The sequence below is a fragment of the Columba livia genome, chromosome Z (assembly GCF_036013475.1).
Source record: "Columba livia isolate bColLiv1 breed racing homer chromosome Z, bColLiv1.pat.W.v2, whole genome shotgun sequence".
Taxonomy (NCBI): domain Eukaryota; kingdom Metazoa; phylum Chordata; class Aves; order Columbiformes; family Columbidae; genus Columba; species Columba livia.
Window position 1 is genome coordinate 3,151,929 of NC_088642.1, and position 130,684 is coordinate 3,282,612.

At 43.3% G+C, this 130,684-nt stretch overlaps 1 protein-coding gene and 2 long non-coding RNA genes across 9 annotated transcripts; 2 read left to right on the forward strand and 1 right to left on the reverse strand.

Annotated features, from left to right (window-relative positions):
- Positions 1-4,217: 4,217 nt before the first annotated feature.
- On the reverse strand, positions 4,218-9,510 carry LOC110357424 (uncharacterized). The gene is made up of 3 exons (XR_010469162.1): positions 9,391-9,510; positions 8,863-9,046; positions 4,218-8,110 (listed from the first exon to the last, which is right to left on the reverse strand). It is a non-coding gene; the product is annotated as an uncharacterized LOC110357424 (long non-coding RNA).
- A 252-nt stretch (positions 9,511-9,762) lies between these two features.
- Positions 9,763-14,242, forward strand: LOC110357423 (uncharacterized). The gene is made up of 2 exons (XR_010469163.1): positions 9,763-9,891; positions 11,660-14,242. It is a non-coding gene; the product is annotated as an uncharacterized LOC110357423 (long non-coding RNA).
- Positions 14,243-21,405: 7,163 nt separating this feature from the next.
- Positions 21,406-99,392, forward strand: ST8SIA5 (ST8 alpha-N-acetyl-neuraminide alpha-2,8-sialyltransferase 5). 7 transcript variants are annotated; one of them, XM_065046894.1, is made up of 10 exons: positions 21,406-21,589; positions 42,203-42,326; positions 46,076-46,773; positions 64,658-64,765; positions 77,448-77,540; positions 79,953-80,039; positions 84,684-84,828; positions 87,845-87,957; positions 91,214-91,306; positions 91,951-99,392. In XM_065046894.1, the coding sequence occupies exons 3-10, from the start codon at positions 46,643-46,645 to the stop codon at positions 92,417-92,419; spliced, it is 1,239 nt and encodes a 412-aa protein (XP_064902966.1). In that variant the 5' UTR covers positions 21,406-21,589; positions 42,203-42,326; positions 46,076-46,642; the 3' UTR covers positions 92,420-99,392. The 7 variants fall into 7 exon arrangements, with proteins under 7 accessions (XP_064902966.1, XP_064902965.1, XP_013227454.2 ...); XM_065046893.1 differs by having other exon boundaries at positions 42,247-42,326; XM_013372000.3 differs by lacking the exon at positions 42,203-42,326.
- Positions 99,393-130,684: the final 31,292 nt, after the last annotated feature.

Below are 130,684 nucleotides of genomic sequence, written 5' to 3' on the forward strand. Positions count from 1 at the left end.
CTGGGGGAAAAAATAATATCTGAAGCAGCTGAGTTCTGGTGATTCCTTACTCTAACAGCTGGACCACCAAAGAAGATGTTCAGTTCATTTTTTTTTTAATTTTATACTTCTCAGCTGCAATATAGGAAATACTATCTGTCTTGCTAGTTTCAAATCATCCTTCCAGAGATATTCAGCATACTATGATACAATTACTGCTAGAATAACAGAAACCTACACCTTCAGATCAGACAAGAGCAAATTAAATGTTTTCTCAGTCAGAAATTGCAGACAGGCCACATTTCTTGTCATGTAAGTGACCAAATCAACAAAGCCAGGCACAGAAAGCTAATCTTCTGGTCCTTTACCTTAAATTTTAAACCATAGATTCCCTTCAGCAGTTTGCCCTAGACAAACGTCTGACATTTGATGTTTGAATGACACTGAGCAACTGGCTTGAGTTTACACGTTTTGTTAGTAAGAAAGTATCACTTCGAGGATGATTTCCTTTGTGAATTCTCTCCCCTCTCCTAGTTGCTTTCACTCACCAGTTGGCTGATGTGAAAGAAAATCCCCAAAAGTATGAAGCAGTGGGGGTGGAGTGGGAATGAAGAACAGCTCCTCCAGGTTGCCCAGAGATCCGGGAGGAAGGGCTGACACACCAGAGGTTGTGCTGCCATTCAACAAGACCTGGACAGGCTGGAGGGCCGGGCAGAGAAGAACCTGATGAAGTTCAACAAGGGCAAGTGTAGAGTCCTGCACCTGGGGAGGAACAACCCCAGGCACCAGTATAGGTGAGGGATGAACCTGCTGGAAAGCGGCTCTGCAGAGAAGGACCTGAGAGTTCTGTGGACAAGAGAGTGACCATGAGCCAGCAACATGCCCCCGTGGCCAAGGAGGCCAATGGTCCCTGGGGTGCATTAGAAAAAGTGTGACCAGCAGGTGGAGGGAGGTTGTTCCTCCCCCTCTGCTCTGCCCTGGTGAGGCCACATCTGCAGTTCTGTGTCCAGTTCTGGGCTCCTCAGTTTGAGAGAGACAAGAAATTACTGAAGAGAGTCCAGCAGAGGAACACAAAGATGCTGAGGGGTCTGGAGCATCTTTCTAATGAGGAGAGACCGAGAGAGCTGGGGCTGTTCAGCTGGAGAAGAGAAGCTGAGAGAGATCTTATCAATGTTTATAAATATCTCCAGGGTGGGTGTCAAGAGGATGGACCAGACTCTGTTCAGTGGTGCCCAATGACAGGATGAGGGGCAACGGGCACAGACTGAAACACAGGAGGTTCCATCTGAATATGAGGAGAAACTTCTTTCCTTTGAGGTGCCAGAGCCTGGCCCAGGCTGCCCAGAGAGGTTGTGGAGTCTCCTTCTCTGAGACATTCCAACCCGCCTGGACACGATCCTGTGTGATCTGCTCTGGTGACCCTGCTTGAGCAGGTGGGTTGGACTGGATGATCTCCAGAGGCCCCTTCCAACCCCTAATCAATTCTGTGATTCTGTGATAAATGCAAGCAATTGTTTCATATCAAGACTGGTATTCTCCAAAACAGGATTTCAACCACAGCGAAGTTTTATAATGTTCCTTATGGTAATATTACCCATTGGTCCAGTTTCCCTCTCTCCATAAGTGGAAACAATGACATTGACATTTTCCACAATATGCTATAACATCTGGTAAAGTTTCTCAGGCTCTGGTTGCTATTCCAGCAAAGCACGATCCATTTTGTCAGGAATGGTTTCGTACCGTTGGCAACAGACCATTGCAGAACAATCTCTGTCCATACATGAAGTCCCTAAAAATATAGGCATAATTAAAACATGCATTTTATACATGGGCAAGATCTCTAATCTACTTCATACAGTGGTAACTGGGAAATTCAAACTGGGAATTTGGTGGTGCTCCCTGAAACTGTCATTATTACTCAGTTATACGTATCGCTCCATTTTCTAACTGAAGGAGAAAAATGACAGGCAGCTCCACTCTCTAGGATTTTACTGAAAGATTTATTTTATTTCCTCAGTTACTCTCCCTTTAACACACAAGCTGGATACCAAGCAGATGTAATCCTCTAAGATACAGCAAAGGCCATAGGCTAAGACTGCAAATCACAATTCATACCATTAGAAGTTAATATTTCAGAGAAAGACGCTTCTTCCATCATTCATGATTTTTATTTTTTTTTTTCTTAAGAGGAAGATAATTAAATATACTGAGATCTTTCTATAACAATTAGAAGAGTGTGCTTACCTGAAATACTGTCAACCACAACAAGGGCACAAAGAGCTGCTGTAACTTCAGAGAAGAATTCAACATGTCCAGGGGAGTCAATTAAGTTAATAAGAAAACCTGAACCAACCCTACACTATTTGATGAAGTTCAAGTTGTTGTTGGAGAGTTCATGATACATAGAAGTTTCCCTGTAAGAGAAAGCAATTATTTATATTAATTTAATAATGTTTCATAATTTGCTGAGTTTAAAACTTGCATTGGTCAGGGATCTACCCCTGCTGTGTTACAGTGCAAATATTTCTCAGTGTACTTACAGGAAAAAACACAAGAAGACTTCAATATTTCAACTTCTGAAATTCTTAGGATCTAAAATTCTGCTTTGAGTATAGTTAATTTTTATTCTCATTCAAAAATAAGTATCTGAAGATAGTAGTCATGGCATAATAACACCATCAGACATGTGTAGAGTCATGCTCTGAATCACTTTACAACTTTTTAACTTAACAGTTGCACACATCAAGGACAGAGGTAATAATAACAAGGCACAGCTCATCACAGTGGCTTTCAGGAACAGGGAATTAGTCTGTAAGCAATCCAATAAAAGGAACGTTACTACTAAGAATCTTTCTGAAAGCACCTTTCTCCACATAAGAAGCAGGTAAGAATGGTTGCTTGAGATCACTCAAAATGTCTACTCCAAAATTGCCCAGATTGCACTCTGAAGACTGTGAACTTCTGTTCTGCAATGCACAGCTTGATTCACATGTCAACTTAAAAAAGATCTGACAGGATGCCAGGCTTTGAGCAGACCATTTTCCTGTCTTCAGACTGAAAAGAAAGAAACAAGAGAGGGCTACAAAGTTAGTGAAGGGTTTTGAGGGGAAACCATATGAGAAGCAGCTGAAGTCACTGGGTTTGTTCAGCCTGGAGAAGAGGAGACTGAGGGGAGAGCTCATCGTGGTTACAAGTTCCTCACAAGGGGAGGAGGAGGGACAGGGCAGAGATCTTATCTCTGGTGACCAATGACAGATCTGAGGGAAAGGCAGGAAGATGTGCCAGGGGAGGGTCAGGTTGGACATTAGGAAAAGGTTCTTCACCCAGAGGGTGCTGGACACTGGAACAGGCTCACCAAGGAGGTGTCACAACCTCAAGCCTGACAGTGTTCAAGAAGAGACTGGACAACGTCCTCAGACACACGGTGTGAACTGTGGGGTTGTCCTGTGTAAGGACAGGAGCTGGACTCAATGATCCTTGTGGGTCCCTTCCAACTCGGGACATTCTATGGTTCTGTGATACAAACAAATTCTTATGTAGGCTTGATTGTGATACATCTTTATTGCTCATCTTCCTGTGTGTCTGAATCATGCTTCTCTTGGTTGAAGCAATGACACCCACTTTACTCACCAAAGAGTCTGTCATGGTTGATTGCCACAGTTGATATGGAGGTGAGGGGATGAGGAGAAAAGGAGGGAGAGGAGAGGAACAGAAGAGGGAGAAGAGGAGAGGAGAGGAGAGGAGAGGAGAGAGAGGAGAGGAGAGGAGAGGAGAGGAGAGGAGAGGAGAGGAGAGGAGAGGAGGAGAGGAGAGGAGAGGAGAGGAGAGGAGAGGAGAGGAGAGGAGAGGAGAGGAGAGGAGAGGAGAGAGGAGAGAGGAGAGGAGAGGAGAGGAGAGGAGAGGAGAGGAGAGGAGAGGAGAGGAGAGGAGAGGAGAGGAGAGGAGAGGAGAGGAGAGGAGAGGAGAGGAGAGGAGAGGAGAGGAGAGGAGAGGAGAGGAGAGGAGGAGAGAGAGGAGAGGAGAGGAGAGGAGAGGAGAGGAGAGGAGAGGAGAGGAGAGGAGGGGAGGGGAGGGGAGGGGAGGGGAGGGGAGGGGAGGGGAGGGGAGGGGAGGAGAGGAGAGGACGAGGAGAGGAGAGGAGAGGAGAGGAGAGGAGGAAGAGAAGAGAAGAGAAGAGAAGAGAAGAGAATGAGAAGAGAAGAGAAGACGAAGAGAAGAGAAGAGAAGTAGAAGAGAAGAGAAGAGAAGAGAAGAGAAGAGAAGAGAAGAGAAGAGAAGAGAAGAGAAGAGAAGAGAGAGAAGAGAAGAGAAGAGAAGAGAAGAGAAGAGAAGAGAAGAGAAGAGAAGAGAAGAGAAGAGAAGAGAAGAGAAGAGAAGAGAAGAGAAGAGATGAAAGGAAGAAGAACAGTAGAGAGGAGAAGAAGAGGAAGAGAGGAAGAGAGGAAGAGAGGAAGAGAGGAAGAGAGGAAGAGAGGAAGAGAGGAAGAGAGGAAGAGAGGAAGAGAGGAAGAGAGGAAGAGAGGAAGAGAGGAAGAGAGGAAGAGAGGAAGAGAGGAAGAGAGGAAGAGAGGAAGAGAGGAAGAGAGGAAGAGAGGAAGAGAGGAAGAGCTATTGCATCTTTTTAAAGTATACAAATGTCAATAAGAAGTTTTAAACTTTTAGTATTTAGAATCATGGAAAAGACCTTTAAGATCATTGAGTGCAAGCGTTAACCTAACACTGTCAAGTCTACCACTAACCCATGTCCCTAAGACCCTCATCTGTTTCTGTTCAACCCCTCCAGGGATGGTGACCCCACCACTGTCCTGGGCAGCCTGTTCCAATGCCCCACAGCCCTTTCTTGGAAGAAGTTTCTTTGCATCATCCAATTTGAGATTAAATTCACAATCTAAAGAAGAAACCAAGTTGATGAGACCTTGTAGCTTAGTATTACAAATAGTTGTTCACATTTTTGGCAAGTTTTCATAAGAGCAAAGAGTGGAGGCATAACTTAAAATATGGCTCAGATTTTGTCTCACAAAATGTCAACTGCCACAAAAAAGAATCCACCTGCGTAGACAGAACAGCTCATCCCTGCCAAATGTTCCAGGGGGGTTTACACACATAGCTTCAAACTGCAGCTCCCATCAGAACTTCCACACACATCCTTCTCCTCTCCAGATCTTCGTCCCACACCTGCTCTCCACTTTCAGGTGAGCCACCCTTCACGGTTTTGAGAAGAGGCTGGGTCTCCTCCTTTTGTAGCCAATATACCAGCTCTAGAAACCAGTGATCCAGCTCAGTTAAAACCTCTTTAAAGACTTAACTACCAAAAAAGCAACATTTTAGGGCCCCTTTCACAAATGATATCCCAGAATTTTTTCTCATTTCCATAATTCTTCTTATCTCTTGCTAAGAACATTTCCCTTACTTCGGTTTGCAGGAGAAAAATCTCAACCCTCAGAAGCCCTGGTGATAATCTCTTAAACACGTGACAGCTTCGCAAAAGAAGATGAGATCTTACTAATCTCGGCCTGTCTCATTCTGTAACGAGTCACCCGTAGGTCACAGCAGTGCAGTTAACATGGTTATTCTTGCAGATCCCTTTAATGCATGAAGTCTTTCCTAGGGACATGGAGAAAAACATAATTGGGAGGAATATTAAACAAGCAAACAAGTGAAGAAAAATATACCAGTAGGAACAGTTAAATAGGTTCCTTGTCTGTGACACAAAAATAATGAAACATGCATTTCTGTTGTCACATCAATAAAGGTTTCCAACACAGTCTGGGTCTTAATGAATGCACCTGAACACAGGGAACCTGCCTTCTTGCAAGGATAAAATATGAATTAAAACAAACAAACAAAACCCAAATCAACCCAGCTCAAAAGATATGCAGGAGACAAAAATGTGGCGGTGTTTTGGTTTGGTTTTTTTACGTGAACAGATACACTACTGATATATGTCCTATACTAATTTTGGCTCTAAAGTTCAACTTTCTCAGCACAAATTTTTCTCAAGAAAATGGTTCTTGCTAAAAAAAGGAATACTAATTAAAATAGCCAAGTTCTTTTTAAAAATGACAAGTTTCTGAATTAAATAGCAGCAGCCTGGCCTTTTCCCCCAAAAATGTATCATTTCCCCACTCTCTCTTACATTAATATTTTCTTTCCTACCTCAAAGTCTGAAATGGAGAAAACAACCAACCCACTTCTTATTTTTCTGCTGAGTAAAATTCAGTAAAAAAAGAAGATTTTTAGAGTATGCTTACAGTTTTGTCACTGATCCACCTCGAAGGTGCTTCATTTCTGAATTTGTTCTGTTAGGTTGTTATTCTTCAGTTTAATAAAAAACAATAACATTTATTTTCTAGGGTGGCCTGGCATTCAAAGTTTCACTCAAGCAAAATTTACACACTTACTTCTGAGACCTTTAAATATTTCTTTCTTCTCTTTCTTTTCCATTTAGAGAAAATGGCATCACTATTTTTCTGCCCTACTTTTATCATTTTCCTTGTTTTTAAATTGCCTCGTGCTAAAAAAAATCAGTACTCTTAACGAGAATTAAGTATAGTGCTAGAGCTGTGCTATATACGTTTATATAATAATGTAAATAAATACTTAAGTGTTGAGAAATATACCCACGTGCTCTTTGTATTTGCTAATTATACACTTCCTTAACAGAACAAGTGAAATTAACTTCTGATAAACATTTAACTAGATATCACATCTTGAACTAAAACCTGTATTTTTTAATTGTCTACAAGTTTCTAACATATTTATATACACAGTCTACACTGTAGTTTTCTTTTGGGGGAAGGAACGGAGATAACAACAACAGTTTATTTCTTCCTTATATTTTAATCATATAGGCCTCCTCTGCATGACCATTTATGTTAGTTCTAAATGTAAACTTTACAGATGTATTCCTCTGGCAGGATGGATTTTCTCCTACAGAAGCTACTCTTATAATCTGAGATAGGATAGTATCAGAGTTGTAAAATACTTCATTTGTGCCCCAAAACAACGGCACCTTATTATCCATCAGGGATAATTTTGTCCCACTATTGTAAAAGTAGAATGGAAACAAGATACACAGCATGACCATTAAACAAGACATGATATAGAACGTTAGTTTTATGGGTTTGGTTGCTTGTTGTTTCAATAAGTCATTAATATATTACTATCACTTTGTGGTGGAGCTGGAACAGCTTGGGTTGGAGATGGAAAAGAACCTTTAAGTCATGGTGTGACTGGAGGAAGCTAATACTGACACCCAGGTTGAGGTAAATGGCAGTCCTTTATTATTTTTTGGCTCATCCCTTGGCCGAAATGAGTATTCTTAACACTTTAAGACTGCTGGCTCACTTTTAATTCACTTTGTTATATCATAGCAGCTGTTCTTGTTAATAAAACTGGGTAAACCATTCTTAACTTCCCCCTAAATTGCTTGTTAATAAAATATATTAGAAAAGATAAAGAGCTCAGTTCAGGCATTGCTATTAATGTCTTACCAGGCATTCTGGCACGGACTTCAAGATTATGTATTAATAAATGCTGCCCACTTCCACACGTTTCATTTACCACTTCATTTACAGAAATGTCAAAACAGTTTACCATATGTACCGTTCTACAACAGAGAGAGGCACTGGCATCACAATGTTTTTTGGTCATAAATGCAACTGAAAACACAAAGCCTGAATAAAAATTAATAATTTTAACTTTAAATGTTTTTCATTAAAGAGCTGTTGCAGAGTTTCTGATCTTCTGTGATAGGCAGCAACTGGATCAAAGTTATCTTGCCATGAACTGCTCCCTTCAGAGGGATTAATATATTCTGTGTGCAACAAAAAACAAAGGAGATGAAAACAGTATTTGTTAAAGGGAGAAACATCACCACTTTATTATGAACAGAACATCACTTTTGCCAAATCCCTCAAGTTTCATGGCCACTACAGCCAGAAAATGACCTTTTAATTATCGTGTTACACCATTTGAGAAGCCCATACTGCAGTGTTGCTCATCCCTGGCTATCAGCAACACCTCCAGAGTAGACTGCCTTCCTCTTCTACAGGGCACCTCTTTCTCTTACAGACTTTCAAATTCTTATTGCAACGCATCACTACATTGCTTCAATTCAGATATACTTCTTCTAAAAACAAAGAAAAATGAAAACATTTACTGAAGCTGACACAGGTAACTAGAATGTCAATTTCAGCAAAGGATAATATTGATACAATGAAAGTTGACAAGAATTAAAAAGAAAGGGGGAAAGAAGGGGAAAAAAAGGGGGAAAAAAGAAGGGGAAAAGGAAAGGGGAAAAGAATAAAAGGAAAAAAAAAAAGTAAAAAGAAAGAAAAAAGTGTTCTAATAGCACTGATCATCAAGAAATGCAAAGATGTACAAGCTTCTGTTTATCACAGAAACAAGCTGGTAAATTCTGATTCACTAGAATAAAGCGATTCAAAACCAGGTGAAACGCATTATTAGAACTGCGCCAATTTAAAATAACGGGGCAGGCTTGCTAAGGGGAAAAATAAATCAAAAACGAAACAAAGCAACCCACCCTCTAGTGTTTCTAACAGCCCGATTTTCCTAAGAAAATACTGATGTGATTCAGGTCAGACCATTCTTCCCCAAGATACTGTATACTACATATGTATACACAGTACATATAATACACATCGTATAATACATATATTCACACACAGACACAGCCTTTTCCCAGCCTCAGTGGATGCAATGCTTTTATCTCCTATCTTTTATAAACACTGATGGTCAGGATTGTACCTCAAATTCTTACACTCAAATTCTTACACTTGAATTCTTACACTGAGGTGGACTTACAGAGTCATTTTGGTTGGAAGGGACTCTCAAAATCATCGAGTAGGACAATTAACCCACCTCTGGCACTGACCCATGTCCTGAGAACTTAATCTCCTCATCTGTTCAGCCCCTCCAGGGATGGTGACTCCACCATTGCCCTGGGCAGCCTGTTCCAATTCCTGACAGAGTTTTTCCTCATATCCAATCTGAACCTTCCCTGGCACAATTTCAATTCGTTTCCTCCCCTCATAACTCCACACACCTGCAAAAAGGAGGAAAGAGAGAGAAGCAACAGCCTCCCTACTCGTGCACCTGGTACTCTTATAGTAAAAGAGCATGAGAGGGGAGGGAAAAGCAAATTAATAAGCTCAGCGGTGCCGCAGTCCCACAGGCGGGCCGCCACCCCGCACTCCTGTCAGCAGCGGGAAGGCGGGAACCGCCGCCTCCTCCTTCCCCCTCCTCAAACACTCCCCAGGGTTGGGACAGAATAAGGAGAATACCCCTGAAAATCACCGTGTTCCCAACTGGGCTGCCCCGACCCGCCGCCCCTGTGACAGGAGCAGCCGCAAAGATGGCGGCCGTGCCCCCCCCAGTCACCGGGCGCACCCCGAGAGTCTCCCGCGTCCCTCGCAGGGGCGGCGGCCGCAGTCCCGGGACGGGACTCTTCCCTCGCCACAGGGGCTGTCGGTGCCGTTAGTTCCCCCGTGGCAGCGAACTCCAGGGTCCCGCGTGTGGTGCGGGAGTGGGAAAGAGTCCCGGCTCTGGCCATGGCGGTGATTCTGTCAGCTCCCGTGTGAACGGCAGATGGAGCCCCGGCCCTTCCCCTCAGAGAGACCGAGGCGGCCGCCCTCAGTTTTCGCAGAATCGCAGAATGTCAGGGATTGGAAGGGACCTGGAAAGCTCATCCAGTCCAATCCCCCCATGGTGCAGGAACACCCAGATGAGGTTACACAGGAAGGTGTCCAGGCGGGTTGGAATGTCTGCACAGAAGGAGACTCCACAACGCCCTTGGCCACCTGGTCCAGGCTCTGGCACCCTCACCATGAAGAAGTTTCTTCTCACATGAGGCGCGGAACTGACCTTAAAACCCTTGAGGTTGTAGGGAAGGTATGTATTTTACCTATTTATTTACAATGTTGGAGACATGGGGAATCATTTCACCTAATACATGTGTATTTTACAGTAGTTGTGAGCTTGGTTAAATACAGTAAAATGTGACATATTCATGAAAGTTTTAGGAACATCTATACATATTCATAACCTGTCCCTGAGAAGGCGGTTCTTATTACAATGAGTTCCAGGAGACCATTTCCATAGTGTCCACCTCTGGCTCCTCCTGGTTGCAGCTGCGCGGTGATCGTGAACCCGGGTCCTCTTCTCTGTACACAGTCACCTTTGGTCCAGTGTGATGAGTTGGTTGGGACTCAGACTGCTGAGTTGGTTAAAACTGGTGTATCTCCTGTCCTGTGCCCAAGTTTCTGTTATCTTGTTCACCCAAGGATGCACCCAAGGATTATTATCTTTGCAAGGCGTCAGCGAACTCCTGTTTCTCCTACAATAAGATACACAGAGCTAAGCAAGACTAGGCAATAATGATGTGGGCTAAAGGGTTAGCTCTCTAACTGTCAAGTGTTAGTTCTTTCAGTGTTAATTAGTTAATTGTCAATTCCCTGTATCACATATTTAAGTGGAACCTTCTGTGTTCCAGTTTGTACCCATTGCCCCTTGTCCTGTCACTGGTTGTCACTGAGAAGAGCCTGGCTCCATCCTCCTGATACTCACCCTTTATATATCTGTAAACATGAATGAGTCCCCCCTCAGTCTCCTCTTGTCCAGCTCCAGAGCCCCAGCTCCCTCAGCCTTTCCTCACACGGGAGATGCTCCACTCCCTTCAGCATCTTGGTGGCTGCGCTGGACTCTCTCCAGCAGTTCCCTGTCCTGCTGGAACAGAGGGGCCACAACTGGACACAATATTCCAGGTGTGGTTTCCCCAGGGCAGAGCAGAGGGGCAGGAGAACCTCTCTGACCTACTGACCACCCCCTTCTAACCCACCCCAGGTACCATTGGCTTCCTGGCCACAAGGGCCCAGTGTTGGCTCATGGTCACCCTGCTGTCCCCAGGACCCCCAGGTCCTTTTTCCCAACATTGCTGTTCAACAGGTCGTTCCCCAATTTATAGCTGATCCTGGGGATTTTCCTGCCCAGATTCAAGACTCTACACTTTCCCTTGTTACATTTCATTACATTTTCCGGCCCAACTCTCCAGCCTGTCCAGGTCTCTGATGGCAGCACAGCCTCTGGCGTGTCAGCCACTCCTCCCAGCTTGGTGTCACCAGCAAACTTGCTGATGTGCACTCTATCCACTCATCCAAGCAGTTGATGAATATATTGAACAGTACTGGCCCCAGCACTGCCCCCTGAGGCACTGCACTAGATCCAGGCCTCAACTGGACTCTGCCCCATTGGCCACGACTCTCCAGCTTCTTCCCTTCAGCCAGTCCACAGTCGACCTCACTACCCGATCATCCAGTCCACACTTCCTCAGTTTAGCAGCGAGGATGCTGTGGAAGACTGTGTCAAATGCTTTACTGAAATCAAGATAGACCACATCCACTGCTTTGCCATCATCTGTCCACCTGGTTATGTCCTCATAAAAGGCTGAGGTTGGTTAAGCATGACTTCCCCTTGGTGAAGCCATGTTGACTGCCCCTAATGACCCTCTTATCCCTGATATGCCTTGAGATGGCACCAAGGATAAGTTGTTCCATCACCTTTCCAGGGATGGAGGTGAGGCTGACCGGTCTATAGTTACCCGGGTCCTCCTTATTGCCCTTTCTGAAGACTGGAGTAACATTTGCTTTCCTCCGCTCCTCAGGCACCTCTCCCGTTTCCCAAGACTTGGCAAAGATGATGGAGAATGGTCCAGCAATGACTTCAGCCAGTTGCCTCAGCACCCGCGGGTGCATCCCATCCGACCCATGGATTTATGGATGTCCAGATGACTTAATTGCTCCCTAACCCAGTCCTCATCAGCCGAGGCAAACTCCTCCATTGTCCTGCCTTCCTGTGGGGCCTCAGGGGTACGAGGCTCCTCAGAACAGCCTCAGGCAGTGGAGACAGAGACAAAAAAGGCATTTAGTAATCCTACCTTCTCTGTATCTTCTCTGTATCTTTCCCTCTTATTATGTTTAGTAGCAGGTTTGATCGCTTGCTTTGCACAGGTATTCAGTCTCGGTGGCACAGCCCCTTACTAGTTACTTTTAAAAATGAGTTAAATGACTGATCGATTCCTTGTGGAGAAGCGAAGGTGGCGTCTCATCCCTTTAAAAGCAACTTTCGGTCAGGAAAGACACGCAAGTAATAACAGTGCTTCACATTTTTAATACAGAGTTTTGCCCATGATTGTCTTTTAGAAATATTAGGTAATTAAATTGTCAAGCACAGAGTGAGTGAATGTCTTCACTGAAAGCACCAGCTTCTGGGAGCAAACTAAGAGAAAATTTACACAGTAATACTCCTAAGAATTGAAGATCAGAAAAGAAGAATGTCAAACCAAGCTACTGTGCAAGCATATTATTATATATGAAGCACTATGGTTGGAACAAAGGGCTGTATCAGCCATACAGAAGGAATGGTCCTGTCAGAAACTGCTTCCAGCTTCAGGCATGGAAAAATGCTGTCCTGTTATTAAACTTTCAACAGAGCTGTTGCCCAAGGAGAACTTGCAGAATTTAACTCAGATAAAGTTTAACACAATTAAATGCATTTAAGATATCAAAATAGCAGTAGCAAGCAATTGGTAAAGAACAGAATATGGGAATGTGCCAAGATGCTGAGCGGTCTGGAGCATCTTTCTAATGAGGAGAGACTGAGAGAGCTGGGGCTGTTCAGCTGGAGAAGAGAAGCTGAGAGGGATCTTATCAATGTGATAAATATCTCCAGGGTGGGTGTCAAGAGGATGGGCCAGACTCTGTTCAGTGGTGCCCAATGACAGGGTGAGGGGCAACGGGCACAGACTGAAGCACAGGAGGTTCCATCTGAATATGAGGAGAAACTTCTTTCCTTTGAGGTGCCAGAGCCTGGCCCAGGCTGCCCAGAGAGGTTGTGGAGTCTCCTTCTGTGAGACATTCAAACCCGCCTGGACACGATCCTGTGTGATCTGCTCTGGTGACCCTGCTTGAGCAGGTGGGTTGGACTGGATGATCTCCAGAGGCCCCTTCCGACCCCAGCCAGTCTAGAATTCTCTGATCCTGTAATGTGATTAGGAAATTCTGACCCGCATATATATATATTTTATCCAACAGCAATTTCAGTGGTCATAACTGGCCAGCGGGAGTTCAGAATTACCTGTTACCTCGAAGGCATTACTCATTTTATCAAAGAGCAAGTATTAGTTGCACCATACTCCTGAAAGCAGTACTGTAACAGAGGAAAAGCTCCATCGGAGAGCTCCAGAGCTTCTTCAGCCAGATATGTAACAAATTCAAACTGAACAGGCTATAAGCTCAATGTGTTTGCTGCCTTAGCTGTGCCTGTATTCAAAACAAAATAATGTATTTGACCAAAGTCTTTGCCAAGAAAGAAAAAGGCTGAGAGCTTCTTATCATTCAGTCCCTGTGACTTTACACATGCTGTTTTATTCATCTCTTTTCCAAAACAAGAGGAAATGTTTACTAGATATTTTCCTGGCAAGATTTTTGTAACCAAAGGCTCATTTTTCTTTTAGTGTATCTTCCAGGGGTCATGAATTAGACCTCAGAGAGCTTCCTTTAATCAACCTGGTTGTATCACAGAGGAGGAAAAACGCTGTTATTTTGTTCTGAGGAACTGGGCAGTGCTTGTGTGGTATTCTTTATACAGAGTGGACTTCAGCTCTGTGCACGGTTCTCAGCCAACATGGCGAGTTCTTTCTGAAGACCTGATAGCTGATTACAAAAGCTTCTCCTTGTGCCTGTGTGTGTGCACACACATTTTTAAGAACTATTTTGCACAGCTCATGCTCAGCCGTGATCCTATAAATGTAATTGAAATTAACATTATTTTCCTCTCTTTTTTTTCCTCAAGTTATGCCAGTCTGTGTAGGAAAACAAACCTTACAGAACTGTTGAATAGCTTCCAAGTTAACAGCCTCTCTGAAAATTCCCCTCAGTATTTACTGACTTGCCATCTTCATGGGCATTTTATTCTTTACATAACCTCTTTTCCATTTAAAAATGACAGCTCTTACACAACTTATCTTTCAACCTGTACATTACCTACAAAAATCTTATTGCAGGCGCTAGCCATTCCTCTTCCCACATTTTTATTTTACTAAGAGCACAGCGTTGTTTTGCATTTCTGAAGCAATGACTGTCCCCATTCTCTCCTCCACAGCATCACCTTCAGCCATAGATATGGAGAGTGCCGTACCTAACATTGTCTGGTTGTAATTTCGCTAAAATAAATCAACATAATCAACTGAATTGTGTCTGAAGAATTCAAGTTGCGCCTATAGAAATAGCTTAGCCCAAGGGCTGTGTGCCACTCAGCATACAGTTTAAGGGCATACATGAAACTGAAGTGGTATATTATTTTTGTATCTTCCTTGTGCACTGACTTGAATTTTTTCATATGCTGTGATATGGCCCTGGAGAATCTAAATTGATTTTGTGTAAGTGATTAATTGTTCTGTGTTTATGGCAGTGTAAGAGGAGACAGTAGAAAATTTTGGAGGTTTGAAAAACTTTGAAAAAGGTTTGCAGAAGTGTAGCTGATGCTTCATGAAAATAAGCTGCACCAATCTGTACCCGATACTGTGTCACCCTTGTACTGAGGGTACAAAGAGCTGGAGTCCTGCTTCAGTAAGTCTTATTGGAACAGGAAGATATTACTCTGCTGATTAAAACCTGTGTGTCAGGAGAAGCCTTGATGGAACAGGAGGAACCTTTTCTTGCTTCCAGTGTTTCTCAGAGTTTTTAATCTGTTTTCTCTTGCCCTGTTTTGCCCTGGGTCCACTTCTTTTCATACACACACATAGGTTTTTCCCGTGCAGTGCCTGATGTACTTTGGTCTAATTTTAACAACATCCAGTGGTTTGGAGGATGGGTGTTATCGAAGGCTATTTGTATGTGGACTTGTGTAGACAGACTGGACCTTCTCCAGCTATCATCCAGGTTAGCCGTGTAGAAGGCAGACCGTTTGGTCTGGTTTTGAGCTAATAACATCTGTCTTTTCACACAGAGTGTGATATATCAGGTGTGACACTGTCTTATGATCACTATATAGCTTCTACATGGATGTTTCCTGAAGATCTCAAGTCTGTCTTCGCCTATTTATATGTAGGATTTTCCCTGGAACACTTCAAATTCGAACCCTGCCTGGGTAAGGATGGCAGCACCTTAGCCAACAACTTAGCTTGTTCTGTACATCTAGAGTCTTATTTGTGTCTTGTTCAAATGTGTTGTCTAAAATATTTTCTCCTGTGCAGCATTAGTACTGTTAAGATACGGCAGTCAACTGAGATTGATCTGTAGCCCCTTTTATTTAGCAGCTGTACTTCTCTAAACTCACCACTAAGGCCTCTGAGGGGATCCTCTGAAGACAGCAGGTTTATGCATGTTTCAGTAGATTAACTATTTGGATCTGATTTCTAGTGAATGATGCATGGGAAGAGAAGAAGTACAACTTTATTACTAAGCCACTCTACAGCAAAAACGTCTTTCTGTAGTAAGGTAAATGATGGGGCAACTGTTTCTTTGCAACTGATGATTCACATAATTTTTAGACCACTAACAGAAACCAGTCCTGCAATTTTTTTCATCAAGCAAGCTGCGGACCATTTGCTGTGGCCTCAAAATACCACCCTGAATATTCTGCTTTACGATATTTCTATATAAATAAAAGACTGTGATAGATGCATTTATGGCAGCAAAAAGCTACGTGACCAATACAGCGTTAGAAAATCTCTGAAACGGATGCCAGTTAAACGTGTAAAGAGTAGAAAAAGTCTGTAATTTGTGTTGATTTTCAGAACTGTGGAAAGAAAATCCTACTAGTTTTAAGTTGAAGCTGTATGATATAATAATCATTGAAAGGCGATGAATAATTTCACTACAAACTTTTGGGGTTTTCCAGGGTGGCACTGCTTTTAAAGCTGAAGGGTTCCTTAATATGTTGCCTTAGATTTTTTAAACTTTTTAACCTCTCACCTCAATCAGCCTGTAGGTTTGAAGTCTCGACTGTCCCACTAAACTCGATTTCATCTTGAAATTCAGATAATCAAGGGCATATAGTTATATATTAAGCGTGATTTTAACTTTTCTTTTCCTCATAGGCTTTTTTCTAGCAACCTGCAATTCCTTTAAAGATATTAATCAGAAAGCTGATGAGTTCTTTAGCTATTTTTTTTATATACTATGCTAAGGTCAAGCAATCTCTTCAGATTTTGCCTGCACTTCAGATGTGCCCGACTCCATCTCACAAAATATTAAGCATTTAACAGAGATATGTACATTGGAGGCCTTACTTGGCAATGAAGAGAGACAGGCACTTCAGGAAGGCCTTTCAGCTTTTTGATTGCCTGTGATTTGTTGTGACTGAATGACTAGTAGAATATGCCACATGATATTATTTCTGCTCTTTCACTGGAAGGTTTACAAGAATATCTGGTATTGATACTAATACATAAAAGCAGCACATGTGATTTTCAAAAGTACTGTCTGTGTGCTGCCTTTATTCTGCTCTCCTTAAATCAGTGAGATTGCTGTTGTCATTGGTTTAAAATAGTTCTGCCCAAAATGACTCTTTCTGAAAATTCAACCTGTAAAAATGAGCATTTTGCAAAGACCAGGGTAAATTTGAGATGGATTATGTGATTATTTGTGCTATTGAAAGACAGTTTCTTGTCTACATGTACCAAATAAACAAGTTCATTCAGAGTTGGTCTCATAAATAAGGCACCTGACTTTGTGAAATGAATAAAAAGACATTGCTGGAAAATTATATAATGTCTTTGCCAGGAGTTTCATGCTTCTGAATGAAATTAATAATGCTTCCTACCTTATCATAATTTATCATTACAAGGCTTCTTATATTTATGATCATTTTAAATTATATTATAACATTAAATATGGTGAAATGGATGTAGAAATAGATATGATTTATCAAAGACTGAAAATTTAGTCGTAGTGTTCATTCAATTCTGTCTGAAAAGCAGAATGAAGAGGAAGGGAAAGTACAAGGAACAAAGTGTTTTTCTGCTTCAGGAAGAATGCAGGCGGATTTCCTCTAGTGAATTAAATAAGGGCTACCAGTTGGCTTGCTTGTAACTTGGCCACATTGAGAACATCTGCCAAACTGCACTGAAAAGTTCACATCTGTTTATCTGGGAGCAGGGTATGTTTTGTAATCGAACAAAAGGAACAGTGTAGGGCAAGTGGCAATGCAATAAAGCTGCCCAGAGCAAAGCAATTGCGGAAGTAAACACCATTTCAAGAAGCTCTATCAGGAATGAGAAGTCTCGCTGAACTTACGTGTACAGAGTTTGAAGTCTCAGTGGAATCTCTGGATCTTTGTTACTCAGGAAGCGAACAGATTAAGGCTGGAAGCTCCTAGATTGAGCCAGACACGGCAGCCTGGTTCCTTCATTGGTAAAGCCACTGTGAGCATATTCCAGTCTGGGTTAGAGGACCTACAATAACACCACTGTTAAATATTTCTACTTATTTGAGTGATTATAAGATAGTTATAAGAGCTTCTTGTGTAGTCTTTCATTCTTCCAGGGACTCGCATCTTCTAACATCTAACATCTTCTTCTTCCCTCATCTAACATAACTTCTTCTTCCCTCATCTACAAAAACTGACTGTAATCAGGGGTAGGAGCATCGGTTGTGGTGCTGAACGTTTGTTGATGGTCAGTTTTTTATAACACACTATTCTTCATTTTACAAGCAGAAGGATGATTTTTATAATGTTTCTCTCCCTCGGGGTTCCCTGGGAGCTGAAAAATAAAATTTGTACACTTTAGTGTCCCTGACATAACTGTGAGGCATTAGATTTCTTCAGAACAGACAGTTTTGTCAGTGATGCACTAGACAAAGTAGAGTTAAAGTGTTTTTTTCAAGTTTTTGTTTGGTCATAATGTCAACAGGTCAGTGGGCCTGTTTTTATCACTAGTAGGAACAGATAAGAACTTTTTTTTATCCTTGACCTGAGCATGTTTCATAACCAAATGTTCCTCTAAAGCTGGGAAATGACATTAAAATCAGAGAAAAAAATTTCTCTCTTAGGCACTGCCATATGTCTTCCCAGGTGGAAATACAACAGGGTGCAGCAAGAAAAAGATTGTGCAGGAACTCTGTTGTGTTTGACTGTTGGAAAGCATATGGTGCAATAATATTGCAGCTCAAACTGTGGATTTCTATTCTCTTGTCTTCTCTGGCAAATATGGTCATTCTAATGTATATTCAACTATTCTGTTTGTGCCTAGGAATAGAGTGCTTCTCCATCTTCAAAACTACCCATTCTATATGGTCCCACTTCAGAGAGAACCCCAGAAGAAACAGATAAAAGGTATGAAAAATGTCCTCGCTAATCATCCGAACCACCTTTATAATGTAGAAGAGATTATGAAGGCTTGGATTTCAGTGACCTTAATAAACAATTTAGGATGCTGAAATTCCAGGAGGACGAATCTCTCCCCATGTTGAAGCAGTAGCTGTTCCAAAGGAGCAGCTGATCCTCAGCCAGTTTTTGTGCCCCTGTAGTAATGCTGGTCTCAGGAATTTCTTCCTAGCCTTGAAGGTCACTGCATGGAAAGTACTGTGTTTCAGAATTTATTGGTGATTGTTTAATTTTCTCACTGCACTCTTCAGGGTGTGATGCTGCACAAGCGTTAACAAAATTCTTCATGTAGAGAGTTGTGAAGCACTGGAACAGGCTGCCCAGGGCAGCTGTGGACTCACCGTCCTTGGAGGTGTTCAAAAGGGGTATAGAGGAGGTTCTCACGGACATGGTTTAGTGCTAGAGTTAGGTTATGGTTGGACTGGACGATCTTGAGGGTCTCTTCCAACCAAAGTGATTCTGTGATCTTATGAAAATGTGAGTTCCTTTCAGCCTGTAGCGGAGCAGACCAGCAGCAGACCACCAAAGAGTGACCATGACCACTTTTTTTGGTACAAGTTTGACTTTGCGAAGTGCTTTGGAAGTTCTCCCCAGTTCACCCGCTGAAGCTGTTTGTTGCAGGTGGTCATATACAATCCACTTTTTGTTGCATGCCACAATCCCATCAAGAAATGGTTCCTTGTTGAGTAGAATAAGAGAAGAAAACACTTCAAAATGATGATTTTTGGTTTTCGGTCAGCTCTTGAGGCACCCACTTACTGAGCTTTTTTGTCTTTCCAATTTGCTTTCAGTGCTGAATGATTTAAGTGCTGGATGGTTGACATCGAGTTCTTCAGCAACTTCTCCTGTTGTTCTAAGAAGATCAGCTTTGATGATTGCTCTCAATTGGTTGTTGCCATTTTTCGATGCCTGGCCACTATGCTCTTGTCACCTTTGCGAAACTTCTTGAACCAGCACTGCACTATATGTTTATTAGCAGATCCTGTGCCAAACGCATTGTTGATGTTGTGAGTTGTCTCCGCTGCTTTATGACCCATTTTGAATTCCAGAAAATTGCTCAAATTTGCTTTTTGTCTAACATAATTTCCATGGTCTAAAATAAACAGGAAGTAATAAATCAATAGGGGAAAAAAAAAAGGGAAAAGCACACTAAAATGATGTATAACAAAACCACATTTATTTAAGAATGTATTTCAATATTAAACAGCACATTTCAACAATGCAAAAACTGAATTACTTTTGCACCAACCTAATAGCTCTGCCTCTATCTCTCTTATGCTTTGCCTTGCCTTATCTCCTGCTTGCCTGTTGTTCCCAGAAGCTGGAACTGCAAAGTAATGAAAACTAACTCAGGCTCATACATGGTAGATGCAAAATAAATATTGCGGATTCTTTTATAAAGTGAAATCAGAGTTGTGCTTCCAGGCCATGATTTGTGAGCATCACCTGGTGTGACTTGGCAGTGACATACGCAGCATTCATCAGATTGTTTATCTGTAGAGAAAAACAATTGTCGGTGCTGCTCCACAACCAGAGAAAAAGAAAGTAGGGGAGGCGAGGGTGCTGGGAGCTCTTTATGAACACCAGCTCTTCCTGACCAAGTGCATACTTGTGTGGCAGAGAAACATTTTATCCCTCTAATTCCCTTTTTTCTGATTTAGGAGTTTTAGTCTGTCAGTGGGGAAGCTGCAGTAAGGAATTGTTGTCCCTGAGGGTGGTGAGAGCCTGTCCCAGGTTGGCCAGAGAGGTGGTAGATGAACCATCCCTGGAGACATCCCAGGCCAGGCTGGACGGGGCTCTGAGCAACCTGAGCTGGTGCAGATGTCCCTGCTCATGGCAGGGGGGGCACTGGGGGAGCTGGGAAGGTCCCTTCAACCCAAACTGTTCTATGATTCTAGATTTCCATGGTTTCACTGTGTTAGAATCAAAATTTAGTGGCTGGTGCATTTTAAACAGAATGAGTTACCCAAAACTTGGAGAAAGCACTTCCTAAGTGGGAAAGTCAAGTAAACTGATAAATTAAGTCAGAATTACAGAGATCACAAATTGTACCGGAAACAGAGAAGTCCTGCAATGTAACTTCTTGCTCGTTCTCTTATCTATGCAAGTGTATCTAACCAAGCTTGCACATTTATCCAGCTTTAAAACATCAGACCTGATTTGAGGTGTAAAATGCGACGAAGAGTTGACAAGGCAGGGACATTGCTCCAGATGTCATCAGCAATCTGTTGTTATTGTTCAGGCTTTCTGGAGATCTACCTGGAGGCTTTTAGCAGGAGCAGAAAGCTGCTTTTGTGCTATGTGTTAAACAAACAGTAGCAGGCAGTCCTGGCCTCAAGTAGCTATTAATCTAATAGCCCAGATTCCACAAATTTTAAGCTATTTTGTGTTACCACTGTACACATATAAGTGGCCCCAAACAGATCAGTGTTTGAGGCAAGTTACTCATGAGACAGTTTGCAGGATTAACCTCTAGGTTCCATGTTTAACTTGAAATTATGCAGGGAACAGGTCTTCTGCCCTTTCGGGTGTTTTTTTTCTTTTCAGGGGTCATACCTACAAAAACTGTATTAATATAGAGTTTTAGATTTAGAATGTTGTTCATGTTTTAAGACAAATGAATCTCCTCAAAGGTAGCCCAAATACTTCTTTTAGATACAAAAATAAAGCCTGACAGTAAAAATGCTCCTTAGAGAAGTTTTGTTGCCTCCAGGGGATTTCATTGCCATTGGAGCAGCTGAAAGATCTGTTTCCAGCAAAGCAAGGATTTAGCTCATGAAAGAGGCTTCTCCCAACACAAACAACTGTTTCTTGTCACGTAAGAGGGAAAAAAACCTGCAAAAGAAATAGGACATAAAGTACGGAGTGAATGAAAGTGCTGGTTCGCTGCAAACATCCCTTACAAAGTCTTGAGCATAGGAGGGATTTTCAGCTGGTGATGCAAGAGCCAAGGCAGGGGGTGGGTTTTGTGGGCTGGGCTGAAATGTGACATCAGGAAGAAATTGAAACCCAGCATTGGTGGAAACTGTCGGTGATGCAGAGGTGAAGGCTGGATCTAGCTTGAGCTTTGGGGAGGCGAGAGAGGGGGGAGAGCCCGCGATTCAAAGAGCAAAAGAAGCAGAAGTCCACGAGTGACAGTGGAGGAGAAACAGAGAGAAAAGGGCAATCTGGCATGATAGGAGGGCAGCCATCGCATGTGTAGCAGGTAAATAAGTAATTACAGTAAAATAAGGGGCAATTTGACTGCAAAACATCTGGTTGCTGCTGCTCCCCTGGTCTGGCTGGATTTCTTGCAGACGATATGTGCTGTTCTCTCTACAGAAGGTTTCCGATACGTTTGTGCAAACCTCCACAGGAAATCTAGGTCCACAGTGATCTGCATTGATCTAAAAGCTTTCTTAAAAGTAGTTAATCAGCTCCAAACACAAGATAATCAGTTTCCAAGTGGTGATTTATCTTTTTTTTAAAGTAAAATACATTCATATGAAAGACAATGTGAGTTCAGAGACAGGCATGGAACATCTCTAAGATGCATGCGTGTTACAGGAGGGGGGATTACAAGCTAAAGATCACTTGCAATTCGCTACTGAGCTTCGTGTGTTCTTTAAATTGCTTCCTTCACATGCTTTAGCAAGCTGTTAACACCTGCACGGAATGTACTTGCCAAAAAATCTTGGAGTATTTAACTCTTATAATAGTTTGATATGTTAAGAGAATGGCGTGGAATTATAGAATTAGGAAATAAAGAAGGATCATAGTGGAAGCTGACTGTGTGATGAAGGGTAAACAAATCAGAAGTCAAATTAAGTCCTCTTAAATCTGACTCGGGTATGATTTGCCTCAACCTGACTTCTCTGGGCTTACAGGATGTGTTTTTCCTGTGCTATGTGAATAGTATTTGAGCATTGTGCAGATGCTGCCAAGTTAATCAAACGAGTAGTCATTTGAGCACACGCTTTAGGGATGAGTGATCAGGGCATCTACTGAGGCTGCAGGTCATACGGGACCCCATTGAAGTCAATAGCAGTACAGATCATCCAAAGCTGTGGATGGGAATGGGAGAAGAAAGTGTTATCTTTCTGACCCTACAATGTGACATTGGCTCTGCCCTTGAAGAAAGAGATTTAAGATATTGTTTCCTGTTTCCAGGTAAATCTCTTATCTAGCATCCACCATCCACCAGCGTGTTGAGAGACTGCAATAATGACTCTTTCTATCACATCCAGGGGGGGCTGCTACCAGCACTGCACCTCTCTGACATTACACGCTCTAATTACACACAAGGTTTTTAAAAGTGCTGAAACATCACAGGAAGGAGAAAGAGATGAAAGCCAGGATTTCAATAAATGACAAACCAGGACTTTTCAGGAAAAATCCAGTAGAGAAAACGCAGCTTGTTTCCTTCTGTGTTTGTTTCATGGGCAAAAAAAAATACTCAGATATTCCTGCAGGAGTGCAGAAACCACAAACACAGGCTGCAGTGGTTGCAATTAATTGCTCTACAGAGGGATGATGCATCATCCATGTCCTACTGCAGCTTTGCTTTGAACAACTAAATGACTCTCCAGCCACCCGTTCAGCACTGCTTTGCACTTTCTCTGGGCAGAAGGCCAGGATGCTTACATGCATAGCTGCTTTCTAAAAAGAGTTTTCCACAGATATATCAAATTAAGGTATTTGATGGAGGGATTAGGTGTGGTATTTTAAATTAGCAGTAACCAAACAACTTGGTTTTTGCTCAGAAATCATCCAGATTTTGTAATGGAGAGGCCCAAAATAAGCTTGATTTAAGATCAATGTACAGAAGCGCCTTAAACCTGTTTCTAGAATAACTTGAAGATTTCCAAAGCATGTAAATTTGTAAATGCACCACGGTTTTGAAAGACTGCAACTGTTTTTGACTAAGGTATTTAAAGACTACAGGTATTTTTGGTCATCAGTGTCGGTTTGCTCCAGACTTAAATTCTTATACCTTGTGCAAAGAAAACTTCTGCTTTTGCAGAGTGATTTTATTCTTGACCGTTATTCTATGCTCTGTAATACAAGCTTACTTTTAGAAGTTTATTTTTTATTTTCATATTTCAGACACAAGTGTGTATTTCTAAAGTACTCAAAAGCAGCAGTGTTTTCCTGTCAGGGAAAGTGAGAAAAAAGGAGTAGTCAGTATTTGCATTTATATAGCATCTTCTCTCAGAGGAGACAGAAGCAATTTGAAAACACCAAGTTGCCCAAGATCCAGGGAATTTTCAGTAAAAGGCTGTGTGATATTTGAAGGTCTGTCACCAGCTACACTGGAGATGTAGCCACGAATCTCTGACCTCCAGGATTTACAAGGGAAAGGAAACTGGGAAAAATGGAAAACAGCCTTTCTCATTAAAAAGGTCGTTCTGTGACCCATAGACATTATATACTCTGGAGCAACTTTAAGCTGTTGCAAAGTTGCCAGATAGTTTTTTGAACTCAAGTCTAACTGTCTAGAACTTTGATAACTGGATCAGTACAGCTTTGGTACTATAGAAAATATTGGTATAGGATTTAATTAGAATAACGTTTTTATTGAATCCTAAGAATGTCAGTTTGCTAGTTTTACCTCTTGCTCCTTTTCAGGTCAGCTTTTCCTTTAGAAATTATTTTTTAAATTGGGATGTGGGAGGCTTATTAGGTCACGGGAAGTGTCAGAATATAGATGTAATCAATAGTTTATCATTGGGCAAGAGGGTGCTGGAGGAGGTGTTACAGGTCAGGAGAATTGTTCTAATTAGATTTGGAGCCACAGGCCAAGAAAATTACTTTTTATTGCATTTACTCATCCTCATCAGTTATAACCCTTAACGTTCATTTATCAACTTTCTAATTATTCCGCAAAGAATTACGATGCATTTGCCTTACAAAACCTTCAAGAGTGTGATTCTGACTATTTGAGAATTAAGATATGAAAAGAATGATTGTAAAATATTTAAATTTATTGCTTATAACTGTGATTACAGTATCCATTAGGAAAATTGGCATTAATTAATACAAGAAAAATAGCTTACTAAAAATCTCACCAGGTCTCTCTGGGTCTTACCAGCAACACAGTAAATCCACTGCGGAGCTATTAGTTCTCTTTTTCAAGAACAGAAAGGCAAGTAAAAGCTCTGAAGTGGAATCTCACCTTTTGCCCTTTAATGCTAAGTGAGAAGAGCATCTTTCTCTGGGACAATATTTCTGCATTTTTAGATACTTGTGTGGTTTTAGCAAAATACCTCTTTTTAGACCTATAACACTGGGCACGTCAGCAGTTCCAATTTGTGAACTCAATTATATACAGCCTGACTCAATATCTGAGAAAGAAATAGCTGTTGGTCTGTTTTTACTGGCAACATGAGAACTATGTGCCCAGTTATCTGTTCTGTTTTGTTGCTGCTTCTGTCGATATCCCATAAGTGATTTTATGTGTAAAAATTGTGCATGATCATCTTTGTTGGAGGGACTGTGTGTTCTGTGTGCTCCTGGCAAACATTCAGTGTTTTGTGGTTCCTGAACTATCAACTGTTATCTCCTATTTTAAAGTAATTTTTTAAATTTCACAGTTAATTTTAGAATTATATTACTTTTAATATTTCAATTTTTATACATTTTTCAGTGTCCTAGTAAGGGGTGTGTATCTATCAATATTCTTTCCTTGCTTGAATCATGTAGTTTATTATATTTCTAGAGTGTAACAGTCTGTTCTAAAAAGAAAAGCGGGTATAATTTTTAGTAGATATCTGTGTTTGTACTTATTGATGTAGAGATAACCATACATACATTAAGAACCTCCAGTTCAATGCATATCGAATTTTTGGAAACAAGACTACAGCCAGTGAGATTTTCTTAGCATGAACAGCTACCTAGACCTGCAGCAAAAATTGATATAATTTCCAATTAGACAGCTAATAGTAAAAATATCAAAGAGCCGATTCAAAGCATTGTAGAGATCCATCCCTTACACACCTCAATAGATCTATTTTGCAAGGAGTTTGTATTCTTTATGATGACAGCCAAAACATTGCTATGTTATGTCCTCCCAGCAGAGCTGTTCCAGCCTCGGATCATTCCTGTGGCTCCTCTGGCCCCTCTCCAGCAGGTCCATGTGTGTCCTCTGCTGAGGGCTGCAGACCTGGACACAGCTTCCATTGTAAATTAATTTGTAATTTTCTGAGTTTTGGGGTCTGTAGATGAGAGTTTGAAACTCAGTTTATCCAAGGAAACTCACAGTTTGAGCTGAGTAGATGTGCCACTCTGATCACCATTCATTCCATAAAGCTGCTTCAACTTGATACCCCTTCTTTCTTCCAGGAGATATTAAGTGATGACAAAATTTTAAATGACAACATGTAAATTAAATTATGACATTTAGATTAAAGTGTCCTATTTTCTGGGTTTCTTCCCCTACCTGTAACAACTGGAATGCTTTTTAAAGAGGAAAGATGTTAAAACAGACAGGTATGAAGGTGTTTTGGGTGGGTGACAATGTCATCTGTACACTGGCTTTAATGTATGTTTTGTGTTGCAGTCCTGGCTCTGCCACTTTCACCTTATGGAGTCTTGAGCAAGTCACGCTGTCTCTGGATGCTTTAATCTGCCCATCGCTTGGAGACAAATCTTTCTATGGATAAACGTGTGCTGTGGGCATCACACCAGCTTGGGGGGCAGGGACACAACTGTTCTTGTACCAGAGGACTGAGCTCAGCCCGGCCACCAGGCTGCAAAGGCAGAGGAAAGCTGAGGTGAACTCTGGCACATAGAGATGGAGAAAGCTGATATGTATTTCTTACGGACATATATATATATGTATGTGTGTGTGTGTCTGTCTATGCTCTTCTGCATCACTATGTGAAGTCATGGTACCTCATTTTATTTAGAATAGAATCATAGAATCATTTTGGTTGGAAGAGACCCTCAAGATCATCGAGTCCAACCATTAATCCACCCCTGGCACTAACCCATGTCCCTAAGAACCTCATCTCTGTGTATTTTCAACCCCTCCAGGGATGGTGACTCCAGCACTGCCCTGGGCAGCCTGTTCCAATGCTCCACAGCCCTTTGGGGAAGAAATTGTTCCCCAGATCCAACCTCAACCTCCCCTGGTGCAACTTGAGGCCGTTTCTTTGTGTCCCTGTGTCCCCTCAGCTCCTGTTCTCCAGCTGAACCCCCCAGGTCCCTCAGCCGCTCCCATCACACTTGTGCTCCAGCCCCTTCCCCAGCTCCGTTCCCTTCTCTCCACTCGCTCCAGCACCTCAAGGCCTTTCTTGGTGTGAGGAGCCCAAAACTGCCCCCAGGATTTGGGGTTTGGCCTCCCCAGGTCCCAGCACAGGGACGGTCACTGCCCTGGGCCTGCTGGCCACACCAGTGCTGGTACCAGCCAGAATGCTGGTGGCCTCTTGGCCACCTGGGCACACTCCGGTTCATATTTTGGTGTTAAGCAGGAGTCGAAGTTGCTGTAGAGTTGTCAAAAGAAGTAAAGGAGTCCTAATCACCTCTCAGTGATGTAATGAACCAGAGCTCTAGAATGTTAATATGCATTTCTGCATCATCTTTAGTGAGCTTTGAACCAAACTGGGATTAATCTCAGTGTGGAGATAGAAACACACCCAATGGCTGATTTGGCAGTCTGTCTACCTTAAAAAGTGATTAAACATTTCTGGAGATGTCTGTTTTCACCTGCTGGCTACAGCAGGAGTCTGCTGAACAACTCTGCTAAAGATCTATCACTCAAATTAATTCTGCATTTTACATACCACAGACATGTTCTGAGTAGGTCCGTAGTAAAATCCTATGGATGTTTCCTCCAGAAAGAAATCTGGATTATTTTTTTTTTAAATTTCTGTTTAGAAAAAGCACAATATGTATCCTTAATTAGATGTCGATGTAATTAATGCTATTAAGATTGTGCATTTATTTGCCACTTCTATAATGTGACACCTAGAAAATTTAATTTACATTATTTGCAGTAAAAGAGCAAAGACCCGCAAGTAAAACAGTCTCATGCCTGAACTCTGGAAGTTCAACATGTAAAAAATGACGTTTGGATCATGAACTTTAGAGATGAGTATATTTTGATGTGATTTTTTTTTCAGGAGGTAATCTGATAGTCTGGTGTGTTATTTACAGTTAAGATATTTGAGTCAATTACTATTTTGTGTTAAGAATTATCCAAGTAAAGGAAAAAAATAGGGCTTGTAGTTCTCCTTAATCTTCATGTGGGACGTTCATTCGTTCCCAGGGAAACCATTAAGGTAGGATTTGAAGACTACAAGCGAGAAAATATGATAAAGCAGAGCTGGGGGCAGAATCTCTTATAAAAGCAGCTGAGAGAGAGTGAGTAACCCTAAATGTTAACTAGAACTGAGCTGGAGCTTCCCAGTAGTGAATGAGGACCTAAGAGCTGATCCTAAGTATATGCAGCGTGTTAAATGGTACAAAGCAAAGTAATTTTAGAGGTGTGATGTAGTGTTTTCGGCCTACATAATACTGTAATCCTCAGACCCACTATTCTAAAATCATGAGCTGTGGTTAATCAGGAATGCTTACAGCAGGGATTGAAATGGCCAGTTCACTTCTTTTTTACAAACAAATTTTGCCCTCAACTACACTTCTGTCTGATGTGGTTGTGAAGGCAGCGTTCAGCCCGTCACTTGGATCTTCTTTTGACCGCAAGCCAAATGAAAAATTGCATTTGACTTCACAGCGAGACTCACTCGCTACACAAGCTGCTTGGTTTTCCCTCTGGACATTTACTAGTCTGTAATAAAAACCCTAGTGTTTTAAAATGTGGGGTTTTTTTCCAATGTATTTTTAAGAGATCTAGGCAGAGCTGAGTCATTGTTCCGAACCTAGTCCTGTATTGGAGCCGTTCCACAGGATGGGGGATTTTTCAGTATGTTTATGCTGTTTAGCTGGTGCCTCTGATGTCCAGGTTCCCTTTCAGCTTCTTCCACCCACTCCCTCAGAGTTTCCCATACTGGACTTCTAATTTAACCCCTCGTGGGGACGAAGAGGAAGGCAGGCAGTGGTACGCGTGCCGAGTAACACAATTTTATTGTCACGGTCTTTAGCTAGGGGGAAGCTACATCTCGTTGCAAACCAATCTGTGTGGTGATGCTCACCATCCTTTCTGAGTCAGATTAACCCTTTCCTTGAAGCTGAAAGGAGCTGCCGAAGTCTCAAAAGAGGCAGAGCTCTGTTTCTCTTTTCTCCCACTGGCCTGGCTCCGTTTTTGCTCTTTTTGCATGTGATAGCTGGCTCTTCTGACTCATAAAGAGCTGTTAGCCCTCTGACATCAGGGCAACACTTGAGCAATAAAAGTCAGTGTCTCTAGGTTGCTGTGCGAGGTCTTTTCAAGTCAGGCAATGAAGCATACGCCTGTTATCTGTGCTGGGAAGGAAAAAATCATCATAACCAGCCATAGCCAGCGCTGGACATTGCACTACGTGAAAGGAGGTTGTAGCATGGGGGGTGTTGACCTCTTCTCCCAAGTAGCCAGTGATAGGACAAGAGGAAATGGCCTCAAGTTGCGCAAGGGGAAGTTCAGATTGGATATTAGGCAAAAATTATTCCTGGAAAGGGCTGTTGGGCATTGGAACAGGCTGCCCAGGGCAGTGGTGGAGTGGGTGGAAGAAGCTGAGAGGAAACCTGGAGGAGTTTAAAAGGCATTTAGACTAAGTTCTTAGGGACATAGTTTAGTGCTAGAGTTAAGTTATGGTTGGACTTTATGGTCCTGAGGGTCTTTTCCAACCAAAATGATTCTATGACTCTCTGATTCTATAACCACACTAAAATTCATCATCCAAAGGCTGGATTGAAAGGCTCTTTAGCTTAATACCAGCTCCTGGTGTTGAAAGTCTTCCCAGCTGGAGCTGGCAGGTCTGGTCCTCTCTGTGCATGGGTGATGTGGACCACGCTGCTGGCTGCTCTTCCATCCCCCTCTGACCCATACTGAAAATCTCTGCTGCACGCTGGCCCATTGTGAACTCCTTGGTGGATGTTCTGGACTTCTCCATGTGTGGTGATGCCAGGTGAGAGCTGCAGTGCTGTGGAACTTTACAGTGGGTGGGGTTCATAATCAGAGGGTTGTTCTAAATGTTTTTAGTACTGGAAATATCATGTATTAGTTCTTCATCTGCTCTCATTAGGGGGTATTTAATTTCCCATCAGAGGTCTTTGCTTTTCAAGAGTTTATTCCATTTCAGTTCATGGCTGTAGACTTAAAAGATTAAATTAATGTCTCGGTAGTTTATTGTCATTTTGAGAACTCATTCTCTAAAACCCATGTTTATTATTTGCCCTGTAAAATATGGAAGAGTTTGTGTCCTTCAGAGTGACCTTAAAAGGCAGCTGCACAAAGAAAGCGATCAGATGCCATTAACGGCCTTCTGCTGGATTAGTGGCCAGAAAAATCTGGTGAAGATGCCTGGAGCTTCCTAGCATCACTGTTGTGATTTTGTACATAATTGCCCACGAGCAGCTACACAACATCCAGCAAAACCCATCTCAGCCACAGCATAGCACTGTCAGGCCTGTGCACCCGCACGTTCCTCCCCACCAGCTTTCCAGCTGAGGCAAATTGAGGCCAAGTGCCTTTGCCAAGGTCACACAGCAAGGCAGGAGTTCTCCTGCAGTTAAAATCCATCTCTATATGGCTCCTAGGCTTTTCATCTTGGCCACTTGTGTAACACATCTTTATCCTCCTGCCTACTTGGGCTGAGCGGTTTGGTTGGAAAGTCAGACTGTGTTGGGCAAAAATAGAGACGTGATTCAAAGTTGTCTGAAGATTTCAGTGGGACTTGCTTGAGGATGCCACAAGTCAGTTGTTCAGGCTGTCATTTTGCAAACACTCGGAGCTGATGGAAGCCAGCACAGCTGCAAAAACAGTTCAGCCTTCTCACCCCTTCATCTTCGCAGCTCTTCACCATTCCCCTCATAGTCGGTGCTGGTGAGGCCCCACCTCGAATCCTGTGTTCAGTTTTAGGCTCCTCACTATAGGAAAGACACTGAGGTGCTGGAAAGAGTTCAGAGGAGGGTGACAAGGCTGGTAAGGGGTCTGGGGCACAAGTCTGATGAGGAGGAGCTGAGGGAACTGAGGCTGTTCAACCTGAAGAAAAGGAGGCTGAGGGGAGAGCTTGTCACTGTCTACAACTACCTGAAAGGAGGTTGTAGCATGAAGGGGGTTCGTCTGTTCTCCCAAGGCACAAGTGACAAGACAAGAGGAAACGGCCTCAAGTTGCGCCAGGGGAGGTTGAGGTTGGATGTGGGGAACAATTTCTTCCCCAAAGGGCTGTGGGGCTTTGGAACAGGCTGCCCAGGGCAGTGCTGGAGTCACCATCCCTGGAGGGGTTTAAAAGGTGTTTAGACGAGGTTCTTAGGGACATGGTTTAGTGCTAGAGTTAGGTTATGGTTGGACATGATGATCGTAAGGATCTCTTCTGACCAAAATGACTCTACGATTCCATGATCTCCAGCTTCCCTGCTCATACCTCCTGTGTATCATCCCCTCTCCAGTTTTCCGTGTGTGTGTGCTTGTGCAGCAAAACTGGACTGGGAAGCTGATCCACGTGAAAACTAACATTTTAATTCTTTTTCTTTGCCTTTCTGGTGGTCACACCACATTGGTGCAAACACTAATGCTATAACAGGGAAGGAGCAGTGCAACAACAAAGACAAGCAGCTGAGAGCAGGACAGGTCTGCTTTTTTTTTGTTGGTAATACCAGCTTAGGCCAGGCTGTAGTGCTTCCAATACTGCAGCTTGATGTTATCTTCAGTCATTAAAAACCCTCTATATCCCAGCAAACCACGAACATTTCCATAAAATAATGTAGTCTGGAACAGCTAGTTGGAAACATTTGAGCACATGGTATTTATTTATATATTTGTTTGTTTTTAATTATGGCCTATTAGACCAGATGCTGCACTTTCTTTAGACAACTGCACAGGTGTAGGAGAGTCAAAGAAAACCTTTTTTGTACCCAAATTGATATAATTTAGTCTCTTCCAGAGCCGGGAGATGCTGTGCTGCCCAAGGGTAGCATGCAAATGGGAACACAGTGCTCAGACCAGGCTGCAGACACAGAAAACATGAGGAGAAAAGGCCTTTGACAGTCTCCCCAGGCTGGGAGGCAGAGGTTGAGGATGGAAAGGGAGATGTTGTACTTTGGATGTTCAACTTGTCAGAATTTATTTAGTGAAAAAACATAAATGTTTCCCAAAGCTCCTTTTTCTGGGCTCTGGGCACATCTGTTACATGTTCAGAAAAGGAGCTAAAATAACACAGGGGGAGAAAAGTTAACTCCTTAGCATCAGACACGGAAAAAGAGCAACAGCCACTTCTGGCTATCGAATTCTAACTTTGATGGGGGGAAACTTCACCCTCTAGTCCACCCTAAAGAAGTTGGGAATAAAGAGTTTCCCAGTAGCATGTTCAGGAGGTTATGTTATCAAAAATCCTCTGGAGAACAGGATCTGACCAGCTCCTGGGGACAACTTATCCCCATCTCAGTGCCTGTTATACACTTGTAGCTCATCTTTAACATGAGCAGGATTTTCAGAGGGAAATGGAGATTTTCCGCAATGACAGCCTGGTTGGAACCAATGAACATCTCAGTCATCTTCCCTCTTGTCACCAAGACTGGAGCCCAAGCAAAATGAGGCAGGACATGGGGGTCTGAGTTACTGACAGAGACCCTGACAAGGGCTGAGACAGGAATGGAAGTAGGGAAAACACAACTACATCACTTGAAGCCAAGCAAAAAATCATCTGCTCTAAAAAATGTCTCCTAAAGAACACAATCTCTCTGCTTGCTGCCAATTGTACTTGATTAATCAGGTTTCTGTGGGGGTGTTTTCCTTCGCTTCATTCCTAACAGCATATTTTTCCATAAGTGATCTTAGTCTTGTTGCAGATAATTCATTGCTTGCAAGATCACGACTGCTCCAAAAAGTTGCTATGTTTTGCCTTCAGAAACTAAAAAAATTCCTATTGGGAAGCCGTCAATACCTTTTCAAGACATCGGTCCCACAAAGGTATTTGTTCTTTTAAAAGTAATTATCGTGTGTATCCCCCCCTGTGGCCAAAAGGGGGTGGGAGTTAGGCTGGTTTTGATCATCTGGAGCTGATTGAAGTTTTTCTGCTGGTGTCCATTAGATAGTTTCAAACCAGGGAGCGTTTATGTGCAATACACCTGCTTCCAATAGCTCCCCCACCTCCACAAATCCAGCTGCAGCAGAAAGTCCTGTTCACTCTGGGGAAAACACATTTTATAATAGCTTCCCATCCTCCAGCCAGATGGGATCGAGCTGAGGCAGCTGCAGTCCAGGTCCCATGAGAAATACTACAAAATGTGCAATTAAAATAATTAGTTAATGCCTTTAAAAAAAATTTATTTATTTATTTATTTATTTTAAATCCGGCATGGTAACAAATAGGGAAAAAAGCTTGAAATAGCTATTCTACGTATCAGTCCAATACCATGTTGGATGCTTTCCAGGATTGCTCTAAGCTTTCCCCAGGGATTTAGAAGAGTTTGTGGGTGCTTGGCCAATTGCTGGATTAAGGATCTCTATTACTTATGGTAACAGGGATAGATTAAAGTCATTTGCACAGCAGATTTTGCTGTGAGAACAGCAATTAAAAAGAAAAAAAAAAAAAAGTGGGTCTGAATTGATATAAAAGTGATTCAGGATCTGCTTCCTCCCTTGGAATTCAAGATTTCCTCCCATTGATTTAAGCATGTACTGGCTTAAGTTCTGATTAAGCAGTAGTGCAAAATTTGCCTGATGATTCAACTTTATGGGGGATGTACAAATGAAAAATACATGGCCAAATACGTCCCTGGCACAACTCCGTGAAATCTGGCATTTACCCAGTCGTTAGCTGCTTGTTGTTCAAGGCTGTCTCTGCTAACCTTCAAATGGTGCAGGGAGTGAAGATTTATTCCGTAGGCATTTAAATTCCTTTTCCTGAAGCGTTCATAGCAAACAAAGCAGTGTGTGTACTGGGAACTAGAGCCCCATAAACTCTATTTGTTATTGCCACAACAGTTGGTATTTAGTCTGTAGCCAAGTGAGATGACCAAAATGTGAAACATAACCTAAAAACCAGGGCAGATTCCCTTAACAATCCTTAACTTCCCTGATTGCACTCTCAGATTTCATGCAGTCGCCAAATTATGCAAACACAAGTATTTTTTCATTTTATATTATTCTCTGCCATCCCTGTGGGGGAACCTGGAGGTCAAGCGTTTTAGCAAAGGGCATGAAAATGAAGGGATGTTGAGTAATAAATGCTTTAGGTCATGCAAGCAGTTCCTATCTCTCACCTTCCTAACAGATGATTACAGAATAGATTAGATAAGCAAGTTTTGAGCGGCGCACCCCGTGATTCTGGGGTGTTAGCACACAATCTGTGAAACCATCAGTGCATGGATCGTCAAGGAGTTTTTGAATCTCAGTAAGCACTTTGCGGTGTTGCAGGGACTTCCGAAAGCCATGTGCTATATAAATGGGTTTGTTTCTTTTAATAGTTTCAAATTATTTCATTTTTGTTGCTTTCTAAATTCTTCTAGTTCTAGCAAAAATGGTATTTCAAAGCATGAGATTTTCTTGCACTGTCTGGAAACGCAACTCCCCTTCTCTTCTCACTCCAGACCATTTTTTAATGTTCCTGGGAGGAAGGAATTACCACGACTCCCAGGTTTGCCTGTCTTCTTTTTCACGGTGAGAGGAGGGTTAATAGTGAAAGGGGTAAAACAGGGTTAGCGAAGGGGAGTGCTAGTCATGTGGACAGAACGCCAGCAGCAAAGCTGGCACATGTTGTTTCATTCGCATGAAAGTATGTTTTATTCATTTGCTGATGATTTTCTACAGAAGCTATAAAAGAGAAAAGAAGAGTACCAGACTAATAGTGGAAATGTAGGTGGAATTCTGAATCTTTTTTCCCCTTCAGTGGCAGTTCACTGCAGGAAATGTGAGTTTGTGACTGTTTCACTGGAATTAATATAGGCACTTTCAGTGGATTAAATATTGAACGGGAAACATTCATAGCACACTTCCTTCTGTTATATAGTTGCTGTTGACTTCCACTTGTTTTGATGCTGTTGTCTCACCAGTGTTTTGCCATCCACTGTGCAGATACCTGCAGCTGAATCCTAAGATTGTGTTGGACACAGGAGGAAAACTTTTCGTGATGAGAAAAATCAGTCATTGGAATAATCTCCCCAGGGAAGTGATGGATTCCCCAACATTGGACACTTTTAAGGTTCAGCTGGACACATTGCTGGGCCGTCTTGTCTAGATCGGGCTGGTGCCAAGAAAGGTTGGACCAGATGATTGTTGTGGTCCCTTCCAATCTGGTGTTCTACGATTCTGTGATTATAGTCAGGAAAGACGAAGGCACTTCTAGGATGTGAATCATTTGACACAGCTGAGAAATTTGCTTTAGGATGAAAAGAACTGCTAGTCTCCATGGAGTGCATTGATTAAATCTCAGCTAACTGCACAGAGGGTTTCAGCAGGCAAATAAATTTATGGGGAGAGTCAGGTACATCTATACTTAGCACCGTTAATACCTGGATTTCCTCGTTCCCATGAGCTGTGTGTGATACTCGTCCATCTTAACGCGATGATCCTGTGTCATGTCAAACAGTTCAGGATGGCAGAGCTTAGGGAACTGAATCCTGTGCCCAGTCAGGCGGATCCTGCTCTTGCAGTCTTAAGACTGACACGGTCATATGTTAAAAGGCAGAAGAGTTTGTTTATGCCATAAGCGGAAAACTTAATCCAGTTGTCCTTGTTACTCCTGCAATACACCTACAAGGCCAAGAAACGCAATGATTGCCAGTTCCAAAATGAGGAAAAAGATGCTGAGGAGGGTAAAGATATACATCTGCATGGCATATGGAGTGTAAGGCGAGGTGATGAAGTAGTAGATGACTCGATCACACGGTGTAGAAAGCCCAGTTCAAGTGCTGGAAGAAGCTGTGCTTTGTCAGAAGTGCTGTTTTGCCTGCTCAAGCCAGCTTGGAGACCTCAGTGCTGCTGTGTAGCTCTGCCTGAGGTCATGAAGGAAGCCTGGTGAAACATCTCCTGATTGGAAAACGATGTTATAGTTTGGGCTGTTGTCTCCCCTTGGGTGGGATAAGGATGAACTTGGCTTTTGGCCTGATGTGAGGAAGTTTAGGATTTAACATTAAAAAGGGACTGGGTAGTTCTGCAAAAATGGCAAACTAAGGAATAGTTAATGATTTTTTATTTGAATATCTTGCTTTTAATATTAATATCCTATTAAAACCAATGGGGTATGAAACATGTGGAGCTGATAACAGAATCACAGACTGGTTTGGGTTGGGAGGGACCTCTGGAGATCATCCAGTCCAACCCACCTGCTCAAGCAGGGTCACCAGAGCAGGTCACACAGGATCGTGTCCAGGCGGGTTGGAATGTCTCAGAGAAGGAGACTCCACAACCTCTCTGGGCAGCCTGGGCCAGGCTCTGCCACCTCAAAGGAAAGAAGTTTCTCCTCATATTCAGATGGAACCTCCTGTGTTTCAGTCTGTGCCCATTGTCCCTCACCCTGTCACTGGACACCACTGAACAGAGTCTGGTCCATCCTCTTGACACCCACCCTACAGATATTTATAAACATTGATAAGATCCCTCTCAGCTTCTCTTCTCCAGCTGAACAGCCACCGCTCTCTCAGTCTCTTCTCATCAGAAAGATACTCAAGATTCTCAGTGATGTCTGGAATCGGTTTGGATGGATATTGTTGAACTGTAACTTTTTTCTAGCTCTGCAACTTTTCACTAGCTGCTGGGAAAATAATACTCGTAACAGGAACATATCGGTTCTGGAGCAAATACGTTCCGCGATGGGAGAGTGGGGGTAGCAAGGAGGGGCAACAGACACGAAATGCAGAGTTAATGGTTCTCCTGTGTATTTTAGGGAAGGGTGTTTTGCTGGTTGGAGGCAGCAGCTGGTGAATTCAACTGTGTATTTAACGTTCCAAGTCAAGCTCTGCTGTGTGTCAGAGCTCGCAGGGATTTATCAGGTGTGTGGCCCAGAGCAAAATGTGAGAATCATAGAACAGTTTGGGTTGGAAGGGACCTTTCCAGCTCCCCCAGTGCCACCCCTGCCATGAGCAGGGACATCTTCACCAGCTCAGGTTGCTCAGAGCCCTGTCCAGCCTGGCCTGGGGTGTCTCCAGGGATGGTTCATCTACCACGTCCCTGGCCAACCTAGGACAGTATTTTACCACCGTCATCGTAAAAAATTTCTTCCTTATGTCTAATCTGAATGTCCCATCTTCTCGTTTAAAACCATCACCCCTTATCCTGTGAAGCTGGTGACCACCTAAACTGAGATCATGTGTCGCAGCACAACTTTTATCATGAAAACACTGATTTTTGCAGTGCCAGCCAGTTCCTCTGCTTCATCAACAGGAAGGTGTAACCCTGAGGAAAAAGGCCTGTCCTTCCTTTACCCAAAGCATATGGATTCTATATGTGTACATCTGAACTACATCTTCCTTGGATTTCCAAACCAAACCTGTAGCATTATGCCAGTCGAAGGGATAACACCTTGAACATGAAGCTGTCAGAGGGAAGTTAATGACCATGCCATAGTTCCCTGACGGGCTAAAAGGCTTTAAGTTCCCTGCTACTTTGTATATGATGTGGTTCATTTTTCCCATTTGGAAAAGGGAATGGAAAAACTCTACCCAGGACAGTGTAAGGGATGGCTCTAGGCCTGAAGCAGGAAAAACAAGAGAAAGTGGGAAAGCTGTAAAGTAAAAAGGGGTAAGGCACAGTCTTCAACTACCCTTTCCACCTTTCTTTTCATCTGCCTGTTAAATTTCAGAGCAAAAATGTAATCACTTTGTACCGACTGTGTGCAACAGTATGTATATCTTCCATAACCTCTTTGCCACAGTAAAGCAAAAATATATATGGAGAGTTTATTGTGATTATTGCCCCTTTTATTAAGCAAATATTTTGTCCGTGATTCCAAAGGAGGTGAACTCAGAGCGTCGTTGTTTGCCAGATACTTTTATAGACTGCAAAGACCCACAAACCGTGCTAGTTATGCCTTTTGTTATCACAAGGAGGAGCTTTGCTTATCAATTAGGCAGCTTTCGGACCCGTGAAACTTTCAGTGTGAATCCAACATCATGGTTCATTTTCTTAAGCGCTGCATGGCTTGCAAAAGAAGAATGCTGATTTGTCTGTTCCTGTGTCATCCACCTCTGTGAGATGATAATGGCACAAAATAAGGATCCAAAATGCAGATATAATATTTGATTTTAAAGTAATTGTGAAAAAAGCAATTATTTGGTATAGAATACCCTCAATGGCTTACTGTGCTTGTACCCCAGGTTTATCTTCCTCCTTTACCCAAGTCCAAAGCCTTACTCTATCACCGCCAGTAGCTATTTTGTTGCTGCTGTTTGCTCATGTGGATCTTATTTAGTGCTATTTGACAGAAGCTAAAAATGCAGTTCAGAAAATGCTTTACCAAGAGTAATTTGTTCCCAGCAAGACCTTTTTAGCTGCACAGTAACATGAAAGCATCAAAGTGCCAGGAGAACTTTTTAAAAATAAACTGCCCTGATGCTAAAATAAGCTTTAATTGATTGAGAATTGCACTGAGCCTGACAATCTGAACCATTTATTATTATTTTTCTTTTCAAGCTTCAGCTTCATGTGATTTAAAGTGACTGAATTACAGTTCCCACATACCTTCCTACCCACAATGCATGGAAAAAAACCCACGCAGAAACTTCTTCGTTCCAGAGGAGCTGCTGGATACACCTGGAAGCAAATAAAAAAGCTGATTGAAAGTGAAGTTTAAATAAAGGTGATGATGATGGGAATGTTCTGCAAAAAAATCCCTATTCTGGGTGAATGCCATGCCGTGCTTCCCTCTCCTTAGAGGAGAGCTCTCCTGGGGATGTCTCTCCATGTCAAAACCATTTCTTTCATGCCTGCTTGTAGAGCACTGAATCCCGTAGGCCAGATGTTGTTCCAGCTCCCCGCGTTGGAGATTAATAATAGACTGTAGATAAACTACCATTCTGTCTTCTCCATTTTAGGTTTTTAAAGAAAAAACCACACAACTGATGGGTGTGCTTGGCTATTTAAATAAATAAAAGGTTGCAGGCTCTCTAGCAAAAGCTCAACACCACCACCAAAAACTGCTGATAAATGTGCAAAAGTGTCTGGCCGATGGAAAGGAAGATGTAGTGCTGGTCCAGTGCTAGAGAGAATTAAACACTGGAAGCTGGTGCGATATAGCAAGTATCAGTGGGGTCGGTTGTGGGGTTTCTTCTTGGCAGTGTGTTGTGGAGGATGGAAATCTGGTCAGACGTTAATTAGTGAGAATTAGTGATACTTTATAAAGTATGTCAGCAGTGCTCATGGCGTGTTGGTGTGTGAGCAGGACAAGCACAGATCGTTCCCTTCAGCTTGGGGAGTTTATTTTAGACTCAGATCAGTGTAACGGGGCTCATGGTTATGGGTATCTGCAATTCCCAAAGGTCTGAACAACTCCCAGCCCAGCCAAGAACTGAGTTTAACATCTCACTCTAAGTCCTTAATCTGAATTGCAGCCCTGGACGATTCACTGCAGCCAAGCGCCAAATGAGGATTTTCATTAACTCCCCAAATTTTAATAGGAGGAAGATTCTTAAATACCCTTTTGGCTGAGACACTTAGTCTCCCTGTCCATTTCAGCACTGCCTGTGACAGCGCAGTGACATACACATTCACAGAGCCGCCAAAGCTCAGCCTACTGGTAAAAGCCAGGGGTGATCCAGGCCCTGTCTGCAGATTAGTTTCTCAGTTTGGGTGTCCCTTCAGGACTTCCAGACTTGTTTGTCAGCAAAGCAGAGCGTTGTCACCTTGGGTTTGCATCCTAGTCCATGTTTGCAAGCTGAGCAAGTTGCACACTCTCAAACATCACCTCTAAATCACAATTCCTGTTTGCATTCTCTAACAAACCCCTTTCTGACCTTTTTGACTCCTAAAATTATAAATTTTCATGGCAAGAACGGGCTCTGATGATGCCCAGCTTCAGTGTCTGACACACTATAGTTCCAGGAGCGGTCTCTGTTTGCTACCCTAATACAGATAAGCTTGACCCAAAAATTCATGGCAGATCACAGATCCAAAGGAAGGAATTTGAAAGGGTCAATGATTTTATTAATAGCCATATCTGTAACTGCATGCAGGTCAGACCAGACACTGTGCAGAACTTAAAAGCTGAATCCGCACTGCCGCAGGAGTGGCAGAAGACGTGCATAGTCACAGGACTGCAGGGACAGAGGTTTCTTTCATTAGGGCTGGTTGTCCAGATTTCCACTGAGAACTTCTGCAGTACCAGAAGGCCGAAATAGAATGTATTTCAGGAAGAATGGGCATTTTTGAAGACCACAGAATCACAGGGTGGTTGGGGCTGAAGGGTTTGAATGTCTCAGAGAAGGAGACTCCACAACCTCTCTAGGCAGCCTGGGCCAGGCTCTGGCACCTCAAAGGAAAGAAGTTTCTCCTCATGTTCACATGGAACCTCCTGTGCTTCAGTCTGTGCCCGTTGCCCCTCACCCTGTCATTGGGCACCACTGAACAGAGCCTGGTCCATCCTCTTGACACCCACCCTGGAGATATTAATCACATTGATAAGATCCCTCTCAACTTCTCTTCTCCACGCTGAACAGCCCCAGGTCTCTCGGTCTCTCCTCATCAGAAAGATGCTCCAGACCCCTCAGTATCTTTGTGTCCCTCCACTGGACTCTCTCCAGTGAATCCTTGTCCTTCTTAATCTGGGGAGCCCAGAACTGGACACAGACCTGCAGATGTGGCCTCACCAGGGCAGAGCAGAGGGGGAGGAACAACCTCCCTCCACCTGCTGGTCACACTTGTCCTAATGCATGCCAGAACCCACACCTCCAAGGGAGAGTTTTTTGTCCTGGACTGATCTGAACGTGGACTAGCATGGACTATTTAAAAAATCACGATGTGTCTGAAAACATCTTGGCTTTGCCTAGAGGAGTAACTCAGGCAGACAGGTAGACAACCCAAGACAGTGCTTGTTGCCTGCAGTACGTAGTCAGTAATGTAATCAGTGTTGTAGGAGGACATCATGAAGAATGGTTGGAAAGCTGAATGTCTGGACTGCTTGAAACTTTGTGTGAATCGAAGCTGATGGTTAATTAAAGCTGCAGGATCAATGCAGAACTGTGGCAAAAAGGCAAAAGAAACTTCTCAATAGCCTAAATCATCTTCTCTAATAGGTTTCTTCTACATCTTGATTATAAACACATGGTATAAAATTTTTGAAGTACTTAATTAACTTACTATTCATGAGGAATATTTTCTTTTTTCATATTTACCCCTACTAACTTACTAACTGACACAGCAAACTCTATTCCAGGATCAGATTCATTGTTTCTGTGAATTTAATCTAACTTTATACAACATATTATGGGTTTCTTAAATATCTCACATTAATGTTTTAATTTTTTCTGTGAAAATATGTTGCTAAAATAGTGAAATAATGATTTAGTGGGTTTTTCAGCATTAGTTCCTTATTCTGACCGTGGGAAATATTTGTTCATTGTAGTGTTAACGGTAGAATATTTTCAGGGAAAACAAATGTCGAAACTTTCAAATGGCTTTAAAATTATAAAGTGAGTAACACTGACTCCAGCACTTCCCAGGATTTCACTAGAAGGTTTAAGTTCGGTTTTGATGAACTAGGTGGGAATTATGACTTGCCTGGGATAGAGGCAGGATCACGTTCCTTCTCCGAGGTCAAGTGTTTGCCCTGGAAATCCCTCAACCCCTCCATGGTTCTGCCAACATCTCAGACATGTTGATTTGGTGCTAAATCCCAGGCTCTCTTGTGGTGTTTGAAAATCAAACCAAAGTTTTTAACAGATAATTTCTGTATAGGCAATATGGTCTTGTTTCTTTTTTCCTGCAGAGAAACGTAGCTTCCATTATTCTCGATTATTTGCAGGGTGGTTGTGAGCATGCACAGGATCATAGCAAGAGCACTAAACTTCCTATATTTTCTAGGAATTTGGAAGTTCCACTGGGAGAGCAAGGCTGACCCTAATGTTGAGCCCAGCTTAATTTTTTCACTTTGCACTTTGCACTTTGCTATATGCTATATGCACTTTGCAAGGCCTTCTGTAAGGAACTGTTAATAGTAAATGTACAGCATTATACCCATGCCAGCCTCTGCATCAGAACTTCCTACCAGCAAGAGAGAGACCTTGTTTGGAGGAAACTGGTCATGATTCAATAGATGATGTAATGTATACCTGGTTTACAGACCATATGTTCTCTTCAGGACATGTCGTCCAAGCCAGGCAGCTCCACAGGTGCCAGCATGGCCATTGTCATCTCCTTATGGCTCAGCCCAGCTCAGGAGAAAATAAAGGTTTACATCCTAGCTGCATCCTTTCAGCTTCCTTCAATATCCCAGTTTAAGACATATGGAATTCTGGCAGTGATGGGGAACTAGACATTGTGTTAAGCACTAGATTATGCTAACAAATTCCTGTTTTATATCTGCAAAAGAATTAATATTGATAAGCATATGTTTAAGAGTTTCATATTCAGCAGAACCTTCCGGGCATATACCTACGTGCCAGTGCCCCACAAAATCAGGGATCTAGCAGGTGACACCAGCGTGGTAGAAAGTGTAAATAGACTTGATTTAATTTTTATTTAGGGAGAAAGGAAAAAAAAAAAAAAGAATACTAGAATGAGATGTAAAAAGTGTTCTATAAAAACCTTTTACAGTATTTTGCTGTGCTGTGTGTGAAGTTTTTTAATCTGTGTAACAGTCATGAAGAGGATGGGAGAGAAAAAATCCCCAAGGGGAACGTGAAGCATGTTTTCCTTTACTCTGAACCCATGCAACACTGTAAGTTTAACATCTTCAGTGATGTATATGTTAAACAACTAACAGACAGATGCTGCTTTCTGAGACACTAAATACCCCTGCTTTCAGCTGAAATTAGAATACAAAATCAGTCAAACACAGATTCAAATGACAGGTGCAGTGAAAGTTACTTAAGGAAATTCTCAATCAGACCTGCCCACTAGGAGTTAATTTTTCTGTTTCATTTGCCTTAAAAAATAAACTGCATCCAAGAAATAAGGGCTGCATATTGTCCTTTGAGATGTGCTTGTTCCCCACACAAAAGAAGAAGAGTCTGACTCCTACCAGGTTTTGTCCTGCTAATTCAGCTCTCCTTATGTGGAGCTTCAGAAACACGGTCTTGGTGGGTAGCCAAAATTTATCTTTGAGATTCAATGTTAACGTCTATTTTTCTTTTTATTTTTTGATTCAGCTCTGTTTTGTTTGGACTTACAAGCAAGTGATGAACTCCCATTGGAGGGTATCACTGTTTGGAGCATATTCACATCTGTGTTAGAGGGCTCAGGGTCTCACTGCTCAGGCTGGGAGAGTTTTTTCCAATAGATTATTGCTGATGATATTTAGCAAGCAGCTCACATACAACAAAATAAAGGCCAGCAAGGTGTAAAACCAGCTGCTTCTGGTAGCTTCGTATTATGATAGGCCATCAGCACTTCCACTTGCCACTTCTGCTTTAGGCTCTGAATTCTGTATTCCAAGAAATGGTATAGAATCATAGAATAATTTTGGTTGGAAAAGACCCTCAAATCACAGAGTCCAACCATTAACCCAACATTGTCATCAAACCATGTCCCTTAGAGCCACATCTCCACTGCCCTGGGCAGCCTGTTCCAATGCCCGACAGCCCTTTGGGGAAGAAATTGTTTTCAAGATCCAAGCTCAGCCTCCCATGGAGCAACGTGAGGCCGTTTCCTCTTGTCCTAATGATGATGATGGGAGAGACCTTATTTACTGGGTTCTTGTTCTCTGACCAGAGCATAATGACCTGGACTCGCTGCACGTTACCAGTGCCATTGCAGCTCCATTGCAGGGTCTTTGCCTCCCTGACTGGCAGTCAGTGTTGTACACATCACCCAAACCCAGTCATGCCCAGAAAATCCATGTTTGCAGCACAGCTTACCATAACATCCTTTTCCCCAAGCCCTTCTCACAATCTGGAGGGGCTTCTTCGTTGCCCATTGCTTGCTTAAGTCCAGGGTGAAAAATCATTACAAAAAAATAAAATTATTCTCTGTAGAAGCCTGATGTTTTCAAGAAGGCTTGTAGATGACAAGTCAAATTCTCAAAGGAGCTCTGGGAAGGAGGACAGCACCCTCAAACACATGGTGTAAATTTTGGGTTTGTTATATGCAGGGACAGGAGTTGGACTCAACGACCCTTGTGGATCCTTTCCAACTTAGGACATTCTATGATTCTGTGAGTGCTGGCATTGCTCATTCACCCTTTCTGCATATGCTATGTGACTATTTTCACTCACAACAAATACTGCAGACAGCCTCGAGCATCCTTTGAATATTCACCGATAAATATCCTATTCCTTTATACTTGCACAGAGTTGCTCTGCTTCCAGTTCTACAGCATTATTGTCATACTGGGCTAAAGGCAGCAAACAGATTTCTTACATATGTGACATCAGGAATGGTGCCTGTGCAAGATCCTTGTACAGAACACCCTCTTCACTTATATACCTTTGTGCTTTGCTTTTTGCTTTAGGCGTGCAGCTCTCCCGCACGTGGGCTTCTCAGGTGCTGTGTCTTCTGGCCGGCTCTGATAAAGCAGCGAAGGATGAGAGGATGCAGAAAATCAAAGATTGACTTGGTGCTTCCAGGCTGTTTACTGCATCTCAGGCTGACCATCGGTCCAGAAGAAAGAATAGCTGCTAGGCTCGGGAGTTCAATGCACTACAGCACAGATATCTTAATGAAAAAAATAATCACTTTGAATGGCGGGGAATAGAGGAAGAAAGGCAGAAAATGTTTTCACCAAAAAGTGGGTGATGTTAAAATCTGCAAAACTGGCATCATACCCACAGAAGGTTATAAGTAGCCGAATTCTGTTCTCTGATACTTTGTAAAATAACTTCTGGAGAAACTGAGACAAATTTCTTAGAGGGGATTCTCAAAGCTATCAGCAAAAATCCAACAAATCAAAGAATTAAATACATTTTCCTTTACATCTGCCCTTACTGGCATTACCTCTCTGCTTCTCCATACAAATCAGCCTGTGTAGTATCTTGGGTCCCAACCTGGGATTTCTAATGGCCAAATGGCTTTTCCTGTAACTGAGGAGGCTGTGTGGTCAGATCCATCCAAATGGTACAGTTCCCATATGGAAACATTATCATATTATATAGATTTACATGTACTGAGCATTAAAAGAAACATATTTGGCCCCAAAGCTGATTACTTTTACAAAAGGGAATCAAACTGCTTTTGCTGTTTAATTTGCAGTCCCCTGGTGTGTGTGTTATTCCCACTACAGTACAAACAAATGCATCCAACTCAGTCATTTTTCTAAGCCAAATATTGTTTTTCGCCCTCCAGTTCAGGAAGACCATGAACCACAAAATGGTAGGAAAGTGTTTCCAAGGAAGTATCGGTGTGTCCTTGTCCTCTTTTTCTGCTTTTCCCCATGTTTCCATCACTGGCCAGCATCAGGGACAAGGCACTGGGCTGGATAATCTTTGATCTGATGTGAGATGACCGCTCTTTTTATATGATAATTGAAGCCTCTAGCAGGATTCACAAACATGTGGCAGCTTTGGAAGGGACTGAAGGACGGGTCAGAGGCTGGATCCCTACACCTGCTCTGCAAAGCCAAGGTCCTGCATGAGTTCAGGGTGACCAAGTTCTTACCTTTAACACTTCTGAGACTTTTGTTGCTTAAAATTGCTGTAGGTGATGCTGAGGACCAACCCTGGCTTCAGGAGCTGGGTTGAAAGGGTTGCACGAAGTTACCTTTGGCCCTTCTTCCCATGCAGCATCAATTACAGCTGAGACCAAGTCCAGAAGCTGTTTTGACACACTAGAACATTTCACACACACTGCTGGAAAATTTATTCCCACAAAAATCTTCTCATTCTCTTAGACAAAGGGTTTTTTTGCCCCCACATTTTGTTGTCAAAATCTTTTTCCCATCTGTTATTGGGACAAAACAACCTCCTAGCTGGGACGTTTCATTCATGGATAAAGCTTTTACCAGAACTTGTTTTAAGAAGCTGAGAGTTAGGGGCTCTCAGCAAAATCAGCAACAAAACTCCCATTGATTTCCCTGTGAGCTGAACTGAGCCTCTCCTGACAGCGGGGAGATTTTTAGAGGAGTTACGATGGTCTTGTTGCTTCGCCCTTTCGAAAGCAAACTGTTTCTGGTGAAGGAACAATCAGAATATTTGTCTCTTTAAATGAATGGTTCTCAGAGCCCGCACTGAGAGGCAGTCTCCCTCTCTGCGGCTGCGAGGCTACTCAGAGCCTCCAATAAATCAGCATGCAGGAGCTGCGAGCTCTGTCCTTGAAGAGATGCACAGTGACCTTGCTTACGCTCACTCCGGAGGAATAACCAGGGGAGCCCAAATAGTGCGAGCTCTACGACTAAAGGCGCCGCATTCTGCATGCAAACGCTACCGTACCGAAGACACTGCTACACAAAATGCAGCTCTCCTGCTAGCCTGACCAGATTGCTGCTGTTGTTTTTCTGTTTTTCTCCTTTTTTTTTTTTCCTTTTCTTTTTCGCAGGGAACTGAGTGAAATCCTTATGATCGTTACATGCTGGTTCAATAATAGCACACCCCAGTCACGTCTCCTCGCAAGCACATTTCGTTGGAATCGCTGAGCAGAAGCAAAGAAGAGCTGACGACTATGTGTTTCCAACGCGGGCTGCCGGAGCCCTGTGCTTGCCATTGGCTGCAGTTTTCTGGTTTATTTGCAGCTTCCCCCATCTGGAATATGAAAATGGGATTGAAGTAGATAATTGCTAGCAGCGGGTTTTCGAGAGAGGCTTAGAGGGAACAGAATGCCTCTTGCACAGCACAGGCTGGCTGTGCTGGAAGAGCTCGCAGAGATGATTTTAGATGTTACCCACGTCTGAATCTCCTGGAAACTTTACCGTGGAAGCAAACCGTTGTGCACAACACTGGAGCTAACATCTAAAAGGGGGCAAGGAAGGGGCAGCAGGGCCAAAAAATGGGATACTCTGTCCTTGGATTGCTCAGAGAAAAAACAGCAAGCGTTTCCCTCTGCTTCCCAGTGAAAAGTGCATGAGAGCGACAATGAACTGAATTTTACCCCCAGCGGAGCTTCAGGATGGGATACACAGACCCTTCGTCAAGCAGGGATTTGCTGGGAAACAGAACTTTGTTCTTCATCTTCATCTGCGCCTTTGCCGTGGTCACCTTGCTGCAGCAGATCCTCTATGGGAGGAACTATCTCAAAAGGTAAGGGGGGATTTGAGGGAATAGGAGAAGTTGATCAAACTGAATGGAGACACATATCCATTATAACGGTTCAAAATCTCGGTGCTGTGCCGGCAGTATTAAATATCTTGTCAATCCCGGAAGGTGCATCCAGCATCTGTAATGTCTGTTAGATTATTAATATAAGAGACTGCTAGGTAGAATATAATGATTTATGTGTTTCTCAGATTGTGTTTTAGTGCTCAGCTGTTGTAAGAATCTAGGTTTTGCTTAATTTAAGCTAGACTGACTTGTACCACCAGAGTATTTGCTCCTAATCAGACCCCGACATATAGACTTTTCACCCTATGTAAGTTCAAGCTGAAATGGCTTGAGAGGTTAAATGAAGGCAACATGCTCATTGCCTAAAGTTTAATGTCTTGTGGATGAAATTCCCAAAATCAAAGTGGCAATATTAGTGTTCCAAATAACAGAGAGAGCACTCTATGTTTTCACTGCTGAATTCTCAGGGTTTTACTGCTGAGACTGCTTTTCTGTAGAGCATATCAGTCTTTGATCTGAAAATGGTACGGCTCTTTTTACAGCAAGCACCGGTGGCAACCTTCCAGTGTTTAACCTTGACCCATGCAGAGTTTATTTTACTTAAAACTAGTTTGAGGTGTTACGGCTTGTATAATTCTATAAACAGAACATTTCCCTTGTGTTCTTCGAGGTAAGTGGGTTTCAGTAGTGCAGGCAGCTGCCGTGGGATTTTTTACTGGAATTTAGCTGCATTTTGCCAGAAGAGATCAATGGTTCAGGTTCTTGCCTTGTTTGCAAATCATGTAGTTGTTCGCCTTGTGCCAAGAGCAAGCAAAATGCTGATGGATCAGCAAATGTTTCTTGCTGGGGGTGGCGGGGAACCACAAGCACGATATTGATATGTATAGACAGAAGTGTTGTGGTTTATCCACAGAGCAATTTATGTACCATGCTTAGCAGTGAGGCCTTGGCTCGGGGAGCCCGTCTGCTTTAGTGCACCCCGCTTTCCAAAAGATGTAACTCGGTTGGAAGGAGCTGATAGAAACCAGCAAGAATGAGCAGAGTTGTAGAAAATGTGCTTTTTCATCTTGGAGAAAACTGAGGGGAGACATGAGAACTGTCTTAAAAAACCCAAGGTATTTCTGCCAAGAGGAAGGTAATAAGCACATCCCTGTGAAGGCTCCCGAGATGGCAAGAAGTCACGGGCTTAAGTTGCATAAGGCTTTATCTGTGAAGGAAAACTTTTAAACAGTAAGGCGGCCTGAGGAGGTATAAAATCTCCATTTTTGGGGCCTTCAGGAACCTGTTAGGTAGAGAAGGGTTGTACTGAGCTGCCTTGGTGCTGAGAGGATGACTTTGTGACCAGTTCAAGTCTCATCTGGCCTTATTTTCTCTTTTTCTCATTTGTTCTAGTGGCCTTACAGCCCTACTGGTACTTGCTTCTCTTAGTTGAGAACACAACAAAATCACAGCAACAAAAAAGAAACCCGAAGTCTAGATAGAAACGAAAAATAGCAAAGTGAAGACAAAATGCTGAAAAGTTGCAACTAAAACTCTTCCACTGAATGATCTCTGTGACCAATCTCCGTCCTGTCTCGTGCCCTGGGGGCCTCTCCTGTCACCAGCAAGACTGCAGGGAATGCAGAAAAGGGCGATGTTCGACTCCCAGGCTTGTACAGAGAAAGTCTGTGAGTGAGCACTCTGCCAAAAAAAGGGTAAAACAGGGAGATGTACGTACGTTTTTTGACTTTGACTGGAGAGCACTGTTTATTTATTTTTTTATTCCAGCTTGCAATTATTATTATTTTTTAATCACATGAAAGAGTCTCCAAAAGGGTTCCCTCCCACTCAGTGCAGGGAAAAAGCACTTTGGCTCCTTTCTGCTGGGAAGTGGTAGTTCCCACCTTTCATGGAAATAAAAATGCAGGATGTGGCAGTCTCAGTTATTAATGACAGAAAGGTGTTTTACATAGCAGCCTACATCATCACCATAATATTATCACGAAGGTACTTTTTCACTTTTTCTCTCTCGCTTTAATGCCCTGTAGTCCATTATGGTGACCATTCCCAGGCAGTATGCTCACCATTTCTCTTCATGCAGCAGTGGCTGTAATTACTCTTCAATTACTCTTTTCCTTCACAAACCTCCTGTGCTTAATCCCCTGTTAGAAGCTGATACCAGCTGTGAGGCTCCTTGGACACATTATATCTCACACCTCCAGGGCTCAAGATTGAACTGGTGGTTTTGGAGAACATTTGTGCAGAGGGGAAAGTGAGATATTTATAGCTTTGATGCCGCTTGCCAAGATGGAGCTTGGGGACGCTGCCTAAACCTGAAGCCATTTACTCACTAGGATTCAAACACACTGCTTGTTTTATGATCGCCTCTGCTCACATCCCAACATCTGCGACATAAATGGGCCTCTGGGCCTCTTCCCAAGGCAGTGGTAAGAAATTCCCTAGTGTATTTGCCTAAAGATTGCCCTGAAGTACTATTCCAGTAAATATATAATGCTTTAAAGCCTAATTATAGCACGTGTTTCTTCACAAGAAGATGGTGGAAATGGGTCAAGTCCAGCAATCAGGGGGAATCTGATTGAAAACAAGCAGCTTGGGCACAACACAGGTGACATCGTAGATTAGGGACTTGTCTCGATAAGCGGTGTGGACGAAGGCACCTTTTTCATGGAGAAAGATGGAAAAAGTCAGAGGTATGGCTGTGAGCTGTGCTGTGCAACTTGCCCTTACAAGCAGGGAATGGGATGGTTTTATTGCCGTAAGAAGCTGCCTGAAGGTCTCTGTGGAGGCTCATGGTCCCGTATTTGCCTATGTCCACGCTCCCAAAGCTCGGCTGTGGGATGCTCCAGGAAATAAACTCTTCTCAGCGAAATTTGATAAGTGGCCCAGCCTCTGGTCAAGTCCTCTCTTTCCCCTTAATGAGATATCAGTGAGCTCCTGGCATTGCTGGAAGAAGAGGAGAACGTAGAGATTGAATTTCTAAGTATTCACACATTTTTCAACCACCCCATAATGTTCTCTGCTCCTTCCCCTGCTGTTTTGTACCATGTCATCAGAAAACAGGATTCTGCCCACCATTTTTTTCTCTCTTTTGGTTTTCCTCCAAGTGGGATGGATGTAGGTGCTCTCAGCAAGGCAAATAGCTTGTCTCCATAGTAGCTGCTAAAGTCCTAATGGGAGAGTTAGGCCAAAAGGCCAGTGGTCCCTGGGATGCATCAGGACAAGTGTGACCAGCAGGTGGAGGGAGGTTGTTCCTCCCCCTCTGCTCTGCCCTGGTGAGGCCACATCTGCAGTTCTGTGTCCAGTTCTGGGCTCCCCAGTTTAAGGAGGACAAGGAATTACTGGAGAGAGTCCAGCAGATGAACACAAAGATGCTGAGAGGTCTGGAGCATCTTTCTGATGAGGAGAGACTGAGAGACGTGGGGCTGTTCAGCTGGAGAAGAGAAGCTGAGAGGGATCTTATCAATGAGATAAGTATCCCAATGGTAGGTGTCAAGAGGATGGACCAGACTCTGTTCAGTGGTGCCCAATGACAGGATGAGGGGCAACGGGCACAGACTGAAACACAGGAGGTTCCATCTGAATATGAGGAGAAACTTCTTTCCTTTGAGGTGCCAGAGCCTGGACCAGGCTGCCCAGAGAGGTTGTGGAGTCTCCTTCTCTGAGACATTCAAACCTGCCTGGACACGATCCTGTGTGATCTGCTCTGGTGACCCTGCTTGAGCAGGTGGGTTGGACTGGATGATCTACAGAGGCCCCTTCCAACCCCCACCAGCCTGTGATTCTGTGAGTTAAGCTGCAAGCTGGAGGATGACATTGGGAAACTCTGGTCTCTGTAGCTCCTAATCCTGAGTAAAAAGGATGATGAAATGAGATATAATTAAGGGACTTTAATACAGATCTCTGGGGTAATTATTTTTATTTTAGGATTAATGCGATGACTAAAAATCCGCTGCATTGATCTGCTAAAGTAGGTTAAATGCTGTGGACTTCTGCTTAAATCCAGAGCTGCCGCTTGATTTTGTATTGACTCATCTTTCCAACGCTTGGCTTTCATCTGCATTTTTTTTCTAATCTGATGCTCAGCTGAGGGCTGACCTTTCTTTGTGAGCTTTTTTTTGGCCAGTGGGGAATAATCCTGGATTACATCAGGAAACTGCCACTACACCACTACTGTAAAACAAATGTTGAAATGGACCCTGTTTCTGTCTCCCAACCTGTAGCATGGGAGAGATCAATAGGACACTCCTTTCCCGCTTTGGTAAGGGAAAAATATCTAAGCAATACTTCACTATATTACTATACTCTATTAGCAGGGAATTAATTAAATAGTATTATTTTAAACAGCGTGGCTTCTGCACAGGGTGAGAGTCAGCTGGAGAAGTTAATTTTTCAGAACACATTTTCAAAGCTATCAAAGACTTGAAACAAAGATAACCTAGGGGTCTGACAAAACGGGCACGTACAATGACTCAAAGAATCACACAGCAAGAAACAGCAAAACTTCCCATGCAGGCAGCCTGCATTAGTAGAAAGCTTAACATCTTTTAAATGAGAAAAAAGCCATCACTCCTATGTGTTTGTACCCTATAATTAATATTAGACTCCCACAGTTTGAGGTTATATCACTATTTCGAGGATTCTGAACCAGTTTTTATTCAACAGTTGAAAATCGATTCACAGACATCTTTACCCATTTCCTTACCCTCATAAGAAAGCTTGAAATATTATTATTATTATTTTTTTTTTATTTTTTTTTTTTCACACAGCATGGTCAAATAAGGAATAAACCCACAGGAATTAAACCTGGACTACACCTTGAGGGGTCATTTAGTCTGCACCGTTCTACAAGACAAGAGCAGATCTTACTGATACCAGTGACAGCACTGGTTGTGATGTGGACATGGAAGCTGTGTGTGGCCTGAGTTGTATTTTGTCCTAAGCTGGGTTTACGAGGAGCTATGGACAACTAGTGTCAGTTGAGAGCTCCTGTCCATACCTGGTATCTTTTCCTCTGTCCTGTTCATAACACCTGTGCTAACCATAACCTAAGACCAACCACTCCAGCCTTTAAAGTGTCTTTCCATTGAAATATTTTTCCCAAGAGACATAAGCTGAAAGTAGCTTAATTACTCATCTCTAATACACAGCTCTGTGCCCCTTCTGTTTCTAACCCAGGTCAAATATTCATAGATATCATAGAACCGTAGAATGTCATGAGTTGGAAGGGACCCACAAGGATCCTCGAGTCCAACTCCTGTCCCTGCACAGGACACCCCACAGTTCACACCGTGTGTCTGAGGACATTGTCCAGTCTCTTCTTGAACACTGTCAGGCTTGGGGCTGTGACACCTCCCTGGGGAGCCTGTTCAGTGTCCAGCACCTCTGGGTGAAGAACCTTTTCCTTGTGTCCAACCTAAACCTCCCCTGGTACGTCTTCCTGCCATTGCTCTTGGGTTCTGTTGTTGGTCACTAAAGAGAAGAGTTCGGTGCCTGCCCCTCTCCCCTGCCTTGTGAGGAAGTTGTAAGCACGACGATGTCTCCTCTCAGTCTCCTCTTCTCCAGGCTGAACAAACCCAGTGACTTCAGCTGCTCCTCATACAGCTTCCCCTCCAAACCCTTCACCAACTTCATAGCTCTTTTCTGGACACTCTCCAGTAGCTTTATATCCAGTAGCTTAATATTATCCCAGTGAAGTGACATGCAACCTGTGAAGTCACCTCACTGCATTCCTGGTGGGGTTGCAGAGCAGGGTTTGGTTTTGGTCCATTTTCTTCAGAGGATAAGAGCACTGGAAACTTCAGGAGCCAGCAAAGTCTTGACCAATGTGGAGTTGTCATACACAGGGACAGGAGTTGGACTTGATGATCCTTGTGAGTGCCTTCCAACTCAGGACATTCTATGATTCTAATATGTGTATGTATAGGATATTGCCATCACCTTAAATTGACAGGATCTAGTCTAGAGTAGCAGGAGAAGGTGAGGTTCCAGCCATGCTCTTCATGCTATGTGGTGTTTCCAAGCACGTTTCAAGAGGATGAGGACCGGTGTGGTGACATCCTCCAGGTACCTAATAACCTTACAAAGACAATGAGCTGAACCAGAGGTCAGAGGAGCACTGGAGCTTGTGTGGGGGGACAGATGGCAACGGGGCAGGACAAACACAGAGCTGATGGATAAACTCAGTCGCCTGCAAACTCATCCCCCACTGGTCATCCCATTCCCTTTCTTATTGCTGCTTTGCATAATGCTCCTGTCTCCCCATATCAAATAAAAGGGGAGAGCTCACAAGTACGTGGCACATGAATTAAAGCTCTGCAAAACTTTGCAGACAATCACAGCTCTATCACAGGCTGCAACAGAGGCTTCTGTTGTGAAGTGTCACAAAGCTAAAATCTTACTGCTTGGAGGTTTTTTTCTGATACGTAACTTCAATTTGCTTTTGAATCAAGTGGCTGAAGATCTAACACCAGAGCATAAGGGTGTGTCAAATCCTCTCTTGTGCTCCCTGGCAGTGCTCTCTATGTCTCTGATGCAGGAAACAGGCAGGGTTTGAATCCCTGCTCCCTCTAGACTTGCTTTATTTCTAGCATCCTTGTGTTACATCTCTGTCAGTCTCTTCTCCCAAGCAGCAAGTCTTAGGACAAGAAGAAACAGCCTCAAGTTGTGCCAGGAGAGGTTGAGGTTGGATCTGGGGAACAATTTCTTCCCCAAAGGGCTGTGGGGCATTGGAACAGGCTGCCCAGGGCAGTGCTGGAGTCACCATCCCTGGAGGGGTTGAAAATACACACAGATGAGGTTCTCGCACATGGTTTAGTGCCAGAGTTAGGTTATGGTTGGACTTGATGATCCTGAGGGTCTCTTCCAACCAAAATGATTCTATGATTTTTTGCTGTTCAGATGGCAGACACTTGCAGATCTAGCCTGTGAATTGCCAGACCTTCTCGTTTCCCCAGGTGACAGCAAATTAAGATAATGAAAGTCAGTTATATCAGTATTTTACGTGTGCAAATTGCATTATCCTCAGTGTGTCATTCCTGATGTGTTATACCATGATCCTTCCTGAGCCCAGACCACAAGGGATGTGTCACTATGAAGTGACCTACAGACACTTGCCCCTTTCCTGTTGCTGTGGCCACCTGTCAGTTCCTAAATAATTTCTCCCATGCCCACCTTGCACAGGAGTGGTTGGTTTGGAGGGTTTAAATCATGTTGGGCTGTAGGAGCTCCACAGAAACTTTTTTCCTTGGAGTGGTGAATTGTAGGTGTCCCATTAACCATCCAAAAAGGTGGCTGTTTTCCTTGCTCATTAGTACAGAGACAATAAAATCCTAATTCACATAATACCCAGTAGCAACTTTTTTCATTTGTTATGTAGGGATCTAGGCCTACTTCTGTCCATGCAAAGAGCTATTTTTGAATATTTAGCTGAATATCTAGGCTAACTCTGCTTTCTGCACTGTACACAGATCTGTTGCCTCTGTGTGTCCAAGTAACAGTTGGGTTTTGCCAATGCCCTGTGTTCACCAGCTGTGGATCAAAGCCCTTTCATCCAAAAGTGGTTTAAAATTCATGACATTTCTCTCAAAAACATCTCTGTTGTAACCTGCCATCTACTAATTTTATGTCATTTTGACAAAAAAATTAGCTGCTGGCTCTCTATGTGGACAGGCAGGTACGAAGTTCAATCTTATCTGCATTTGTAGAAAGTGAAACCCAGAACCCAATCTTCTTGTTTTGAGTTGTGCCACACCAGTTTCCTACCAAAGCCCCAGCTGTCAGTGATCCAGCCCATGACCACTGACCTCTGTGGCTGGTGTTTCAGATCTCCTGGTAATTCAGTCTTTTATTTATGACCTTGTTGGACTTTTTTGATCGTTCTCATACTTGCTGAATTTGGTTCAAACATAATTGCTGTGCAACGCTTTGGATTTTCTTACTTTTGCTGTGCCTCATTATTACCCTTGATTGATTTTCCGTTTTGTTTCTCATCTTTTAATTCAAGTGTATTCATTGCTCAGCAGTCCATACCTCCTTCAGGCAAATTATAGACTCAAGCTCTAATTTCTTAGAGGCATCCTTGCCCTCCATGGATGCACTTCTTTTGCTTTTCATCAGTCTTGCAGATAGTCACTGTCCTTCCACATCTTCTTTAGTTTGTTAGATCTGTGCTTTAGTTCTCATGATGAAAACCTTAAAAACAATCTCTCTTGCTTGTAGTTTCATGGCACTTTCCATAAGAACAAGTACTGAGGGAATATCACCTACTCATGTGGCCAATACTGGGTACAGACACATTGACCCTAAATCACATTTTGCTCATTGTCTTCAGCACAAGCCCTCAACGCAGCTGGGGTTCTGTGAGTAATTTTAAAATGAAGAATATAGTGCAGTGTAGGGACACTTGAGTTGGTGCTATATATATTAACTTTGGAAACATGAGATGCGAAGCAATTAGCTCAGTCAGATCTCTAATGCTGTGGTGAGATTGCTCATGGTACCCATGCTGTGTCAGGTATCTTTGCACTGAGATACCATCTCAAATGTCAGAATTTCCTGGTATCTTAAAATAATTGGGATTTCCTGTGAGCCTCCATGATTGGGATTTGATTGGCCTTTTTATCTTGAAAAGTTCACCACTTGCCTTATTGTCAACTCATTCTGTTGTAGGTTTTGTGTTGCCCCTAATTACTGTGAATAATAATAATTTAGATATGACTAATTAACAAATATAATTGATACAGATTATCTGTTATTCTGTAGGTTTTTATATTCCAGCCACAGATCAGAAAAGGAAAGATTGTATTGTTTTAAAAGGTATCCTTTGATGTCCTTTATGTCCCAGTCAACACTTCGTCTTGTTTAAGCAGACTAGTTGGATATTGGTGTTAAGTCTATTTTATCTTTCTTGAGAAATTATTTTAGATCAGGCTTTTCAGCTGTTGCATTGTGAATCTCTCATACAGAGTTTATCCCAATTGTGAAATGTGCTGTGCGAAACAAAACCTTTTTTTAATGTTAAATACTGGTTATATCCAGATGCTTCCCACCTGTGTTTCCAATTTTGCTCTTGGTGCTAGTCAAAATATACTCCTCCACCTCTATATTGTTACCATTTCCCTATAACATGTAGAGCTGAGCTTGTCCCTGGTATAATGCTGCATGGCCACAAGTGTGATGTAACCAGACTTGTCCATATCCCACGTCCTCTATATTTTGCTTTTCATGAGACACATATTATTTAGAATCATAGAATCATTTCAGTTGGAAGAGACCCTCAGGATCATTGAGTCCAACTATAACCTAACTCTAGCACCAAACCATGTCCCTAAGAAAGTTGTCTAAACACCTTTTAAACTCCTCCAGGGATGGTGACTCCAGCACTGCCCTGGGCAGCCTGTTCCAATGCCCCACAGCCCTTTCCGGGAAGAATTTTTTCCTAATATCCAATCTAAACCTCCCCTGGCGCAACTTGAGGCCATTTCCTCTTGTCCTATCACTTCTTCCTTGGGAGAAGAGACCAAGGCCCTCCATGCTCCAACCTCCTTTCAGGCAGTTGTAGACAGTGATAAGATCTCCACTCAGGTCCTGTTCTCCAGGATGAACAGCCCCAGTTCCCTCAGCTGCTCCTCGTCATACTTTTGCTCCAGCCCCTCACCAGCTTTGTCACCTCCTCTGCTCTCTCTCTAGTACCTCAATGTTCTTCTTATGATGAGGGACCCAAAACTGAACACAGGATTCAAGGTGGGGCCTCACCAGCGCTGAGTACAGGGGCACAATCACTTCTCTAGTCCTGCTGGCCACACTGTTCCTGATACAAGCCAGGATGCTAGTGGCCTCCAGGCTACCTGGTCACATGCTGTCTCATGTTCAGCCGCTGCCACCAACACCCCCAGGTCCCTCTCTGCCAGTCACTTTCCAGATGCTCTTCCCCGACCCTGTAGCGTTCATGGGGTTGTTGTGACCCAAGTGCAGGACCTGTCACTTGGCCTTGTTGAACCTCAGACAGCTGGCCTCAGCCCAACGATCCAGCCAGTCCAGATTCCTCCGTAGAACCTTCCCACCCTCTAGCACGTCAACACTCCCACTCAACTTGGTGTCATCTGCAAACTTAGTGAGGGTGTACTCGATCTCCTCATCCAGATCATTGATAAAGAGATTAAACAGCACTGGCCCCAATACTGACCTCTGGGGACATCACTCATGACCGGCCAACAACTGGATTTGGCTCCGTTCACCACAACACTTTGGGCCCAGCCCTCCAGCCAGTTCTTTATCCGTTGCAGATACACCACCAAGGTCATGAGCCGCAGCTTCTCCAGATGCTGTGGGACATGGTGTCAAAGCCCTTACTGAAGTCTAGAACACAACATCCACAGCCTTTCCCTCATCTACTGGGTGGGTCACCTTTCTTCCTTTTGCTGTGAATATACCATTCTTGCTCTCCCACGTATTTTCATACATTTTAAAAACCTTTTCTAATGGTCTTCTCCCAGTGCATAAGAAGGTCTTCTCCCCTCCCATAAGAAGGGCAGCATCCTGCTCAAGTCCATGAGCTGACCCCAGAAATGTTTTATTTTTTTTGTGGTGTACCCGGTAGGGTTGTGACCATGGATTCTACACACAAAGAGGCCAACACACACATGGTATTTTTCTTGCATTATAGCACAGGCAAATTGGACCTGCCTGACTACAGGCAGATTTTCCTTTCCTTTCCTTTCCTTTCCTTTCCTTTTCCTTTCCTTTCCTTTCCTTTCCTTTCCTTTCCTTTCCTTTCCTTTCCTTTCCTTTCCTTTCCTTTCCTTTCCTTTCCTTTCCTTTCCTTTCCTTTCCTTTCCTTTCCTTTCCTTTCCTTTCCTTTCCTTTCCTTTCCTTTCCTTTCCTTTCCTTTCCTTTCCTTTCCTTTCCTTTCCTTTCCTTTCCTTTCCTTTCCTTTCCTTTCCTTTCCTTTCCTTTCCTTTCCTTTCCTTTCCTTTCCTTTCCTTTCCTTTCCTTTCCTTTCCTTTCCTTTCCTTTCCTTTCCTTTCCTTTCCTTTCCTTTCCTTTCCTTTCCTTTCCTTTCCTTTCCTTTCCTTTCCTTTCCTTTCCTTTCCTTTCCTTTCCTTTCCTTTCCTTTCCTTTCCTTTCCTTTCCTTTCCTTTCCTTTCCTTTCCTTTCCTTTCCTTTCCTTTCCTTTCCTTCCTCCCTTCCTCCCTTTCCTGTGCTGTGTCTATCTAGATTGTTGTGCCTTGAATATTTCCAGATGGATTTAAGTGCTTGAAGTGATATTAAACTATTCAAGTAAGCATTTGTTTTCCTTTTGTCATCTAACTTCATTGTCTGGCTCTTTTCTCAGTAAAGAGGAGGTTTTGGACACAGAGGCTGGTCTGCCTTGACTCTGCTGCGTGAGGCTTGATCTCAGCATCTTTTTGCTACCCAGTGGATGATTTACCCCTTTTGAACCTCTCTGATACCTTTCAATTGCAATGCAAAAAACTTGCTGTTTCAGGCCTGCACAAAACTCCAAAATTCCTCTTATTTTTATTTCTATGCTTGTCTTCACTCGTGCGGTCTCACACTGGAGACTCCTGATATTCCCCTTTCCTACCCAACCTCCACTTACTCGCTGGTCCATTTTAGTGGGTGTTTTCAGTCACTTTCATCTGCAGATCATTCATGCATACCACTGCTTTAGTTTTATTTTCCATACACCCTGTGGACACAGTGAGTCATAGTTTCCTTATTTTGCAGAAAAAAAAAAAGGAACTGGATCTTCAGCAAGATCAACCATTTGAATTTCCTGTATCTCTGTGACATCCCTGTTAGTAGGCTCAGGGCATTGCTTTCCATTTTCAAAGATCATTTTCATGATTATTTAACACTGAAATCTTCAGTTCCTTCTCTCAAGGGCAGAAGAGTTATGAAATGGGGAAACTGAGGCACAGTGAAAGTGAGTGATTTTGATTTTCCACTGGTTTTAGGAAGAATGGACTGTGTGTCAGAGAAGGACTGTATATGGCATCCGTGTTTGTGTAGTATACAACAGTGTTGTGCAGCACCATGACCAGGACTGTAGTAATAAGATAATAAAATTATTAATGGTATATACAGAATTAATATATATACTATTAGGTTATAATTTAAACAGGAGCCGCAGTCACAGAAGCTGGGGTTGCTGTCATCTCCTAATGGCCTCTTTGCTAGACAGAATGTATCTAGAGGAGGAATGTGGGAACTGCTAGGAAAAAGAGCAGGAAAGGTGACAACAAATAAGAGAGAGAGCTCAGAAAGAAAATTAAGTCTTTTGCCTTGCTCCTGGAGACATTTATATCTTCCTTTCACCGCTTCAAAGGAGGCTATAGACTCCTCTGCATCCCCCTGCTTGACCATCTGTGGTTGGCCAGAAAGCTGAGTCAGATTTTGGCTTAGCTTTGCCATTATAAAATGACATCAGTTTCTATCTGGTTTTGCTTGCTTTTGGGTTTAGTACGCTTCTGGTAGGTGCGGAATGGGGGTAGTGATATCTGCCGCCTTGAAAAATGAGTGGAAATAGCCTGCTGGCTGGGATTAAATTAAATGAGCTTGTGGGTTTTGAGCAATGGGTTGGCACTGGAGTGGTAGGTGCTCTTCAGTGCCCACTCTTCCATGACAGGGGAAGGTCAGGTTGGACATGAGGAAAAGGTTCTTCACCCAGAGAGTGCTGGACAATGGAACAGGCTCACCAAGGAGGTGTCACAGCCCCAAGACCATTCAAGAAGAGACTAGACAACATCCTCAGACACACGATGTGAACTGTGGGGTTGTCCTGTGCCGGGACCGGAGTTGGAGGGAGCTGGGTCTCCTTAGCTTGGAGGAGACTGAGGGGTGACCTCATTAATGTTTACAGATAAATAAAGGGTGAGTGTCAGGAGGATGGAGCCAGGCCCTTCTGCAGACATTCCAACCCGCCTGGACACCTTCCTGTGTAACCTCATCTGGGTGTTCCTGCTCCATGGGGAGATTGCACTGCATGAGCTTTCCAGGGCCCTTCCAACCCCTGACACTCCGTGATTCTGTGATTCTGTGACTCAATCCTTGTGGGTCCTTTTCAACTCAGGAGATTCTATGATTCTCTCCTCGCACCACCTGTGTGATGTCCCTATCACTGTTCAGCCCTCGTCACCCATCGGTGCTGATCACTGTGTCACTTAACCACTCACACCGAACTGTTCTTACGCCTTGAAAGCATGTGGGTCTCTCCTGAATAAATCCTGCTGCACACATGGCCATGTCCTGCTCTCCGATTAGAGCCCGGACAGGACCAACAGCTGTGCTTAACATCTTTTAGGTCCTCTCCATTTATTTGCTGTGGAATAACTTCCTTATAAAAGCCTCACCTTTTTCTCTGAGCTGAATTTTCACCTTGCCTTCACGCTTTAGAAAAGCAACGAGACACCCCTGCGATGAGAGCTCAGTGCGACGGCAGCGCAGACACAAAGCTTCTTGCTGCAATTGATCCACTTGCTCATTCTCGCCTTATAGTTCAAAACCCTCATAATTATTTGACCTCCTCTGCTATTAAAACCTCAGCTTGTGCAGGAGTTGTTTTTCATTTGGATTTTGGCAACAGGCTTTTTTGCTTTCTTCCCGCTGCTTCTTGACAGCTGGTCTTGACAAGCCCTTCAGGATTACTGCTGCTTTGTTAATTTTCTGGGTTTTTTTCATCCCCTCCTGCTATTCTTACATTATGCCAGTGTTTATTTGACCACATGCTGATTCAACATTTACAGTTACCAATTTGGATCAAAATATTGGTCTGACTTCACCTGAAACTCAAGGTCTTTATTGTTAAGACATCCAACGTAACTCAGTTTCTCTAGGGCAAGGCATGACATTGCTCATACTCTTATTTGATAGGGATAAGTCCTCCGATAAATGATGTCCATAAACCCATACGAGGAATTTGCTTACAGTGAATGGGCAAAACAGAGCATCTCTGCACTAGAAGTGTTTCTGGCCATTTAATCTTTTATAAAGTCTTCCGTTATCATCAGCATCACACGTTGGAGAAATGTACTAATTTTAGAAGGAAATAGTATTAGGGCAAATTAAGCAAATGGCAAAGATCCACTATTGGTAATCATAGGTAATGATCCCAGGCTTAAAATTTGCCTTTTTTTCCAACTCTGTGACATGAAGTGTCTAAATGACATGGGAGAGCTCTATGTTTAAGTCATTTCCTCTGCTTTCCCTCCCTTCTTTAATCTTTCCTTACCCTCTTTTTTGTTCTGCTTCTTTTTCTCCACCTTTTTTTTTGTGTTTCCGTCCTGCACGTGCTTTTCTCTTGCAATTCTGACTCACAGAAGCTTAATTTACCTCTTTTTTGTTTACCTGTTTAAATGCAGTTAGTGCCAAGAGTGAACATGTTAGAATTTAACTATCATAATATGCTGGAGAAAGATGTTGAAGGAGCAGTTCATGTGTCTGTTCTGTTCTCTCAGGCTGTTTGTAAGTTTGCCCAAGGAGCTTTAATGAATCCTTAGGACTCACAACTAAGATAATTTAAAAAATATATTTATTTAAAATTGGAATCTCCCAACTCAGGGCTGATTGACACCAATGGTAAAACTCTCAGCAGTCTTGGCAGAAACACAATTAGTTTGGTTAAGTGTTTTTAAATGTCTCATCCTTGATTTCTAACCAGTCCTATTACTATAAACCATTATTCATGGGAGTTGTTCTTACGAGGAAGAGGTTTATGTGACCATCACTCCAGAAAACTTATAAAATTTATAAATATCTGCAGGGCTGGTGTCAAGAGGATGGACCAGACTCTGTTCAGTGGTGCCCAATGACAGGGTGAGGGGCAATGGGCACAGGCTGAAACACAGGAGGTTCCATCTGAATATGAGGAGAAACTTCTTTCCTTTGAGGTGCCAGAGCCTGGCCCAGGCTGCCCAGAGAGGTTGTGGAGTCTCCTTCTCTGAGACGTTGAAACCCACCTGGACACGATCCTGTGTGACCTGCTCTGGTGACCCTGCGTGAGCAGGTGGGTTGGACTGGATGATCTCCAGAGGTCCATCCAACCCCAACCATCCCGTGATTCTGTGGTTCTGTGATTGTGTGAGGATACAATGCACCAGATTGCTCTCAGTCTTGCAGTCCTATGAGCTGTGTGATGTTTCTTCAGTGATATATTTTGTGTAGATATATATATATATCTATGTGTTATTAACCCCCTGAGTACCTGTTTTGTGGAAAAAAAACACTCTGTGATCCCCTTTTCCAGCCTGGCTCAGGATCGGACACTTAGTTCACTCCTGACACTAAGCTCAGCTTGTGACTTTGTACTTTGTCCTTACCATGTAAAAGTGTCATACCCAGACCCTCGCTTCCCGTCGTTAGGTATTTTTGTACCTCAATTGGATCCCCCATCCTGCCATTTCAAAGCTGAGTATTTTAAGCTGTTCATCAGGAGACATTTCTACCATTCCTCAATGTTGGCCTTCCTGATCTCCTCTTGGATCTTACCCAAAATGTTCATGTCCTTTTTTAAACTTGGTGCCTCAGCTGCAGCACACGTTCTCAAAAAAGGCTTGATGAGAGAAGGGCATTAGTCATTTTATAATTTATTTTGCTTTATGGACAGGTTCACCCCCTTCTGCCTTCGATCATTTACTCAGCCTTCCTTCCGTCTGTTACATGTGGAGTGAAGACACACTAAGTGAAAGAGCTTTACTGAATGTTTTAATTCTTTATTTCATCTGCTGGAACATTGGCTGTGCTTCAGGAGGATCACATCTGAAGGACACACTGACACCAGCTATTTATCTAGATTAGTGCTCTCTATTTCAGTCTGCAAGTAAATATCTAAGCCCAAAATATCTAAATTAAAACCAATTACAAAGTACAATTTCATCTTGTTTTCCCCACACTTCTACTCTCTCCCCACATTTATCATTCAGTGCTGCCCTTACCAATTAAAACATATTTTTAAGGTCATGTATGTAGATGTCTTTTACAAAAATATACAGATTCAAAAGAAGCATGTTTCCATACCAGTTATACTGTGGCAAAAAATGTGTTAGACTGTGCTACACGTGAGAGAATCACAAGTGTTTATTTCAACAAACCTAAAAGTGAAGGTGTCTCAGTAAAAGTGAGAATTTTCTCATATTTTCTTCACACCAATGTTCTGCTCGGAGGTTGTACCTTGGGCAGCCTCAGCTGATTAAAAACTGTCAGGGCAATGTAGAAGTTATGTGACTTCCTGAAAAGCCATACCACTGCATTACCCTGTAGCCATTATAACATAACCTATACACCATCCTAATATATGCTTTGGAGCTGTTTAGAGTTACTCCCCTTTTCTGCTGCAGGAAGAAAAGACACCTTATTTTAACATCCCATGTTATTCCTTCTTAATTTCCTATGCTGATAACTGCTGCCAATGAGACTGGAGGATAGATGTGGTCTGAGAGATGCTCCAGTCCTTGTATAACAATAAGCCTGTTGACCCAGAAAGGAATTTCAAGGCTGGAACAGCTCTGCTGTGGGACAGGCTGAGAGAGCTGGGGTGTTCAGCTGGAGAAGAGAAGCTCCAGGGAGACCTTATTGCACCTTTCCGGACTTAAAAGGGGCCTGTGAGAAAGATGGGGACAGACTTTTGGGCAGGGCCTGTTGTGATAGGACAAGGGGTGATGGTTTACAACTAAAGGAGGGAGATTGAGGCTGGACATGAGGAAGAAATTGTTGTTCCTGAGGGTGGTGAGAGCCTGTCCCAGGTTGGCCAGAGAGGTGGTGGATGAACCATCCCTGGAGACATCCCAGGCCAGGCTGGACGGGGCTCTGAGCAACCTGAGCTGGTGAAGATGTCCCTGCTCATGGCAGGGGGGGGGCACTGGGGGAGCTGGGAAGGGCCCTTCAACCCAAACCATTCTGTGATTCTAAAACTAAGGTCTGTTTCTAAAACACGGTCCTGGATGCCGTTTCTTTTGGGCAAAGTGGACTGGCAGATGTCTTTCTGGCTGTCCCTGCACAGCCCAGCCAGAAGGTTAACTTTCAGTATTGGCAGCACCAAATGTTCATGACTCAGCTCCCAGCCTTCTGAAATGATGAAACTGGGGTAAAATGGAGAAGGTTAAAAATAACAATCCTTTCAATTCTTTTTCGTTGACTTCTTAGTTATAGGGAAGATTTGACTTGTGTTGTCAAATGTTTCTTCAGACTCAGCTTTTTTAAATACATGTGAGATTTCTACCCAGCTATAGGTGGAGTTTCCAGAAGACTGCAGGCATCATGGGTCTTGGAATGAATTTGTGTAAGGCTGGAAAACAAGCAGTTGTGATGTTTGTGATATGCATTGCCTTAAAAAATGTCATCTTCCCAAACAGGGAAAGGAAGCAGCGTAGTGTGACTTAGAGAAGTCATCAAATGATAAATCCTTTACTAGAGCAGCCAACAAATCACAGAAAGGACCCAGTGCCACCACATTTAACAGCTACTGTAGAAGTAAAATGGAAGTTTGGAGAGTTTCCTTCTTCGGCCCTGCAGTTTTCCACATGAGTCTCCAGGTTTTTGCACTTGGGTCTCTGGGAATGGAATTTCCACCCTTCTCCATTCCACACATATGTAAATTATTTATGAGCACAGATGATTACTGGCCTTCTGATTTCTTTGGTGAGTCTGGTGTTGCTTTCCTCCAAGGACTTGTAGAGTCCATGGGAATTAAAAATTAAGTGTTTCTACTAGTAAGACGATGTCTTGTGGTTCTCGGTATCTTTTTATTGCTTTTGATGAACATGTCGTAGTCACATTTCTGTGTTAAGAAAAAGGACATGAGAACTCATGCTGATAGACTTAACCTAATGAATGATATCAAATATCAACTGCCTCGTTTTCTTGCTAGAGGGCTGCAGTTTAGCTGGCAGAATGGAGAGGAGTTGGCAAATTGGACCGGCACCTTTAATTTCACGGATGACGGAGCAGTGAAGAGTGGCAGTGACACAGGCATCAGGTACCGACACCCGAGGGGATGACTGCAGAGCTCGCTCTCTCTTTGTATGAACCACAAATATGAGCACAGGCTGCGCGAAAAATGAGATTTGTGGTTTGCTTTGGCTGCTCATTACCACTCCCCATGGCACAGAAGATGCCAGGGATGCCCAAGGGTTGTGCTGTTTTTCCTCTTCAAGGCCTTGGGGGCATTTTGGAATATTCCATAGACATCCATGCAGCACGCAGAAGGTTGACTGCTTATCCTGGCCTCTCCTATTTCTAGTCCCTCACCAGATCTGTGTGTCAATATGTGGGAATGTGGGACTTGGGTGGGAAATGCCTCAACATGACAGTGTGATGCACACAGAGCACACTGGAGAGCTTGGCCCAAATATTTATTTAGAATATAATATGTATTCTGAGAAAACACAGATTATCCATGGCCTAATAGGGAAAAAGTGTTCTATCAAGACAGTAGTATTTCCTTTATTTACACTATTTTGAAAACATGAGAAGCACTGATGTGCCATTGCATGTATTAATTTGTGGCAGGATCCTTTTGACTGACACATATCTGAAGGGTCATGAAGAGCATAGTCAGGAAACTGGCTGTAGTTGTGCCTAAAGGGCTCCATAGCTATCGCTGGCCATCTGCACTAATCTGGGTACAGGCATAGTGTGAATATTTGGGATATCTTACTGGAAACTCAGCTGGAGAGGTTAAAAATCCTGAGTGATGTGTAGTATCAAGTTCAATAAGGAGAAGGGAAATTTTAGGAAGACCATAAGTTAAAGAAAAAATAAAATTAATTAATAGAAGCTTACATTTAATTCCTATGTATAAATAAAACTATTTCTGGATAATTACGTATTTTATTTAAAATATCATCATTTTGGTAACCATACACCACCACAGCTGTGTAGCTGGTAGCATTTCAGTGGTGAGCGGAAGCACAGAGGTTAACCTGCCAAAAATCATCCAGTCTCAGTGAACCACAGAAATGTTGTAGTTCCTGTTGAGGCTCTTTGCTGTAACGTGATCCCATACGAGTGCTACCTACCCACCTCTCAGCTGGTTCAACCGGTTACGTTTCTTGATAAAAAGAATCAGCTTAAGCTGCAGATTTTCACTCAGAGCAAGGGAAAAATGATTTAGTCTATATATGTATGTATGTATCTATCTGTCTACATATCTCTACTTTCGTTGCCCTTTTTTTGTGTATGCATCTATAGTCTGTATATGAAAAGTCTTCAGTTTAGGCACTTGACATCTAAAAGAACCGAATGTGGCACAAAGACAGATTTCTTCTTGAGGACATGGAAGCATTAATAAATATAGATTTCCCCCTCTAGGCACCCTTGACAATTGAACCATCATTGACTTCAGGACAGGGAACCAATACCCTTGACTGCAAAATACATACTATGTGTAAATTTCAAAGGTTATAATATCAATCAAAGATGCAAATTTCAAATCTGTGTCATGTTAATGACTGTGGGGCTGAGTGATGAGTATTTTGAGTTAGAGATAAGTCTATCTGCAACATACATTGCGCATAAGTGCGTTATAGATATTATTTATATATTTGTCTACTTTCTGAAAGCTGAGAATACAGTAAAACAAAAAGAACTGTATAAATGCAAGGTGAGACAAGAGGTGAGAGTATGTGGTGAATAACAGTAGAATTATGTCATAAATTGTTCACTGTTTACCTTTGACCACCTTTCTCACTGTGTTATCACTAGGTGTCTCCTGAGAGTCTTAATCAACACCCAGCTTCAGGCAGTTGATATGAATTGAAAACAAGCCTTCCTCTAATGAATAATTCTTTCCATCAAATGGAAAACTTGCAGGCTACATTTTGCTGACCTGATTTTACTTGTATATATTTACAGGGCTCTAGAGATATGTCTAAAGTGCACAAAACTAATTATATGTCAACTATGAAAGAAAAGAAACACCAGAGTCTCCTGCAAAAAACAGGGTGTTTCAAAAAGATGGACCCAATTTGAAATCACTGTATCTTGCAACCACGAACTCTCCGTGAATGAAACTCTTCCAGTCCATACAGCAGGTAGAAGGAATATAAAGCATTTATAAAAAGTTTACTAAAACATGATAACTTGTTAAACTGTTTTCAGTACTAAATTTTTGTGCAGTTGTAACATGTCGGGTCCATCCTCACAAAACACCCAATGCGATTGACTGTACTCTCCGGTAAATCGTTCTGAGGGTGACACATTGTTGGGCTGTTTCTGCTTTAGCTCCTGCTGCTGCACCCACAGCTGTTGCAGTAGAGCTGTGTTGGGTAGTATATCAGACCAAAATTTTGGAGAGACATAGGTCCTGAAGAAGTGAAGACATGAGAAGGAAACAATGTGGTGTTAGCTGGAGTGGATTTTTGGTCAATTCATGCTGCTGATGTGGGCAGCAGAGCCAAGCAATCCCAAGTGGTCCATGTGCTGAGACATGAAGATGAGATCAAAATCAGAACGGTAGTGAGCAGCCAGAGCCAGTTTGCCAGGAACTTTCATAGTCGTGAATGAAAAACATATCTGGAGAGTATCGCAGCTATTATCTTAAATGTACAGATGTGTTAACTGTCTGGGATGTCACGGCACTGGATCAAACAAGAAATCGGGAAAAGGGGTGTCTCTGAGATATGATGGATGTATGCACTTTTCTGAGGTGACTTGGGGGGGACGTAGAGCTACCAATGAACTGCTTTTAAAGGGCAGAAATGTAAAAGCCAGTCCTCTTCTGTGGAAGATCAAATTTATGGATTTAGGGATGGTTCATGGAAGCACTTCTGTTGGGGTTTTTTTTGTTTGTTGTTTGGTTTGGTTTGGTTTGGTTTGGTTTGGTTTGGTTTGGTTTGGTTTGGTTTGGTTTGGTTTGTTTGTTTGTTTTTTTAAGCAAAAATCTTTAGTTTGAAAGACAGGCATGGAATCTTGGGAAACGGCCCTTGTCTTGGCGGATGGACATTTCTGATGCAATCTGTTATCAAAACCCAGAAAAACTTGTGACACTGTAAGGAGACAAATCTAGCCAAACATTTCAAGATATCCTAGGTAGGTGATCAGCAGGTTCACGATGGTCTCAAACCTGCTCTTCTTCTACAGTGGGTGGTTCTTCACTCTCCCAGTCCCTGCCTTTGCCTTCTACAACTTGGGTAGTGAGGCCACAGCACTTGCCGGTGAAGACTGAGGGAAAAAGGTCATGAAATACCTCAACCTTTTCCATGCCTTGGGCAACCAGGTCTTTTGTTTACTTCCAGAGAGGGTCTGAATTTTCCCTAGTCTCCCTTTCATCGCCAACCTACTTACAGAAGCTTGTCTTGTTGCCCTTGGTGTCCCTGTCCAGATTTAACTTTATCAGGGCTTTAGCTTTCCTAACCTTATTCCTGGATGTTCAGTTTCTCTGGATTTCTCCCAGGCTCCTAGTCCTTGCTTCTACCCTCTGTAGGCTTCCTTTTTGAGCTTGAATTTGCCCAGGACCTCCTTGTTCATCCATGCAGTCCTCCTGGTGTTTCCACCTGACACCCTCTAAGTTGGGATGCATCACTTCTGAGCTTGGAGGAAATGATCCTTGAATATTAACCAGCTCTCTAGGGCTCCTCTTCCCTCCAGGGCTTTGTCCCATGGTGCTCTACCAAGCAGATCACTGAAGAGGCCAAAGTCTGCTCTCCTCAAGTCCAGGGTAGTGAGCTTGATGTGCATCCTCATCACTGCCCTAAGGATCTTGAACTCCACCATTTCATGGTCCCTACAGCCAAGGCTGCCCTTGAGCTTTGCATTCCCCGCCAGCCCCTCCTTGTTGGTGAGAACAAGGTCCAGTATTGGCTCCTCTATCACTTGAAGAAGGAAATTATTGTCAATACATTCCAGAAACCTCCTGGATTGTTTCTGCCCTGACGTGTTGTCCCTTCAACATACTGGGGTGGTCAAACTACCCCATAAGGTCCCAGGCTTGTGGATGTGAGGCTGCTCCTATCTGTTTATGGAAGGCCTCATCTGTTTGATCTTCCTGGTCGGGTTGCCTGCAGCTGACCCCCCCCCACAATGCCAGCAGCCCAGCTCTCTCTTTAGTCCTGACCCTTAAGCTGTTGGCTGGCTCCTCATCCATCTCAGGTGCAGCTTGGTTCACTTTAGCTGGTCACTGACATAGGGGGTAACACCACCCCTCTTCTCCCCTGCCTGTCTTTCCTAAAGGGTCTGTATCCTTCTGTTCCAAGACTTCAGTCACAAGAGACATCTCATCATGTCTCCGTGATACCAGTAGGTGTGCGAGTGTCCCTATCTCCTCTGCTCTGTTAGAATCATAGAACCATTCTGGTTGGAAGTGACCCTCAAGATCATACTTTTTGGAACCAGATAATTTCTGCAGGTCATTTCATAACTCTTGTTAGTGTCTCAAACCCTCAGACCAGAAATATAAAAACTGGATGGAGTAACTCAGAGGAGCTATTACCACATAATGTATATGAAGATGTATGATCATCTTCTCTTGCTTATATATCTATATATTTTTTTTTTACATGACACAGGCTCCCCATAGGGGTGTCACGGCCCCAAGCCTGACAGTATTCAAGAAAAGATTACACAACGTCCTCAGACACTTGGTGTGAAGTTTGGGGTTGTCATATGCAAGGACAGGAGGTGGACTTGATCCTTGTGGGTCCCTTCCAACACAGGACATTCTATAATTATAATGACACATTTTTTCCTAACTACAGCCACATGCTGGAACTTCACGATCAGTTAGCCATCTACAACATCTAGTAACATTAGAGATTGAGATTCTAAAGGATTTGAATGACCTGTTGGGGAATGACCTATTAGACAGCAGTGTAGGGGAAAGGGACCTGGGGGTCCTGGGGACAGCAGGGTGACCAGGAGCCAGCACTGGGCCCTTGTGGCCAGGAAGGCCAATGGTACCTGGGGTGGGTTAGAAGGGGGTGGTCAGTAGGTCAGAGAGGTTCTCCTGCCCCTCTGCTCTGCCCTGGGGAGACCACACCTGGAATCTTGTGTCCAGTTGTGGCCCCTCAGTTCCAGCAGGACAGGGAACTGCTGGAGAGAGTCCAGCGCAGCCACCAAGATGCTGAAGGGAGTGGAGCATCTCCCGTGTGAGGAAAGGCTGAGGGAGCTGGGGCTCTGGAGCTGGACAAGAGGAGACTGAGGGGTGACTCATTCATGTTTACAGATATATAAAGGGTGAGTGTCAGGAGGATGGAGCCAGGCTCTTCTCGGTGACAACCAATGATAGGACAAGGGGTAATGGGTTCAAACTGGAACACAAGAGGTTCCACTTAAGTTTGAGAAGAAACTTTTTCTCAGTAAGGTGGCAGAGCCTGGCCCAGGCTGCCCAGGGAGGTTGTGGAGTCTCCTTCTGTGCAGACATTCCAGCCCGCCTGGACACCTTCCTGTGTAACCTCATCTGGGTGTTCCTGCTCCATGGGGGGATTGCACTGGAGGAGCTTTCCAGGTCCCTTCCAACCCCTGACATTCTGGGATTCTGTGATTCTGTGAACCAGTTATTGCCAGTCACATTGGCATCAGCAGGTGGTAGCCAGGAGGAATGTGAAACATCTTTTTTAATATTTGTTGTCCCAAGGAGGAGATAGTGAAGTAGTTTCATTAACCTGTATAGGAGAAGACTGGTGCTTCTCCAGCCTCCTCCTTTGTGCCCACAGCATCTTCTCTCTCAGTTCAGCCTTTCAGGCTTCATCCTGGTGTGGACAAGTCAGCACAGGCTCCCAAACAGCAGAAACAACACATGCAGCAATGTGACTTTTTTTTGTTCCACAGCCATAGTGAAGTGTGAATTAATCTAAAGGCATCAAACATTTCTGTTTCACTTGCCAAGTCTCAGAGCAGGGGGATCTCATTTAAATTAAATGGTCTCAAGTTGCACCAGGGGATATTTAAATTGGATATTGGGAACAATTTCTTCCTGGAAAGGGCTGTTGGGCATTGGAACAGGCTGCCCAGGGCAGTGGTGGAGTCACCATCCCCGGAGGGGTTTAAAAGACATGTAGATGAGGTTCTTAGGGACATGGGTTAGTGGTGACAGTGTTGGGTTGACGGTTGGACTTGATCTTGAAAGTCTCTTCCAACCAAAATAATTCTGTGATTCCAACAACAGTATGTTCACAGGTGTTTCGCGAGGTGTAGTATGGAAAGTCATTACGATTTCTGTCAACTTCAGATGCTGTTTTTGTTTGTGGTGGCAATTGTGTAGTCTAGGCAGTGTCTATGAGAGCAGAGCCCAGGGTCTCTGTCCTTACCTGCCATGGACTTACCTGTCAATCAACCTCTACATCTAGATGAGTTTCCCAGAGCCCCTATAACCATGATATGTTCCACCTCAGCAGTATTTTTGCTACAAGGGTCTGAAGATCCCATGCTGGCCCTGCCAGATGATCTTGAGTTCCCGTGTGCTTTGAATAGTGTGTGCTGGAACCCATGAAAGGCTCAGAGTGGTGAAGGTGAATTTAGACCGAGCCTGGCCATGGATCTGCCCATCCTGAGGAGTGCAGGCACCGCTAATTGAACAGTTCTTTTAATAAGGGCTTAGTAGGAGCCTGCAGGGCTTGGTTCATTTATTCTCATTTCTTAGTCACTGGATGATGTATATTTTTTGAAAGATCTTTGTTTTTCCTGCAGGGTAGGTGGAATCCTTCCCACAGCACCCTGCTCTCCTGCAGCACAAGCGCTGCAGCCTCACTGCAAACAGTGCAGAACCGGCAATGCAGGAGCGAGCAAACGAGAAGGCATTTTTATGCAGGAGAAAATGGTCTTGTTTAAAAGACGCCTGACAGTTACACACAATTATATTTTAAAACCTTTGTTCAGCATATCAGACAAACCAGTACCTCAAACCAAGTGTCACTTGAAGGCAGGATTGAAGTCTCAGGCTTTTTAATTCACGTAGCATGATCAAGAAAAGCCGACTTTTGATCAAAGCAGGAGCAGCCCAGCTGAGGATGATCAAAGACGTAAGAGTTAGATGGGGTACTGGGAAGCCAAATCTGTCTCTCACTAGTGAGTTCAGCAAGCTGCTCAGCTGGAAGTGAGGTTGTGATGGGAGACATGAAGGTTATAAAAGAAGAAAGTCTCAATTAATCAAAAATGGAAAATTACAGAGTGAATAGCATCTCATTTCTGGTCATTCAGTACCGAGAGAAAAAAAAAAACCCAAGAGTCCTCTCTGAGCACTTGCAGCTTGTGTGGTGTCCGGGTACAGGATGTGATCCAGGAAAAATGTAGATTAGAAAGCTACAATTGACCTGAAGGGACAAAGAGCAGTGGGATGTGTTTAGTGCCTGGTACCTGGAAAAATGAGACCCCATGTGCAACTGTGTGCTTTGTTGTGATTCAGTTGTCATTGTGTTCCCTGTGGTAAAGAATAATGACTTCCTCTGTTGGTTTTCCTGTAGACTGGTGACCTTTGAGGGATAAATGTTATTTAGATTTCAGAAGGGGAAGTGAAGGCAAGCACGGAGACAACATTCTGGTGATGAAATAGATCAACTCTTTTTTATAGATATAAACCATAGAATCATTGAATCATTTTGGTTGGAAGAGACCCTCAAGGTCATCAAGTACAACCATAACCTACCATAGTCACTAAACCATGTCCCTAAGAACATTATCTCCACATCTGTTAAAACCCTCCAGGGATGGTGAAACTGTAATTCTTCTAAAGCTGAAACATGGTACTTTTCCTGTAGCAAAAGGAGTAGCATAGTCAGCTGTGTCACTTGTCACTAATCAAGAGTATAAATCAAACTAAACTGCCCTACACTTTTTCTTCTTAGCTGAATATCAGACTGAGGAAGATGATGGGGAGGACAGTTTCCATTTGTGCTAATTTAGCTTTTGACAGGCAAATATATCTTTGTTCACAGGAAACTACGTGGCTCAGAGTGGGAGTTAATAGGCAGAATCAATACTTGGAGCCCAGGGAGTGGGTGAGACTGATGCTTCCTCTGGGAGAGCATGGGGGGCTGGTCTCCAAGCACTCACAGCAGAACCATTACTGGAGGGAGTCCAGTGGAGGGACACAAAGATACTGAGGGGTCTGGAGCTTCTTTCTGATGAGAAGAGACTGAGAGAGCTGGGGCTGTTCAGCTGGAGAAGAGAAGCTGAGAAGGATCTCATCAATGTGATAAATATCTCCAGGGTGGGTGTCAAGAGGATGGACCAGACTCTGTTCAGTGGTGCCCAATGACAGGGTGAGGGACAATGGGCACAGACTGAAGCACAGGAGGTTCCATGTGAACATGAGGAGAAACTTCTTTCCTTTGAGGTGCCAGAGCCTGGCCCAGGCTGCCCAGAGAGGTTGTGGAGTCTCCTTCTCTGAGACATTCCAACCCGCCTGCACACGATCCTGTGTGATCTGCTCTGGTGACCCTGCTTGAGCAGGTGGGTTGGACTGGATGATCTCCAGAGGTCCCTTCAACCCCAACGAGCCTGTGATTCTGTCATTCTGTGACCAGACCCTTCTGAGTGGAGGAACTGGGTTTAAAACACATCTGTGGGGCAAGAGAGAACCCATGTTACTTGTGCTAGAGCCCGGTGTCGTCCAAAAGCTGTATTGTGGGAAAGTACACTGTGCACTTCTGTGAGAAGAGGTTGGCTGGTGCCCCAAGCAGCTGCCTTTGCTAAATTGTCTCAGTGTCTGTAGCAGGATGGGGATCACTGGGAAACAAATAAATAGCATGAACATGCTAGCTAGACATGAGGAAGAAACTTTTTACACTGAGGGTAGTGAGAGCCTGTCCCAGGTTGGCCAGAGAGGTGGTGGATGAACCATCCCTAGAGACATCCCAGGCCAGGCTGGACGGGGCTCTGAGCAACCTGAGCTGGTGAAGATGTCCCTGCTCATGGCAGGGGGGGAACTGGAGGAGCTGGGAACATCCCTTCAACCCAAACTGTTCCTTGATTGTGTGATTGTCCCAGCAGAAAGAGAGAATTTTATTTATTTGTTTGTTTGTTTGTTTGTTTGTTTATTTATTTTAGTCTATTGACCAGATACTGTCTTGCCAAGTCCTTAATGTTGTTCATTGTAGTATCATTAATACTTGCAACCTAAGTGCATCAGTGGCATTTACACTAATGAGGCTTTAGTGTCTGACTGCTTGCTTCAGATGTGGTTCAGGGCTTATGAATGACAGCCCACATAATGATTATTCAGCATCTCAGGCAGGATGAGTTCATTTTTATCGAGCTGACCCCATGGCCAATAGCATCTTCTCCCCACTTGGTGCAGAAGTGACACCACTGTTGGTGTCCCCTGCCTTTGCTGCAGGAGACATGTAGGTGTCCCACCGGCAGAGTGTCAACCGACCTGTGTCACAGGTCCTCCAAGGTGCCCAACGGTGAATTTGCTACTCCCAGTGACTCTACTGTAAAAATTGGAGCTTAAGGGAGTGGGGCATCTCCCTTATGAGGAAAGGCTTGAGGCAGCTGGGTCTCTTTAGCTTGGAGGAGACTGAGGGGTGACCTCATTAATATTTATAAATATGTATAGGGTGAGTGTCAGGAGGATGGAGCCAGGCTCTTCTCGGTGACAACCAGTGATAGGACAAGGGGCAATGGGTACAAACTGGAACACAGGAGGTTCCACTGAAAGATGAGAAGAAACTTGTTGGGGGTGAGGGTGGCAGAGCCTGGCCCAGGCTGCCCAGGGGGTTGTGGAGTCTCCTTCTCTGCAGACATTCCAACCCGCCTGGACACCTTCCTGTGTAACCTCATCTGGGTGTTCCTGCTCCATGGGGGGATTGTACTGGATGAGCTTTCCAGGTCCCTTCCAACCCCTGACATTCTGGGATTCTGTGACTGTGGGAGTCGGTGACTTTCAGGGCAACCCTGTGCTTTTCCAAGCTGTAGGCTGACAGAATAACTCTGCTGCAAACACAATGCTGCCTCATGAATTTCCTTTCTGATCCAGAAAGTGGTATATTTTTTACTTAATCCTTTCCTTCTTGCCCTTCTGCCTCTTTGGTAAAGCATCCTTTGCCATTTCCATTTTTCATTTGTGGATTGGGTAAACAGGCACTGATTAAGGGGAATGGTTTGGTCTTGGGGATTTTCACCCCTGTTCCATAAAATGATGTGTTTGTCTCTAGTGCTAAGGGGCTGAAAGCAGCTCTCCCCTGCTGTGATGTTCCCACATGATAACACGTGCTGTTTGACATTCAGTTCTCTGACTTAGCAGCAGAGCTAGAACTGCACAGGAAAGATAAAAATACCCGTGAATTTAGATTTTTGCCATTCTTAAGGCACATGCATGGTACTGAAATCCAATGTTAGGTGACAGTTGAGGATGAGGCTCATGACCATTGCTATCCGCCTTCTTCCAGAGAGGTAGGAGTGGTATGTAACATGCTGAGTGTTGTGTGGGGATGTATATCTGCGTCTGGCTATTGTGTGGAACATACACATTCGTAGTCTCAGTCTCATCTGACTCAAAGAAGCAAAGTAAAGAATGGATAGCGCAAAATACAGAAAGAAAAAGGACTGCTGCAGAAGGATGAAAAAACTGGACTGGTGGCCAGAGGGGACTCCTTCACCCCTGTATTCTGTGACCAGTAATAAATCCTGTGGTGTTGTCTTCACAGAGAGAGAAGTCAGTTAAATTTGGGAGATTTACATCCCCTCAGGGCTTTGACCTGGTGCAGCCAGGTGAGCTCGTGATCCAGTTGCAGCTGGAAGAGGTTTTGAAATACACAAGTGGCTCAGCTCCAGCTCAACAAGCCAAGGATGCAGGAGATGTGCCGGTGTAATTGATTTCAGCTGCTCTTTAAAAAGGCTGAATGTCCAGGTAAATGGTTGAGTTGGAAGGAGAGCCCAAGCCTTTGGGTCAGAGACCAGACGAAGGTTCATATCACATTAAATCTCCCATCTGGTGTCTGAGGAAGTATTTTCACAGGTTTGTCACTGATTGTGAAGCACTTTAAATGCATAATTTCCTCTAAAAACCCATGAAAATATATTTGTTGCCTTGAAGACTGTGCAAACATGTTTCCAAATAGTCACATTATTTTTTTAAAGACTGCCGAGCTATTGATTTTTTTCTGACAGTAATCAATTTACTTCTTTATTAGGAATTTGTGATGTTACTCTAGGCATGGCTTTCTTTTCAGTCTCAAGGTTTGTGCCTCTCACTGGATCACAGAAATGATTGGTCTGGGATTTGGCAAAGCTGAGGTGATGAAAACCTCAGGGAGAGGTGAAGGAAACACTTCTTAAAGCAGCATTTGACAGCATAGAACCATTCCCAGTTGGCAGCAGATTGCTCTGGGAGGCTCTTGGGCTTTTTCCAGTCACATGCTATAGTCTCTTTCTCCCTTCTATGGGTTTCTCTCTTTCCCACTTTATCAGATCGATCTCTGTATGTGCTTAAATAACAAAATTCAGAAGCCTTTGGCTTTTAGGTGCTTCTGGCCTTTGGAGGCACTTTTGAAGACATCTGAAGATGTTTTCTGGACACTCTCACCTCACACAGTTTCCCTGGGAGGTCTGAGCGCTTAGTGCTTCTCCAGAACAGATCAAACTTTGGATGCCCCCAGATTTTGGTATTAACTATAAACATGAACTACTAAGAACACTAACAAGGCTTTTCTACTGAAGTATTATTTATTCAGAACTGAACAAACTTTCGAGTCAAACATGAACGTTGATGTTATTTTAAAATACACAAAACCAAAACATTGCATTTCCAATGATGATTTAAATAAAGTACTTCCAGGAAACTTGTGTTTTCCTTTCATATTGAAAATTCAGAAGATAACTTGGAGTTACAGCCTCATGCATTCTGCGATTTTAAAGGAACCACCAAAACAAATTGCTCCAGCCTTTGTCATAATACTTACTCCTCCAGGTCATCTGCTGGTATTTCTTCATTATGCTCAAGACTACTGTATGGCTATGAGCAGTTATTAGGTGCTAGGTTTTAATACAGACTTCTAATGATAAATACAAAGCTTGGTTTAAACCCTAAAATACTTTTTGTCATTTCAATACTGTCTCATTGAATACCCTGGACAACCTGGGCTTTCTCTGGCCTGTAAACATGAGCAGCTACTACTGTGTTTTGTTTCCCTTTCACTGCAGTCTGATGGTTAAAGCAAAGGAATATAATGAAAGAAAAAGTAAACATTTATGTCTATATTTTAATTCAAAATAGCACTGCCACTTGTGATGTGTCTGAGCATTCAAACCCATTTGTTGTGAAAAACATCTCTTTTTTTTTGGAGAGGAAAATTTGGATATACCAGATGCATCCTCCAGCACTTTGCTTTCCAACTCAGAGCAAAATTCAAGAAACTCTTTTTAAACTCGCAGCACATTCAGGCACCCAGAGCATGGGAACAGCATTCCTCAAGTTATCAGAGCTTTTTCCCTGACTTTCAGCACTTGCTGACTGCTGGTAAAGGGACCTGGTCCTTGTTCATGCCTACAAGGTAGATGAACTCTTGTGGGAATGGAAAAACTGGGCATAGGTGGCAGTTCTACAATCAACAACTACATCTGTGTTTTCCTGTGAAGTTATAACCTGCCTATGGGCCAGACTAAGTGTAGCCTTAAGTTAGGCAGAAATCACAAATGACAATTTAAGCAAATTTCTGTTGATGTGTAAGACAAGCATTCTAGTCTAAAGCTTATTTATCATATTTTTTCTTGTTCTTTTTCAGGTATTTTGAATTTTACGAAGGACCTTTGGAGTACAACTCTACCAAATGCCTGGAACTGCGGCAGGACATCATTGCTGTGAAGGTTTTATCCATGTAAGTATGAATGAATGAATGAATCTTTTTATTAAAAAAGATTACTTTTCAGGCAGGATAAGAATTATAACCCACAATAAGCTTGCCAAAGATGCAAGGTTCAAGAGATCCCATAGGTAGGGATGTCATCAGGGATTCCTGAGGTTCTTTTTTATACTCATGTAGTGACATTTGAATTTCATCTGAGGTCCATTTGAAAAAACTGGGGGCTTTTCATATAGATGGAGGCATTTTAGTCAGTGTTTGGAATTAAATGCAGTGTTTGTAATATTGTTTGTAATATTATTTTTAGTATTATATTCCAAGTCCTCTCCTCAGGGTAACTGAAGAGCAATAACAACCAGATTGACTCATAGCAAGTGTCCGTCTATCTTAAGGCTCTGTCATTGACAGTGGCCATTAGTGAAAGGTAACAAATGAAGGGAAAAAGCTTATTCCTTCCTAATAACAAATACTGGTGTGAGCACTTGATGAGTGGTGTATGGTCACTAGACTACAGTAACCAGAGTGGACTATAGACCCCTCTGTTAGTTTGTTTAAATCTTTTCTGAGCCCATTGGTACTTTAGACCTCCTCAATTATACACGAGTTTCACAAGTTAATAACACTCAGTGAAAAGTAGGAAAACATGATTCTGAGAAACAATAGATTCTCTTTTGTGGTCCTGTATGTACCTCAGTAAAATAGTGACTTGAATGAGATGTATCCATGAGATGGAATCAGGCAAAAAGGTGAGGTGAACTCAAAGGACAGAGCAAAGCAGGATTTTTTGTGTTACCCTTTTGTGTTTTCAGCATTGCACTGAATTTAGGTGCTTAGATTGTGCCTAATCCCTTGCCATATCTAAAACCTGTCGTTTAGTAATCTTACTGACAATTCACGAGGCTTATTAAGGTCTGTAAAGTGCACTGACAATCTCAAACGAAAGTGCAGCTGTACAAGTGCACACCGTTAAGCAACCAAGCCTAGAACAAATACAATTTTGAGCATGTCTCCACTGCTCGCTTTGTACACAGAAAAATGTGGGTTATGTCCTTGTCTCCTGTACTTGGTACTGTGTGAAGGATGCACGAGTAACAACTTCGCTCTGCTTGCTGACTCGCGGTGCTTAAAAATAAATAGAAGGGGTGAGAACGCGACACTTCTGCCGATGTTCTGCTGAAGATGGGGAGTTTCAAATTGCTTTTCTGCACACTTGTCAGATGGTACAGAGAGTTACTAATTTCTTACCATCTTATCCGATGGTATGTAGAAGGTAGTGGACTCCTGCTTAGCTGGATAAAGTTAGCCTTATTTTTACAATAGATGCTGTTTGTCATTAAGCTCTTTAATTATTTCCTGATGTGCTTGCTCCTAACATGCTACATTTCCTAATTCAGCCCTTATAGTAATGGAATATTTCCAAGCCAATGTGCTCTGGTGGGCTGCATAAAGTACAATGTGACCTAATTCCTTCCTGTAACTTCCACAGCCTGGGAAATCCTAAATTCTACTCACTTTAAATATGTAATTATCTTAAAAATCTTTGCTTTATTCAAACATTCAAAGCCCTCAAGCCTGGATAGAACTCATTAAGACCCATCAATCTTGAAAAAAATCTCAGTCTTCAACATATCCTAAGCAGATTATGACATTGGTCCCTTGCTCTAGGTTTTTGCAAGGACTTCATGATCTCTGTTGTCCAAATACAGAAGAATATTTATGAACTCTAAGGTAGAAGTGTTTGGCATCGATGATAGGACCAAAAATGTGTCATCCTGTGTCAGCCTAGTGGAAGTTAGAGTGTCATTTTTTGATATAACTAAAAGTAGATTTATTAACAGAGAGGGAAGGAGAGATCCTTATGTAAAGAGCATTTCATGTCCTTTTACCATCACAGATGCTTATCCATACACATACGCTGTTGCAGTTTATAAAATGGATTTACCAACAGTGCTGTTCTGTAGGATCTCACAGATTAAAATAACCTCCCCAAAATATAATGGTAGTTGGTCAAATTAACAGAAATATCCTCTTTTCCAATAACCCCTCTGCTGGGTCCTTCTGCTAGGTGCAAATTTCTCCCCCAGAGCCGCTGTAGTTGCCAGACGCTCATTAGTTTCCCAGCAGACTGTGGACAGACTTTGGTACAGCAGATTGTTCTTGATATTGCATTTTTATCCTGAATAAATGGAGAATGTCTATCAGGGAATAAAAATCCGTCCAAAACATTTGAAGATCTCCATTGGTACCTGGGTATACATAGCTTAAGAGTTGCTATGTCTGAAGACAAAAAGAAGTAAAAATAATAATGGATAGACTGGTTTGCCTTGTGAAAAGCCTGCTGCATGGTGCCCTGCCTGCAGCTGATTTAGGAAACTAAGTCTTCTTAATAAAGTTAATTTTTATTTTCTTTCTTTTTTTATCTTTTAGGGTGAAACAAACAGAATTGTTTGAGAGGTGGAAGAACCTACAGATGTGCAAATGGGAGATGAATGTCACAGAAGCTAATTTATTCAAGTAAGAACGGTCCACATGGATGAGACCGAGTGAGATTTACATTTAGCTTGAGTTTAGCTTCCTGTAGAGAGATCAGACCTTCAAATGGATAGCAAGAGTAAGCATTATAACACTGTTACTGTTGGAATACCATCCTTTTGAAGAAATACGGACTTTATTTCTGCTTTACAAAAGTCAACATCAAAAGGGAAAGAGAGCTTTTCTGGCATGTGGGGCAGTCTTCCAGGAAGGGCAGGGAATTTGGTGTGGGAAAGACGTTTCCAGGTATGATTCAGTCAGATGTATAAATAAACCCAAGATTTAATGGCTACATCTAATACATCAACCTAAGTCTCTGGTCGTATAAAATGTTAACACCACAGGTGACACTGCAAATTTGGCCTATAAAACACTGAAACTGCATTTTTCCTGTGGTGTTATTAGTTGCTATCTTATTTATCAATTCCTCTTTTTTTTTTTAATGGCTCCTCAGCTATCACTCCCTCCTTATCTATATATTTTCTCTGGTGTTTGTAGACGTCTGCAGTTTGTGTCTGTACTACTCCGTCTTTCTTTGTGTGACTTCCCCTTCTCTGAAGGTCGCCCATGGCCCTCTCAAGATACAACTTTAGAAATTCATCTTGCAAAGGCAATAGCAGAATGAAGCCAAAAGAATATTTGAGTGTTGTATATTGGTATACTCGAGGGCCATATTTCTGTACGTCTATGGAAAACACAATATTTCAGAGTAAGCGGAATAGAGACTGGTTAGGTCCATAAGTCACATGGTTTGGAGTTGTTGTTTAGAATAAGACCCCACATCTCTCTCCCAAATTCCCTTATATGATTCCAGCAAATGGCTGTCACGAGTTAATGAGGAAATGTGAGAATGCATGTGCTGAGTTAAGTCATTAACATCTTTAAAAATAACTAATTGTTAGTCCCAGGCTCATAGCAGTTTTTTCCAATGTGAGCTGCACACATAAGTTTTTTAGGGCTTTTTTGTTCTATTTTTTTTTCCTGGAAATTACTTGATGGGCAATTATCAGAGCCTGTTTTGAAGACAAGAGCCATTAAGGATTAGAGTTTACTATCTTAAAGACTAGTTGGAGTAAGAGAACTAATCATAGAATCATTTTGGTTGGAAGAGGTTGTTAAGGTCATTGAGTCCAACCATAACATAAACCTAGCACTAAACCACATCACTGGCTGTACCTGCCTGACTGAAATATCACCGCTTAAAAAGCTCCAACTGGCACCTAGATGTAATCTGGCTTTTGTTAGCTGGTTCCAGGAACAATAATCATGCTAGCAATGAAAAAAAGCAAAAAAAAAAATAAAAAATTAAAAATCTGTTGCTTCAATTTTTGTCTTGTAGGACACAGGTTTCAGCGTGTGATTGTTTGGGGAGGCTGTGGTCCCATAAAAGCAGAGCAAAGTGTCTGAGTTTGGACATAGAGTAGCATGAGGTTAAAATGAGGTGGTTCAGCAACAGTGGGTTGTGGGATTTTAAGCTTTGTCAGTTCTGGGCCACCAGGTGAGTTGGGGAGAATCCAGCAAAAGTTGAACAACAGCTGTGTAAACAGCAGGGGGGGAGGAAGCACAAAAGGCACACTAGCTGTTGTATCTGGAAATGGAAGAAAATAATTACCTGGTCCATCTTCCTCTGTCGGATACAGGATGTTGATATTAAGGAACCTGCCTCTGGAAAAACAGTTGGACATTAGATGAAAAACAACTCTTTGCTTCCCTTAATGCAGAACTAATGAAGAGGGTTTTTCCGTATCTCAATTAAATCCCACTACCTACTTGTGATTATTTAATGATTTTTTAATTAGAAATAATTTGTTGACTTAGGCTCAATTGCTGCCTTGGTCTGATCATGATCCTGTGTCATCTGTGTCAAGTATATACCAGTAACTGGACATCACTGAAATATTTGCATACAGTATCACAGTATGTTTGGGATTGGAAGAGACCTCAAAAGATCATCTAGTCCAATCCCCCTGCTGGAGCAGGAACGCCCAGGTGAGGTCGCACAGGAAGGTGTCCAGGCGGGTTTTGAATGTCTCCAGCGAAGGAGACTCCACAACCTCCCTGGGCAGCCTGGGCCAGGCTCTGCCACCCTTACTGAGAAGAAGTTTTTTCTCAAATTTAAGTGGAACCTCTTGTGTTCCAGCTTGATCCCATTACCCCTTGTCCTATCATTGTTTGCCACCGAGAAGAGCCTGGCTCCATCCTCATGGCACTCACCCTTTTTATATTTATAAACATGAATAAGATCCCCCCTTAGTCTCCTCTTCTCCAAACTAAAGAGACCCAGCTTCCTCAGCCTTTCTTCATAAGGGAGGTGCTCCACTCCCTTAATCATCTTTGTTGCCCTACGCTGGACCCTCTCCAGCAGTTCCCTGTCCTTCTGGAACTGAGGGGCCCAGAACTGGACACAATATTCCAGATGTGGTCTCACCAGGGTGGAGTAGAGGGGAAGGAGGACCTCTCTCGATCTACTAACCACCCCCCTTGTAATACACCCCAGGATGCCATTGACCTTCCTGGCCACAAGGGCACAGTGCTGGCTCATGTTCATCCTGTTGTCCACCAGGACCCCCAGGTCCATTTCCCCTACACTGCTCTCTAATATGTAATTTCCCAACCTGGGGTTGTTCCTGCCCAGATGCAGGACTCTACACTTTCCCTTGTTAAATTTCATTAGGTTATTCCCCGCCCAACTCTCCAGCCTGTCCAGGTCCCGCTGGATGGCAGCACAGCCTTCTGGCGTGTCAGCTACTCCTCCCAGCTTAGTGTCATCAGCAAACTTGCTGATAGTACACTCAATTCCCTCGTCCAAATCATTAATGAATATATTGAATAATATTGGCCCCAGTACTGACCCCTGAGGCACTCCACTAGATACTGGCCTCCAACTAGACTCCGCACCATTGACTACCACTCTCTGGCTTCTCTCCTTAAGCCAGTTTGCAACCCACCTCACTACTCTGTTGTCTAGACCACACCTCCTCAACTTAGCTGTGAGGATGCTGTGGGAGACTGTGTCAAAGGCTTTACTGAAGTCAAGGTAGACCACATCCACCGCTCTGCCATCATCTATCCACCTTGTTACATTCTCATAAAAGGCTATGAGGTTGGTCAAGCACGACTTACCCTTGGTAAAGCCATGCTGACTGCCCCTAATAACCCTCTTATCTTTGATGTGCCTTGAGATGGCACCACGGATAAGCTGTTCCATTACTTTCCCAGGGATAGAGGTGAGGCTGACCGGTCTATAATTACCCGGGTCCTCCTTCTTGCCCTTTTTGAAGACTGGAGTGACATTTGCTTTCCTCCAATCCTCGGGCACCTCTCCCGTTTCCCAAGACTTGGCAAAGATGATGGAGAGCGGTCCAGCAATGACTTCAGCCAGCTGCCTCAGCACCCACGGATGCATCCCATCTGGACCCATGGATTTATGGGTGTCCAGATTATTTAATTGCTCCCTAAATTTCTCCTTAATTCTGAATTTGCTTTCTGGTGCTTGTAAAGAAGCACATAGAGAAAACTGGCTTATTCTTCCAACTCATAATGAGGCCACATACCCCAGAGGCAAGGTATTTAATCTAGGTTATTTTAAGAGTCATTTGGCTTTGTCTTCATGTTTGTGCATTTGCCATGACATGTATTTTTCATCAAAAGTATAAGATGAATTAGCTGAGAAAGAAACTGGCTCTGGAGTAAGAGCAAGCTGAAGTAAAAGGACAAAGCATTCAAGGAAAGGTAGGAGCTAATAAATGGATGAATGTTTTCCTATTTAAATTTCATGTCAGAGCTGAATGGCTTTTCTCTCATGCCAAGAATCCCACTTTTGAGATTTTAAAAGAGTTTGTGTTTACATGGAATACCTGCCATTTTGCCACAACCACAAACAAATTCTTGGCTGTTTTTCTTGAGATTTTGGGGTTGTAGCCGTGACCAGTCTGCCTGGCACCCATCTGTTGGGACCACATCATCTTCCTGATGCACATGTGCAAAGTCAAAGGCAAAACTAAAGACCTTTAAAAGGTTTTGTTTGTTCGGTTGTTTTATTTTTGCAATCAAACTGTACTGTGCTCCACAACAGTCTGGTAAGTGGGGCAGCATCTTCCACACCCCCAGGTGAATACTTAACCCCTTCATTTCCTGCCCAGAGATGGGAAAATAAATTACAAAAAGTGGAGGACATCAAAAGCAGAGAGGGACTAATTCATCAGGTTGGTTTCCCCAGGATATTGGGGGCAGAAACTCGGCTTCAGGGTATGGAGAAGGGCAGAATTTGCACATATATTTCATGCAGCCTGGAAGACATGGGTACAGGGATCTATTTTATTTTATTATTTTATATTTTATATTTTATTTTATTTTATTTTATTTTATTTTATTTTATTTTATTTTATTTTATTTTATTTTATTTTATTTTATTTTATTTTATTTTATTTTATTTTATTTTATTTTATTTTATTTTTACCACAAGTTCCTCAATTGAGAAAAATGTCACTGAACCTGAAATACCCCTCCCAAAGCTAATAAAAATTTCTTTCTGCTGAAAAATGCCTTGTTAGGAGTAATAGTGATTGCAAATCCTAAAACATACTGTCAGCTCCTCAATCTCATTTCTCTTTTTTCATTTTACAGGTCTACTTTGTCGAGGTGTTGCAATGCCCCTGCCTTTCTCTTCACCACCCAGAAAAACACGCCCTTGGGAACTAAACTGAAGTATGAAGTGGATACTAGCGGAATCTTCCATATCAACCAAGAAATCTTCAAAATGTTTCCAAAGGTGCCTCTGCCCATTGCAGAATCAACCTTGTTCTACTTGCTGCATTAGATGCTATTGTAAAACCGAGCATTTAATGTTGGCTCTTTGACATTTCTACAAACTTCGTTGCTTGTACTTTGAAAATGTTGATTTTTTGATAAGATATTTTGACTGATTTTCCTGTTTTCTAGAGGCCATCTGCTCTAGTATGCAATATATATATATATCTTCCTGCAGAATATTACTGACCTAGCAGCCAAGTGGCCAAAGAAATAACTAGAATTTTGGATAAAAGAAGTACTAACTGATCAGAACTTTTTAAAAGTTGACCACTGACACACAATAAATTCAACGTTTGTGGTAGGTCTCCTTCTTTAGGGGCATGATAATTTTATAATTCATATTCACAATGACTATTTTTATACTTGTTTCTGTTTGCAGCTTATCTGCGAGCAGGCTGCACATTTTTGAAATATATTAATTATAATGATAATTCCAAACCCTTTCAGCAGATAATCCTTGACCTAAGGGTCATTCAGTGTTATAACCAGTGGGCAATTCCCTTTGCACATATTGACTACTGTGCAGAAGTGAGCTTATCTGAGTACTGATTTATCATGGGGCACACCCCGTGAATTTTAAAGGGCATATTTGGGCAGGATAACTAAAATTTATCGCTTTCAGAAAGTCAGAAACTTATTCGAGTGAAGTACTTAGATTTGTGTCATTAATGTAATCCTTCAGGGTCTAACCACTTTTAGTTCATTTGCTTTTGGAACACTGCTAAGAGGTAGGGTGGTGCTGTTATCTAAAAGTGCACAGGAGGAACGGGGGCAGAGCAGGGAAAAGGCTCAGACCTGGGAAGTCACTTTGGCATCTGGAGATGTGCGAAGAATGGGTACATCTAAATCCAGGAGTATTATCCTGAAAAACCTTCCTGATTGCAGAGATAAGTGCATGGGGGACTAGACACGTATGCTTCTCACAGAATCACAGGCTGGTTGGGGTTGGAAGGGACCTCTGGAGATCATCCAGTCCAACCCACCTGCTCAAGCAGGGTCACCAGAGCAGATCACACAGCATCGTGTCCAGGCAGGTTTGAATATCTCCAGAGAAGAAGACTCCACAACCTCTCTGGGCAGCCTGGTCCAGGCTCTGGCACCTCAAAGGAAAGAAGTTTCTCCTCATGTTCAGATGGAACCTCCTGTGTTTCAGTCTGTGCCCATTGCCCCTCACCCTGTCATTGGGCACCACTGAACAGAGTCTGGTCCATCCTCTTGACACCCACCCTGCAGATATTTATAAATATTGATAAGATCCCTCTCAGCTCCTCTTCTCCAGCTGAACAGCCCCAGCTCTCTCAGTCTCTTCTCATCAGAAAGATGCTCCAGACCCCTCAGCATCTTTGTGTCCCTCCAGTAATTCCTTGTCCTTCTTACACTGGGGAGCCCAGAACTGGACACAGAACTGCAGATGTGGCCTCACCAGGTCAGAGCAGAGGGGAAGGAACATCCTCCCTCCACCTGCTGGTCACACTTTTCCTAATGCACCCCAGGATCATTTGCCTTCTTGGCCACAAGGGCACGTTGTTGGCTGATGGTCACCCTGTTGTCCACACAACTCCCAGGTCCTTCTCTGCAGAGCTGCTTTCCAGCAGGTCAACGCCAACCTGTACTGATGCCTGGGGTTGTTCCTCCCCAGGTGCAGGACCCTACACTTGCTGTTGTTGAAATTCGTCAACGAATTGAATTTTGCTAGCAGTGTCCTATTGGTGTTATCCTGTTTAACCAGGTGTGCTCTGAGGATGTTTTTCAGGCTCTGTCCCCCTCCAAAGTGCCTTTGGGATTCTCTGAGTAGCCCTTATGTGGCCAATGCCACCATCTGCCCAGAAGCAGGGCTGCAGCATGGCAAGTGTAGGAGATAGTGGGCTCAGAGCATGGGAGCAAGACATAAGAGCAAGAGCCTTGTGCTGAGCACAGAGACCTGGCTTCTGATCTCCCTGAAAGGGAGTTCTGAGGTGTTTTTTGTTAGGAAATTGCCGGATAAAACACAGACAACTCTGTATTACTTCTTTCTTAGCTGCTGCTTTTCTCAAACAGGTGTAATTGCTTCCTCTTTTGCCTCATGGCTTATGAATGCCATGGAAAGATCCTGGGAATAATCACCTAGAAATGTCAGGCCACTAATCGCATCTCTCTGTAATTCGTGGTATGAAGTCCTCGATAAAATATGTATGTACCGAAATGAGCACTCTCATGCTTATATAAGCACACCTCTACATATTCATAAGGTGTAGCGCGGCTCAGTTCTGCGTCACAACCCTCTCACCCTCACAGCCCAGTTCTGTTCTCAGAGACGTGATTTTCGCTCTCTGGCTTTGGCAGCAGCTGCTTGTCTGCATATGAAGGCGGAATTTCGGCCAAAGATCACAGAAAGATGTGCCCTACACACATCCAGAAAGGTGCCTGATCAAACACTCTAGCAGTACAAGGGCTAATTAATAATCACAAGTACTTGAGTACAATTAGTAGTAGCAAGCACCAACATTTGGGCTAGGTTCTGATAAATAGGTGTAATGTGCTTTATGATTCTGAGAGAGTTCCTGGGCTTTAGTAGCTGCTCTGGAACTGTGTTCAGACATCTCAAAAGCAGGATATCAGAGCCTGAGGAGTGAGCAGCTCAAAAGACAATGCCTAGAATATGCTAATTTTACAGTTCATGCCCTCATGTGGCAATCAGAAAGGAAAGCAAGTTTCTAAAATGACTTCTTTCATTATTAAGTCCAGAGAAAAAGAGGGTAATGCTTTTCTCTCTGAGTTAGTTGTCCATAACATCTCCAACTGCACGGAAAACAATCCTATGCGTTTATATATGCCATGGGAATACTGAGGGCCAGAACATGTGTCAAGTTCTTATGATTAGTGCATCTTCAGTAAGATGCAGCTGTACAAAGGAATAAAAAGAGAAAAAGTAAAAAAGAGACTTGTTGCCTCCATGTTTTGGGATAATTAACTGTTTTCTTGCTGTGATGTTGCAGGATATGCCGTACCACCGCTCCCAGTTTAAGAAATGTGCGGTGGTTGGGAACGGAGGAATTCTGAAGAACAGCAGATGTGGTCGGGAGATTGACAGCGCAGACTTCGTGTTTCGGTAATCGCCACAGTGCCGTTTCTCCTTTTGCCTGTTTTAATGACAACTGAAGGATTGCAAAACTGTTCTCTCTCACATGGAAACACGGGACTTGCCGCACTGGTCATCTCAAGCCCGTTCCTTGCACAAAAAGCAGTATTTCAAAAAACGTGAATGTGGCGGCGATTTTCTGGGTCAGTCCTGAACCAGAGGTCGAACCTTTATTACACGACAAGCAGCTTGACCAAATATTAATGCCAATAGTTTCCCATTGTGCAGCTCACATGCCTTGGAAGGGTGTTTCTGAAGTGGTGCAAAACTCAGTTTCTGGATAATGTGAGTTACAGTCGCCAGCACTGTAGACTCCAGGGTGTGCAGAGACACCCAAATTACTTTGAAGGTTGGGTGTCCTCATATTTTGCTCCCCACAATATGTGGAGTTGCCCAGGTTTTGCATAGACTGGGACGTTCCACAACTTGCATCCCTGAATAACTGAATTTAGCAGCACTTTTACCATCCTTAATATATATGGGAAAGATTTTTTTATTATTCATATGCATGACTAATCCTTTTCTAAATCCTGCTAAGCTCTGTTCCTGGGTCATGGCATATGACAGCTAGCTCAGAGGTGCATGGCCTGTTCTGTAGAAAAGAAAAGCCTTTTTTACTTCTGTTGGCCTATTTTCTGATCTTGGTTATGTTGCTGTGAATTTACAAGTCTGCTTAAATCAATTAATTTCTCTGATTTCATAACAGCAAAAATTAGATCAGATTTTGGCTCATTGAATTCTTAATTTAATTTGGCATCAAATGATAAATAACATTTTGTTGGTCCTATCTTCACTATCCATTATTTTCAGATCCTTAGTGTCTGACTCTTGTGCCCACTTTATTGAAAAATATTACCTTGTTTTAACCTGTGAAACAGTCCAGGCTTCACATAATTTGCTTCTTAAAAACCAAGTGTACCCTATATAGATTAAATAGTTATTGTAGATCCCCTTCTATTGTGCTGGACCACTGCTTTGAGTGTGGTTGAAATGAAAGGTACATTTTATGCATGGAGGTGACAAACTGATCAGTGGAAGTGGAAATATGGGCAGCAAATGTCATCATTTATGTTTGAGAACTCTGAGTGGATGTCCCTTTTCACCAATTACTCTTATTTGAATGGTGCCACAAGCCATTCGAAAGGGTGGATCAGATCAATACAGGACTTAGAAACTGAGTTGCTTGGGATACCAGTAATTAATTAAAAAGACACTTAAATATAACTGAAACATGAATAAGTACATCAGTATTTGTGCAAAAAAACCACTACTGTGGTTCACCATCTCCGAAATTTGTGGGACCAGTATTACACACAAAGACCTGCTGGTTTTGAAGAGCTTAAGGTCTGCTGACATCAAGTTTAAAACAAATCTTGTGTTTAAGGTCAGGTCTGAACACATGCACTTTACAGTCTGACACCAGTTCACCAAACTGTCAGGGATCACCCTCTTGGTCCTGAACACAAAAATTATTCAAAATACTTCAAAAACTGCCTATGGAGCACTGGTAACATTCAGTGATACCTTCACCTGGGAAAATCTTACGTTGTCAGGAAGCTTGTGGCCAGCTGCATGAAACCAAGTGTTTTCTAATGAAATAAATTCTGATAACAATTAATTATGGTACAACAGGACGTATAAAATATCTACACATAAATTGCATTTACTAGTTGTTATTGTCTATCTCCATCTACTGGCCACAGTGCAGATCTGTGATGAAACATGGGGTGCATTTAGAAATGGGACTACTCTCTTTGCAGGCATAAAATTTTACTGTGACAAAGCACAATTTATGCAAATTATGTCATTTTATTATCACTTCCAATAAATTCAGCCTTTCATAGTCTTGGTGGAGTTTACTGTTTAAGAAAAATATCAAAGCTGGATATTTGAAAACCTTTTTCAAATATAATCCAGTGCTCAGTGCTACGGGGAACCAAGGATGCCAGAAGACTTCAGAAGGACATTGCATGACCTAGGAGACAAAAGTGCTGGAAATAATACTGCCTATGAGAAGGACAAGGTGGTTAAAAAAAGTTCTCTGACCTGATAAAGAGGGACTCTTGAGGAGGTTGATATGAACCTCCTGAGTCTGAGAAAGGACTTTGAAGGATTTTCATGTGTTCCTCTGCTTCCCACTCACCCTCTCCCTGTCACTGAGAAATTGTGATGGCAGCAGAACTGCATGTGGTATTGTGAAAACACTGAGCATCTCTTACCCTAAATAAATTTGTGGTTTTCTCCTGTTTAGCCCTGATCTTCAGATGTTTGGGAATTAGGCACAGCAGTATTTTTTGAGATGTGGGCATCTCAACAGCGATGGCTTTTATTGTGGCTTGTAGATCACTTCAAAAAGTGTTTTAAATGCCAGCAGATACCTAATGCTAGTTTAAACTGAGTGTAAGACTAATCGCAAAGCCACTTATCTTGCCTCTAATAACACATGCTGGAGCTTTTTTTAAGCTGTGTTTTCTATTGGAAGTGAAGCTTGTGTGATCGCTTGTGTGCCTGTGTGTGTAACTTCAGCGTCTCTTGAGGGACGCTCCAGATTTTTTGGGATGGTAAATCTAGGTCAAGGCCAAGGTGAATGGAGACTTGGCAAAGTCAAGGTTTGCAAATCTTCACAGGTTTGCTTCTAATAGCTTTGATATCCTCTGGTGCAGCTGTAGAGTCAGAATCGCTGCTCTTACACTGCACTGGGAGATACTTATAAAGGGAAGCAGATAGTTCTGGATTAATTAGGACTGTACTGGTTTCTCTCTTGTGGAACACTTGCCCTGAATTCTCTTGGGTATAAAATGAAGTACGTTAAAAGTTATGTTATAGATTATCTATTAATTATTTAATCCAGCTCAGCTGTTGCTGAGCAAGTAATTGGTTTTATATGTTGAGTGTCCTTGGGGCTTCATCCCATTCCTCATCCTAAACTGCCAGAGTAAATATCCGAACTGCTATTAAGGAAGCGAAAGGAGTGAACATTGGCTACATCTGCAAAAAAGGTGCCAACCCTGACAAACTAAAGGTAGAAGAGGGGTCTTCATACAGCCCCTAAGAACTCCTTATTTTAATGCATAGTTTGGGCACCAGCATGTTTCATACAACTTGAAATTTTCAATCTGTTTCTAGATTTGTTGCTTGGAAGAAAAGCTTAAATCAATTCTGCTTTTTAGTCCTGAGAAGGTACAAAGAGTTGTTTAACTTTCTTACTAATTTCTTTCCTTTATAGATGCAATTTGCCTCCTATATCTGAGAAATACTTCACAGACGTTGGGGTAAAGACGGACGTCGTGACTGTCAATCCCAGTATAATTACTGAGAGGTCATTTTATTTTATTTTATTTTATTTGTATTTTCATCTCCTATTGCTTTTCCAAATCTATTTTTCACTAAATTCTGTTACAGAGATTTTTTTTTACCCCCTTATATTACTTTACACTGACACTATGAATCATACATTTCATTGGAACCATGGGGCTAGTTACTGCTTTCTAGGAGGGGGAATGTGTTTATTTTCTCAAACAACATAATATCATTTGCTTACATTGTGAATTTCTTTTAAATGTTACAGTTAGGCATTTTAGAAAGGCTTCTGCTCTGCTTTGGTATTTGCCACTTTTTTATACAGTTCTGCACTGCGCAGTGCACTATACAGCTCACTAAACCTTGGAAAAATGACATACTTCTCATAATAAAATGCAAAGTGAGACATGCTCAGAAATGTCTATGAAGTTTGTCTACTGTTAAATGAATGTACTTCCAAAAGAGAGGAGTGTATGTATTTTTTTATCCCCCGTGCTTTTGCCCTACATTTCATACTGATGCTTTAGCTACAAATCAAGATATATGTCCCTTGTTAGATGAAACGTCATTTCAATTATCTGTGTATCAGCAATGATTTAGTAAAAGCTCATGGGAGGCTTCTAGTCTGCTGATCTGACATCACCCTCATCCCTTTCCCTTTAGATTCCACAAGCTGGAAAAATGGAGAGAACCTTTCTACGACGTGCTCCAGGTCTACGAGAACGCTTCCGTTCTGCTGCCAGCTTTCTACAACACTCGCAACACGGATGTCTCGATTCGGGTCAAATACGTCCTGGATGATTTTGAGTCCCAGCAAGCTGTTTATTACTTTCACCCTCAGTATCTCATCAACGTTTCGCGATATTGGCTCGGCCAAGGGGTGCGGGCCAAGCGGGTCAGCACCGGGTTGATCCTGGTGACTGCTGCCCTGGAGCTCTGTGAAGAGGTCCATCTTTTTGGCTTCTGGGCGTTCCCCATGAACCCCTCAGGGATTTTTATAACTCACCACTACTACGACAACGTGAAACCTCGGCCCGGTTTCCACGCCATGCCATCAGAGATCTTCAACTTCCTCCACATGCACAGCAAGGGGATACTGCGGGTTCACACGGGAACCTGCAGCTGCTGTTGATGGGGAAAGTTCTTCCTCTGATGCAAAAGTGTAACAGAAACTCAATGCCTGTGTGTGACGTAGAAAGTTTTATCACACCCTGAGATTATGCAATAATTGTTTGATATAAATTTCCTCAAGGCATTGCATCCCATAGGATCCGGGACACCAGCATCTTTCCTGCTATCAGTTGGGTCCGTAACAGTGTAGGAGAAGCAAAACTCCTCTGTTCCAGGGTATACTCTGCCCTGGGAAGCAAGTCAGATAAGAAGCACATTTCTGATAGGTTTAGGGATAAACAGAGCACGTTAACATAGGTATCATTTCACTATGAAGAAAGCACCAAACTTTTGAGGAGAATCAGTGACAGAGAGTTTTAGCATAGACTGACTTTGTGTAGGTTTCTGAATCGAGTACCTTGGGGCATTGTCAGATTTTACCGAAAGCACTGTTCTCTGACATTGGGGTTTTTGAAAATACTCTTTAGCATTGTAGTTTTAAGAGGAAGTATATAACTTGAGGTCTTTGTTCTGTAATGTCACAAAGTATTGGTGAAAAATAGCAGATAGATGTGATAGGAATAAACAAGATCACTTTGTGAAATTTTTCATCGGGGATAGAAGAGAATGTTAAACTCCCGTTCACAGCAACAGGTAACTGTGTTGATCATAGTATGCAATTGTTTTAGAGCTTCTTTCTTCTTCCTTCCTGTGTCTTATACTTCTAGTCTCCTTTGCTGAACATGTATTTTGGGGTTTTTGGTTTTGTTTTTCTCATTGTCTGTAAAGCTTTCCTCCTGGCTAATACATGGGCAATCTGTGTAGCTCCTCCTACAGTGACCACTTCAGATTGGAGTCTTTATTGAAGAAATATACTCCTTCACACTTCTGCAAGATTTTCTTGGGCTGGATAGCGAGGAGATTATATAGTTCTATTTTCTGAGTTGATTTTTTTCATTCAGGTATCACAGCATTAAGACAGGAAAAAGCATTTCCTTGTTTATGTTTACGAAAGACTTTGTAAGAGTGTCTGAATGTAGACTCACTGTTGTGCAGGTCGAGGTAAATACTTTCAGGTATCTGTGGATAGTACTGGCAGGAAAATAAGTTAAATACAGTGAAGACACTTGTGGCTTGGATTATGATGTTTATTTCAAAATTAAGCATCTCAAGATGTCACTGTGGCTTTTTTGTATGTTGAGAATGTTGCTGGGACAATAAAAGGGCTGGTGTGTTCTTTAAAAAGTTACCAATGCAACTTCGTTGGTTACGCCAAGCTTAATTTTTCACCTGATACAGTGAAAATGGCAAAATCCCGATGCAGAAAAGATGCCATGTCTTGCTGGAGTTTATTTTGGCTGCTGAACCGTGGCTGCTGGTATATGAACTTTCACACTGGTGTCGCTGCACACACAGGAGGGTGAGGTTTGCTGTTTCAGCTGGGCTGGCATAGTCAAACAAACAGAGTGTACTGGTGTAAGTTCTTAGTCTGAAGCACTTGGGCTGTTGTCCAGCGCCTTGTCTTGTCTTGCTTAGATTACAAGATCTTTGCTCAATGATTTGGAGTTTAAAGTGCTAGTTCTACATGAAAGATACTTCTTTTTTTTTTTCTTTTTAGGTGGGAAGAGGGTTTAAATCTAGATCTAGACTTGGATTTTCATTTTGTGATGCATGAATGCACAAAACTTCTTTTAAAAGCCTCTGTGCTATGCTGAGAGCTGTGAAAGCTGCTCATGCTGCAGGTAAAATGCTCCAAAAAGAAGTGAAACACGATGGCCTCCATTTCCAAATTACCCCTGACCAGCAGCGACCTGCGTGGTACGTGATAACGTATTTCCTTAATGTTACACAAGACTCCAGAGGTTGGATCACTTTAAAAGCAACTTGTATCTTTCACAGAAGTGTCAGAACTTGGGAAATGCCAGCCAGGGGTAGGCAGGACCTGTGCTTAAGCTTTATATATTTGCATTGCGTGGTTTTGGTCTTAAATGGTGCCTTGCTGAGCACCACCTCGCATCGGCCACTGTGAAACACGCAGCATGCTGAGAATGAACTTGTAGATGAAATGGCTTCCTTGATTTAATATGCAAAAGAGATCTTTGTCTTCGCTGTGTTTTGTAAATATGTGTGCAAAGGGCTTTGATAATGAAGTGCTGTCATGAAAGTGCTACTTAGAGAGCGATGTGACCCCCTGGGTTGGCCGTCTTGCTGTGCATTAAGCTTTATGATAACAGGAATGACGCTGGAGCCGGTACCTAGAGTCCTTACTCCCTATTCTGCCTGAGTACAGGACTAGTAGTGACTTCAGTATTGTTTTGCTGCTGCTGCTTTGCTAAAGTTACCGCCTTTAGTAAGGGGTTTTTCTTTACTATGGTGATTGAAGCGAACAAAAGCAACTGAGAGGAGTCTGATATGTTGCGAAAGATACTTCAAAAAAGATGGGAAAGCACATGAGAAGCATCCGTATGTTGGAAAGAAATGTTGCAAATCCCTCTTTTTAGTCGCAAAAATCCTATTGGACTTTTTCGACAGACAAAAAGGATAAGCAGAACTGTAATTACAATTAAACTGTAATTACAGGGTCACAGACCTTTCCTTTGTTTGCTTCGTATAAATGAGCAATGTAAATTCACCTAGGCTATACTGTAATAAGTGCAGTTTTACTGTGTTTAGATTTTGATCAGTTGTAAATCTATAGCTACTATATTTTTTTATCGATTTTAAAGTGTGTGTGCAGGATACTTGCACGTATGCACCAAAGCCCCAGTCTTGCCATATTTATCTGAAAAGAGCATCCATTCAAGTGGATGGGTATTTTATTTGTGTAGGGACTGTGGAAACAGGCCCTGACGTGTCTGTGAAGGTGTACATAGGTGTATAGTTAGATATAAGGAGTGATCTGCAGACCAGAAAGATACTTATATATATATATATATATATATATATATATATATATATATAACACAGTCCTTGAGATGAAATGCATGTTGCAACGTGTTTACTTTGTGACTCATTTTTCGGGTGTTGCTCAAAAAATGATTGAAAAACTATGGCACTTGTCAGAAATACCATATGCAGAAGCTTTTAAGATTTATTTTTTGGACTTATTGCTGGAAAATCAGATTTCTGCTGCCGTACCGTGGTGTCCGTGGTGCCGAGTGGAGATGGCTGAGGATGAATCCAACCTGCTGCTCTGTTCTCCATTGGTAGCAAATAAATCTCCTGCCCAGGAGATTTTAGCTAGGTGGAGATCACTACCCGTGCAAAGTCAATGTGGGGTGGGTGAGCCAGCACTGACCAGCCTGAGCTTCTGTCTGTCCTGCTTTAATGGACAAAAAGAAGGGCTGTCACAGAAAGTAGGACCCTCCTTGTTTTCTGCCATCATTCTGTTGTCTACCAAGCATAAGAAAAAACTCTTTTGATATAAATTCTTCTGAGTTTTGAGCTGTTTTGTTTTCCCTTCTCCCACGTGGCCAAGCCTCCAAATGTCCAACTTTAACCTTCTTTGAACAATGAGGTACCTGAGTGATAAGAAGTGATGGTCAGTAAGCTGGGTGTTTGTTGCACACTGTTAGGGCGAGTAAAAGGTGCACAGAGTGTATCATGCAGAAAAGCCTGCAGGCCCCAGAGAAATCTCTTGATAAAAAAATCTGATCTGTGTGAGAAGAAACGCCGTCATCTGTCTGGTACCACATCCTGACCTCAGGCTGTAATCCCGGCTTGATGCTGAGGGTATGAAATCTGAGACAGGGAGAGAGAAAATTATAATGTGATGGTTTAATCACCAACGCCCCGTATTATTCAGGAGAATCCCTTAAGAAGTTCCTGACATCTGCACACTGGTGGTGCAAATTCAGTTGGAGAAACGCAGCTAGAACTGCTTCTACTTTATTGTCAGGTCATCAGAGGAGGCTTATGAATCTTTCAGAGCTTTCATCAAACGGAGAGCAGTATTTAGTCGAAATAGTTTAGCTGCTTGCTTTTGATTTGTGAAATCCAACTTTGCTGTTGGACTGGATGGATTAAAGGATGTTAGGGTCATTATAATATTTTAGCATATTTTCTGTGATGTCGACGGAGTTGTCAAAACCAGCTCATGAATTGCAAAGGGAGTTGCCGTGGCAGCTTCTCAGGGAGGAAACAACACAGTGAGTAGGTCCGTGGTCGCCTGGAAAGACGGTGTAAAGGGAATGTAGGAAATTGCAGCCAAATCTCTGGTCCAGAGATTTACTCCACTGCTGTGGAGTAAAGTGATGATGATGATGATGATGATAGGTGTTTGAGTTGAGAGAAGGGAACAGAGCTGCGGAAGGGGCTGGAGCACAAGTGTGATGGGAGCGGCTGAGGGACCTGGGGGGTTCAGCTGGAGAACAGGAGCTGAGGGGACACAGGGACACAAAGAAACGGCCTCAGGTTGCGCCAGGGGAGGTTGAGGTTGGATCTGGGGAACAATTTCTTCCCCAAAGGGCTGTGGAGCATTGGAACAGGCTGCCCAGGGCAGTGGTGGAGTCACCATCCCTGCAGGGTTTAAAAATACACACAGATGAGGTTCACAGGGACATGGGTTAGTGCTACGGTTGGGTTAATGGTTGAACTCAATGATCTTGAGGGCCTCTTCCAAACAAAATGAATCTGTGAAGCTTCACAGCTCGCGATGGCCAGGAGCAGCTCCCCCAGTCTCTGACAAAAGCTGCCCCCATGCAGACCTGACTGTTGACACAGGTGATGTTCCCTTGGGGTGGTCAGATGCAGTAAACGAAAAGAAATCAGCGCTAAGAACAGTCCTGTTTGTGGGGATTCGGTGAATCAGGAGAAACGTTGCTCCAACTTGGAAGGCAAAACCACTGGTGGTGACCGTGGGCAGACTGCCCGTGCTCAGCTCTACATGGCGGTAAGGAGCAATCTCTGGTTTGCATGTCAGGGAAACCAGGGTGGACAAAACACTGAGAGGTGGAGTGAGAGGGCATCTGTCCTTTTTAATCTTCTGAGGTCTGGTGGCTCATCAGCAAAGCTCTGATTATAGAGAGCACAAGCTTGGGTGGTGAAAATCTCTCTTTCCCCTGTCTTGCTTGTGTCTGAGCAAACTTTGGAGCTTTTATGTGTAAATGAAGAAGGAAACATAGCAAAATTCTGCAACCCCTAAGGACCAAATTCCCTGGGAAGTTAGAAAGTGAGCTGAGGTTTTAGGTACAAAAGAGCCAGTAATTATTCTTAGGGCCTTTTCCAAAACCCAGTGAAGTCTGTGGAAGTTTGTGTGTACTTCAGAGCAAGTCTCCAGAAATGGGCCCTTATCCCGGGCAGAAAGAGCAGCCACTTGATTTCAGATACAGTTTTTAATATATTGTAGGTACGGTGCAGTAGCAATATTGTGTTTTTTTGCGGTGTGTGTAAAGAACAAACTTATCTGGAAGCAGAAGTGCTGTGACTGTCACTCCCCCTTCCAGATTTCAGCACTTTTCATCCCTGCAAACTCATCTATGCAAAACATTTCATCACAGTAGTGTAAATTGCCATATCAAGTGACAAACAAACCCTTTTGTACAGAGCTGTGTGTACTTGAATCACATGCCTCTAGAAAATAGGTGTTTTTCTGCTTGCTTTAAAATACCAGGGTGGAATTAATTGTTGATATGAATGTGATTGAGGCAGGATTCAGTCCGTTCCCTTTGAAGCCAGCACAACATTCGCATCTGGCTTCAATAGGAAAAAAGCTTCATATGCAATGCTTGTAATCAAGCCACTAACCTGCATCTCCCAAAAAACCCTCCCAGACTATTATCTTTTTATGTCTTATTACCACTTTATGTCTTATTATCACCCTGTCTAATGTGAGTGAGGCTGCTGGGCATCCCTGTATTGCCTGTATAGTATTCAAAATCAACAAGCATTTGTACTTAAGTGCTTTTAGAAACAAACTTAAGGGAAATCCAAAAGTGTGCTAGGGATTAGGGAGCTTGAGTCCCAGGCAGTCGGCACCTCCAACGCTCCCCAAATCCCTGACCATCTAAGAAACATCAGAAATATGAGACTGAGCCATACTGGGAAAAGAAAGACAGGTCTGCTCGGTGCTTTAAGGGTTGAAGGCTGTAAATATATTACTAACATGTCTGACTTTCCCATAAGTGTTCTTGGTGTTTGGGTAAGTTGATGTGCATTTTTAACTGTATTAATCACTATAAAATGTGTTAGCGTGTAAAATGGTGACAAATTAAGCCAGCGAAATCAGATGCTGTGTTGGCTAGTTCTGGAAATGTCTGTTCTACCAGAAATCAACTGGTGGACCAAGACACTGAAGTATCGCCAGTGCTCTGTATGGCTTGTGAAGACTCTGGTTATTACTTGTTTTAACAGAATTTAATTAATCCCTATTTGTTAACCTTGTGTTGGCCAAGTGTTACCCACTTATGTGTGACACTAGAGCCTGTCCCCTTAAAGACAAAGAAAACTGTTTGTACCCACTCTACCTGGGACAGGACATGGTGATTTTTGCTTAATTTCGGGGTCCTCCTTGTTCTCAAACCTCTGTGTTCATCCCACGTAAATTGTATTGAACAGCTGCCTCCTGGTTGACTATGTTCCCTGTTTTCACTTGGAAAACGAATGCTTAATTTGGAAATACCAGAGGAAAACTGTGTGTCTTCACTCTACGGGAGCTTGGGCTATTGCAAAATTAAATTAGCTTCATGTTTATTATTTCTATCAGGCAGTGATGGTGGGGATGGAGAAGTCCAAGCGGAGTCATAGTAGTTTCATGCTGATGTTAATGCCTCGTGTCCATTGACTCACCTTTCTTTTTCGCAACCTTCCACCCTGTAATTTCTGCTTATTGTTTCTGTAGCTGTATTATGGTTGTAATAGAAAGCCTATCAATTGATGTAAGCCATAACTAAACCAGTTATCAGGGTATATTAATTTCTTTTGTCTGTGTCACTGTGTTCGAAAGATGATTTAATTCTATTGAATAAACCACTTTAACAGTTTTATGGGAAAGACCATCTTTGGGCCACTTTTTGTGCCTTCAAACTAATTTTGTGTCTCTGAACAGAGAAAACTGGAAGCTGGGCTGATAGAAATTAGTTTGTATAACTAGAGAATACCACTCTAGAATTATATTATGATATAATATCATATACAGGTATATACAAGTATAGGTAGGGCTGTATGATGATATAAATGAGTATTTGGTATTTTGATCACTGGATGTTCAATGTTACATTCTGGTTCATAGCCTATAATATATATGGACACAGTAAGGTAATTTTTTCCTAGAAGTAGCAATCTGCACACAAACAAGTTTGAAAAGCCTCTGCAGTCCCTGGGTTTTGCCCGCTTAGGCCTTCCTTACAGCTCTGTCCTTTACTGTCCTCACCCTTTACATAAACTCCTCTTACCTAGGTCAGGTCTATCTTACATGGCGGCAGTCTTAAAGCTTAACACTTCTATCAATATTCTCAGTACAAGGAGAATTAAAACGTAAATGTCAAAATATTTGTGGGAATACAGAATAGCAGATGAAGCAACCATATTTTTTTTCTTTTGAAACTGGGTATTTCCTGTGGCATTCTGTTGTTCTGAGATTATAAACTGAAACAGGAGTAGGCAATGGAAATAATATGATCTTGATACTTACACTGGTATAAGGAAAATGTAAATGAATTGAAGATGCAGGGATATGGCGAGTGCTGGAAGAATCAGTTCTCATTCTTGCTGGCATTAAAACTGATGGATGTGCTTCCTTCCCCCAGCTGCCTGCGATTATTGTTAGTGATTATTCAATCAGGAAGAGGAAACACGTGGAGAGGGCAAAATGAATAGCCAAATTGACACAGGATGATATAATTGCTGTCTATCACCCTGCAAATTGCTCAGCTAAGTAAGCAATCAGAGAAGGGTTCATTTCCTAAAGACTGCAGCATCCACAGTTTTCTGTAGCGGTGTTTGCAGCCTTTCCTCTCTGAAAGTCTCGACAAAAAGCGGCAGTGAGTTACAGAGATGTTTCACCTCGGTGCCCAGGAGCGGATACTTAGGCAAAGAGCAGAAGAAATTGAATCATAGAATGTCCTGAGTTGGAAGGGACCCACAAGGATCATGGAGTCCAGCTCCTGTCCCTGCACAGGACACCCCACAGTTCACACCGTGTGTCTGAGGACATTGTCCAGTCTCTTCTTCAACACTGTCAGGCTTGGGACCGTGACACCTCCCTGGAAGGAAAGTAATAAATGGCCCTTGTGCTGGTATTCCCTCAAAATGCTATTGCCAGTTTATATTTTTGGCCACAGAAATGTTAAGTGCCAGATTTTAGCTCTGTGCTTGTGGGACTAATATTTTGCTGCTTTATCCCAAGGGTGCACAGCAGGATGTCTTGGGGTTGTGGAACCTGCCAGGTGGAGCCAGGGCAGATGCCGACCTCCCTTCTTCCACCACAGGCAGTTCTAGAGCTGTGATAGGCACCACTAAATGGGATAACTCCTGGGTAGTGAAGTACTAGCAGACAGGTAATTTTTATCACTTAGTTGTTTTCTTGTTCTAAAGCTTCAATCATCTCAACCCTCCCAGTGGGTCTGAATAGAGGAACAGGAACATAGAATAGAACTACAGAATAGTTTGGGTTGGAAGGGACCTTCCCAGCTCACCCAGTCCCTCCCCTTCTTCACCAGCTCAGGTTGCTCAGAGCCCTGTCCAGCCTGGCCTGGGATGTCTCCAGGGATGGTTCATCCACCACCTCTCTGGCCAACCTGTTCCAGTATAAACCATTTAAATCTGTAAAGGCGGTATTGATCCATACACAGGCACTATTTTTCCTCTCCTTGATGTGCCAGATATCATTTAACGAACCTGCTGAATCAATGGGCAGCTGTTTCAGCTCATCTTCACCAGCTTTGATTTGCGTTTCATTACAACTCATGGAGGTGAAATTACAGTTCCAGTACACCTCGTCTGCTCTTTTCTGCCCAAAACCATAGAAGGACACCATGGCACTAATGTCCTTGTCCCTTGCTAACAGCATCCTCCAGGTGCTCATCCCTCTCTGCCTGCAGACCCCAGCACCTTGGGGCAGATGGGGATATCTTAGTATCATTTTAGTCAGAAAAGACCTTTAAGATCATGAAGTCCAACAATTAACCCAACACTGGCACAAACCCATGTCCCTGAGAACCTCATCTCTGTGTATTTTCAACCCCTCCAGGGATGGTGACTCCAGCACTGCCCTGGCAGCCTGTTCCAGTGCCCCACAGCCCTTTGGGGAAGAAATTGTTCCCCAGATCCAACCTCAACCTCCCCTGGCACAACTTGAGGCTGTTTCTTTGTGTCCCTGTGTCCCCCCAGCTCCTGTTCTCCAGCTGAACCCCCAGGTCCCTCAGCTGCTCCCATCACACTTGTGCTCCAGCCCCTTCCCCAGCTCCGTTCCCTTCTCTCAACTCACTCCAGCACCTCAAGGCCTTTCTTGGCGTGAGGGGCCCAAGACTGCCCCCAGGATTCGAAGTTTGGCCTCCCCAGTACACATGGATGATCTTTCCACACCTCATTCCTTGCTGCAACTGCTCTTTGTCTGACAGCACCTGGCAGGGACTTATCAGAAAGATAATGAGGGTTTGGCACTGGAAAAGGTTTACTGGGGAGACACGGAGTTCTCTGTTACCAGTAAGTCAGAAATCAGGTGTTGTATGGATACTCTTGCTGTTGGGATAGGTGGTTTTGCAGAGGAAGGACAAAGGGGACTTGGACCATTGTCCATCCCAGCCCCTGGGATGTGGTGCTGCCTTCTGAGATTTCCAGACATCCTGATATATGAAGGGTCTCCCAGGTGTGAGGTTTGCTGCCAGGCCAGGTTTGGCCACTCTTATAGATCATGACAAAAGTCATCAACGGGGGTAGACTTTTAAGCAGGGCTTGTTGCGATAGGACAATAAGGGGAGATTCAGGCAGGACATGAGGAAGAAATTGTTGTCCCTGAGGATGGTGAGAGCCTGTCCCAGGTTGGCCAGAGAGGTGGTGGATGAACCATCCCTGGAGACATCCCAGGCCAGGCTGGACGGGGCTCTGAGCAGCCTGAGCTGGTGAAGGTGTCCCTGCTCATGGCAGGGGGGGCACTGGGGGAGCTTTAAATGTCCCTTCCAACCCAAACCATTCTATGATTCTGTGATTTGCCACCTGCAGGAGGAATCCCTGGGTGTGATGGTGGCTTTTACCCCTTTCCACACCATGTGTGTGGACCACACCATATCCAGGTGGTTTGATGAGTGAATGTCCTGTCTTCTGCTGAGATCTAGGGTGGGTTCCATGTGCAGCTATACTCCTGCTCCTCTTGAAGGGAAAAACTTAATGTGGTACAGGCTGCTTTAGGTGCTTACGGTTTGGAGTTGTTTCATCTCAAATCACAGACCTGTTAACAATGGCAGCAAAACACCTTTTGCCTTTCAGTATTTCTATATCCACTATTACACACTGTCTGGTACTATTTATATGAGTAAATGTGATCAGTGTGTTGCCTCAGTCAACCGAATAAAGAATAATTAGTAAAAATCAATATATGCTATATTCTACAGAGAACAGATCCTGACTCTTACAGTTGAGCAGGCCTATTACAGTATCACAGTATCACAGTATGTTTGGGATTGGAAGGGACCTTAAAAGATCATCTAGTCCAATCCCCCTGCTGGAGCAGGAACGCCTGGGTGAGGTCGCACAGGAACATGTCCAGGTGGGTTTTGAATGTCTCCAGAGAAGGAGACTCCACAACCTCCCTGGGCAGCCTGGGCCAGTGCTCTGTCACCCTTACTGAGAAGAAGTTTTTTCTCAAATTTAAGCGGAACCTCTTGTGTTCCAGCTTGATCCCATTACCCCTTGTCCTATCATTGTTTGCCACCGAGAAGAACCTGGCTCCATCCTCATGGCACTCACCCTTTATATATTTATAAACATTAATGAGGTCCCCCCTTAGTCTCCTCTTCTCCAAACTAAAGAGACCCAGCTCCCTCAGCCTTTCTTCATAAGGGAGGTGCTCCACTCCCTTAATCATCTTTGTTGCCCTACGCTGGACCCTCTCCAGCAGTTCCCTGTCCTGCTGGAACTGAGGGGCCCAGAACTGGACACAATATTCCAGATGTGGTCTCACCAGGGCGGAGTAGAGGGGTAGGAGGAACTCTCTCGATCTACTAGCCACCCCCTTCTAATACACCCCAGGATGCCATTGGCCTTCCTGGCCACAAGGGCCCAGTGCTGGCTCATGGTCATCCTGTTGTCCACCAGGACCCCCAGGTCCCTTTCCCCTACACTGCTCTCTAATATGTAATTTCCCAACCTATACTGGAACCTGGGGTTGTTCCTGCCCAGATGGAGGACTCTACACTTTCCCTTGTTAAATTTCATTAGGTTATTCCCCGCCCAACTCTCCAGCCTGTCCAGGTCTCTGGATGGCAGCACAGCCTTCTAGCGTGTCAGCCACTCCTCCCAGCTTAGTGTCATCAGCAAACTTGCTGATAGTACACTCTATTCCCTTGTCTAAATCGTTAATGAATATATTGAATAATATTGGCCCCAGTACTGACCCCTGAGGCACTGCACTAGATACTGGCCTCCAACTAGACTCCGCACCATTGACTGCCACTCTCTGGCTTCTCTCCTTAAGCCAGTTTGCAACCCACCTCACTACTCTATTGTCTACACCACACCTCCTCAACTTCGCTGTGAGGATGCTGTGGGAGACTGTGTCAAAGGCTTTACTGAAGTCAAGGTAGACCACATCCACCGCTCTGCCATCATCCATCCACCTTGTTACATTCTCATAAAAGGCTATGAGGTTGGTCAAGCATGACTTACCCTTGGTAAAGCCATGCTGACTGCCCCTAATAACCCTCTTATTCTTGATATGCCTTGAGATGGCACCAAGGATAAGCTGTTCCATTACTTTCCCAGGGACAGAGGTAAGGCTGACCGGTCTATAATTACCCGGGTCCTCCTTCTTGCCCTTTTTGAAGACTGGAGTTACATTTGCTTTCCTCCAATCCTCGGGCACCTCCCCCGTTTCCCAAGACTTGGCAAAGATGATGGAGAGCAGTCCAGCAATGACTTCAGCCAGCCGCCTCAGCACCCATGGATGCATCCCATCTGGACCCATGGACTTATGGATGTCCAGACTATTTAATTGCTCCCTAACCCAGTCCTCATCGACTAAAGCAAACTCCTCCATTGACCTGGCTTCATCCGGGGTCTCAGGGGTACAGGGCTCCCCAGGACAGCCTCTGGCAGAGTAGACAGAGACAAAGAAGGCATTCAGTAATTCTGCCTTCTCTGTATCTTCTGCCACCAGGGCACCCACCCCGTTCATCAGTGGGCCTACATTGCCTCTGGTATTAGTTTTATCTGCTATGTATTTGAAAAAGTTCTTTTTGCTGTCCTTGACCCCTCTCGCCAGCTGTAATTCTAAGGAGGCCTTGGCTATCCTAGCTGCCTTCCTACATCCTCTAACAGCAGCCTTATATTCTTCCCAAGTGGCCAGCCCCTGCTTCCACGACCTGTAAACTCTCCTTTTCTGCTTGAGCATACCCAACAGATCCCTATTCAACCACGCAGGCCTCCTGGCTCCCTTCCTTGACTTCCTACGTGTGGGGATGCTCTGATCCTGAGCGTGGAAGAAGCAATCTCTGAATGCAATTCAGCTATCTTGGGCCCCTTTTCCTTCAAGCAGTCTTGCCCATGGGATTTCCCCCAGCAATTGCTTGAAAAGGCCAAAGTTAGCCCTGCTAAAGTCCAGGGTTGCAATTCTACTTGCTATTCTGTTCCTGCCACCCAAGACGCTGAACTCCACCATCTCGTGGTCACTGCAACCCAGGCAGCCCTCAACCTTTACTGCTTCGACCAGACCCTCCTTGTTACTGAGGATGAGATCCAGCAGTCTGTAAAATAAACCTATTGTCACCACTTCATTTGTCTGCCAGCAGAATTAAAAGTTTACTCATCACCACAGGAGGGACCATACATGTCCACAAGCTGTAAATATCTAAATCATTCCCAGAACAGTTTTGTGAGCAGTGGAGCTGAGGAAAATGATCTTCTTCTGGATTTATGGATTATGGTGAGTGGACTGTCTTTTTTAAATAAATGCAGCAGTGGGTGTATCACATATTGGACTATGTAGGACTGACCCAGCAGAGAGATGTCACAAATACCTACATGAACAGAAGAGATAAAATAAGATTTTCTGGGATATAAGACACTAGAGACGCCCCCTCCTTGGCTGGGATTTCTCCCCTTTGCATGTTCTCCGGTATAATGAAAGCACAACTATGTGTGCACTACCCACAGGTGCTCTTTATTTCCTTAAAATATTCCATAAATTACATAGGAATAGACCGTATCTGGAAGCACTGGCTCACTCTCAGCTTTGACTGATATTTAGCACAGGAGCTGCAAGGGGTTGGCAGACACCAGGGGCCTTACACAATCCTTTCTATAAGTCGTGTCAACAGGCACTAGTGACCTCAAAATATTAAGTACTTGCCTAATAGCTGCTCTGTCTCAATATTTTTATCCCAGCTGATTTGCAGACAGTTGGCTAAACTGCACACAGAAGAGGCTGATAAGACACGTAAAAATGTAACTTGGTGGTTTGGTTGGAGAAGTATCAAACATTTACATCATTACAAGCACTTGCTTTTGAAGTTTTTGGGTGAGTTTTCAACCAGCTCACAAGATGATGCTGACTGTGTGTAGTGCCCTGAGATCCCCTCTGCTTTGGGTCTTTTGGGCACAGCTCTTTTCCATCTTCTGCGCTATTTTCGACCACCCCTACCGCAAACTTTCAGTAACTGTTGCTAAGCTTTTTTTTACTTGAAAGATGTGTTTTTATGATTGGTAAACTTTGTAGGTGTGTTGGCAAGGGATTTGATTTCTAGGGATTAATTAACCTATGCCTTAACAACTTTTTCATCTATGAGCCTCTTGATTGTTAATTTTATACTATTAACCACCAGGAAAAGCAAACAGGTGGTGTTCACTGAGCAATCAAATGTATGTTTTTTACAGTGGATGCTTCAAATGTATTAAAATAGCTCAGCCCTGCCCTCTAATCCTGACCACTATTGTTTTGATAAAGAAAAATGTTGTTTTCTGCTCCATAATTTTATACCATGGTTATGGCTATTTAAAAGGGCTTGCTATGAAGAACACACATTTGTCAAAGTCTCACAGTAACCCAACCATACATCACATGGACTTGGTTCTGGTTGGGGCCTGGACCACTTATTTTTAAGTGTGATCGTACACTGAACAAGAAGACTGAATGTGGCTCATATTAAAGTGTTAAGTTTCATCATTTTTTGGTGGCAAATGAGATCTTTGCCATGTAGCCAAAGACTTTGTCCAAAGTTGACATCAAGGTCTTGCTTGTTGACCATTTGAGAAACAACCCCCATGTGGTAAGACACAGACAAATGACAAGGTGATAACTTGTCTTTAGTTTTTGGTCATTGAACTCCAACAGCCTGAGCAGAATTAATGAACTTAGCTGTATAGTGTTCATATCCTCAGTCTATAGATGGAAAATCAGAGACTGAGAAAAATTGTGTCTGCACCTCCTGCAAATAAAAAGCAACAATGCTTAGCGTGATATTAATCTCTCCTAATTTTAGGCAGCTCCAGTGTAGAGCCTACAGATGAGCTCCTTGCCAGGGCTCTGTTTGCAGAAACACACAGCAAGTTTGCCAGCTTAGGCCAGGTATTTGTTTTGTTCCTCCAAAATGACATCAGAATAGTTGCGGTTTTCCTGACTGTGCCTTATCCTACCTTCTCCCTTCTCTGCATGACCCCAGAGAGACCAGAACTAAGCGGAGTGGTGAGCCTGAGCCTGCCCAAGGCTGAGCTTAGGTTTTGTTTCCTCTGAAAAATAAACTTCTGTCCTTAAAGAGATGTAGTCTCCTTCTTTTGTATAACTGCAGAAACAAAGCGAATATCTGGTTGATCTGTAAGGCTGTAATTTAGAAAAGGCATTCATCCTGACAGAGCCAGCTTGTGTTGCAGAACAGTATGCACTCATGATCTGGTCTCTGATATTGGGTAATTGCTTTTCTGAAATCCATGTATTATTTACACTATGCTACTGTTGCAACCAGTGGCAAACTCCTTTTGACTCCAGATCTGTTGTTAGTGTAATGTATTTATTAGAGTAATGCAAGGTCAGGCTAACCTCAGTTAATCATCTGTAAATGACCCAACTGAAACCAATAGTTTTAGCCCTGGAAGACTAATGTAAGTGAGATCCAAATCAGGACTTTGCAGTATTAATTTACTTTATTACCATATCTTCATAGACAGTTATTAAGTACTTAAGTATTAATGCTGCTGCTTTATTTATAACACAGAGGTATATCTTACATGTTTCCTAAGTATTTCTTTAGGAGAAGGGCTTGAAGGGAAAGCAGAGCAAGACATACAAACCAAAGATTATCAAATCAATGGTGACTGAGGCAATGTCAGGCTTCAAATTCTACAGTCAGTTAATACCTTTGCAATCTGCAGTCCAGGAATCCGTATATCGAAATATATCACCCTGTTGGTGTGGGATTTCAGATTACTCTGATTTTCCCCAAAATGGGAAGTAGAATGGGCTGGGTGGGGGGCAGGATGGAAGCTTCAGTGGCTTAAAATCTAACTCAGAATATTGATGTAGTCAGCTCTCCATTACTTCTGATGGGGGGGAGGTAGGGCCAGCCTGGGCAAAGAAAAGCCCAGGGAAGGGAAGGAAAGCAGTGTCTGGCAGTGAGATGTTTCTGGTCGTCGTCCATAGTTTTCCCTCTGCATGTTTGAGGCTGACGGTGTCCATGCTCACCGCCTATGCATTGTTTTCCTAGCTCCAAGCATGTCTTTCCTGCCTTTATCTTTCCAAGGACATGTCCTTCACCTTTCTATGTCCCCACCTGTGCTAATCAGGGAGCCCTAAGGCACACAAGGGGAACCAGACTGTCACCGTTCGAGGTGTTTGATTATGGTTTGAGCTAACTGATGTTTGCGTGGGATGGAGTTTATTCTAGAAAGTTAAATTCTGGCTGGATGTGAGGCAGTCTGGGATATCAGTACCCTCTCACAGCACTTGTGAGTCCATCAGTGTGGTGCTGGGCCACACGTCCTGGCTGCAAAGACAGAGAGCTGGGCTCCCCATGGTCGTTAGATCACAACCAAGCAGGAGATTTGGTTTTAGTGGCAAAATTTCACAGAATCACAGAATGGTTTGGGTTGACGGGACCTTCCCAGCTCCCCCAGTGCCAGTCCTGCCATGAGCAGGGACATCTTCACCAGCTCAGGTTGCTCAGAGCCCCGTCCAGCCTGGCCTGGGATGTCTCCAGGAATGGTTCATCCACCACCTCTCTGGCCAACCTGGGACAGGCTCTCACCACCCTCATTGTAAAACGTTTCTTCCTCATGTCTAGATATTGTCCCCAAGCCAGTCAGCTGCACTGGGTTTAGGTGGGTGCTCTGTGTGAGGATGGTGAAGCACGGTTCCTCTGCTCTTTGCTGAATTCAATAACTCAAGTTTGCAATGACTTTGCTGTTCCTGCAATGAACCATCACCTTCATCGCGCCATTGAACGAGGGTAGTCTGCATGCTTTTCCACATTTATTTCTTTTTGTGGAGTTTTCTCTGGTGATGCATATATATCTAGGAGGGGTAACTATTGCTGGATGAAAGGCATGCCAAATGAACCACATTTAAAAATAATAAAAAAAAAAAGTATAAATTTTAGTATTGAATAAGGATATCATTGCAACACCTGAGTAGCATTTTTCCTGACATCACATTCAGTGGACTGATGAAAAACACCTAAAAAAGCAAAAGAACCCAACACAATGGGCAGTTCCTGAATAAGAAACCCAAGGTGAGAAGGATGAGGTGGGGAGGCTGGCACTTGTTCCATGTGCTTGGAGCATATTTTCTTCCAAAGGAACGAAAAGATCTTTTCCTTCATATTGACTATATAGATAAATATATATATATATATATATGTTTTTGTTTTATTTTGTTTTGTTTTGTTTTTTGTTTTGTTTTGTTTTTTAATAAGGCCCATGCCTTCCATTCACCACCTGTACAGGGTTTCCATTTCCTAAGCTCTGGCTCATTTATTCTCCTTTCAGCAAACCCCTTGTCTCCCCTTCCCTGCCCAATGATGCTTGAATCAGTCCACACCTTCTGTAACTGAGTTATTGTCCACTTTGCAACTTATACTATAACAAATTAACTTGCAAATACACGAGACCTGGCACATTTTAATTTCTTTAAAAATATTCAACAATCACAGAGAGGATTCAGGTTAGTCAGCCACCCTCCCTCTTTAAAAAATCCATGCTGCAAAGTATTTAATTCTTTATTAACCTCTAAAGTCTAACTCAGACTGACTTTTGGAATATGTCTCACATCACCCCCTTCACTCATAATTTATATCTGAAACAATAGGCTTCGAATTCCTGACTCAAAATCTCTGCAATTTTGCTCCTTCAGGTCTTTCTAGCAGTTGAGTTCACTAATTGGCTCCGTTATTTTATTTCAAGGTTTGCCTTTTTGAGCTTGAAAAAGCCAACACAACAAAGACTGCTTCAGTATGTGCTCACAAGGTCTGAAAACTGGGGCATGTTCATAAACAACCAGTTGTGGGAAAGAGTTTTGCCATCGTAATAAGCATATTGAAACGAGGCCTAAATCCAATATTTTTCCCTCTGAGGTATGGTCTGCTGTAGAGTGAACGTGCCTGGCTGGGACCTGCTGGTTGATCCCAAATTTCAGGCTGGCAATGACACCCCAGCATCCCTCATAGCACCGGCCAGCAGGGCCGATATGTTTAGTGTCTTCAAAGCTCAACATTAAGCCTCAAACTTTGCTCATCCAAACAGACTTCGTGAGACATCACTTACTCTGGTTTGCTGTTGACCTGCAACGACAACCAGATCTTCATGAAACCACCTCCCTAACTCTTTACGTACTATTTTAATTGCAGAGAAAACTGTTCCTATTTCAAAAGAAAGTGCATCTGGTGAGTTGTGACCTGAGGAAAAACTGCAGTTGGCGTCTTCAGTGTAGGGTTTCTGTATCAGATTTTTCAAAGACTATGCACTGGCCTAATTTTGCTTCTATTTCTAAGCCTTGGTGACCTGCCCATTGGTTGAGTGCAGGTGAAGCTCTCCCCAGTTGTCCTTTGTTCCTTTGCCCAAGCAGAAAATTCTTGAGAAAGAAGGAGGAAATCTGTGCTCAAGTCTGGATACTGCAAAGCAAAAAAGTACCTTAAGGTCCATTTAACTTTAAGACTCAAGATATTCTTAGTTACACAGGACAGACTACATCAAGCAAACCTGGTTTGTGCCTTGAGAAGAGGATTTACTGATCATTCTACTGATGTTAGAAGTCAGAAATCAGTTTTTTTTTTCTTGCTTTTTATGGAAAGATAAAATGAATCAAGTCTAGTGGTATATGGAGAAAGACAAGGTGGGTTAAACGGGAGAAATAAAATTACGGGTGAAGCCTGCAATGGCAGAACATCTGCTTAATGTGCAATGTAACACCTCCTTTTATTTTTTTTTATATTTTTTTTTTTCCCCCTTCCTGTTACCATCTCCCCACCATCTCTCAGAGGTCAATAGGTCCTTGCTGGTCTCATATATACTTCAAAGCCTTTGTTAACTCTGACAGGGCTCTCAGCTGACTGCCTTTGGCACGTACACACCCTGACTCCCCTCCCGGCTGCCTCGTCCAGTTCATCTGCTGAGGACACCGGAGACCTCGAGCAGAACATTTCTCTCTCCCAGGTGGCTGTATTTAACAATCTGCAAACGAAGAAAGCAGCTGAAGAAAGAAACGGGCTGAGCATCACTAGAGAAGTCGCCATGTGGTTGGGGACGAAGCTCCAGTCTGCTGGTGGGTGTGCTGGTAGGGCAATGATTTTCACCTTCTATACCCCAAACTCTAGATGCATACAGTTTGTTTTTCCATCTCTCCAGAAAATGAGCCCAAATAAAGTCAGTCTGAGGTATATCCAGAAGTTATAATGTGACTTTTTTTTTTTCTGCCATAATTACAGAGAAAAAATAAGTTATTTTAAGAATCACTTATCTCTGTAAGGACGAAGTACTTAAAATATAAAGATACAAAGTCTTGAGGCTGGAGGCAAACAAAGGAATGCCATAACAGCTCCTGTTCATCTTAAGCCTGACACCACTATGGTGCAGTCCAGTTGAAAACCTGGTTTGGCACCGTTTTTTCAGTCTCGCCACTTTGTCCTCTGCAGGTGAAGACAGAGTAGATCAAAATTTAGTGCTGCTCTTCAGCACAGGTGGAGAATATCTGCAAGAATATACATAAGTTGGGAAGAAGAGTAGCAGAGTGCTCTGTTTACTCTCCTGCCACAGCTTCAGCCTCAAAGGAGCTGAATTTACATCATTTAATAATGGGGAAATAAAAACTTGCATGATGACTTGATAGCTTATATTTATAATAAGCTTCCCCAAAACCATATGATTGAGGGGGTACATAAGCTAAGTTGCTGCAGTACGAAGTAAGAGGTTTATTGTACAATATTTTAAACGAAAAAATGCAGACTAATAGAGACTTGAAGATATCACCCTGGCAATGAGGGCTGAACTGTGTTGAAAATCTCATCAGTAAAATGGTAAAACATGAGATTTTGTGCCTTTCCTGCTTTGTTTCTCTTTACTCACTTGCATGTGAAGTGGTGTGCTAGTTGATCTTAAAAGTCTCTGTCAAAATACCAAGAGCAGTTGTACTTTCACAAGCCCTTTATTAACTGTATATTTGAATTATCCAGCTTTGTAGCTTTTTATGAAAAGATGTGTGTCTTTCAAATAAAGCCATGATTTGGCCTTTATGTGTTGGAGGCAAGGTACAGTTGAATTTTGGAGCAATATTCTCTTATTTGAACAGCTCTAATGTCACCAGTTAAACCCTGAATTTGGACTTGGGGTCCGAGGTATAATTTTAAGCACATCTCAGGTGTTTTGTTGGCCTGGAACAAAAGCAGAGGGCGGAGGATGCACTGTGTTGTGTGGTTCTATCACTGACCTCCTGCAGAGGGTGGGTTACCAAAGTCTAAAGTTCTGCTTTGATAATAGTCTTTGGTTAATCATAGAATCACAGAACAGTTTGGGTTGAAAGGGACCTCTATAGCTCCCCCAGTGCCCCCCCTGCCATGAGCAGGGACATCTTCACCAGCTCAGGTTGCTCAGAGCCCCGTCAGGTTGGCCTGGGATGTCTCCAGGGATGGTTCATCCACCACCTCTCTGGCCAACCTGGGACAGGCTCTCACCACCCTCAGGGACAACAATTTCTTCCTCATGTCCAACCTAAGTCTCCCTCCTTTAGTTTAAAACCATCACCCCTTGTCCTATCACAACAGCTCCTGCTCAAAAGTTTGTCTCATCTTTCTCACAGGCCCCTTTTAAGTCTGGAAAGACTGCAATTAGGTCTCTCCGGAGCTTCTCTTCTCCAGCTGAACACCCCAACTCTCTCAGCCTGTCCTCCCAGCAGAGCTGTTCCAGCCTCGGATCATTGCTGTGGCTCCTCTGGCCCCTCTCCAGCAGGTCCATGTGTGTCCTGTGCTGAGCACCCAGAGCTGGACCAGCACTGCAGGGGGGTCTCACCAGAGCGGGGCAGAGGGGCAGAGTCACCTCCCTGACCTGCTGCCCACGCTCCTGGTGATGCGGCCCAAGACACAATTGGTTTCTGGGCTGCAAGCGCACATTGCCGGCTCATGTCCCATCTCTCATCCCCCAGCACCCCCAAGTCCTTCTCCTGGGGTCTGCTCTCCATCCCTTCACCCCCAGCCTGTGCTGATACCGGGGGTCAAACAAACCCAGGTGCAGGACCTTGCACTTGGCCTTGTTGGATCTCATGAGGTTCACTTGGTCCCACTCCTCGAGCTTGTCCAGGTCCCTCTGGATGACATCCCATCCCTCAGGAGTGTCACCTGCACCACTCAGCTTGGTGTCATCTGCAAACTTGCTGAGGGTGCACTCGATCCCACTGTCTTTGTCACTGATTAAGATATTAAATAGTGCTGGTCCCAGTACAGACCCCTGAGGCACACCACTTGTCACTGCTGTCCTTGTTAAATGTGTTGCAAAAATGTTAATAATGAAGTACGCGGGTATGAGGGGATTTTTTATAGCTCAACTTTAGTATCATATGTTGCCTGTCTTCTCCAAGGCAGGGATTTTTTGATGTCTTTTAAATATCTGGGCCACTGTTACATGTTGTGGCAAGGATAGGAGGGCCTCTCCTCAGCTCTGGCCAGACCCCTCAAGGAGTGCACAGGCATTAGTGATGCCAGCAGGCACTGGTGGCCTTTGAAGAAAACACCAGTTGGAGATGTCCTGTGATATTTTTCCAGAAAATCTCCTGACTTGAAGAATTTACAAAAAGGGGAAAAAGTTCATTGTCTTCTGATTACACAGCTGAATGCAGTAACTGGCTGCGTATTCAACACTCTGCTGCAAAGAGCATGATACTCACCATGGTGGAAGCAACAGAGAACTTCATCCACCATAACACTTAAAGGACTGTTTAGTTTGGCATGTACTAGCTCCAGTGAGTCTGCTGACAGGTTTGCAGTGAAGGAGACACTCAATTATTTTGGTGGCTTGATGAATTAAATCTCAAGCCAAGTCACAAAAAGCTAAAGGTGGGAACCATACCTGGCTGCAAGGCACTGGCCTATGGTAGGATGGGTCTGAGAAGATGGGAGCTGCAGTTGTCCAGCCCCGGTAAAAAAGCTGGAAAACATGACTCAGTTTAGGACACCAACATTTGGAAAGTTTGGCCTTGCACAACTTCTTTGTAAAGGGAATAGAAAGAAGTTGCACAAATGCTTTCTCTACAAAGAGCTGAAATTCCCGTCTGGATTCAGGGAAGTCTCCAAGCACTAGCAAGTTCAAAAGACAAAATCCCTCCTCGATTCGGTTCATTAAGAGCTTACCACTAAGGCCAGGATTTTATCCTGTGCAAGAGTACTTTCTGAACTGAGCCTTTGCCCCCTAGAAAATGCTGGGAATTAGGTTGCTTTCAGTTGGCTTTTCAGCACAATGAGTTGGTAGAGCAGATCTCAGTGTGGTTTATGACTTGCTTATGACTCTCAGATGAGGACATGAAGTAATACCATTCCCTCATAATCTCTTCTCGTAAAGGTATGTGTGCTTTTCTGTTTTTTTTAGCAGATTATTTCACCTGTTTGATATTGTACATCTGTCTCGTTCTTTCATATTCATCCTTTGCATGCTGTAGCTCATTGAGAAGACAAAGCTGGCTGGGCTGAGTTGCTTTTCTCTCCCCTTTCTATTTGTATGTGAGAAGGGAACAGAGCTGGTGAGGGGCTGGAGCACAAGTGTGATGGGAGCGGCTGAGGGACCTGGGGTGTTCAGCTGGAGAACAGGAGCTGAGGGGACACAAGAACACAAAGAAACGGCCTCAAGTTGAGCCAGGGGAGGTTGAGGTTGGATCTTGGGACCAATTTCTTCCCCAAAGGGCTGTGGGGCATTGGAACAGGCTGCCCAGGGCAGTGCTGGAGTCACCATCCCTGGAGGGGTTGAAAATAGACAGAGATGAGGTTCTCAGGGACATGGGGCAGTGCCAATGTTGGGCTAACAGTTGAACTCAATGATCTTGAGGGTCTTTTCCAACCAAAAGATTCTATGATTCTACTCTACGTGTGCTTTGGTTGCTTACACTCTGTTTGTGTATTTATGTATATATACATATATCTATATATACATATATCTTTATATACATATATACAAGCTCTCTTTGCTCCTGCCATGTTGTCCCCTTCTGGTGGACAGGAAATACAACTGTCATTCTCCTCTTGTTTCTGCAGTTCAGCTGAGTAGTTACATAATGCTTATTTATGATCATTTAGGTGCATACTGGGGGCTGGGCTTAAAAAAGTATTTCCAGGAATTTCCAAGCTAACAGCTTGAAAAAAATAAAAATTATCATTACTGGTTTGCTTCTTGACAGCTGTGGACCTGGTGCTACAACAGAGAGTAGTGGGGATTTTTGCCCAGGTACTTCTGTGTGTAAAGTACACCAGGGCTGGTGCAAAACCTTCTCAGGAGGCTCAGTGGGTTGGGCTTTGAATCAAACTCCAGTTAGGTACTTCTGGTTCTTCATTTACATATTATGGGAGAGAACCACAATATCTTTGCTGATCTTCAGTACATTTAGTGACATGAAACAAGTTGACAGGTACAAAAATAGGTTTACTGTGAACCCGTAGTGCAGTGGAAGGTGTCCCTGTGGAAACAGGGGTCCCTGCAATAGTCTCAGTGTCAAGTGTGCAAAATGTAAGAGTTTTCAAATGAGAATAGTGAAAATCTTGAAAATGTGCCTGAAAACTAAAAAGTCACACACTTCAGTTTATCTCAGCATGGTCTCTGTGTGTCAATGGCTTTCTGGGCAACCAGAAAGCTGGTCTTGCTTCAATCTAGCTGGTGTCAATACAGAAGAAGCTGTTGGAAGCTCAAGTCAGACATGGGAGATATTCACCAGGGGAGATGATGAACCATTATTGTGACTCTGCTGAGTTGTCCAATATTGGAAGATTTGAAACAAACAAACCAACCAACCAACGAACCAAAGCCCAAATAAACCAACATTCAGCTACAGGTATAAAAGTTGCCATCTGATCTGACCACTCTCAGTGCTGTATGAGCAGTAGGGTCTGAGATGACCGGACTAAAATCCAGCTGTTTACCGTGAGATGTAGAAGTGTCAGTGCCAAGAGGTGTTCAACTCAGATTGCTGTTCACCTGTGCTTTAATAGAAGTTATTAGTTGTTTTGCTGGTAGAAGGTAGCCAAGCATGTTTTCTCTTGAAGCAGGACTTTATTTCTGGATGATCCATTAGAATTGTAAAGATAGAGGGTGTTTTGATTTCAGAGTGGGCAGGAAACTAATGAGGTTAAGAAATAAAGTTCAGGGCAGGCTGTTTTTTTTTGCTCTCTAATATTCCACGTGAGCCTAAGTGTTTGCTGTTCACCATCATAGGAGGGAGAGAATTCATGTAGCTGTGATAGAGCTGCCTTTGGGCAAATAACACAGAGGATAATTGGGGCAAGAACTGGTGTAATGCATTTTGGGGAAGGTTATTTGCACGCTCATAGGTGTGTTCAGATAAAGTACAGCCAGCAGCAAGTCCTGTGGGGGACATCTAGATCAACTCCAAAAGCCTGAGAGTAAATCCATGGCACAGACAGATAAGCAGTATTATAAAAATATTTCATGGGTTAGGTCTGGATCTCTGTAACTCTGAGAGCATTTCCATTTTTATTGCAGCTTAATTCAAAATTTTGTATTTATTTGGTGTTACCCACGCAAGTTCAGCTGCAATTATTTTACTTTTATTCTTTCCCACATGTATATACACTTGCAGTCTTGTCTCTTGGTAGCCTGGAACAATATCTCTAATCCTCCCTGGCAGAAATCTCCTAACCTAATTCTTTTAGCAAAAAAAAAAAAAAAAAAAAAATTGTTGGTGATAATTTTATTGCTGGTATAAGAATGGAGGCAAAAAAATACAAGTGAAGAAACTTTAGCCAAAAGTTGACTTTATGATTTGGACGAGGGAATAGAGTGACTGTCAGAAAGTTTGCTGGTGACACCAAGCTAGGAGGAGTGGCTGACACTGGAAGCTGTGCTGCCATCAGAGACCTGGACAGGCTGGAGAGTTGGGCAGGGAAAATGTAATGAAATAGAACAAGGGCAAATGTAGAGTCTTGAATCTGGGCAGGAACAACCCCAGGTTCCAGTATAAGTTGGGGAATGACCTATTAGAGAGCAGTGTAGGGGAAAGGGGCCTGGGGGTCCTGGGGACAGCAGGATGACCATGAGCCAGCACTGGGCCCTTGTGGCCAGGAAGCCAATGGTACCTGGGGTGGGTTAGAAGGGGGTGGTCAGTAGGTCAGAGAGGTTCTCCTGCCCCTCTACTCTGCCCTGGGGAGACCACACCTGGAATCTTGTGTCCAGTTGTGGCCCCTCAGTTCCAGCAGGACAGGGAACTGCTGGAGAGAGTCCAGCGCAGCCACCAAGATGCTGCAGGGAGTGGAGCATCTCCCGTGTGAGGAAAGGCTGAGGGAGCTGGGGCTCTGGAGCTGGACAAGAGGAGACTGAGGGGTGACTCATTCATGTTTACAGATATATAAAGGGTGAGTATCAGGAGGATGGAGCGAGGCTCTTCATGACAGCCCAGGATAGGAAAAGGGGCAATGGGTACAAACTGGAACACAGGAGGCTCCACTTAAATATGAGAGGAAACTTGTTCCCAGTGAGGTTGGCAGAGCCTGGCCCAGGCTGCCCAGGGGGTTGTGGAGTCTCCTTCTGTGCAGACATTCCAACCCGCCTGGACACCTTCCTGTGTAACCTCATCTGGGTGTTCCTGCTCCATGGGGGGATTGCAGTGGATGAGCTTTCCAGGTCCCTTCCAACCTCTGACATTCTGGGATTCTGTGATTCTGTGATTCTGTCTGACTGTCTAGAGTAGGTGGTGTAGAGGATTGCAAAAAAAACCCAACCGAACAAAACAAACAAACACCGACCTTTTTTGTTTGTTTGTTTTCTTTTGTTTTCTTTTGTTTTGTTTTAGTTTTGAAAGGAAGTAAAACCCCAGCAGTTTAGCAGCTGCTCCCAGGTCTCCATCCTCTCTGATCTCTCCACGAGCAGAGATAATGCACAGGATTTTCAGCTGTGGTCAATCAGTGGCTGATGTGTTGTACTGAACATCCAGATTTGAAACAAAAGATGCCAAATGTTTGCCTCACTTCCAAGGTGCTGTTGCAAATAAATGATTGTTTTAAATGGCTGACACAATGTCACGTACTGAAAAACAACCCCATTTTTACTCCAAGACATTTGGCCTTCCCTTTTTGAGACCCTGTATGCAAAGAGCTGTCGATTTTGTTTTCTGGGATTTAGAGATGAAAATATTTGTGTGACTATGTGTCCTTCAGCAAGTGGTGGGAGATGTATGCAAAGTATTTGTAGGATTTTTGACTTTCTTCATGGAATATGTTTGATGGCTGTGTCTGGCTGTGATCAGAGCTGTTATCATAATCTTCCTGCCTTTTATCAGCAATGGGATATTACCCTGTCTGTGAGAAAAATGAAGAGTGGAGCCAATCTGTGTAGCAAAAGCAGAAGATGTCTGGTAGACTAGAGAACATCATGAAGGTGTGTGATGGGCAGAACCTTCAGGAGGTGATCACAGTGTGACAATTTCTTCATTAACACTTCTACACCTCGCAGATTTGGAAAAGCCAGGATCACCCTTGCATTGTCTTGGGTGGGATTCATCCCTGCACATGGAGGCATCTCATCTAAGCTGTCATCCATCAACCCTGGCAGAGGTGTGGGGTGGGTTGCTGGGCTGTGGACATCTACAGCACAGGTTTAGCTGAGATGAGCCCCACCTGGGCAGCCCTGCCCAGGTACACGGACATGTGTGTCACAGCATCATCTGAGACTGCAGGAAAAGCAACACTTGGTAGCTGAGCTACAGATGTGAAGGACCTGCCTTTGCACCAAAGTGTTTGTCTGCAAGGCTTAGGCTGACAGCAGGTGAGCTGGTGCCTGTGATCTTCTGAGTGCCTGACTCTGCCACCAGGAGACATCCCAGGCCAGGCTGGACGGGGCTCTGAGCAACCTGAGCTGGTGAAGATGTCCCTGCTCACGGCAGGGGTGGCACTGGGGGAGTTTTGAAGGTCCTTCCCTACCCAAACTATTCTGTGATTCTATTGTAATTAGTATTAACAATCACTGCATCAGGCTCTGGGAATGGTGAAGTGCCATCAGGACAGACAATACTGATAAGTCAGTGCCAGGATGACGAGCCCTGGACCATCTATGAAGTATTTATTTTGTGACATGACACTGTAACATCATTTTCTCATAATGTGATTATTTTGGCGAATGTGGGGTTGCAAGGGACCACGTGCATCACCAAGTCTAGTTCCAGTTTAGGCCACAAAGTATTTAAAAAACAAAGTCCCCAAGCCTCTGCTGAATCCTTCTATGAGTTTGTGTCCAGTACAGTTTTGGAGGGGGTCTTTGAGACTCTCTCTGCTCTGATGTTGAAAACCTTAAACCTGCTTATGATCAGCTTGTTGAGAAGCCACCACTCTTTGAACAGTCATTTGTGAAGAACATCTATGACCCCTCTGTGCCTGTCCCTATACGCAGGTGGCTGCAGGTAGCAGGGAAGATGTGAGGACAGTAAATTTTGGATTTTTGGTGCAGATTGTTGCTGGTGACTCAGTGATTACTGGAGCAGGGCAGACTGAAAAAAGGTCGTAGTAGGTAGGCGGTGGATAGAGACTCGAACTCTTGTGGGTTACTCTGAGCAGTATTTGTTGTAGAAGATTCACAGGAACAGCAGCGTTGGGTCACCTCCTCAGAGAGTGACAATCATACAGCAGTATAACTAGTCATTATATAGGGTTCTAACAGGTATTATGCAACTAAGCAAAATTTATCACTGTCTATCACTGTAGATATCCTCAGGTTCCTTCTGTCCCAGTGGTCTGCAGGTTCCACTTCTTCTTTCTTGGCAAGTACCGAAAGAAAGGTCATCGGGTTGCAGGGCTAGCTTCTTTTGAAGTTCTACCTGTCTCATTTGTTATCCGTAGTTCATCAGTCTAGCACGGAAATCAGCAACCCTAAGAAGAGCATTTATCAATGTCTTAACTAAGGGTACAAAGCAAGCATAAGGTAACCACGCTCGTGGTTCTGGGAAAGGGCTATACAGGGGACAAGCTGAGACTTTCAGCCTTAGCAACACAGCTTACAACACTGATATAGGCCTAAAATCCTAATTTCCTATTTCCCTACAACACAGACGACGGAACCAGGAAGTGCCCCCAGCTTGGTTGTGGTGACATGCTCAGTGATCATGGCCATGTGCCTGCCCTTTTCCTACTAGCTTTGCCTCTCCCATCTACACAGAGCCTTTGGGGCAAGACCTTTCTTTTTTTTTCTTTCTCCTTTTCTTTTTTCTCGATGTGGTCATTGCAGTGTTCCGCACAGCAGAGACACAATCTCAGATGGGAACTCCGATGTCAGAGCAGAGCAAACACAAAATAACAAGTAAAAACAGTTTTCACCCCATTTTCTGGTAATAGAGTATGCAAAGGCTTCTCTGGTGCTGGTTACATTGCTAGCGACCATCTTAAAAGGTAAAACAATATTTGCAGCATGGGAACGCATTTAAGGTATAGAACACAGGTGCTCCTGCACCTGGGTCTGTTTGACCCCTGGTATCAGCACAGGCTGGGGATGGAGGGATGGAGAGCAACCTTGTGGAGAAGGACTTGGGGGTGCTGGGGAGTGAAAGATGGGACATGAACCGGCAATGTGCATTTGCAGCCCAGAAGCCAATGGTATCTTGGGCTGCATCACCAGGACCGTGGTGGATGAACCACCCCAGGAGACATCCCAGGCCAGGCTGGACGGGGCTCTGAGCAACCTGAGCTGGTGAAGATGTCCCTGCTTATGGCAGGGGTTGGACTAGATGAGCTTGGAAGGTCCATTCCAAACCAAAATACTCAGTGATCCTGTGGTTCTATGAAGACAGGTGTTTCTGGGCATTGTTGTCAGGAAATTTCTGCCCACATATGTGCATGGGTGCCCTCGGGCCATGCAGCTTCTTTCTCCCCCAGGACAAGAAGGTCACAGGCAGCACAGGGATGCTGGGCAATATTTTGGCAGCTCTGTCACAGGCTTCAAGGAGGCCGTGGGCATGGATAAGAGGAGATCAATGACCTTTGCAGAGCCAATTTGGCAGCGTCTGAAGATCTGAGTGTTTGAGCCCTTCCGGGTTTATTGAATTAGATCCTTATCTTTTATTGAGGGAGGGGAAGGTACCTTACAGAACTGGCACGTTTGCTGCAAATATCCCCACATTCAACAACAAGCTGTGTACAACAGGCCTTAATCACCGCTGCTTTTCTGTTGTCTGATATGTGGATCCCATATAGAAATTTTGGCTTGTTTCTCACAAGCTTAACTCTGTTGAAGTTAGAGGACATGCACTGGGGTCCTCATATTTACTGTCATTACATCAATTATGGGTTTGAACTCTGCAAACACTCCTGCCATCTAATGTCAACAGTGGTACTGGCTTCACTGGCAGCACTAAATTCTCTTAGAGATCATACTGTTTGCATTAGATATTAAATGTACTTAGGTTTGGTAGCCTGAGCATAGGTTTAAATAAAAAAATTAAAAACTGTTCTCCAGCTGTGTAACTTTTAAGTAAACAGAGCTGTAGAAACATCAGTTAGCTTTGATTTTAATTTATTGTATGATGACTTACATCATAATAAATGAAGTTTGATTTGGATGTAATTTTGAATTTGTCAGGAAGCTTGCAGCCAAATCACTGAAGTTAATAGTAGTTCTGCAATCATCTTCACTATATGTGAGATCAGAGAAACTATTATTGAATTTTAAAAAGCTGAATTGCTGTGTTGTTTGTATTAAACCCTAATGCCATCTTGGATAATGACAGTGTTTTCCCTTGGAGGTATGTACTGGATAGCGTTTCTGTTCCTGAACACAAAAACTGAACAGGGTTTCATTGAAATTGCTTGAATTCCAATTTTAAAGGGCTTAGATCCAAAAGTAATTTCAAACCTGTCCTAAATGACAGAATATATTTCCCCTGCTGGATATAGTGTTATAGTACAGTCTTTTTTACCAATTAGGTGAATTTAATGGTGTGCTATCATGATGTTAATTACAAAAAATAACATACAGGCTTGGTTGACCTTTAAGCGGAAAAAAAAGTGCTTACGTTTCTCTAGGGATAGAAAAGGAATGTGAATTGCCCTATATTTGCTTATTTTGAGTCAGCCTTACTTCCACTGACCACTGCAGGATGTGCACTCCTTAGGGTGGGCTGTGAACGAGTAGATGGAAATATGTACACTGCTCTTACATTTTGTAAAACTGGGAAGGACGTGGTTTTATTCTTCTCCCACAGAACATCAAGTATTTTTAAAGAGTCATGGTGTCCCAGACCAATTGTCCCCGTAGTCTCTTGCCATTTCTCAGTTTTTGTTTAAAAATAAATTAATAAAACCTCTTCCCATAAAGCCATTCTGGAGCTGAGACCCTGCCTTCCTAAGACAAAATGAGCCTCCTAGCTCTGGCCGGGTGTCTCCCTTTGCTGAATCTGGTGCTTTGGAATCACAGAATCCCAGACTGGTTGGGGTTGGAAGGGGCCTTTGGAGATCATCCAGTCCAACCCACCTGCTCAAGCAAGGTCACCAGAGCAGGTCACACAGCATCGTGTCCAGGCGGGTTGGAATGTCTCAGAGAAGGAGACTCCACAACCTCTCTGGGCAGCCTGGGCCAGGCTCTGGCACCTCAAAGGAAAGAAGTTTCTCCTCATACTCAGATGGAGCCTCCTGTGCTTCAGTCTGTGCCCGTTGCCCCTCATCCTGTCATTGGGCACCACTGAACAGAGTCTGGTCCATCCTCTTGACACCCACCCTGCAGATATTTATCACATTGATAAGACCCCCTTTCAGCTTCTCTTCTCCAGCTGAACAGCCCCAGCTCTCAGTGTCTCCTCGTCGGAAAGATGCTCCAGACCCCTCAGTATCTTTGTGTCCCTCCACTGGACTCTCTCCAGTAACTCCATGTCCTTCTTAAACTGGGGAGCCCAGAAGTGGACACAGAACTGCAGATGTGTCCTCACCAGGGCAGAGCAGAGGGGAAGGAACAACCTCCCTCCACCTGCTGGTCACACTTTTGCTAATGCACACCAGGGACCATTGGCCTCTGGGCCACAAGGACACATTGGTGGCTCATGGTCACCCTGTTGTCCACCAGGTCTCTTGCATAGTTCCTGGAAAGAAAAGGCTACATCAGCCCAAAGTGCAAAACTTAAAACTCCTGTTTGAGATGAGATATGAGATTGGGCTCCTATGCTTATGTCGCTAGTCCTGTTTTGTTAAATCAGCCTGGGCAAGTGCTCTGACAAATCCATCATCTCCCCAACCCCCAGATTGCCTGTTCAAAGGGTGACTGAGCTTTTTGTTTTGCTGTAAGAATTGATTTGTGTTTAAGTTCTCTGATATGCTTGGAAGAAAACCAGAAATGCACAGCAAAATTACTAAACTTGATTGTTTCCATGACTTTTTATGTGGATGATGGTAAGAAAGTCACTCAGCCTGATTTTACCATCATTTCCCCAAACACAGCCCACATAGGGCATGTCTTCACAGGGACAACTGACATAGACACCTTACGCATTTAACACAGCAAACTTGCCTGAGGATTTAAAATCATTTTTGTAGCTCTTGGTTAAATCAGCATTTCACGGGCATCAACACCGTTTGGAGGAATGTTATTTGAAATTCTATTTGCTCATAATTTCCCATGGCAAATTGCTGGCTGGTAGGGTTTTTTTCCTTCTCTCTAGAATTATTGACTCACTCTGTGTGCTGTGTAGCCCAGCAATGCCTCTCACAGGCGGGACAGCACTGGCCCATGGCATCACTGGTGAGCTGGGAGGCTTTTCCCATCTCCCTTGCAAAGTGCATGACAGCAATAGATATAATGGACTCATTTGGATAATTTAGTACCTGCTCAGTGTATCTGGTTTCTCTTGTGACACTCTGATGTTCATGCTTGACTTCCCCATTTCTCAGATAATAAATGAAAGAGGTTTCACCTTGTTGACAGGGCTGGCTTTTGGCCCATTGTCTTTCTTGACATTGTGTACCTGAGAAATTAAATTACCTAGTTTCCTGAATGGCTCCCTAATGAATACCATTAATTAATACATTTTTCAAATGAAGGAGGTGTTTTTATTCTTAATCCACGGGAGAATCTCTTTCCTTGGCTGCCCATGAGCAGGGTGTTTGCACATGTGGGAGCAGGTTGGTTGGCTCTGGTTTGTGCATAAGGCTCTGTCCTCCAGGAAAACGCCGACTGGGGGTGCAGAAAGAGTGAGAGATACTCAGGGAAGTAGGAGTGACAAGTGCTATCTGGTCCCCCCTGTTCTCTGTCCCCCATTTTTTCTTCTGCATGAGTCTAGTCTGCTGTGAACAATCTCTGTCCTGGTAAGGACAGCACACAGTTGACGTTTCTGCCCTCTTGTTACTGCCCTTATTGTTACTCACAGCCACCCTTAAAATACTCTTTTTGTGCATCTTAGGCCAGTACTGTGACAATGCAGCTATTGTTTGGTCTTTGGTCCTCCTTGAACCTCTAAAAGAGAAGGCAAGTTCCAGTGAAATGATTTGTAGAAGATCTGTCTACCTCAGTGCTCTCTGAACATGCCCTTTGGCTTGTAACTTGTTTTACAGCACTTTTCAGGGGAAGATCTAGTCCCAGGAGCAGTCAGTTAAGGAAAAGGATGTTTATCTCTGCAGATGATGAGCCAGTGTAGCATGGACATGCTGCTCACAATGCAACTAGAAGATGGGTAGAAATGCAGCCTGGTCCTTTGGTAGGAATTATGATGAGAGCATGGATCCAACACCCTCCCTCCCTTTTTTCTATTTAAATCTCCTCTCCCCGGTGGAAGTGGCAGCTTTGTGTACATATGAATATGAGGTTGTAAACCCAAGCTGGGCAGAGGTGTGAAATGCGTGCACAGCTCTTCTTGTTCTGGATGGAGAAAAAGGGACTGAGCTAGGGATGAAGAACATCAGGGCTGGGGCAGTGGGTGCTCGGTCAGTTGTGGTGTCCATCTGTCCTTGCTGGAAATGGTACTGGAGCAAGAAAGGAGAAGCTGAAAGTATTGGGCACATGTAGCTGGCGTGCCTGGACTCCACTGTAGGCAGTAAGTCATCAGGGTGGTATGGGGTGGCTTGATATGGGCTCAGACCCCCACTCCTGAGCCTTCATAGAATCAAAAATAAAATCATTTCAGTTGGAAGAGACCCTCAGGATCATCAAGTCCAACCATAACCTAACTCTAGCACTAGACAATGTCCCTGAGAACCTTGCCTAAAAGCCTATTAAACGCCCTCCAGGGACGGTGACTCCAACACTTCCCTGGGCAGCCTGTTCCAGTGCCTGACAAGCCTTTTGGTGAAGTATTTTTTCCTAATATCCAAACTTAACCTCCCCTGGCACAACTTGAGGCTGTTATCACTTGTTCCTTTGGAGAAGAGACCAACACCCTCCATGCTACAACCTCCTTTCAGGTAGTTGTAGACAGCAACAAGATCTCCCCTCAGCTTGCTGTTCTCCAGGCTGAACAGCCCCAGTTCCCTCAGCTGCTCCCATCACACTTGTGCTCCAGCCCATCACCAGGTTCATCACCTCCTCTGCACTCTCTCCAGGACCTCAATGTCCTTCTTATGATGAGGGGTCCAGCACTGAACCCAGGATTCAAGGTGGGTCCTCACTAGTTCCCTGTGCCTTGGCAGAGGAGAAGCTGAGTGAAGGCAGGACCTGGTGCTGGGGCTCATTTCTAGAGCCGTGAAGGCTGGAGCAGAGCTGTGCTCGAGCTCTGCAGGGAGAAGCAGCCACAGGGACACAGGCAGCGGTGACACGTTGTGTGCCACTGGGGCGGGAGCAAAGCTCTCAGGTTTGCTTGGATCTGCTATGATTTATGTGGGGCTTCAAGTATCAATTGATCCCATTGATGGAAATCTTTCTGCTCATCCTTTAAATTTCACTGTGCTCAATAGTTTGCAAAACTGAATGCTTTTGGTTCTTTACCCCAGCTGCAGTGCCTGAAGATTGCTGCTTTTCTCCTCATATCCCTGGGGCTTAGTCAGTTCTGCTGCTGCCTCTCCTTGTGATCGGTGGTGCTCTTTGTCAGGTGGAAAGAACAGTGTCCTTTGAAATACTTAAAGCTGATATGTGTCACAGTCTTTTTAAGAAACGCTAGGTTTTATAGCCTTCTCACAGATCAGATATGTCAGAAAGCTTTAGGATGCAAGGAGGTAGGTGGATCCTTCCTGGGGAAAACTTAAAATAACTCCTGTACAAGACGATGAAGGAACGTCACCATCTGTGGGGATGCTCAGCACTTGGTACAGAAGTGGCCAGTGCTCTGAATCCCTCTTTTCAGTTTTGGTGGATGGGCTAGTGTATCTTATGATCAAAAAGGATAGATTAATTACAGTCTTGGGCTGAATTTCTCCTTCTTTCAGAACTAGCAGGACTTGAACTGTCAGTCTTTAAGGAAAAAGTCTCTTCAATGGGAAGCCACGTGCAATACTAGTATAATAATGGTGACTATTGCCTTAATTAGGGCTGGCTGCACAGCTGAGTTAGATAGAAGTATTGTCCTTTAAGTTGATAGTCTCTTAAGTATTGGAGTATATTCATGTACACTTAAATCTCCTGATCTCTGTGGGTCTTATTCTCTTGTTGCTTCGGAAAAAGGCGGTTGAAGAACATTTTCCATGTCTTCCAAGAAAATTTCAGTTTTAGCGAGCAACAAATAGAGGTTCTTGAGTTTCTCATATTTGCTGAGGTCATACAGGCTGAACTTGACTTTCTAGGGGCACATAATCACAGCCATAATCACAGTTCGATCTATTTTAATTGTCGCTAATTAATTCTTAGCAGTGTTCAAACCTGCTGAATTAAGTTGGTAAAGAAGAAGAGTGCCTCTTTCACCTGCCTTACATGCTTGTTCTTGTAGCGATCTGTTTAATGCTGGTAGCATTAAGTTGCTGTTTCTTCCCAGCCTTGTGGCTTTTAAAACAACTCATGGCTGTGAATAAGCCTTAATGGATTGTTGCAAATATAAGTTGCCAGCTGTGGGTATTTGGAGCAGATATGACATGTCCAACAAGAGTCCTCAAATCATAAGTATCACCGCCCCAGGGAAATGTAGGTGAAGACATTGCACTCTCCTTATTTCAATCTCTGGGAAATGTTTAGTGTTGAATCTCCATCTATCTCTGTGTTCCTGCAGCTACTCTGGCACCTGGAGCTTGAAAGGTGATGATGTTTGACACCTGTCCCAGGAGATGCAGGTGTGCTCCAGGAGGCGCCAGGGATGTCAATGGGGTCTGTGCTCTGGCGCCTGCTGTTTCTGGCAATGGGAGAGACATCATTCTGCATTGTGGAAGAGTCACACAAATCTCTATCTTGACAAGGATTTAAGACCCCCAACTTCAATCACCTGTTCTTGAAAGAGCTAATGTATATATATATATATGTATGTATGTATGTATGTATGTTATTTTTCTTTTTCAGACAAATTCCAGTAAAAGCCCTCATGCTTTCTCTCTGTTTTCAAGACTTTTTCTTACAACCTCAAATAAAGCAGTTTCCCTAGTCCGGAGTTTGAGATGGCTACAGAAGCTGCTGTTTCGAGGTTTTTGAGGGCTCAGGATCTATAAGCCTGACCCTGCTGATGGATATCTGCAGCTACCAAGGACCAAGAACTGTTGCTCCTCTCCTTGTGGGACACTTAGCATCTCTCATTTCATTTTGCTAGGGAAATATTTCTCTTGGCTAAACCCCATTTTGCCAGCAGAGGCCGTTATGCCCATATGCTTGAAGGCAGCGAGCTCCCAGTGAAGCCCATGGTTATATTAAAACCTTTCCAGCCTGTCTTGGAGATGGATTGGACTCTGTACCCCAGTATCCCCAGCCACCTCTTGCTGAGCTGTTGGGCTGATGGAATTGCAATGCAGATGCAAATTTTGCTATTTGAGTTTAAAAATACAAAATAAAAAAAGTAATGAGTAGTCAACTGGGGCTGGAGGAAAAAGCAAAGCTCTTAGTAGGTACCATGAGGTCTGATTAAATCTGTAATGACTGGTACAGCAACACTGGCAAGTGGCTCCCCCAGCACCTTCCCTTTCCAGCCTGGTGTAATTTTATACATTACTCATGTACATGGGAGAGAAATGAAATGGCTCCGTTAAAAGAATCCTTTGAAATTCACTTCTGTGGCATTAAACACATTTGTTTTCCAAAGGAGATGGACTATGTGTTTATATATTATAAGTACAGAGCTTGCTGGGCTGCAGGGGAGTATTTTCAGTAAACTACCCGGAGATGGGGATAGATCCTGCCCTATTGCCAAATATTTGCAGAAAAAAATATTAAATCCTGCATTACTAAAGATGAGGCAGGGGCTGGGAGGTGCCCTGATAAGAGCATCGTGTTTTTAAAGCCCCCTTGAGCTCTGCTACCCATGGTAATTCAGCTGGAGCTCAAGGACACCCATTTTTTTCTGGATTATACCCCAACCTGAACACCACCCTAAACCAGACAATCCATAATAATCTGAAAAAGTGCTTTGCTTATATCTGACTGGATGCCTTGCTGTCTGTCCTCCACAGCCAGTTTTTTTTACCCTCATCTCCATGGGGTGTGTTGGTCACCTAAAGAGCATCTGAATACAGACCATGCATGTAGAAAACTACTTTTTTGTTTAAATTGTCCCCAGGCTATGCAATGAGGATGGCAGATTGCTCCAACCAAAAGTGCAGAGCAGAGTGTGTTGAAAATTAATCTTTCCTGAAACAAGAGTGTCCACTGCACCTGCCTAGGGAAGGGGACTGGAACAAATGTTTATTTGGGATATTGGGTGTGTTGGATGGTGCCTGGGTACAGGGCATCTGGATTTCATGGTAACGGATGTAAGATAGGAACCACGTAGAAGACAATGAACTGAAGAAAAGGAATGTAGGTGCCTCGCCTAATATTTACCTAATAATTATTAATAATAATAATCTCATTACCCAGTAATGGGATCATCCCAGATTGAGCACTGCACAAATTTTAGTACTCTAGGAAGGAAAGTTTACAGGTGATTTAGGACCTTGAAAAGCCAAGATTCTGACCTCTTATATTCCACCAAACCTGCTATAATTCTAGAAGTCACCCTGAGCTCACAGAGCTCTGGTGGGTTCTGTCCTGAGTCTTTTTGGGAGGGAGGATTTGGGGGAATCTCTTGCTGACTGCAGGGTAAGAATATAAACCCATATAAATACTGTTGACAATTTTAACTAATGGTTCTCACCAATAGCTTGGTTGCTTTCCCGGTAGTTCTTTATGCACCAATAAACCCCATTGTTCTTCTCCCAGCTGTTATTCACAAAAAGAACAAAAGCGAGCTGGAGCATTCTCGGCACATTTCATTTTAATTAAAACAACAGACTAAGGAAGCGCACGGGGCAAAGTGTGAATGAGACGTGGTAGATATTTCTTCTCCCCTATTGCATTAGCCTTTTTGATAGGAGTGATTTATTTCTGGTTTATACCTGGGGTCCTACCCTGAGCATCCTAAAACTGAATCTCCCAGTGCAGGGGGGAGTAAAGGCATTTCTTCCACCCCAACAGCTCTGCTGTCAAAGGCAGGTAACTTATGATGGGGATGAGGGTAAGCAGATATTAGGAAAATCGTTTTAGGGCTAGAAGGGACCAGTCTTTCACCTGGATGACTTGTCCTGAGTAATTGTGAATGTTGCCTTTTGGCCCTAGATGCTGATGCTGATGGTGTTTTGCTGCATAGAGCTGGAGCCGTTCGGAGCAGCAGCACCCAGGGACACTGACGATGAAGTGTTTACCTTGTGAAAGCAGGACAAAGATATGAGCTTTGCTTTCCTGAGAGACCCCATTAGTTTTCTTTTTCTGAAGGCATGTTTTGCTCTGATCTGTGCAGGCTGGTGTGGTCTATTTTATTACATGTATCTTTTTCTTTTTCTGTGGAAAGGATAGGTTTTCTACAGTCAGAATCTAAATCCAGCTCCCAGCTTTACACTGAAATATTTGTGCCTGTGACATCTGCTGTGGGCTGATGGCTGTCCCAGGGAGGGGAAAGGTGACAGTTATGAATGCAGCACACTACAAAGCATATGTTTGAGAAAATGTGCTGAATCATCAAATATCTCTGGAGGATTCCAAGCTCTTTGGGACCAGCAGCATCCACATGCCTGGACAGTCCCTTTGGAGCACATGGCACCTACTTGCTTTCAGAAGTGCCCTGTGGAGATGCATTATGTGGCTTTCTGCTGCTTTTCAGAAAATAAAGACCTGAGAGTAAGCAGGGGATTTCAGGCACAGTATAAGTGCTGCAGTGTTGATGTCTCAGGAGTTTGGCAAGAGCTACATCATAAGGAAGGACAGTTTTGCTTTGTTTTGTTTTGTGTTTTTTTTTTTTTTTTCTTTTTTAATGATTTTAAGACCTTGAAAAAGCCCTTTTTGTGTTTCATCCCAAACCTGTGCTTTAACCTACTTGGAAGCTGTCCCTGAACAAGTTGCTTTATGATGCTTGATAGAAAGATTTCTGTTCAGCAGCAGAGGCCATTAA

Excerpts from the sequence above, each read along its gene's own strand:
- ST8SIA5 (XM_065046894.1), top strand. The coding sequence starts at position 46,643 with ATGGGATACACAGACCCTTCGTCAAGCAGGGATTTGCTGGGAAACAGA. Across the intron at positions 46,774-64,657 it reads GGGAGGAACTATCTCAAAAG|AGGGCTGCAGTTTAGCTGGC; the intron begins GTAAGGGGGGAT and ends TTTTCTTGCTAG. Across the intron at positions 87,958-91,213 it reads AGCGCAGACTTCGTGTTTCG|ATGCAATTTGCCTCCTATAT; the intron begins GTAATCGCCACA and ends TTTCCTTTATAG.